Genomic DNA, 104,639 nt, shown 5'->3' with positions numbered 1-104,639 from the left:
AGGGAAAGCTTCCAAACTTTCCTTTGAATGACTGTTTCTTCTCATCCTTGTCTTTTTCATTCTCCTCTCACCCCACATACAGCGAGCACACACACACACACACACACACACACACACACACACTACCCTAAATTACATCCCTACTTTCCTCTCTACCTCCAATATCAACACCACCTCTTTTCCACTTGCCAAGCTCCTGCTTAATCAAAAGCCTCAGCTCAAGTGATCTCTCTGTGGAAACTTCTAAAATCTGCCGAGGCAAATTTAGACATTCTGGTCTCTGTTCCCATTATACTTTGTTCCCATTATGTACATAGCTTGAGTAGAGCAATTATATTGGATCATAGTTATTAATGCAACTCTCTTCCCACTAAATTAGCTGTTTAAGGACAGAGAGCATACATTATTCATCTTGTCCTTTTCACATTGCACAAAGCTTGTCTCCTAGCTAGTCTTCAAAAAATAAACAAAGAGATTATCTCATTTGCAATATTTTGTTTAAAACTTTTACATTTATGTTCATACGTGATATTTCACTGTCTTTGACTTGTTTGGGAGTTAAAGTCACAGTAGCTCATACGATGAGTTGAGGGAGCATTTCCTCTTTTTTATTCTGTGACATGACTTGTGTAAGAATAGAGTTGTCTGGTTCTGGATGGATAGCTCAGTTGGTTAACGCATTGTCATCCGATACGCAAAGGTTGCGGGTTCAATCCCCAATCAGGGCACATACAAGAATCAACCAATGAATTCATAAATAAGTAGAACAACATTTCAATGTTTCTCTCTGTGTTTCACTTATCTGTCTCTCTCTCCTTTCCTCTCTCTCAAATCAATCAATCAACAAAAATGTTTTAAAAAATAATAGAGCTGTTTGTTCTTTTTAAAAATGTTTTAACTTTAACCTTTATTGTTGAGAGAATTACAGATATCCCCCCTCCTTTCAGCCCCCATTTCCCTCCTCCAACCAGATCCCACCCTACCCTAGGCCTTCACCACCCTATTGTCTGTGCCCATGAGTAATGCATATACACATATAATTTCTTTGGTTACTCTTCCCATCTCTCCCTCCCCCCTTCCCTCTGTGATTCGTCAGTCTGTTCCATGTTTCCATGCCTCTACTTCTAGTTTTTAAATGTATATTATTAATTTTAGAGAGGAAGGGAGAGGGAGAGAGAGATAGAAACATAAATGATGAGAGAGAATCATTGATCAGCTACCTCCTACATACCCCCTACCGGAGAGCAAGCCCACAACCCAAGCATGTGCCCTGACCAGGAATTGAATCCTGACTTACTGGTTCATGGATTGGTGGTCAATCACTGGGCCATGCTGGCTAGGCTGGTTCTATTTTATTCATCATTTTATTTTGTTCATTAGATTCCTTGTTCATTTATTTTGATTTCTAGATTCAATTGTTGATATATATATGTATTTATTACCATTTTATTGTTCATATTTTTTTATCTTTTTCTTCTTCTTCTTAAAGAAAACCCTTCACATTTCATGTAATACTGGTTTGGTGGTGATGAACTCCTTTAGCTTTTTCTTGTCTGGGAAGCTCTATATCTGACCTTCATATCTAAATTATAGCTTTGCTGGGTAGAGTAATCTCTAAAGCCTTGCTTTTCATCACTTTAAATATTTCTTATAACTCCTGGCCTCCAACGTTTTTGTTGAGAAATCAACTGAGAGTCATATGAGTGCTCGCTTGTAGGAAATTAACTGCTTTTCTGTTGCTGCTTTAAAGATTCTCATTGTCTTTAACCTTTGGCATTCTAATGTGATGTGTCTTGATGTAGGCCTTTTCAGGATCCTCTTGTTTTGACTCTCTGTGCTTCCTGGACTTGTAAGTCTATTTTTTTCACCAGGTAGGGGAAATTTTCTGCCATTACTTTTTCAAATAGGTTTTCAATTTCTTGTTCTCTCTCTTCTCCTTCCTGCACCCCCATCATGTGAAGTTGTCCCAGAGGCTCCTTACACTATCTTCATACTTTTGGATTCTGTTTGCTTTTTGCTCTTCTGATTGGGTGTTTTTTGCTTCCTCATATTCCAAATTACTGATTTGATTCTCAGTATCCTCTACTCTACTCTTGATTCCTTGTAAATTATTCATTTCAGTTAGTGTATCCTTCATTTCTGACTGGTTCTTTTTCCTGTCTTTGATGTTTTCACTAAGGTCCTTGAAATTCTCACTAAGTGCCTTGAAGCTCTCATTAAGTTCCTTAACCATCCTTATAATCATTGTTTGAACTTTGTATCCAGTTGTTTGCTTGCTTCCATTTCATTTAGATCTTTTTCTGAAGATTTCTTCTGTTCTTTCATTTGTGACATATTTCTTTGTTTCCACATGTTGGCTACTTTGTTGTGTTTGTTTCATTGCATTAGTTAGATCTGCTATGTCTCCCAGAATTGGTAGAATGGCTTTGTGTAGTAAGAGTCCTGTGGGGCCCAGTGGCTCAGCCTCCCCAATCACCTGAGCTGGGCCCTCTAGGTGCACCCCTCTGTGGGCTGTCCTGTTTTGGTTGATTCTTACTTGCTATTGGCTTCATTGGGAGGAACTGACCCCTAGGCAAATTGGCTGTGAGGATCACCCACAACTACAGTGGAAGAGCTGCTGTGCAGGAGACACCCCTATGGAGCAGGACTTGCTTCAGTGGGGCTTTGGTGCTCACTGAGTCTGACCCTTGAGTGTCTTGCTTGTGGATGTGCAGAGTTGTAATCTAGTGTGGTCTGAAGCTGTCCACTGGGTGCACTGGCTCTGAGGCCTCCTGGCAAGAGCTTCAGAGGGATCTGCAGGTGGCTGCTCCTTGTGTTTGGCTTAGAGGTGCCTGGGAAAGACTAAGCTGTGACCCTTAGCAAGCTGCTTCTTAGTGCCAGGCCTGCGGGCATTTATCAAGAGGTATGGGGCACACTGAATCCTGTCTCAGTGTGCTTTCTTCGTTAATTCTGTAGTTGTAGGACTTCCATTCAGCCATTTCAGACAGTTTGGAATGATGGTTGTTCTGTATTTTAGTTGTAATTTTGATGTGATCTTGGGAGAACAAGAGCACCTTGTTTACCTGTGCTGCCATCTTGGTTCCTTCTGCAAGTTGTCTATTCTTTGAATGTATGGTGGAATATGGGTAAAACTGTCTAATCATAGTGATATTATTTCATCCTATTTTCTTTGGGTTTATTCTCTTTTACTTTTCTAACTTCTTGAGTTGGATGCTTAGTATATTCTCATTATCTATTAATAAAAACATGTAAAGTATTAATTTTCCTCTACACACTAGTTTATCTGTATCCCACATTTTTTTCCTATTTTCTTTTCTTTTTAGGGGCCATGTATGGGTTCAAGATGGTCATCTGCTTATGTAGGAATCCAAGAGATAAGTTCAGTCATTTAAGGGAGCTCAGGAAAGGTCTCTAACCTTACTCAGGAAGCTCCGGCAGAATCCTAATCAGACCACCACCCTAGCAGGTGGAAGCTGGAGAGCAAGAGTTCAAGAGAGAAATCCTGTGGGTGCTCAGACTCAAGAGAAAGTCCCTCAGACACTAACACCAACTCCATTAGGTAAGTTCTCCAATGGGCCCTTCTCAGGGCTGGCCATATTATTTAGGAAATGTATCTGTTTTTAATCACAGTATTAGGTTAGTTTTTTGTAGATTTTGGATGCTTGATATATATTATTAGAATACTTAATATATTTACATTATGAAGATTTTACTTTTTTAACTGGATAAAAAAATTTTAAAACTAACTTGGAAGGTAGACTTTGAGTTCTAGTTATTTTTGAGATGTTTTTCTTCTAAAAGAGAGCATATAATAAACACTTTATTTGCTGTCAAGGTTCTCTCTCAGAATTGACAAGATTTGGGCTTGTAGAATGCCATATTATTTTAAAGGACAAAATATGAAGGTCGCCCTAGCCGGTTTGGCTCAGTGGATAGAGCTTTGGCCTGTGGACTGAAGGGTCCCAGGTTTGATTCCTGTCAAGGGCACATGCCCAGGTTGCGGGCTTGATCTCCAGTGAAGGACGTGTAGGAGGCAACCAATCAATGATTGTCTCTCATCATTGATGTCTCTATCTCTCTCTTCCTCTCCCTTCCTTTCTAAAATCAATAAAAATTATTTAAAAAATAAATAAATAAAATATGAAGGTAGAAAAATATGAGCAGTATCAGGCATGTTCCCTAAACTTTAAGAAATAAAGTTGATACTTGAAAATTAAGGAGGGAGATAAAGTTGTTCAAGTAATGGTGCTGAAATGATTAGGTATTCATAAGGGAAAATAAAAATATATTAGATTCCTCCCTCATACCATGCTCAAAATAAATTTGTAATAAACAAGAGACATAAGTGTTGAAACCAAAAATCAAACTTCTTAGAAGAAAACACAAGAGAAAATTTTTATGTTATTGAGTCAGGTAAGAATTATTTTTAAATAAAGTATAAAAGATATAGCTCATTTTAAGAAAAGATTCATAAATTTGACTAAATAAAAATTTTAAGGTTCTGTTTAATAATGAACAACATATAAAGTTACAAGACAGATCATAGACTGAAAAAATATTTTCAAACATACAAATTACCATGGATTAGTGTACATGATACATATGCATATGTATGTATGATATATATGTACATCTATCATGTATACTATATATGTGTATTTCCTATAACTAACTTATTTTTTAAAGTCAGGCTTATTGAGATATAATTTGCAAACAGGAAAACTTTCATTTTAGTATAGTTCTATGATTTTTGCAAATGCATACAGTTGTGCTGAATATTTAGCACTACAATTAAGGTATAGAATATTTATTTCATCTAAAAAAAGTTTTGTAGGCCCTCTTTGTAATCAATTCCTCTCCCCTTCCCCCAGACCCTCTAGCTCCTGATATTTATGTATGTTCTATCCTTATATTTTTGCCTTTTTCAAGTGTCACTTCAATTGAGTCATATGTACAAAGCTTTTTTAGTCTGACTTCTTTCACTTAGCATAGAAATATTTGAGGTCATCTCATTGCTTATATAGTAGTTTTTCCATTTTTACTGCTGCGTAGTGTTCCACTATGTGGATATACCAGATTTTTGTTGTTTGTTGATCTATTCATCAGTTGAGGGACATTAGGATGTTCTCAATTTGGAGTAATTATGAATGTAACCACTGCAAAAATTTGTGTACAAGATTTTGTATGAACATGTATTTTCCTTTCTCTCAGGTAAACATTACAGGGTTTCTAGCTCATCTGATAAATGATATGTTTAACTTTATAAGAAACTGCCATACTGTTTTCCAAAGTGCTGTGCCAGTTTTATTACCACCATTGATGTATGAGTATTTGCTCCCTTCCTTGCCATACTTTATATTGTCAGTTTTTAAGGCAGTTCTAAAAGGTAAGTTCTTATAGGTCAGGGTGTCTCATTGTAGTTTTACTTTGCATTTCCTTAATAATGAATGTTACCAAGCATCATTTTTGTGTGCTTCTCTGCCATCTGTATAAATTCATACAAACTAATTTTTAAAACAAAAAAATCCATTAGAAAATGGGAAAATTGTCTGAACAGGAATTTCCATAAAGGGAGTCAGAATAGTCAATACACACCTAAAATATGTTCAATAGTACTGTAGCCAGGGAAATGCAATATCACTTTAGGTCTCTCTGTTTAGCAAAACTGTGAGATAAAACACTCTGGGGCAAGGATGAAGGAAATGGAAATTTATACACACTACAAGTAGGGATATAAATCAGTACCTATTGCTGACCTATATGATAATACCTCATAAGCTGACGATGCATCTGATCTATGACCCACCAATTCCACTCCTAGGTATACACATATGGTCACAAAAATATATGTACAATTATATTTACTGCAAGAATGTATTAATGAAAAATAGAGATATTTAGTAGTCAAAAAATGAATAAATAAACTCATACCATTGAATGGATTAAGTCAACTGGTGTTAATCAATATGTTGGATTTTTAAATGTTGAATGAAAGACTAAGCCGGTTTCCAAATATATGTATACTAGAGGCCCAGTGCACAACATTTGTGCAACCGGGGGCGGGGGGGCAGTGTTGCCTTAGCCTGGCCTGCACCCTTTTGCAGTCCGGGAGCCCTCGGGGGATGTCCGACTGCCCACTTAGGGAGCGGGCCTAAGTCATCAGCCGGTCATCCTTAGTGCTGCCATGGAGGCGGGAGAGGCTCCCGCCACCGCCACTGTGCTTGCCAGCCATAAGCCCGGCTTCTAGCTGAGTGGCGCCCCCCCCTGTGGGGGTGCACTGACCACCAGGGGGCAGCTCCTGCATTGAGTGTCTGCCCCCTGGTGGTCAGTGTGCATCATAATGACCAGTCATTCCGCCATTCGGTCAGTTTGTATATTAGCCTTTTATTATATAGGACTAGAGACCCAATGCACAAAAATTCATGCAAGAGTAGGTCTTCCTTCCCCCTGCTGCCGGCACTGTCTTCCCTCCAGCACCCGGGACCCAAGCTTACCTCCTCTGGCCGCCCGTAGGCATCCAGAACCCAGGCTGCTTCCCTCCTCCGACCACCCACAGGCACCCAGGACCCGAGCTGCTTCCCTCCTCCGGCCACCCGCAGGCACCCGGGACCCGAGCTGCTTCCCTCCTCCGGCCACCCGCAGGCACCTGGGCTGCTTCCCTCCTCTGGCCACCCACAGGCACCTGGGACCCAAGCTGGCTTCCCTCGGGCCCTCCAGCCCCAGCTTCGTCAAGAAGGATGTCCGGTCTAATTAGCATATTACCCTTTTATTATTATAGACTAGGGGCCCGGTGCACAAAATTTGTGCACTGGGTGTGTGGGGGGGAGTGTCCCTCAGCCCAGCCTGCCCCCTCTCACATACTGGGAGCCCTCAGGCGTTGACCCCCATCACCCTCCAATCGCAGGATCGGCCCTTTGCCCAGGCCTGACGCCTCTGGCCTGGGCGTCCGGCCCGGGCAGCGGGGACCCGCAGCTGCAGCGCCCCGCGATCGTGAGCTTCGCTTTAGGCCCAGGCAAGGGGCCCCTAGCTCCCGGGACTGCCAGCTTCGACCGTGCCCAGCTCCCATCGCTGGCTCCACCCCTACTTCCTGCTATCACTGGCCAGGGCGGCAAAGGCACCTGATTCTCCGATCATGGCTGGGGGGCAGGGCCAAGGCGGCCCCAGGGCCGCCTTGGCCCTGCCCCCCAGCTCTTAGCTCCCCCCTGGGTTTCCGATCACTGTCAGTGGCAGGGGGCTTCTTCCTGCTTTCCCTTTTGCCTCCCTGCATTGTGCCTACATATGCAAATTAACTACCATCTTAGTTGGCAGTTAATTTGCATATAGCCCTGATTAGCCAATGAAAAGCGTATCGTCGTACGCCAATTACCATTTTTCTCTTTTATTAGTGTTGATATGACATGATAACATATATGCAGAAATTTTAAACATTCAAAAATAGTATAAACTGTTTATGGATTCATACACATACAGTATAAGTATAAAACAATTAATGGTAATAATGTGTATCAATTTCAGGATGGTGGTGTTCTATGGAAACAAAAGAAGGAGAAATGGATAGTAGAGAATGAGGCTTTAGCTGTCCCTGAAATATTTTACTTCTAAAAAAGAGATGTTATATTATTTTTAATTTATTTTAAATGTCCATAATTTAAAACTGTATCTAGTTCCCATCTTCCATTTCCATCTTCTCCTTGCAGAACCAGGCTCTCGGTTTTATCCTTACATCAATTTTTTTTTAAGGTACATAAAATACTCTAGTGTTGACTCAAATGTTATGTTCCCAGTATAATAACTTGATTCCCTGATTCATAAGACTTGATTCCTCTATTTTCATTAAGCCTGAGGTCCTTGGTAACTAAGGAGTTGATGGAGGACTGGAAGCTTCCCTTGCTTTGACCATGCCTTTCCCCCAACTGGTGTCCCACTCTTGCAGTCATATAGATGGAGGCCAATTTACTTGTTGATATACTTTCTTAGTGCCTACCATTGTCAGTCTGTATTTCTGAGTCTGTCTTAAGCCTAGAGTCCCTGAGGCTGTGATTTGTCTGCTTTTTGGATCACCTCCTGTAATTAGTGTTAGATCCTTTGACACCCACTGCATTCATAAACTATCTTTGGGATATGGAACTGAACTCCAGACAGGATTTCCACCAGCTCTGTTGCCTAAAGCCTGTCCCCATCTAGTGAATGAGTGTAATGGATAGCTCCAGCTAAGGGTGATGAAAATTTACAGCCCTCAGCACTTGCTAAGCTTTCAGACTTCCTTCCTAACCTGTGTCAGACTGATCAGATTAAACCTCTTGATATCCAGGCCCTCAAAATAGAAATCCATTTATTAGGACACAGCTGTCTCTTTTTACCTTCCCTCACTCCTCAGTCCTAGAGATAAAGTACTTGGAAATAAAACCTTCTGTCTAAGAGATGACTGGAACACCATGAGTCCCTTAAGTTTGTGCCCAGGAAGGCAGGCATGCTCCCTAGCTACTTGCTTTATAAAATACAACACTTAGCAAACCTTTTGCCTTAGGTCCCTGAATAGGCCTGCATTTAAACAGCATGGTCCTTCTATCTGAAGATTTCTCTCTGACTCTATACTAGGTTGGATTCTTGCTTCCTTCCAAGACCTCTCTATCACCCTTTTAGAGACAACAGCTCATGCCTGATTTAGCCTCTTTAGCAACTGGACTATACCCAACCTGAAGCATCATCATCTTCAAGGCTACTGACTCTGATCCCAGCCCATTCCTCAGGCCAGCCCTTAAGGCAAGCATATGAAAAGAGAGTTAAAAAGTATAGAGGAGCAGAAATGTGTTTGTTGCCCAACTGATGCCTAGTGCCTAATTCCATGACAGACCTTTGGGGATTAATGACCATCAAGACACAGTCCCTGCCAGCCTTGAATGGGTTGTAGAGAGGCAAAGGCAATGGGTGAATGAAGCAGCAGCTAGGCAGAAGCAGAGGCTAGGGAAATTTATCTCAAGGAGGCTTCTTGCCAAATGTCTTTTCAGGAATTCTGGGGGGGCGGGGGGTTACAGGGGGTCAGATCCTTGGGGATAAGAAGTGATGCCTCCTCCTCCAAGTGGAATACGGAGTTTTATAGGGACCTCGTGACAGTAGAAATCCCAGCATTATGGGTCTCTACATCATCCCTGTAAGGTAATGGCCAAGGACCACAAATGACAAGCAGAGATGAGATGGCAGGCTCTCGGCCTTCTGCTTATATTCCATTTTTTGAAGAACAGGGCTTTTCCCCAGTAGATCTAAGAATCTGGTATAACATGAACTACGTATTCCTAAATATACTTTATTAGCATGAAGGCTAGGAGTTGAATTGGGCAGGATGAGGAATTTGAGAGCTGAAGAATTTGTGAGCATTTTGGAGCTGGAGCTGTAAGTTCCCAATATGATGATGGCCATAATGCTGCAGAGGTGAGAAGGGTGCCATCAGCTTTGTGAAAGGTTGTAGGGAGACAATGCTATTGAGACAAGTAACATGCCGGTGTGGTTATCCCTGGGTAGCACTGCTAACATTATTTGAAGGCCACTTTGACTTCCTTACGAAAGCCTGTCGGTTATCCTTTGTGCCTTAGAATTTCTCAACATATTTTACATCTACAAACACTGACAAAAAGAATTAAGTCTAAGAAGTACCTTTATTAGAAAAGGTAGTTTATGTACACTTGGTAGTCTGGGGGAAGAGTGGATGACATTTAAATAAACAAGTGAAACAGGAAGAAGGAGAAATGACCGATTAGTTATCTTGGTAGTGGGAAGATTGAGGTTGGAGATATAGCTTTAGGGTCTGGCTGGTTATTCCTGTCTGGCTAGTAGGCTGGGGTAGTAACCTGGGACAAGCTATTTTGACCTGACAGGTAAAAAAAATGGGGGGTCCTGTCTAAAGCAAGATATCACTATGATTCACATTCTAAACAGATATTTTTGAGAAAGGAAAGAGGTGCTAGCCACAGGCAACGCTGTGATTATACCAGGCTTGTACATGATAGTACCAGGCACAAACAGAATCTAAAGTCACCCTGAATATAAATACATGGGGTTCCTTAGCGCAGAGCAATCTTGTTGATGCCTTTGTAGAGGTAAAAGATGACCAGTATGAACATCCCAGTGGCTGCTGGCGTAGGTGGACGTGAGCCACTTATTATTGGAACAGCCATGAGGTTGGTGTTATATTACTGAAAGGCAGAGCTCATTGAGGAAATCCACTCTGAAGGTGGCCCAGGGAAACGGAATTCTTGGCATGGGGCACAGAAAGCCTCTGGCTTCTCCCAGCAGGGATTTGTTCTCGTGTATGCCTTCTCCCTCATTCCATTCCATTTCTTCCTCCTTTTGACCTGCGGTTATCTGAAATCATGAGTCAAAGAAAGTAGAACCTTAAGTTAGCCAAAGTGAACAAATAAAAAGAGGGCAGACTGCTGACAATGTTCTATGCCATGCAGGTGATTTGAGAGAGGATTCTCTGAGGGCAAGCAGAGGCTTTGCTTAGTCTCTTCATATATTATTGCCAGTTCATGATGGAGGACCAGAGGATGTCACAAAATCCTGTCCCCAGGGAAAGTGCTGAGTCAGATCACTGAAAACAATGAGGAAGCCTTTGCCATGTCCTGGCAGAAAGGACTGGCCGACAGATCTGTATGGTACCTAAGAATCAAGTTTTATTTCTGTAGAAAAAGTTGTTTGTAACATGGCATTGTCCGGTCATGTTTTAACAAGGGGATGCTGTTGCAGAAAGCAGCACTGACCTTACCGGAGAGAACATTTAGAAATGCATGCACTTCAGTAGATGCTGGTGTGGAGAGGTAATAATGGTCAGGAATTGAATAGAATAATGTACATTTCCACCAACTTCAATTGAGGACTTTAGTTCCTACTGGAACTTAGCTGAGAATTCTTAGAATTGTATTAAGAATTAAGTCAGCAAGATATGTTCATGATGACTTTTTTAAAAAAATATATTTTATTGATTTTTTACAGAGAGGAAGGGAGAGAGATAGAGAGTTAGAAACATCCATGAGAGAGAAACATCGATCAGCTGCCTCCTGCACATCTCCTACTGGGGATATGCCCGCAACCCAGGTACATGCCCTTGACCGGAATCGAACCTGGGACCTTTCAGTCCGCAGGCCGACGCTCTATCCACTGAGCCAAACTGGTTTCGGCATGATGACTTTTTAAAGTTATAAAAAATGCACACTAACATTAAAGTTTGAAGGGCATCAGGTTGACACTAAAGCCCAAGCATCTTGCGAAATGTTGATTTCTCTTTCCCATAAAAGAATTTAATTTCCTCAAGCCACATACAAAAATTAGTGTGGTGTTTTATCAGACTTCAGTTTCCTGAACACCTTGTTTCCATCAGAAGTTTATTTGTCAATTTCAGAATAGCTACTGACCATCTGAGAAGGAACACTATAGGCCATTAAACTGTTAAACAGGAGCTCTGTAGGAATCTTGTTACACTCATTATACCCTGTGTACAGGCATGATGTTTCAAGATAACAAGATCTTTGTAAGAATCTTATTACAGCAACTGATAAGACTAGCAACCTGTATAATCAAATGTGAGATAAAGATAAACTTTGAAAAGAAGGAGTTTTTAAATCAATTTACAGATGAGAGCAGAATATGACAAAGTAAGAAATTAGGACCTTATAAATTTGGGCTCTAAAAAGGGTATTTTAAAAAGAAATAGCAGTCCTGGCTGATGGCTCAGTTGGTTGGAGCATCATCTCATGCACCAGCTCCATTTTTGGTCAGAGAATATACCTAGGTTGCGGGTTCAACAGGGCACGTACAGGAGGTAACCCATCAATGTGTTTCACATCGATGTTTCTCAGTCTAAAATTAGTTTAAAAAACAAAGAGAGAAATTGCATGCATGCCAAGAAAGTTGATACCCACTGTTTATAAAGATAATTTATTCCATTTTAAGATATGATCATTATTTTCCCCCTTATATTTGAACCCAAATCCATTCCTTTCCCTCTGGAATAATAAATGTCTAAGATTTTCAACTTCAGTTTATTATATCCCTGTGAGTCTTCCCTTCTCCAGGTGAAATACCAACAAGCTACATTTTGCATATGACATATTTTCTAGTCCCTTCACCTCTGGTTGTATTTCACTTGGTTCATGCAGGTGTAGACTGACTAGCTTAGAGTAGGCCACTACACCTCTTTTCTTCTGAGCATCATACTAGAATTCTAAGGTTGCATTTGCTGTATTTTGGTAGCCACATCCTGCAGAGGAAGAAGATTGTGCTGAGCACGAAGTGATGTAGGCCAGTAAACCAACAATCCAGAGATGGTAGGCTACTTTGGAATTTATGAGGAATGGCTATGAGGTATCCTCATCTGTTTTCGGAACATTGGCTGATTTCATCAGTTCCTTTAAGGGGAAGAGGAGCAAATCTATTCAAGGATGACCTCAGGGAATCCAAAACAAATAAGTGTCAAAAGTAGTAAGGGGCTAGACCAGACATCACTAGCATAATTTAATGGTTTAAAACCCTAACTAGAAGAGGGATTTCCTAAAGTCTTGGAAGCATTCAAGGCAGCTTAAAAGTTCTGCTACTTTTCAACCCATATTTCCCCCACAATGTTTAATGCTTCCTGGGCCAGAAGTAGGCATGTAATATTCATGCTTTGCATGCATGAGAATTACCTACTTTTAAATTCAACAGAAATATCCTCCTAATCACAGAAGAATGTTTCTGTTGAATTTCATGTGAGTTAAGTAAGGAATAAAGATTTGCTTATCTGCATGTTAAATTAACATTTCATTTGAAAAGCAAAGCAGTTAAGCAACAAGGAATAATAGACCCAGAACAGCTTGTTCTAGGATCTTTTATTTTGTCATAAGGTCATGACTATATTCAAAAGACTTCCCTTATGGGGTGTAATGTGGGGATAAGGACACATATGTAATAATTTAATCAATAAAAAAATTAAAAAAAGACTTCCCTTGCCCTTAAGATACCTAATCCAGGGGAAGTTATCTAATGTATTTTTTAAAGTAGTAAGAATGTATGCTATTGGTGCACATGAAGAGATGACTGTTCCACCTCTGACAAAAGACATTTTGGAAAAGTTGTACATAAACATTTTTTTGTAAATTAAAGCATTTTTCCATTTACTTATACTAAATGCTTTTGAAATGCTTGATAACATTTGTGCTTCTTTGTAACATAAGCTTTTTACAAACCTTTGTGATTTATTTTTTGTAACTAACTCTATATCAACCATTTAAAATCTGGAGGGCAATGATATTTTAGAAACTCTCTTATGGCCCAGCCAGTGCTCATGCCACATTGAACTGATGATCCATGCACCAAAAGGTCGTAGGTTTGATTCCAGGTCAGGGCATATGCCTGCATTATGGACTCCATCTCTAGTGGGGGGGGGGGGGGTGGAGGGAGGAGTGCAGGAGGCAGGTTATCAATGAGATGTTTCTCTCTCATCAATGTTTCTATCTCTCCCTTCCTCTCTCTAAAAAAAAATCAATAAAAATATATTTTTTTTAAAAAAACCTCTTATGAAGTAATTACATTTAGGTATGATTATTTGTTTTTGAATTTTAGACATTTATGTATTACATTTTCTTAAAAGACAGTACACCTGTATTTCACATATTGGAAATTAAATCAGTAATTAACTATGATGATTTAAATCAGAAGAATCATTATATTTGAGTATGATATATAATGACACTCAAATTTATTTTGCTAATTCAAGAGGTCTTTAATTAGGCACAGCACTTCTGAACTATCATCGGTACTAATAATCATAGTCACAATTTTAAAAGTCATTGAGCATTCAGTGAACACCTACAATATATAAAAACATTATTAATAAGTATCATGTTATAAGAACAGTTAAGATGTGTTTCTGTTCTTTAAGAGTTTCACTACAAAAGAGAAAGAGTTATGTAAGTGTATGTTATAAACTATATAACAGGCTGTGCTATAATATACATGCTTTTAAAACAAAGGCATGAATAAGATACTTCATCTTTTAAATTTAAAACACATTTTTACATGTTTAAATGCCTAGTGAAATGGTAATGTCCATATTTTTTCCACTTTTAGAATATTTTTCATTGGTTTGTTAAGTATTAATACAATAAATAATGCATATAAACTACCATTATCTTTTCCTGTGTTTTCCAATGTCCTACAAAATGAGTTGTATTAAATCATCATCATAAAAAAACAAAATCCCAAATCTGAGCAATGTGGAAAAGGACTTGACATTCCTCTTTTATAAGTGAACTGCCAGCTGGGGCCATCACTCAGGCCGGAAACAGGAATTCAGCAAGTGGGTCAAAGGGAGACTCAAGATTTCAAACAGGAAGCGACCTGGAATCTGCTTCTCGCTGCCAGAGGTTGCTAGTGTAAAGCTCCTGGGGAAAGATGATCCTGCCTTTGTAGTCAGAAGGTCATTAGGAGGATTCAGCTGAGGGGCTCACGTGGTGCAGTATGCTTATTGAAAGGTAGAACCAGACCGAACCAGCTAATTTTAGTCTGAACCTATGACATTTAGCCTCCCATGTGATGTAGAGCAAATCATTCAGCCTTTCTGGGTCATAATTCTTTCATGTACATAGAACTCAAGTGTCTTGGCTCCATTAGACAATGTAAACACATAAAAGCAGCATTTCCATTAAATAGCAAAATTCCTAGTGGAGGAGACACCACCAACTTCATTGCTAGAAATTAGCCTACTAAAATGTCCCCTGGAGACAGCTGAGGCTTCCTAGGCACAGTCTTAGGTACACTCAGACCCAGCCTGTGTTTTTCTACTTGTCACACTCTGACGTGGCTCTTTAGTACACCACTAGCCTTCCCTTTTCCACATCCCCCTTCTGTAGGTAGTACTGGCAGGGAAAACTTATGTCCCCTACCATCCTTTTCAACTTGCATTAATTCCCCTTAACAAAGTATAGATTGGGCTTCTAACATTTATTAAGACTTTACTGAAAATCCCTGTGTAAAAAATGAGGAAATAAAACAATTTAGATGATACAATTAAACTTTACTTAACACTTAATGAAGCAGACAATCACCATTTGAAGGACTGCAAAATGGGCTGGAAGGCAGGATGCTTTTATTGGGTAATGAATAAAGGAAGAAAAAAAATACAAAAATATCTGGTTGGCTGGAGCCACATAGTCAACCTTGTTTGGGGTGAAAAGGAACAAGAAAATATGTATAGAGCGCAAACTTGGCTTGATGTTTAGGGATTGGCTGACTGGACATACTGCATTTCTGGTCTAGCAGAGCATTTACAGGGACATCAAAGTTATCTAAGTTTTGATTTGTTGATGTGCCACCCTGGGGAGGAATGGCTCCATCTTGGGCCTAGAGATTTATTTCAACATGAGCAAGGGAAGGAAAAAGTAGAACACACAAAGACTCCCTCTCCCTCCCTCCCTCTCTTCCAGTGAATAGTTATTGAATAACTAATAACATCCACTATGTGCCAGGCATGTGTAAGTGAAAACAGATGTGGTTCCTGCTCATGGGCCCCATAGTCTAATAGAGGAGGCAGACATTAACTAAATATGTAATCACTCAAATAAAAATCATTGTAAGTTGATAAGTGCTTTGAAGAAAAAGTAGAGTTATAGATAAGGAGGAGCTTACTTAGTCGGGGGAGTCAGGACAAGAGTTCTTGAGGAAATGAGAGTAGAGCTGAATGCTGAAGGATTCATTGGCCTTCAAGAGGCTAAGGAGGATGGACAGAGAAAGAACATTCGATACTGAAGGAACAGCTTGTGGGAAGGCTCTGAAGCAGGGAGGGTCTGGCCCTACTTGAGGAACTGAAAGGAGAACTGTCTGAGAGGGAGAATGATAAGAGAGCAGAGGAGAAAGTTAGGTAGATCTTGGGTAGAACCATAGGAAGCCATTGGAGGGTTTGAACAGGGGAGTGGCATGGTCAGATGTGAAATGCCAACCCCATGGGGATAGAGTGCACATACCTCAAACAGTAGGCAAAAAAGACAAAGCTAGGAGCAAAGCAACTGTGCTAGGAAAAGAAATATGGACTTTGTAAACTGGATGCATTTTATTTTAAAAGTATTAAAAGAATAAGCAACATCCATACAAAACTGTATACAAATGTTCAAAGCAGCATTATTCATAATAGCGAAAGAGTGGAAACAACCCAAATGTCTATTAACTGGTAAATTGATAAATAAAATGTGAAATGTCCATACAATTGGCAACGAAATGAAGTACAGATACATGCTACATGGATGACCCTTGAACACATTATACTAAGTAAATGAAGTGAGACACAAACAATGACATATTGTATAGTTCCATTTATATAAAATGTACTGAATTGGCAGATCTATGGAGACACAAAATAGATTATTGGTTGCTTAGGGTTAGAGATGAAGTAGGGAATGGACTGCTAATGTGTATAAGGTTTCTTGGAGGGGTGGAGGTGGGGGGGGCAAAATTGTCCTAAAGTTAGATGTTGGTGATGACTACACAACTCTGAAAATATACATGCATGCATGCATAAATAAATAAACCACTTTAAGTGGGTGAATTGTATGATATCTGGTTATATCTCAATGAAGCTGTTAAAAAAGAAAATAATTTTAAAAAGACTCAGGAACTAGGGGTATCTATAAAAATGGATCTCAATCCTAAATTTCTTCTGATGTTATCTTCATTGTACTCCAAATAATTGACCACAATGACTGTCTTGCTAGGGTGAGTTGGGAGGATTTATGGCTCTATTAATTCATGTTAGAATGGTAGAGTTGAGCCCATTGTTCATCTAAATTGGCAGTACCAAGCAGCTGTTTCAGGTAATCACACCAGAACTGCAAAAGGCACCAAAAGAGTGCTCAATTCTTTCAGTCTTTTAAGAGTGGTCTTAATTTGTGAAAATAACACCTTTTCTCTTTTTAGTAATTTCCTTTGAAAAACTAACCCTATAAGTTTTCTTAAAATCTTATTTTCATTAAAATTGTTAAACTTTAAGATATTGCCTTGTAAACATTTATTTTCTATTTTAAAATCTTGATTAGGAACATATGAATCATTATTTATTGAATACATCATAGGTTCAAAATAGCTGTAGAGAAAGGGAATGTGAGGTTCAGCAGGTGGCGATGAATTTGCTTTCGCTCGCGGAGAAGGCCAAGGTTTCTTAGATGCACTCCTGGCATCTGTATTAACCAGTTTCATAGTCCCTCAGCGGGTGTGTGTGTGTGCGTGTGCGTCCAATTTCATTTGACTTGTGCTGTTGACTGTTAGGTTTTTATAAAAATGCACTTCATTTCCTTTCCTGGCTTTCGTCTTACTGTTGTGTGGAATTCAGGCTTACCCACCTGGGTGCATGCAGGCTGGTTAAAGGTGCCCTGTTTGGTGTATGAGGAAGCAGAGCCTCGAGGATAAGGCACCGTGATTTGATTGCCTCACCAGCTACTGAGAGGTTTTCCTGTGGGAACTCAACTCTCTGGATTTCTGTTTTAGGAAAACGCCTTCATTTTCCGACCTTCAACCTCTATCTTTTCAAGTGACATACTTGGGAATAAATGTCTTTATGAGTATCACTTTATTTTGCCTTTGCTTAGAACCGACTGTAAGATTAGAAGAGGTGCTTATCAGCGTGGTGTTACTGGAGGGGAAAGGAGATCGAAGGTGACTTTTCTTTTGGGCCATTCGTTTCCCCAAAAATAACAACTACAAAAAAAAAAAAAAATCCCATCTATTTATCTTATTGTGATTAAGTAACAGTAACTGAATACTTGTCCAGCTGTTTTCAACAAAAGGCAGCAAACAGCACTAGGGCTCTGACCTAATCGATTTTAAAAGAGGAATGTCAAGGTCATCGGAAATTAAGTCTTTCAGGACTGTCTCTCACATGGGTTACACGTCTCCCAATCTTCTTCTTTTTTTTAAATATACTTTATTGATTTTTTACAGAGAGGAAGGGAGAGGGATAGAGAGTTAGAAACATCGATGAGAGAGAAACATCAATCAGCTGCCTCCTGCACACCCCCTACTGGGGATGCGCCCGCAACCCAGGTACATGCCCTTGACCGGAACCGAACCCGGGACCTTTCAGTCCGCAGGCCGACGCTCCATCCACTGAGCCAAACCGGCTAGGGCCTTCCCAATCTTCTTGCTTCCTCTGTGGCCTCCTTAAGATCCATTCTCTGGAGGAAAAATATTTATTTATTTATTTATAAAGTAAACCGTGGGTGTCTCCCCCTATTTAAAACTGTACTCCCAATTCCTCTCTTGGCTTACAGAGCCTACAGGATCTGGCCCATTTTGTTTGCTTCTCCAAGTTTATTTCTTCTTACTTCCTCATTTTTCTCCTCAAACCCAACCTAGGGCCTTGGAGTTAGTGGTTTATTTCGCCTGGAAAGCCCTCTCCTCTGGTGTTGGTTGTGGAAATCGCTGTTTCTCCTCCTCACAAGGGCGCCGCCCCTCAAGTAGCCGCCTGATCACAGCCACCATCACATCACCCGGGATGTTTCCTTGTGTGGGGCTTATGCCCACAGACGTTTTCCCTCCTACTTGGGTCCCTCCTAAGAGAGCCCTAGACCCTAGACCAGTCTTCGTCGCTGCCCACTCGACAGCCTGGAGTCATGGCTAACACTTGCAGGCGCTCACACACACACACTTTGAAGAAATGGACATAGAAATGCTCTTTAATGCTCTTTCCTCCCTGCTCTGTCTCCCACACAGGGCAAAACTCAGTTTTTTTTACAGAGAGAGAGGGATAGAGAGTTAGAAACATCGATCAGCTGCCTCCTGCACACCCGCTACTGGGGATGTGCCCGCAACCAACGCGCATGCCCTTGACCGGAATCGAACCTGGGACCCTCCAGTCCGCAGGCCGACGCTCTGTCCACTGAGCCAAACCCGTCAGGGCAGGATGCGATACTCCTAAACGCGTCTTTCTCATCTGCCAGGTACGTCCACCCCGAGGAACAGATGCCCCTGAGGAGGCGCAGCTTGACTGGACTGGCCTCCCGATTCTCAGGGTAATGCTCACACCAGCTTCCACCGGAGCTCGCCGCCTCCGTGGCCAATGCTTTTTACCCCCGAGCCCGATGCGCGTGGAGACGTCGCGATGAGCACTAGGGCCCCGGGGTTCCCGGATGCTAACGGTCGCGGTTCCGTAGGGCCGTTGGCTGGTGCGCTCTGAGTGGTCCTCCCGGCAGATGCTGAGGAGAAGGGGCGGAGCCACCGGAGGGATGAGCCGCACTTGAGCGGTCAGCGTTGGTGGGGCTGCCGCTTGGGAAAGGGCCCGGAGTGAGAAGAAAGCGAAGCTTGCTTATGACGGAGAAGGAGTCCAGCGGACCCCAGGCGGTAAGACTGAGGGGTCCCAGGGAAGGAGGCAGGGCCTGGACCCAAACCCACCGAGCAAGCCAACGCTTGAGGTGTTTTGCCGGAGGAAAGGGTTAAACGGTTTCCAAGGTAACGGATCAGGAAGCGCGCAAGACGTTCGCCGCAGGTTCATAGGTTAGCCAGAGTTTAAAGCTCCCACGGCTGTGCGGGTTCCGGCCAATGGAGAGGCCGTCTCCACCTCACGTGACGTGAAGGCCGCTCCACTCGCCGCCGCGGAGCACGTGAGAAGCTTTTCTCTTTTCTTGGCTTTTTTAAAAGCCCACCCACTTTTGCGCGGGCTGGGTCACGAGGTTCTTCTCGCGAGAGGGCGCGCCACCCTCTCGCGAGAATGAGTGGGAGGCGTGGGGACTCGGTGGTGGTGCGGGCCCGAGCTGCGGCGGCGGAAGCCGGGGTGGGCAGGGCGGGGGCGGGCCGCGGGGCGGGGAGGGGGAGGGCTGGGAGCAGAGCGGGCGGGGCGTCGGCCGCTCTGCAGCTCGCGCACCGGGTCGTTGCGGGCTAGTGATAAGCCTGTGGGCTGCGGAGGCTGCGGTCCTCAGGTGAGCTGCGTGCGGGTCCCTTCGCCGCGTGTCTGCCGGCGGCGGGGTGTGGGACCGCGAGGGATGGAGCGGCCCAGTTCCGGCGCCCCAGCCTCCGCCTGTCCGCAGCCTTTGCTCCGACTTGGGGCTGCTCTGAGCTGCGCCTTCGCTTGGATGTGGGAGGAGGGCGGGAGGAGGCAGCGGAGGGAGGAGCGGGGCGGAGGGGGGAACCTGGGGCACGGGGCGAGGGTGTGTGTGTACAGGGGCTGGAGAGTCGTCCTGGGGTCCAGCGTGCGGCGGCGGAGCTGCAGTCCTTTGAGTGACAAGTTCAGCTCCCATCCCCCGGGTGGTCTTCAGAGCCGTGTTCGCTCGGTGCGTGGTGGGGCGTGTGCTTAGATTGTGTGCGTGGTGCGCGCACAGGAGGGTGTGCAGGAGGGAGAGGACGTTGCACTTTGTCCCCGAACAGCAGCATCCTTCACTGTCAGAATCCTTGAGCCCTGGAACCAGGCGCAACCCGTGTGGCAGAAATGGAAGGCGTCAAGCAGCTCCTCAGAGGGTTGAAATTTGCATTTTCGGTCAGATTTTCTCTAAGGCGGTTGGTTAGTCGTTTAAATGCTGGTCATCCGTATTCCGAATGGATTGAGTATACGTCTGTTATTCCAGGCATCTAAGCTGCTTTATAAACAAACACACACACACATAGATGTGACCAAAGTATTAAAAACGTTGACAAAAAGACTATAGGAATACAATCTAAACCACCACCGTAGTATGATTTGGTAACAATTCTTTTCTTCTGCTTAACGCCGTGCGCTAAAGCCTTATTAAACTGAAGGTGATTTTGCTTAAGATGTTAAGGAAATTTCAGGACGAGACATACTGCTGAGACATCTACTGGCCTGGTGCAAACGTGAGTTAAGAATTCAGGTTCTCTTTTCAGCTTTGTGATTATTCAGTCCCTCGCAAAGCATGTAAGCTTTTCTTAGCTTCTTCCCACCTTGTTACGGATGTTATAATGATTGATATTGATTTTGATATGTGTGGAAATACTCAGAAAATACGGGGTTCTCGATAATGCAAAGATGATTTTAATTACTATTTTAGAGTAAATGGAAGTATAGTTCTCAGCGCATGATTAGGACATTTAAAATATTGTGATTTAATGAATCTTTTAAAACAGTTTTTTTCACGTAATACCCTGGTTTTCATACTTTTTATGTTCCTTCTAGCAGCACTGCTGCAAGGGTTGCCAGTGAATTTCACTGTTAGTTGCAGCTATAACAGAGCAGTTTGTGAGAGGTCAAAGAATGTAGGGCAGTTGGAACAAATGGGATCCCAAGATGAACTGGTAACTAGCCATTAGTGTATTTCCGTACGTACCCACATAACTGCGTTATTGATAAAGACTAGTGATAATATCCTAGTTGTTGAGGATATGGTACTTGCCGAAGACCCTGAACCACAGTGAGAAATTCTCTAGCTTCTGATCTCCTGGGGTAAGTCTAGAAACTGAAGAAGTCTTTTGCTTTAGAGGCTGGAAGAAGGATAGTATATTTAATATGTATATGTGTAAATATTATATACATATTTTTTAATTCTAGGAACTTACCTTCTAGAAAAGGAAATCAAACCCAATCAGATGATACATTATTGCTCATTTTTAGGGAAGTTTTCACTTATAAATAGTGGAGTTCTGTCTATACTTGGAGAAAATGTGAAAAACTTAGGAAATGTCTTTTTGATAATGGGAAAAAGAGACCCATCTACATTTAAAAAGTTCCTTCCCATTCCATATTGGCAAAGTGATATTCAGGGATAGAAAAGGGACTTATTTTATTTATTTTTACTGGTCTTTATAACCTTTTGGCAAGGGTTTCAAGCTTTTAGAATGTAAGTGTTAGTTATTTTGTCTTGCCTTTGAAAAGTAATTGGAGTAACTTTGGGTAGAATAATTATTTAAGTAAGCTGAATTTGTTCTTTTTCTGTCAAGTCACCTACCTTTTAATAATACAGTGAACTACTTGGACAGAACAAGAAGTGGGGGCAGGTCAGGAAAAGTTAACAGCTTAGCCTGGGCTTGAGTTAAGGGTGTCTATATTGGTGAAGTGGTGAAAGGAAAGAAAAATACTTTATCAGTTTAAAAACAGACCAAACTTTTATACATAAAAGTTCATTTTATTTTAAAATATTTACTAGAAATTGAGGCATTTGAAATACAGGGTGGGCCAAAAGTAGGTTTACAGTTTGCATAGAAAATATTACAGCCTACACTAATAAAAGAGAAAGATGCAAATTGACCGTACCTTTGTGACACCCACCAGCTAATCAGGAGTGAGTATGCAAATTAACCCAACAAAGATGGTGGGTTAATTTGCATACACAGGCGCCGAGCAGCCAGGGGTGGGATGCAGGTGTTCTGCACTGCCTCAGCCACTCTGGGCCTCTGGGCAGCGTGGGAAGACGGAAAGGCGGGCTCCAGCCGGATCTAAGGTGGTGCTGGCAGCCAGGAGAAGGAAGGCTCGTTCTTGCACGAATCTTCGTGTATCGGGCCTCTAGTCTACACTAATAAAAGAGAAACATGCAAATTGGTGTCACTCCACTATGCCCACCAGCCAATCAGATGAGTATGCAAATTAACCCAACAAAGATGGCAGTTAATTTGCATACACAGGCCTGGAACGAAGACTGAAGACAATGTAGAAGGAAGCCAAGCGCTGCAGAAGGGAGCGAAGTTGCGGAGAAGCAAGTGGGGCGGCGGAGGCGGGAGTGAAGCCCGCCTCGGTGTGTTTCACTCCCTTCTCTGCTTCGCTCTGGCTGCAGGAAGCCCTATTCTTGCAGGAATCTTCCTGCAAGGGGCCTCTAGTCTATATATATAAAAGTCCAAGGGACTGGCTGGCCGGCCGGTAGCTATGACACGCACTGACCACCAGGGGGCAGACGTTCAATGCAGGATCGGAAACCACAGGCATGGAAACATGACTGATGAATCTCAGAGGGAAGGGGGAGGGGTGAGGGAGGGAAGAGATTAACCAAAGATCTTATATGCATACTTGAGGCCGGTGCACAGATTTGTGCACTGGTGGGGTCCCTAGGCCTGGCTTGTGGGGATCGGGCTGAAACTGGCTCTCTGACATCCCCTGAGGGGTCCTGGATTGCGAGAGGGTGCAGGCCAGGTTAAGGGACCCCACTAGTGCACAAATCCATACTCCAGGCCTCTAGTCCTAAATAACAAAAGCCTAATATGCAAATTGTCCCCTCGAGAGTTTGACCACTTGCTGTGACGCGCTGACCACCAGGGGGTGGCGTGGAACAAAGGAAGGCCCTGGCTGGCAGCCGGCAGCTGGAAAGAAGGCCCTGGACAGCAGCCAGAAGACTCCAATCGGCCCTGATCTCCAGCCAGGCCTAGGGACCCTACCGGTGCACGAATTTCCTGCACCAGGCCTCTAGTATTAAATAATAGTACAAGAATAAACTCTTGTTTTATGTACCCAGAACTGTAAACCTACTTTTGCTCCACCCTGTATATAGGTTAGAAACTTGGCAGGATAAAAGGAGAAAACATTTTTAACATTTTTGGATTAGTCTGAGAATGTTTCATGGGAAGAAGTAAGAGGTGATGTAGTGGCCTGAAACAGGGAGTATGTTTACTGGAGTGAAAATGAGGTAAATTGTAAAGAATTTCAGGTTTGGGAATCTGGCAGATCTATGAACATTACTGAGCCTCTTTTTCCTCATCCTGAAAAGAGAGTTAATGTACCTCAAAAAGTATTGGGAAGAGCATAGTAGTTGCTTACTCAATTTTTTTTCATTGACCTCTTTTAATGACTTGAGGATTATTTGTGAGGAACAAAAACCCATTTGAATTAACTTACTTAAAAAAAGGTGTTTGTCAGACAGTTAGATGACTGCCTCTAAAGCCTATTTAATGAAGTCTACTCCAGCTCAGTGTCCTAGGAACCAAAATATCTTCAGAGGGTTAGTCTTCTAGTTTTTTCCTGGGAATTCATGGTCTTATTCTCTGCTACTCTGTTTTCTGCTACTAGTACTCTGTTATGTCCCAGTTTTTTTGTGTTTTTTTTTTTGTTTTTTTTTTTTTTTTCAGATTGTCCCTCTCATTAAAGCTCCTGGTTTCTGCTTCCCCATAACTTTGGTTTGCATGAAACGTTGATTTGTCATGGTGCCAACACCAGACTCACTTTGGTATTGAAGTATGATTCTCACCAAATACCTCTGTATCTGAATTCTGAATTTCTAAAGAAAGAATCTGATTGGTTCTTTCTGAAGGTACCCACTTCCAGTTCAGTGGGCTGTGGTTGGGGGAAGATGAAACTGGGAAAATGGATGGAGAGGAGACTTAGGTGTGTCTCACAGTTTGTACTTTTTTAGACTGAGTACCGAAAGTTCTCTAAGAAAGGGGTGTGGACAGGGAGGAAAGGAAGGGTACCTCTGATGTATTTAACATCCTGCAGTTTTGAGTTTTCCCCCTAGAACTTTATTGAACTTGTTTTAAGCAATGTTTTCTTTCAGGACAGATTTTCCTAGATGTATGAGTTAGGGCAAATTATGTAACTGTTACATGCCTCATTTTCCTTATATATAAAATGGGTATGATAACAGCAACTTCTGTTGTGAGAAATCTGAATTCTGTTTAATAGCATTTAAGCAGGGCCTGGCTGGCACAATATAAGGATGTATATATTATTACTGAGTACACTTCGGCAGGTACTATGATATGGGCTTCTACAGCATTCAGAGATGAAAGAATATAATTTCTGCCCTGTCCTAGGTGGCTCAGTTGGTTGAGTGTTAGTCTTGTGCATCAAAAAGTTCACCAGTTCTAGTCCAGATCAGGGCACATCCCCAGGTTGTGTGTTTGATCCCTGGTTGGGACATATGTGGAAAAACCGATTGATGTTTCTCTCTCAGATTGATGTTTCTCTCTCTTCCTCTCCCTCCCTCTTTAAAATCAATAAAACATATTAAGAAAGAAAGAATATAATTTCCACTCTCAGGAGTTTAAAAGTCTAGTGATGACCACTTCATATTTAAGACTATTTCTTGAATTTAATCACAGTAAATTTGTCTAAATCCAATTCTACTTCACCTGCTTTTCATACTGCTACCTTTTTGTGGTTCTTTGTTTACCTCCCCAGGAACACTTTATTATAGTTGTCCCTTTGGATTCTCTCTTGATCCTCTGTTTTTTCCCAGTCTCTAGGAGTCCATCCATTGCCTGATATATTGCAGGGTTTTTCCACTTCGGTTGGTGAGAATGCAAACTATTCCAAGCCCTGGCTGGATCCAGGGATTGTTTGGCCTGTTGCTCTTTGGTAGTTATTTTCCCAACCTCAGATACTCTGCACAGATTAATATTGAGCCAGGGACTCTAGGGGAACTCATCTGCACATTTCTAAAGCTCTTACTCTTCCTGAGCTCTCTCTCCAGTACTCTGCCCTACAAATTCTAGACACTTTGGCCTTCCCAAACTCTGATCTTTGTTTCTGCAGCTAGGTAAGACTGCCAGACAGTTTGGCTTTCCTTTCCCTATGTTGTGACAAGGATGTAGCCGGATCATAGTCCTGCTTTGCCTATTGTGTAATGTTTGAAAACCAATGTTTTACATATTTTGTTTTGTTATAGTCATATTGAACAGAATATTAATTTTTAACACTTGGCCATTTGTTTGGGATTTGTCAGAATGTATGTTTGGAGCACATATTGTAAATATTTCTCAAATATTATAAAATTAGAAATTATTGTAGTCTTATTTTCTCAAATAATTCATTAAATGTACCCATTTAACATTTAAAGGCATACTTTGCACTTTAAAATGAATTACTTTTTATTTATTAATTGAGCAGATGTTTGAATCTTACTGTGTTAGAGTGCAAATATAATAAAACACTTTTATCTCCAAGGAACTCACAATAGGAGGGAAGCATGCAAACATTTGCACCAGAGAAATAAAGTACAAACCACTTTGGCAGCATAACGGAGGTGGCTACTGTTTGGGCAAGGAGATGAGCCAAGCCTTCCTAGGCAGGCCCTTGAACATTCATGAAGAGTCAGTAGCAGTTCAGCTGATGCAAGAAACAGTAGATTTGATGAAAGTTTAGGAGGAGGATGGGTCAGGACTTGGTGATTTACTAGATATGGTAGTCTGTAGCGATTGAGGGGAAGGTCAGTTTCTAGCTTGGCTTACTGGCTTAATTGGTTTACTGACTCTTCCTGATACAAAGAATGCAGGAGGTGACTGTTTAGAGAGAAAAGTTTCATTCAGTTTTCAAACATACTAATTTTGGGGTAATTGAGACATTTCCTTAGAAGTACCTAACAGAAAATTGAACATAAGGAACTGAAACTAAAGTTCACAAAGTGTACTGAAGATATAAAGGGTGTCCCAAAATTCACGCAAGAAGTAATTTTGATAGAAAACACAGGTTTATAATTAAAAATTGTAAATTTTTTATTGATTCATAAAGTATACAGTATAGGGTTATGTATGGAACAGCATATCGGGTAAATGGCCTCCACGGCTTTGCTGGCACATACGCACTCTTTTGTTATTGCCTGAGCAGCCGCATTTTCGAAGAAGAATGGTCCGATGATGCCTCCAGCCCCAAATCCGCACCAAACAGTGACACGGTGTGGATGCATTTGTTTCTCAACAATCACTCGTGGATTTTCTGAACCCCAAATGCGACAATTTTGTCGATTAACCAAGCCATCAAGATGAAAATGAGCCTCATCGAAATTCAGCCACATTTATGCAAAACGGCCATGGAAAATTTCAACAAAAGAGTGCGTATGTGCCAGCAAAGCCGTGGAAGCCATTTACCCGATATGCTATTCCATACATAACCCTATACTGTATACTTTATGAATCAATAAAAAATTTATAATTTTTAATTATAAACCTGTGTTTTCTATCAAAATTACTTCTTGCGGGAATTTTGGGACACCCTTTACATACATATTAGGGAGTTATGTGCATAGTAAAAACTAATGGTAGATATAAAATAAACTTGGAAAACTAAATAAAATGAATGCCAAAGAGGACGAGGTGGAGGTTAGAAAATATTAGTATTTGAGGCCCTCGCTGGTGTTGCTCAGTGATTAGAGTGTCAAGGGTTCGATTCCTGGTCAAGGCAAGTACCTGGGTTTTGAGTTGGATTCCGCCCCCAAGTGGAGGCTTGTGGGGGAGGTGACTAGTCCATGTGTCTCTCCCACATTGATGTTTCTCTCTCCTCCCCCTCTTTCCCCCCTTCCACTCTCTCTGAAAAGCAATAGGAAAATATCCTCTGGTGAGGATTAAAAAAGAAAATATTAGTATTTGAGTAACAAATTATAAAATAATTTAGAGGAGGTGACTAATGTAATGGCTAGACAGTTGTTTCTCAATCAGAAATAAAAGAGTACTTATTAAAAATAAAGATTTCTATTTTCCATGTAGACTTGAATCTAGAGATCTTCGGGGTTGGGGGAGGTTGTTAGAAGTAAGTTGGTCCTTATGTGTACTGAAGTTTGAGAACTGGTGCAGTAGGAAGAGAGTCAAGATAGGACACTATTGATGATGGAAGAGTAGGAAGGCATTTCAGAAACTCCTGGGCTTGGTTGGTTAAGTCATGTTATAAAAAGGCCAAGATGTAGATGATGCTGTCTTGAACATTTCTTAATTTCTTAGGCCAGAGGAGAGGAGAAAAGACTGGGATATATTTGTTTTTCTTATTATAAAAGAATGCTTGCACATCCAGAAAAATAAAACATACAATATTGCATCTACCCAGACAAAACCAATATTTATACCCCTTAATATATGTTCTCTTTTACTGGACATAAAAATATAGACATGTAGTAATACAGATTTTACATAAAATGGGGATAATGTGAACATGCTGGAACCTGCCTTATTTTACTTAATTTATTATCTATATATAGAAAAGGCTAAGTGTCTGTCCATCCCACTGGTAGCTATGACACGCACTGATCACCAGGGGCCAGACGCTCAATGTAGGATCTGCCATGAAACACACTGGCCATTTAAAAATAAATGGCACCACGGACCTGGCACCAACAAACCAACACTCAACTTCCCCCAATTGGGACACAGGCCCCACCACCACCCCAGAGCTACACCCCACCAAATCACAGCCAACACTGCCAAGACCCCATGGCACAAAATATGGCCCACAGCCCAGCCCAGCCCGGAAACAGTTGCTGTGGGCATCAGGTAATGATGTCACGTAGCAACACCTGGCTTTCTCTCCTTAGAGACTAGCATCCTTGGAATTTTTTTTATCCCAGGAACCCGACTTGCTTTATAGCCAGATGCAAACATTTTACAGTTTAACCAAATGTTTGTGAAACGTTTTCCCATGCCTCATCTCATTTGATCCTCACAGAAGTCCTGGATTAGGTAGATAGGAGACTCGGTAGAATCCTATTTTCTAATCCTATTTCATTAGCAAGATGTGAATAGTGATATGAAAGTATTTCTTCTAATTAATTTCCTTTCAATGTGCATGAATTCGTGCACTGGGACACTAGTCTTCCCATGTTATATGACATTTTATAACATTTAAAAAAACTTAATTGTCATGAGTGACCACTATCATGAATTTAATCTGTATCTGTCATTTTTCCTACGTGTGTGCATACACATACATAGGTGTGTCGGAGTTGTGTTTGTAATTTTTTTTTAATCACAAGTAGAGAGCACACTATTTACACTGTTCTGTAACTTGTCTTTTCTATTAATATTTTGTGGACATGCTGTCATATCAATATGTATTGATATAACTATTTCCAACAGCTGGGTAATAATATGAATATATTATAATTTATTTTAATTGATGGACTTATAGATTATTTTTGATGTTTTATCTTATTTTGTTTTAATATTCTTTCACATATATCTTTGTGAAGTTTTGTAAGTATATATGTAGGATAAGATGTGAAATTGCAGGATCAAAGGATAGGTGTAACTTATTCAGAGTGTCCTATACTGTTTTCTGTACCTTTTATAGTTGTTTCTTTAATTGCTTTCATTTGTTATCTTTTATATTTTGTGATATTTCTTAAAACTTCTTTGGTGTTCCAGTGTTTTAAACAATGTGTGTTCTGCTTTTTGCTGTTTCTAAAGGATTTCATGTTATTGTTTTTATATCCTGTGTCTTTCCTGAGCTCTGGCAGCTCACTTTTGACTTGTTTCCCTTGTCTGTCTGTACTTTCTTGTCTCGGATCTGCTTTTTAAAAAAATGACTTAGGCTCACTTTCATTTCTTTGACTATAGAGCAACACAATTAGTATTTTCCTGTTTAGGACTCTTGTTTATTCACCCAGAATATGTCACAGAGCAAAAAAACAAACTTTAAATGAAAAGTTTATTATTTTAATACAGAAGTGTCCTCAGGAAAAATATTGTATTTTTGCTCCTCTTATGAAATCTGTCTAAAACTGCATACACTCTAATCATATAAGATAGTGAAGAAATGCTGCTGTTACTCTTTCTCCCCATCTGTCTTGGCATCATTTCCAAAGTGATTGTTTTTTCTTTACCAGAGTGCAAGTCATTTAATCTCATGTTAGGTCCACTTTTATGGACCATTGCATAGATATTCTCTGATAGATTTTTTTTCTTTGTGAGATGTTTTACTTATGTTTAAGATATACACAGTGAAAGGAGTAGGGTTCATAATTGTGTTTTTTTAATGAGTGAAGAAAAGTGTAGATGTGAAATTAAATTTAGTTTCTTTTTTATTAATATAAATTCTGAGGTATTATCCTGAAAATAAATAATGTGAATTTTGGGTGGCATGATTATATTTGTCTGGATTTTTTTTTCTTTTTTTAGTATATTCCTTCTTATATTGGTTTTATTTATTTTTTAAATTTTTCTTTAAAGGTCTGTATTGGATTCTATTTTGTTTTGAAAAGAGTGTTCTATCTAGGTTTGCTACTCAGGAATATTGTAGGTAGAGTGAACTGGGGTAGCTAGAGATGTCAGATCTGGGATGTTGTCTGAGAGTACCACAGGCCTCCCCACAAGCTCATTGGAACTCTTTCTTCTGCCCTGGGGTGGGCGTGGCATGTCGCACCTTCAGGTGAGCAGCTCATGTAGATAATTGGTCAGTTTTTTTCCCCTCCAATGATTTAGTGTTTAATCTTTGCTCATATTGCCTCTTGTCAGCAGCTGCAAAGGTTATTGCTTTTTCCCATCTCTTTTTCCAACTCCACCCTTTCAGGAGTCAGAGAAAGTAAAGATGTTTTGTGTGCCTCTCCCGTCTGCCCTTCCTCATTGTTTTTAAAAGGCTGCCATTACCATCTCAGGAATGCATGACAATTTATTCAGTTACTCCCTTTTTTCTGGTATCTTGAGTGCTGCTTATTTTCTCTACGATAAAGTGTGATGAACAGCTTTTCAAACCTTTATGCCCGGTTGATAGAGTTTGAAGATTTGGATTTGAGTCCTCACTCTACTGCTTGCTGTGTGGCTTGGATGAATTATTAATTTCCACTTGCCTGTTTTTCTCATTATAAAATTGGAATACTACTCATTCAGTCCTAAGGATTAAATGAGATATTAACTTAATAATCTCAGCAAAGCACTTGGTGCTTTATAAACTTTAGTTAGAATCATAGATGCTCCAGAATCATCGTTTCCTTTGCTGATTCCCAGATGTAGAATTGTTGTGTCATAGGGTAGGAATATTTTCAGGGTTTTGATATGCATTTCAAAATTGCCCTCCAGAAAGGTGGTGTCAGTTTACTTGGGAGCTGAATTTGAGAGTTTTCTGAAACCCTTGTGTTGACCTCTATATTACATCTTTTATGTGAAGTTTGAGGCAAGTCCATTGGCCTAAGGGCTTCTGGCAGTTGAAGAGAGCTCTGGGGGTGTGGAGGGGAGTGAGTTGGACTGGGATAAATAAAAGGATTATTTTCTTGTTTTGGCCACATAAGTCTTTATATTTGCACCTTGTTTTGATAATTTTGGTCCTCTTGTTCATTTTGCCCCATAAATATTTTAATTTTTATTTTACCTATGTTTTATAATTTCCAAAGTGCCTCCTATAAGTTATTTTTCATTTGATTCCCATAATAAACTTTCTGGGTAAGTGAGGTAATATATATATTGAGGAAACAGACCCAGAGATACTGCAATTTACCTAAAGGAAACAAAGCTAATGAGAGGTACAACAGGAACACAAATGGTACTTTTCTGAATCCTGGTGTTGTTATGCCCAGATTTCAAGATCCCCAAAAGACCACCACCAGGGAGCCAGCCGAGTCCGATGCAAAAGCAAAGAGTCTTTATTCAAACTCGGGTTTGGCTCCCAGCCTCTTTACCGATGCAGCGGCGAGAGAGAGCTAGCCTCGTGGGAAGCGGGGTTTAATAGGGGGGGTTGGAGTAAGGGGAGGAGAGATGACTGTGGGCCCTGCTGATTGGCCAGGTGCAAGTTGGGGTCTTGTTATACAGGATGTGGTTGTGTCTATGGCGCGCACGTCCCTTGATTGTCGTTGGTTAGTTTAAAGAGCAGAGGCTTGGGCTTCTGGGAAGAAGCTCCTTGCTGAGCACAGGGCTGATGGCTGCTGCCTAAATATGGAGGATCCGGAGTAAGATGGAGGGCATAGCCCTCACCCTTTCAGTGTATCTCTCTTTATCATGTGTTTTGGGGACCTCTGTTTCCTTTCTTGCAGTCCTACTTCAGTTCCAGTCATTGATCAAATTTTATTGTTAGACCACTAGGATTTATCTTAGTTCAGAATAGTATGTAATCATAGTTCTTTGTCTGACAATTAGAATCTAGTAATCTCTAAAGCAGTGGTTCTCAACCTTCTGGCCCTTTAAATACAGTTCCTCATGTTGTGACCCAACCATAAAATTATTTTCGTTGATACTTCCTAACTGTAATGTTGCTACTGTTATGAATCGTAATGTAAATATCTGATATGCAGAATGGTCTTAGGCGACCCCTGTGAAGGTCATTCGACTGCCAAAGGGGTCGCGACCCACAGGTTGAGAACTGCTGCAAAGGAAGGTGGATGTGTGGGGGTACACACACACTTCAGCTTTATGTCTATAGTACAAGAATATAAAATTAGAACTCTGCTAAAATTTAGTGTTTTTTGCAGTTCTAATGGGACTAGATTGAAGTCTGGTTTTTCATATAAGTCTCTTTATAATAAAATTAATATTAATAACTGAATGTCTTTAAAATTTCTACGAGGTTATTCTTTTTTTTTCCAGTCCTCATCTCAGGATATGGTCATTGATTTTTTTTTAGAGAGCAGGAGGAAAGTAGAGAGACAGAAACATCCCCAACTGGGGATCGAACCCAAAACCTGAGTGTGTGCCCTGACTGGGAATTGAACCCAAAACCTTTTGGTGTATGGAATATGTGCCAACTAAATGAGCCACCTGGCCAGGGCAGTTAGGTAATTTTTATAAGACAAGTTTGATTGAAACTAATTAACCATTAAATCTTTATTGACTCAAATTTTTTAGTTATTTAGTGATTTAGCATTCACTTCTCATTCCCACCCTTTACTATAATAAAACATTTTCCTGGCTGTTCTCCCCTGTATCCATAGCATCTAATGCAAGTAAATGTTGAATGACCAAGTTACTGTGGTCAGATGTTGATATTGAGTGATTAATGCTGAGTTGATTTAAGCTCTCAAAGGTATTTTATTAAAGCATTGATTAAAAAGTTAAGACTTAATTTTAGATTGTCTCCCAAGGGCTTTGTATCTGTGTGCACACATGTGCATGCATGTGTTTTAACCCTTTGAGTGCTAACGAATATCCTAGGAACTATGCTAAAATTGCCAAGGCATTTTTGCTGATTTTATAGCAGTTTAGGAAAAAAATTATGAATCGCAAGTAAATTTAGTTACATATTCAAAAACTTAAGGAAACCTTTACTACATCGACATATTTAGCAATATCATCATCACTAATAAAAGCAGACTTAGAACTGGACGCCATTTCGCAGCTTTGATAGCGCTCCCGGGACTTTCGGCGAAAGACAGGAGGAGTGCGATCGCGCTCCCCGGCACTCTAGGGGTTAAGTACTATTCATCATTGAATTTGGATGTTTTTTTGAACTCTAGTCATTGGTATGCTGTTAAGATTACTATATAAAGAATTTGTTTTTGTTTATTTGATTTTAATTTGATATGTACAGATTTCACATTTTTATTTGTATATTATCAAACTTATCTGCTCAAGAAGTAAGAATGTCTCTAGAGCATTCACAGTTGCTATGAGGATAGAGAGACTTTTAGGAGACAAGAAGGCTGTAATCTTTTTGTGATATTCTCTATTTTAGATTTTAAAAGGTTTTTCAAATACTTATTGAGGCTTTCAAATATTTTTATTTGCAATAAAAAGGGCAGCGAGATTGAATGATAAACTACTTTATAATAACCTTGAACATGCCGAAACCGGTTTGGCTCAGTGGATAGCGCGTCGGCCTGCAGACTGAAAGGTCCCAGGTTCGATTCCGGTCAAGGGCATGTACCTGGGTTGCGGGCACATCCCTAGTAGGAGATGTGCAGGAGGCAGCTGATCGATGTTTCTCTCTCATCGATGTTTCTAACTCTCTATCTCCCTTCCTCTCTGTAAAAAATCAATAAAATATATATTTAAAAAAAAATAACCTTGAACATAAAAATAAAATTTTTGTAATAATGTGGTATCATATTAAGGTACTGATATTAACATGTCTTTCAACTATTCTTGTTGGAATTGCTAAGTAAAAATTTCATGGCTCAGAATTTTTGTTTATGTTTTTACTCAAAAACTATTTTAGAAGTTATTTTAGGGAAAAATGCTTGCCTGAGTCACTAAAGTTAATAAATTGTTTTCTTTTAATATGTGTTCTTTAGGTATTTTATGGATTAACTCTTCATTCATCACATACAGCAGCAATATAGTTATGGCAACCTTCCAGACTTTCAGAAACAGTCACATGAAGACTAGAGCATCTGTCAGAAAAGTAAGTTCTCTATATTACATTACTTTTAGTGATAGTTTAGTGAAAATGTTGATTTTTTTTGTTAAGCAGCTGTGATATTCTTGTTTCAATTACTCATTGAAATTAGTAACATTGAAATACTGCAAAGATTGAAATATATGATAGTAGTGATAGGAAATCAAGAAGATAATGAACCTTATTTCCTAAAGATCACAGTGCCTCCCCATTTCTTCTCAGCAGATAGTTTTCTATCATCTTTTTAGCAATATAAGTATCAGTTGTAAATTTTCTTATAGATCTTTAGCTCTACCCCAAAGTATTATCGTCCGTCCATCCATCCATCCATCCATCCATCCATCCATCCATCCATCCATCTCTCCATCCATCCATCCATCCATCCATCCATCCATCCATCCATCCTTCCATCCTTCCTTTCCCTTGGGCTAGAAGGACTGGAGGCATGTGGCATTTTGGTGGCTAATTTGCCCTGTGGCGCCACTTCTCTGCCCTTGCCTCTCTCTCTTTTCAAGGAACCTGTACCACCAGGGGGTGTACTTCTTATGTCCACTTTGCCAGAGGTATTGCTGTCCAGATGTGCTGGAGGGCTTCCACCTTCCTGCCTTTAAGGACATGGAGGATGTAGCAGCCACTTTCTTCTCTCATTGGTGCTTTCTCCCCATTCATTCATTCATTCATTCATTCATTCATTCTGGAAATATAAATTTGAATGTTTTTTATAGGTCAGGTCCTACACTAGGTATTAGATAATCAGTAGTGAGCACATTTCTACTTTCTGTAAACTGTAGTGTATTATACTCTTCTCATATTATATGCAACAGGACCCATAGCTTTAAGCGAATAATTAAATTATACAGATTGCTTTATATTAATAATTAGAACTAAGAAATATGCATACAAAATATAGTAATGAGCTGCTGACCTTGTTTTTTAAGCATAATACTACATACCTGTTTGACTCAAATTTACTAATATGAGGAATTAGGCCATAGCTGAAATTTCATACTATTATTATTTTTTTTAATTTTGTTTTATTGCTTAAAGTATTACAAAGAGTATTACATATGTCTCTTTTTTTTTGCCCCTTGACATTCCCCTGGCCTCCCCTACCCCCCAGTGTCTTGTGTCCATTGGTTATGCTTATATGCATGCATACAAGTCCTTCGGTTGATCTCTTACCCCCCTCACGCCCCCCAACCCTCCCCAGCCTTCCTGCTGTAGTTTGACAGTCTGTTGGATGCTGCTCTACCTCTGTATCTATTTTTGCTCATCAGTTTATAATGGCCTTTATTATCCATAAATGAGTGAGATCATGTGGTAGTTTTATTTTCATTGACTGGCTTATTTCACTTAGCATAATGCTCTCCAGTTGCATCCATGCTGTTGCAAATGGTAAGAATTCCTTCTTTTTTACAGCAGCATAGTATTCCATTGTGTAGATGTACCACAGTTTTCTAATCCATTCATCTGCTGATGGGCACTTAAGCTGCCTCCAGATCTTTGCAGTGGTAAATTGTGCTGCTATGAACATAGGGATGCATATATCCTTTCTGTTTGGTGTTTCTGGTTTCTTGGGATATATTCCTAGAAGTGGGATCACTGGGTCAAATGGGAGTTCCATTTTTAACTTTTTGAGGAAACTCCATACTGTCTTCCATAGTGGCTGAACCAGGCTGCATTCCCACCAGCAGTGCATGAGTGTTCCCTTTTCTCCGCATCCTCTCCAGCACTTGTCCTTTGTAGATTTGTTGATGATAGCCATTCTGACAGGTGTGAGATGATACCTCATTGTTGTTTTGATTCGCATCTCTCAGATGATTAGTGACTTGGAGCATGTTTTCATATGTCTCTTGGCTTTCTGAATGTCCTCTTTTGAAAAGTGTCTATTTAGGTCCTTTGCCCATTTTTTGATTGGATTGTTTATCTTCCTTTTGTTAAGTTGTATGAGTTCCCTATGAATGTTGGAGATTAAACCCTTATCGGGGAAAACATTGGCAAATATGTTCTCCCATGCAGTGGGCTTTCTTGTTGTTTTGTTGATGGTTTCTTTTGCTGTGCAGAAGCTTTTTATTTTGCTGTCGTCCCATTTGTTTATTTTCTCTTTAGTTTCCAATGTCCTAGGAGATGTATCAGTGAAGAAATTGCTTCGGCATATGTCTGAGATTTTGTTGCCTCTGGATTCCTCTAGTATTTTTATGGTTTCTCGTCTTACATTTAAGTCCTTTATCCATTTTGAGTTTATTTTTGTGTATGGTGTAAGTTGGTGGTCTAGTTTCATTTTCCTGCATGTATCTGTCCAATTTTCCCAACACCATTTATTGAAGAGACTGTCTTGACTCCATTGCATGTTCTTGCCTCCTTTGTCAAATATTAATTGAGCATATTGGTTCAGGTTGATTTCTGGGTTCTCTATTCTATTCCATTGATCTATATGTCTGTTTTTGTGCCAGTACCAGGTAGTTTTGAGAACCATGGCTTTGTAATACAGCTTGATATCAGGTATTGAGATCCCACCTACTTTGTTCTTCTTTCTCAGGATCGCTGCAGCTATTCAGGGATGTTTTTATTCCAGATGAATTTTTGGAGAGTTTATTCTAAGTCTGTGAAATACGTCGTTGGTATTTTAATGGGAAGTGCATTGAATTTATAGATTGCTTTGGGTAGTATGGACATTTTAATGATGTTATTCTACCAATCGAAAAACATGGTATGTTCTTCCATCTGTTTATATCTTCCTCTATCTCTTTTTTCAATGTCCTGTAGTTTTCTGAGTAGAGGTCTTTTAACCTCTTTAGTTAAGTTTATTCCTAGGTATCTTAATTTTTTTGGTGTGATGGTAAATGGGACTACTTTTTTAGTCTCTCTTTCTGTAAGTTCATTATTGGTGTATAGAAATGCCATAGATTTCTTGGCATTAATTTTGTATCCTGCTACATTGCCAAATTCATTTATTAAGTCTAATAGTTTTTTGATGGATTCTTTAGGATTTTTTATGTACAATATCATGTCACCTGCAAATAAGGACAATTTGGATGCCTTTTATTTCTTCTTCTTGTCTAATCGCAATGGCTAATACTTCCAGTACTATGTCGAACAGGAGTGGTGAGAGTGAGCACCCCTGTCTTGTTCCTGTTCTTAGGGGAAATGGTTTTAGTTTTTGCCCATTGAATATGATGTTGGCTGTGGGTTTGTCATATATGACTTTTATTATGTTGAGGTATGATCCTTCTATTCCCACTTTGCTGAGAGTTTTTATCAAACATGGTGTTGGATTTTGTCAAATGCTTTTTCTGCATCAATTGATATGACTATGTGGTTTTTATCTCTCAATTTTTTTATGTGATGTATTACGTTTACTGATTTGCGGATATTGTACCATCCTTGCATCCCTGGGATAAATCCTACTTGGTCGTGGTGTATGATCTTTCTGATGTACTGCTGGATCCGATTTGCTAGGTTTTTGTTGAGGATTTTGGCATCTATGTTCATGAGGGATATTGGCCAGTAATTCTCTTTCATTGTGTTGTCTTTACCTGGTTTTGGTATTAGGGTGATGCTGGTTTCATAGAATGAGCTTGGAAGTGTTCCTTCCTCTTGAATTTTTTGGAATAGTCTGAGGAGGATAGGTTTTAGGTCTTCCTTGAATGTTTGGTAAAACTCCCCTGTGAAGCCATCTGGTCCTGGGCTTTTGTTTGCTGGAAGCTTTTTGATTACTGCTTCAATTTCTTCCATAGTTATTGGCCTATTGAGATTTTTAGATTCTTCCTCATTGAGTTTTGGAATGTTGTATTTTTCTAGGAATATGTCCATTTCCTCCAGGTTGTCTAGTTTGTTGGAGTAGGGCTGTCCATAGTATTTTTTAACAATCCTTTGTATTTCTGTGGGGTCTGTTGTTACTTATCCTCTTTCATTTCTGATTTTGTTTATTTGGGTCCTCTCTCTTTGTTTCTTGGTGAGCCTGGCTAGAGGTTCATCAATCTTGTTTATCCTTTCAAAGAACCAGCTCTTGGTTTGTTGATCTTTTGTATTGTTTTTTTGGTCTCTATGTCGTTTATCTCCACTCTGATCTTTATTATTTCCTTCCTTCTGCTTACACTGGGCTTTTCTTGTTGCTCTCTTTCTAACTCTTTGAGTTGTAAGGTTAGGTAATTTATTATCATTGTTTCTTTTTTTTTACAGTAGGCTTGTAGAGCTATGAACTTCCCTCTCAAGACTGCTTTCGCTGTGTCCCAAAGGTTTTGGATTGTTGTGTTTTCATTGTCGTTTGTTGCCATGAGGTTTTTATTTCTTCTTCGATCTCTCTGGTAACCCAGTCATTGTTTAATAGCATGCTATTTAGTCTCCATGTGTTTGATTTTTTTGGATTGTTTTTATTGTTGATTTCTAGTTTTATGCCATTGTGATCTGAGAAGATGCTTGATACGATTTCTATTTTCTTGAATTTGAAGAGACTTTGCCTGTGACCCAATATATGGTCTATCTTTGAAAATGAGCCATGTGCACTTGAGAAGAATGTATATTCTGTGGCTTTGGGGTGAAATGTTCTGAAGATGACAATTCCATCTGATCTATTGAGTCATTTAGGATTGATGTTTCTTAGCTGATTTTTTGTTTAGAGGATTTGTCCAGTGGTGATAGTGGGGTATTAAAGTCCCCTACTATGGTTGTATTGCTGTCAATCTCTCCCTTGATCTCCTCCAGAAGTTTTTTTTATGTATTTGGGTGCTCCTATATTGGGTGCGTATATGTTTACCAGAGTTATTTCTTCTTGTTGGATTGCTCCCATTAGTATTATGAAGTGGCCTTCCTTATCTCATTTTATGTCCTTCACTTTGAGGTCTAATTTGCCAGATAAAAGTATTGCTATCCCAGCTTTTTTTTCATTTCCATTCACCTCAAAAACCTTTTCCCATCCCTTCACCATCTGTCTGTGTGCATCTTTTTTTCTGCGGTGGGTTTCCTGTAGACAGCAGATATATGGGTCATGTTTTATTATCCACTCAGTTACACTATGTCTTTTGATTGGGGCATTTAATCCATTTACATTTAAAGTTATTATTGATAGATACTTGTTTGTTGCCATTTTTATTCTTTACCTCTGTGTTCCTTCTTTGTTTCCTATTTTTTCTTTTTACAGCAGACCCTTTAGCATTTCTTGCATTGCTGGTTTGGTTGTAATAAACTCCCGTAGACCGTTTTTGTCTGTGAAGCTCCTGATTTGACCCTCAATTTTGATTGATAGCCTCGCTGGGTATAGTATTCTTGGATTCAGACCCTTCCTTTGCATGAGTTTGTATATTTCATTCCATTCCCTTCTTGCCTGATGTGTTTCTGTTGAGAAATCAGTCGCTAGTCTGATGTGGGATCCTTTTTAGGTAACTTTCTGTCTCTCTCTGGCCGCTTTTAAGATTCTTGCTTTGTCGTTGGTGTTTGCCAATTTAATTATAATGTGCCTTGGTGTCGGTCTTTTGGGGTTCATTTTGTTTGGGACTCTGTGAGCTTCTTGGATTTGTGTGAGTTTTTTCTTCCCTCTATCAGGGAAGTTTTCTGTCATTATTTCTTCAAACAGGTTTTCTATTCCTTGCTCAGTTTCCTCTCCTTCTGGTACCCCTATTATGCGGATGTTGTTTTGTTTTGTGTTGTCCCAAAGTTCTCTTAGGCTCTCCTCCTGCTTCTTAATTTTTTTTCTAGAAGCTGCTCTGTTTGGGTATTTTTTCCTAGCTTCTAGCTCACTGATGCGGTCCTCTGCTTCTTCTAGTCTACTGTTGATGCTTTCTATTGAGTTCTTTATAGCAGTGATGTCATTTTTCATTTCTTCTTGGTTCTTCTTCATTTCCTCTTGGTTCTTACACATATTATTGAATTTGTCTTCCATTCTTTTCATCCACCTTATGCCCATTTCTCTGAATTCTTTCTCTGACAGGTTGCTTGCCTCCATTGCCTCCATTTTGTTTACTCTCTCTTCTGGTGATGCCTGTTTTTCTTTCATATGCAGGCTGTTTCTTTGTCTCCCCATGATCCCTCTTCTCCAGGTATTTGGTTATGTAGTTCTCTCTCTGCCGCGTTGATTTAAAGGCTCAAAATACAACACAACAAGGCACAACGCACAAGGCAATGAACACAAATGTATTCACTTTACTAATAACTCCAAATAAAGTTGACCACCAGAGTAAAGAGAATTAGGTGATAAGGAAGAAAGAAGAAGAAAAAAAGAAAAAATAGAGAAAGAATAAAAAAAGAGTGCAAAAATGAGATTGGTAAAAGGGAAAAAAAAAGTAAGAGAGAAAAGAAAGAGAATGAAATAGAAGAGGGGAAGAAACTATTTATATGGGGAGAAAACTCCAATAGAACAGTCACTAATCCCAACAAATTCCAGCAATAGATACCTAGAGATGATTGCAAACTACAAACAGCTAATATCAAGTGAGGCGAGGGAAAACAGAAGCAAAAAATAACCAAAAAAACAACAACAAAAAGAGAAAAAGAAAAAACAAAAAAATCTCACAAACAAGCATAAGAAAACCCCCAATATTATCAACAATCAAGCAAACAACAACAAAACGACACAGAGAAAAAAAAATTTGTATAGTGAAGAAAGAGAAGAGAGAGGTGTATATGTACTTAGAGCACAGGGTTGGAAATTAGATATATAAGTAGGGTGAAATTTTAACGGGGCGTGAAAAGAAGGAATAGGGAAAATCTAAAGCAGGAATGGGGTAAGAGAAACGAAAACAAAAGGGGAAAAGTGAGGAAGAGAGTTTAGGCATAAAGGTAAAGTTGAGATAGAGTAAAATGATGCTAATGGAAAGATGAAAATAGAATGTAGAATACTAATCCCAAAATAAAATAAAGAGAAAATAAAATGACACTTTTTAAAAAAAGGTAAAATGGTAGTAGTAATAATACTGGTTAAAAGTAAAAATGTAGTAATTGAAAAGGTAAAATCAGGTGATGAAAAAGAAAAAAAATTTAGTTTCTTAAGTAAAAGGTGAAAAAAATAAAAATGTGCAGTAGTTAAGGTCCTTTACGTCCTCTACTCTTCTGTTTGGCATGCCTTAGTCCTGTCAGGTATTCAGGAGAGTGTTGAAGTTCCCTTCGATACACTGTTGCTCCGTATTGTAAACCACAGTCCTGATTTTTTTTTAAATATATTTTTTATTGATTAAGATATTACATCTGTGTCCTTATCCCCACGTTATCCCCTACCCCCCGCCCCCCGCTCATGTCCTCACCCCCCCCCCCCCGTTGTCCATGTCCATTGGTTATGCCTATGTGCTTGCATATAAGTCCTTTGGTTGATATCTCCCCCTTACCCCCACCTCCCCTACCTTCCCTCCAGGGCCCGACAGTCCAATCAATGCCTCTCCATCTCTGGATCAGTCCTTGTTCATCAGTTTATGTTGTTCATATATTCCACAAATGAGTGAGATCATATGGTATTTATCACATAAAGAATATCCTTCAGCATTTCATATAATCCTGGTTTCGTGGTGATGAACTCCTTTAGTTTTTCCTTATCTGTGAAGCTCTTTATCTGACGTTTAATTCTGAATGATAGCTTTGCTGGATAAAGTAATCTTGGTTGTAGGTTCTTGGCATTCATCACTTTGAATATTTCTTGCCACTCCCTTCTGGCCTGCATGGTTTCTGTTGAGAAATCAGCTGACAGTCATATGGGTACTCCCTTGTAGGTAACTAACTGTTTTTTCTCTTGCTGCTTTTAAGATTCTCTCTTTGTCTTTAGCCCTTGGCATTTTAATTATGATGTGTCTTGGCGTGGTCCTCTTTGGATTCCTTTTGTTTGGGGTTCTCTGCGCTTCCTGGACTTGTAAGTCTACTTCTTTCATCAGGTAGGGGAAGTTTTCTGTCATTATTTCTTCAAATAGGCTTTCAGTATCTTGCTGTCTCTCTTCTTCTGGCACCCCAATAATTCGGATGTTGGTATGCTTGAAGTTGTCCCAGAGGCTCCTCACACTATCTTCATATTTTTGGATTCTTTTTTCGTTTTGCTTTTCCAGATAGGTGTTTTTTGCTTCTTCGTATTTCAGATCTTTGACTTGATTCTTGGGATCCTCTCGTCTGCTGTTGGATCTCTGTATATTATTCTTTATTTCAGTCAGTGTATGTTTAATTTCTGATTGGTTCTTTTCCATTTTTTTGGCATTCTTATTAAGATCCTTGAAGGTCTCACTAAGTTCCGCGGAGGTTCGTAGCAGATTCTTGAGTAACCTTATAACTGTGGTTCTGAACTCTATGTCCTCCATTAGTTTGCTTTCCTCCATTTCTTTCATTTGTGACATGTTTCTTTGTCTTTGCATTTTTGGCTGACTGCGAGGAGCCACTGTCTGTGCTGGAGGCACCCTTATGTGTGTGGGTCCACCCAGCAGGGGCTACAGCAATATCAACATATTTCTCCTCTTTGTTTGGAAGTTTTGGAGCTCTCTGATTCACTGCAGTTAGCCTTCAAAAGCGCAGGTGCCTCTCTTGTGTCACTGAGCACAGCTTGGGAGGGGATGTAGTGGGGCGGGGTCTCAGAGAGTTCCCAGGGCGGGGCAAACAGCAATGGTGTCGTCAGCGACCCCGCGACTCCGTGAGTGCCGCGCGCCCCCACAGCCCTGCGAGCAGCTCTGTGAGAAAGTCACCTTTGCTTTCCGACCCGCTGCAAGATAGTCCAGTTTCTCCCTGTAGGAGCCTGGGACCCAGCGTCTTGCGGTAAATGAGTTCAGTGCGTTTGAGAGCTTGTCCCCTTCTGATTGAAAAAACTGTGCACCCAGGTGCAGCAGCCTTGTCCTCGCCCCGTACCTCTGTTCTTGGCGCCTCTCCCCTCCTACTTGGTCTCAATGCGCTTTTTTCTTTCCTTCTAGTTTTAGAACTACTACTCGATCAGCTTTCCCGTGGTTCTGGATGATAGTTGTTTTGTCTTATAGTTGTGGTTTTAATGTTGTTGTGGGGGGCAGCACGTACAGGTTTGTACCTTATGCCGCCATCTTGGTTCTCCGTAGTCCTGATTTTAAAGCAGGCAGTATTTCTTTGTTTCCCAGTCTGCCTTTATTTCTATTTACAGAAGAGTCAGTTCGTGAGTCAGCCCCTGGGTGGCAGTGTTTCTGGATTGACCTCAGAGGCTACAAGTCCTCTCTAGCCAGTATTTAGAGTTTGTTTTCCCTATTGCACTTAATACTGGTTTGGGAGAGTCGACTGCCCCAGAACTCGTTCCTTGGTCATTACTCCCGCTCTGATTCCCAGGTTCCACAAAAACAACTTTCCCCTGCAGTCTCTGTGAGTGACCCCAGCTGGGCGATCCTATGTATTGGGTTTAATAATCAAAAGCAAAAATTTAAGGAGGAAAAAAAAAAAAAGAGCCAGAGTGTGCAATTCTCCCAAAGTCTCTCCCGCACGTCCTCTCTCCCCTGGCTCTAAGTAGCCAGCACACTGGCAAAATCCGAGGTTGCCTTTTTTTCACCCAATCCAGCTATGGGTTGATTTTTAGAGTTCCCTTCTGCCAGCAGCCCTGCAGGACCCCTTCCACACTCACGGATCACGCTGGCCCCAAAGGCCACGGACTTTGTGTGGCGCAGACTTCCTCCGCATGCGTTCCTCTCTCCAACCTGAATTACAAACCGCACCTTTATCTAGGCGAAATCTGACCTTTCCGTGAGGAGGAGCAGGGCTCGTCTAAGTCCAAGTATTCGCGCTGCTTGAGATCCGGTGTTCCTAGGTTTGTAGCCGGACCCTGGGTGTCATGGTTGTAGGGTTTCTGGATGTATACGCTTCCGATATCAGCCACTCAAGATGGCGCGGTATACGCGGCTGAGCTGGCTGCTCCGGGAGAGATTTCAGCAGCAGTGGAGGCTGCCCAGTTAGGGGAGCCCAATCCGGCAGTCTCCAACAGTCCCCTGGAGTATAGCTATCGCTCACCCACAAATTTACACTCTCAGTATGTCCACACACTCTCCTTTCGTTCTCTCACTCTCACACTGTCTTGCAGTCTGCCTTCCCTTCAGCAGCCATCTTCTGAATCCCTCATCATACTATTATTTTAATATCTTTTGTTATTCAGCACATTACCCACATTAGGCACAAAATAAAAATTTGGTTTGAATTCATTTGAATACTTGGAAACTCTTTTAGATAAAAGTATGTGAATTCAAATGTTACATACTGTTTATGCATATACTTGTACCATTTTTGATGTCTTTCCTTGGTATGGCTGAATGACAAAACTTCCCTATTGGCTAGTGCGGAAATTGAAAGGTGTACTTGAATTCTCTAGATTTCATTTTACTTTTCATTGAAAGTAGAGATACATTAAATATTTATTAGTAGTCAAATATTATGAAGATCAGAAAGAGCTATACTTTCTACTCTGTTTTTTTAAACATGTAATTATGAAAAATTTCAAGCATATTGAGGAGTTAAAAGCATAGTATACCAACATATAAATCTGTATACCAAATACCAATACTCAACAGTTGTTAATGTTTTGTCTTATTTGGTGTATATATGTGTTTGTGTGTTTACTTTTTGGCAGAACTATTTGAAAGTTAAAGTCTTAATGTCTTTTCATTCCTGAACACTTGAGCATGCTTCTCCCAGGAATAACAGCATCTTCCCACATAATAATAATAATACATGATCACATCTAAGAAAATTAAATGTAATTCCCTTATATCTAATACTAGCCATACTCAGATTTCCTTTATTACCCTTAAAATATCTTTTATAATCCCTCCCTTAACTTCCATTTTGGATTCAGTGTAAGCTCCTAGGCCTTAAGTTGCATTTGATGGTTATGACTTATTTTCTTTTGGTCTGAAAGTTTTTCCTCTTTCTATTTAAATAATTAAAAAAAGTAAATATAACCTCAAGATTTTATTGTCTTCAGAATAAAACAAAAGCTGAAGCTTAGAACTGGATCAAGAGGTCTTTTCTTTCATTCTCCCAATTCAAAAATGCCTGTGTGTCTTAAGGTTAGCATTCTCTTAGATCTACAGTTGGACTCAATGCATTCAAGCCTCAGCAATTTGTAATTTGAGCCTTTTTCTGGAAAATTGGCTTCGTCTGTCCACCATAGCTACTCTGCTTCCTGTCGTAATGCTGCTTTCCCTGGGCATGCAGAGAATCCTTGTCCTTATTGTACTGTCTCTATGTGGGGTCTTGTACTATGGGATCTTATACTTCGTGTCTCTCTCTTCTATATTTCATATAGACTAGAATTTAGGTATAAAGGATTAATTAGATTCTAGTTAAACATTTTTGGCAAGAGTACATGATAGGGTGATTTGAGGACAGAATTTCAGGTTTTCCTATGATCAGCGATGCAAAAATTGATCAGTTGAGTAAGGTAGTAACTCTGTATACCTAGTATTTAAGCATAATACTACATACCTGTTTGACTCGAATTTAAAAGCTGTCCATTTTCTATTTTTTAGTTAGCAATAATCTATAGGCTGATATTTGGTTGTGTGCAAATATCTTGTCACCCCCCCCCCCCCAACAACCTTTCATCTAATATTTTTGGCATTTCTTAATGACCCTTTCCTGAACTTGCTATTTCCTAGAAGTTGCAAAATGGTAATTTTTCTAAATTTTCCTTTTTTTTTTACATTTATTAGCTAACATTTTTTTTCTTAAAGAAAAGCTTTCTGTCTTCTACCTTAGAAGAACTGTGATATCTCCTATAAAGGGAGGGTAAATGCCCTTTAATTACCAATTTTCAGATTCATGATTTAGTGGAATAGTCACTTCTAGTGGTGGCAAGTGAGTTTATTCCTCTTACTCATTCATTTGTTTATTTGTATTACTCTGGACTCATAGATTTTTTAAAAAAGTCTACATTTTCCAAACCTTTATTTATTTATAGTCTCTTATTCATTCACTCATTTATTTGTTTCAAGTTCTTAAACTATCCCAAACTTGGCCTCTGGGAGCCCCTGCAAGCTGGTCTCTATGTCCTTTTGTCCTAGGCTCATAATTCTTTGATTGCTTCCTTGTTTGTACTGCAACAGATTGATCCCAGTTTCACCTTCCACTTTCTCTTTCTCAGACCTGTAATTGGCTATTCCTCTAAAGAACTCTGAATAATATTCAGAAACCAAAATCTGGGAACTAGTAGTAGGAATGTTTATTGCTTCTTCAAGTGTCATGAGTTTATATTGATAGTACATGTTCAGATTTCACATTTTAATTTTTCCTAGTTCATGTTAGTATCTTAGCCTGTAAACCTCCACTCATTAATGAGAACAGAATCATTTAAAATTTTGAATATTTTCAAGCCCACAGAAAAGTCGGGGGAAGAAAAATACAGTGAGCCCCACATATATTTTTCACTTACATTTACCCTGTTAATGTTTTACCATAATCATTCTATCTTTGTACACACACACACACACACACACACACATGCACTTTTTTTTTTAATCCTCACTCTAGAATATTTTTCCATTGATTTTTTGGCAGAGTGGAAGAGAGAGGGAAAGACAGAGAGAAACACATCAATTGGTTGCCTACTGCATGAGCCCCAATCAGGGCCTGGGCTGGGGAGGAGCCTGTAACCAAGGTATGTGCCCTTGACCAGAATCAAACATGGGACCTTTTGGTTCACAGGCCAACACTCTGTCCACTGAGCCAAATTGCTTAGGACCATATGCACTTCCTTTTTGCTCATACATACAGATAGATCCAGGGAAAATCTCAGAGACTGAAAAATCTCCCTCTCTGTAAGCAGAGGGCAGAGGAAGACCGAAGAAAGAAGTAGGACACTCTAGTCCAGCAATTAACAGAGTTTATTAAAGGAAACATAGGCTCATCTTGTGCTGTGGCAAGAGGAAGTAGATAATCTCCGTCATGCTTGGCAGGGACTAAAGGATTATGTAGAGCAGGGCAGGATGGATGAGGGACTGGACTGGTCCCAGGTAGTAAGGGAAAATGCCTTTCATGCTTGTCCGGGCAGGGTAATGGCCTGTTCCAGGAGCCAGCACAGCATGGAAATGGAGTCATATCTCTGAGGGGATTTATGGGAAGCAATCTCTCTTCTGGATTTACAGGAACAATCTCTGTTCTAGCCAGGATCTAATATAATACAACTCAAGGGTCCAGTAGTGGTCATGCCAGGAAACAGTCTCTCCTCCGTACCTTCTGAAACCGTATGAGAGTAAGCTGCAGATATTATTTTACTTCTCTTCTGAATATATCAGCATACATCTCTTAACATGAGCATCATTACCACCCTTCAAAAGTCATTAATTCAATAACATCACGTAATATGCAGTCTATACACAAATTTCTCTAATTATCTCAAAATATCTTTGTTACTTTTCCCTTGAGGGAAAATCAAGGTTCATAGTATATGTTCGGGTATTGTGTCTTTGTGGTCTCTCCCAATTTAGTCCATTTCAATGGTCTAGATTCTTTTCTTATGACAGTAGGTCTTTGGAAGTCTGGACCAGTTGTCTTGTAGAACATCTCTATATTTGGAGTTCATCTGTTTTGCCCTGTGATTAGGTTTAGCAGGAACCTCCCAAAGGTAATGTAGTCTTTCCACTCTGATGCCAGCTTGACCAGGTTATAATAATCTCCAATATAAAGACACATAATTGTGTATGTGTTCCCCCATGTCCCGCGTGGTTCAGGGTTCAGGATCTGGAAGAGGAGCCGCACACAAATGAAAGAGAAGAGACAAATAATTTGGAAATATTGGGGGGCCAGGCGGGCAAGTCCAACTCAAGGGGAAGGACTTCCACCGGTGCCCAGGCCTCGCCAGCCTTTTGTTCAACTTTGGTTACACATAAAGCCCTTAGTCAGGCAGGCAATTGCGGTAGCAGACAGACTGTCTTAAAGGTCAGTAAATATTAAAAGGATTTACTCTGAGACTATTTGATCAGGAAATAGCTTGAGCCCCCATTGTCAGGACTAGACAATCGGTGCATAACTCAGGCCCTTGCCATGGGTTCAAGGTTCACCAGCGTTCTGGGATCCTTGTTTGCACTTCTCTGCTAGTGAAGACAATGGGCGGCCTCCTGCATCTCCCCCGTTTCTTTTCCTTAGTAATTCTTGAAAGGTGAATGTTGCCTGAAGGGTTCGAGCCTTTTTAAGACTCTTCATGCTGCTTCTGCAGACTAGAAATAAGCATATGAGAACAAAAATGAGACAAGCAATAGTGGTTATGCTTAGAGGCAAATGTCATGTCCTTTTTAAATTGCTGCCAGGTATCCAAGGAATCAGTCTGTAGTAAGTTTCTTTCTGGGCCAACAGTTCTTTGAGTCCCAATTTCAATGTCCAGCAGTTTCTTATGTGTACATGCCAGCAATTATATTCTAGTTCTGGATGGTGGGCAAATGGTGGCAATGCAGGTCCAACCTCTGGTTTGGTCCTGGGCAACCTACAGCGATGCACAGCTGCTGACTGCTAGCATGGCAAGGCATCTTCACCATCTTCCATCTCTGGATGGTTTCTCCTCTTGTCTTCATGTGTTGTCAGTTCCTCTCTGGGATTCATTGTTGCAGGAATCCACACAGGCTTAGAGGAGTTTTCTGGAAATATACAAACATATTCCCGACCAAAAGTTAATAAAGGAATAATTTCTATAAACTAGACTTGGGATCCTTTCTTTGCATTGTGCCCAAACCATTTTCCTTTGGCTTATTTTGAAACAATGTGTGGTTTCATGGGTGTCTTGTCTTCAGCATTACAAGTGAAAAATAATTTTTAAAGTAAAAAATTTTCTTGATGTAATTTACTCACAGGGGATTATTCCACTATCCCCCTTCTCTTTTTACTTAAATAATATTAAGAGGCTTTTGGAAATTTTGCAATGCAGTCTTGGTAACTTTTTATTTTAATTTTATGCACAGAAATATGACTGCAAATTGCAAATCCTGTGAACCAATTTGGATTCATCGTATGTTAAGCAGTTTTTGAACTATGAGATAAACCATTAGTAAAAAAAAAAAAAAAAAAAAAAAAAAAAGCAGTTAATGCTTCAGGAACAGTTTTCTGTCCAGTACAACAAAGTTTTTATGAATATTCATTTATTTCAATTAGCCAATTTAAATTAATCTAAAATAAGGTTTATTTTTTAACTTCACTTGTCCTAGGTTATAGACAGTAAATGACATTAACTACATTTCTGCTATTAGCCTTTGAATAACTTTACATAAGTTTTCTCAGGGAGGCAAAAACACAAATTACTTACTTTTGCTTATGAAGCCTAGCATTGACTTTTAATTACAGCTTTCATGTATTTGAAGGAAACCTCTTTTTATTTCCTTCCAGAGCAATTATTAGGATACACTTAGAGAGTTTCTTTTAAAAGACACTTTTCTTTCTTTTTTACACCAAGCAACTTACAGGGCTGCTGCTTGGATATAGGGTCATGCAGCTGAAAGCTATATTTCAATGACTCTCATTACATTATGTTGACTACTAGTAAGGATCAGATTTAATATTTTAATAATAATCTTTAATTTACCCTGTAAATATTAGCGAAAGAGATTTCAAAATTTTTAAATTTCTCCTTTTTATTAATCTTAGAATTACATTTTTAAAGAGTATCCCTTTAGGCTTATTTGCATATACAGAGGGATTATGAGTAGTCCCAGTAACTTTCAGAGGGATTTATTAGAATTTAATTGTTTATAAAAATATTGGCTTTTCATTTAGCTGAAATTATATGAAACCTTGATTATAATTTAAAAAGCTAATTTATAAAGTGATTAAAGTAGATATCTTTATTTAAAAAGCAAAGCAAGTAAATTTATACATTTGATCCATGAGGCACAAATGCCGCCCCACCTCCAGCCTATTTAAAATGCAGGCGGCTAGGAGTTTTTTGTCTTTTAAATTTCCGCTGCTGAAAAATTTGGCTGTATCTAAGAAATATACCGTCACTCTATTTTGTCCTTCCTAGAGGCCAAAACCCTAATAACATTTAAAATATATGTATATAAGTAAAATACAGTTATTAATTTTTATTAAAGCTTTCCATGCAATTTCAAGTATATTAGATTTGACTAAATGTAAAATATTTCTTTTAAGAAGAGAGAACAAATTCTTTTTTTGGATCACTCTGGGCCCTTGGAGTTTTCCAAAAATCATCCCTCGGTTATAGCCTTGAAATTTAACCTGGAAAGACTGTCAGATATATATTTAAAGATTATATACTTTTGAGAGTCGGGCTGGAGTTGTGAGGACCAGGGGTGCCATGGGGGCCACTGGCAACGCCGAGCAGCTGCAGGGACCCGGTGGGGCAGAGGGGGGCGGCCCGGAGCTGGGACATGTGGGCACAGCGGGGCAGCTGGTTCTCATGAATCCTTGGAACATAATGATAAAGCACCGGCAGGTGCAGCGAAGGGGCCGCCAGTTTCACAGATCCTGCTATCTCCATGGACCTGCTCCGAGCTGTGCTGCAGCCTAGCATCAACGAGGAGATCCAGACTGTGTTCAACAAGTACATGAAGTTCTTCCAGAAGGCAGCACTGAATGTGTGAGGCAATGTTGGGAAAGAAGTGGATGCAGAGCAGCTGATCCAGGAGGCCTGCTGCAGCTGCCTGGAGCAGGCAAAACTACTGTTCTCAGATGGAGAAAAAGTTATACCCAGATTGACCCATGAGCTTCCAGGGATAAAGTGTGGTCGGCAGAAAGGGAAGGTGCCCATCGAGGAAGTCCCATTCCCAAAAAGAAGAAGGGAAGGCCTCCTGGACACATCAGGTCAAATGACCGGGCAGCCCCTGGCATGACGTGGAAATCCTGTAAACCAATTTGCCGCAAAGGCCCCAAGTGGGACCCAGCTTGGCTGAATGAATCTATCACCTTTGTGTTAGGATCTCGAGCCAGCAAAGCCCTGGGGATGGGGGGCACCAGAGGGAGAATCTACATCAAGCACCCACATCTCTTTAAGTACGTAGCTGATCCCCAGGACAAGCACTGGCTGGCCGAGCAACATCACATGGGGGCAACAGGAGGGAAGATGGCCTACCTCCTCATTGAAGAGGACATCCAGGACCTCACTGCCAGCGATGATTACAGAGGATGCCTTGACCTGAAGTTAGAGGAGCTGAAATCCTTTGTCTTACCCTCCTGGATCGTTGAGAAGATGCGAAAGTACATGGAGATTCAATGGACAGAGAATGAGCATCATGCAGTTGAAGCACCTGCACAGACCTGAAGCCAGGTGGCCTGGCCACACTAGGCAGCCTTCCTCCTGATTCTCTTTCCCTGTAGCTGAGGCCATCACTGAGACTGCTCCCAGATGGATGATAGCGGCATTAAGCTGTGCCTCACAGGGGTGATTCACTACAGAGCATCCCCAGACTGGCATGTACCTCTATATTTGTAAAGTCATTAGGATAAGAAGCAATTAAACAGTTTGTAATAAACACACACACACACACACACACACACACACACACAAATTATATACTTTTTATAATTATTAAAAGATATTAATGAAATTTAAACTGGTTTTTGTATTAAAAAATTTCGGTTGGGATCATAGAATTAATCCTCCTTTTTAATTAGACCAATAAGTAACATATTTTGAATTCCTAATATTTCAGAGAAAACACAAAAATTATTTTCTCAAAAATAAATTTATATACTTTAGGCATTTAGTTACCATAACTATATCATTTCTCCCAATTTAATTTGAATTCTTAGAAGCTTCAAATTTCAGGTAGCAAGTTAAATACTTAGCTTTTCTCAAATTAGTAATACATTTATATTTTAAGGATGTATTTCCAATAAAATACAAGGCATATTCAATTAACAGATTAAATTCTACCCTCTAGATTTTTTTTTTTGAGATAAACTCAGGTTAATATTTCAGTATTTTTGTCATTTTAAAATACCTAGATATTTAATAATTTTTATTAGTTAATTCAGCAATTTTCTAAAGTCTTAAGTTACCAAAGGCTTTGGAAAACTATCTTTCTGGTGAGAAGGCAGGGGGGTGGGATTTTTAAAACCGCCACTTTTTTCCTTTAGAGATATAACACGTAAGGTTCCTGTTACTGCTGCAGGCTTCTCTGGCTTTTACAGGGAGAAGAGCGACTGGCCCTTTATCATCAACACATTATCACTGAAAAGCTTAACCACAAAGTCTAATTTGCTTAGAAGCTTTCTGCACATAATTTAGCTGATTTTGCACATCATTATACTGTCCCAGCCTTGCTAACATTTCATAAGTTATTTGAGCATTCAGCCAGGTTTATCCTCCTTAGTCTCTTTAAAAGTCTCTGGCAAATGAAATACCATGTTCCACAAGGAGAAACAGTTTGGAGGCATGTTTTTCCCCTGCTGCTGAGCTTTTTTCAAATTTTGACCCACTCTTTACTAACATTCAAGACCTAATGTACCTTCTTCAGGCAGCCAAGGGTTATGTTCTATAATAACATGCAAAAACTGGACGAGATTACCCTCTGAAACTTTAATTCCTTAAGCATGCACATCAAAAATCTACAATAAAGGTTCTTACTTTTAAGCCGAATCCTGCCCCATTAGCCTGGCTAAGGAAACATTCCCACCCTACTTACAGATTGTGAATTCTGCAGCTGATCATGGGCTTTGTGTACGGTGAATATCTTCCCACCTATACGGTGTGCCCACCTATACAGTGAATTCTTTTCCACCTCGCCGGTGAATCTTCGTTTTTTCACTCTAGGCGAAGTCTTCTCTTCCAGATGTCCGTTGAGGCGCCAGATGTGTATTTGTGTTTCTCTCCCGCATGGTTCAGGGTTCAGGATCTGGAAGAGGAGCCACACACAAATGAAAGAGAAGAGACAATTTGGAAATATTGGGGGGCCAGGCGGGCAAGTCCAACTCAAGGGGAAGGACTTCCACCGGTGCCCAGGCCTCGCCAGCCTTTTGTTCAACTTTGGTTACACATAAAGCCCTTAGTCAGGCAGGCAATTGCGGTAGCAGACAGACTATCTTAAAGTCAGTAAATATTAGAGGGATTTACTCTGAGACATTATTTGATCAGGAAATAGCTTGAGTCCCCATTGTCAGGACTAGGCAATTGGTGCATAACTCAGGCCCTTGCCATGGTTCAAGGTTCACCAGCGTTGTGGGATCCTTGTTTGCACTTCTCTGCTAGTGAAGACAATGGGCGGCCTCCTGCACATAATACCTTTGTAATTAGTAAGTCATCTGTAGAGTGATTCTATGAGACAGTGTGAGTATCCTGTTCCCCAGTAGTTTGTAATCCAGTAGATTAGGATACACTGATGTTCCTTTCCTAAATCAGTAATTACAGGGGTAGTTACAAATCGGAGTTTCTAATTTTGTCATTCTGTCTGTATTTGTTAGCTTTTTTTTGTTGCTGTTAATCCTCACCGGAGAACATTTCCTTTTTTTTAAGAGAGAGTTGAAGGGAAAGGGAGAGACAGAGAGAAACATTAATGTGAGAGAGACACATCGATTGGCCTCCTCCTGCACATGCCCTGAGGAAGGCTGGGATCAAGCCTACATCTGAGATACATGCCCTGGAACCTGGGACCCTTCAGTCTGAGGGCCAACACTCTATCCACTGAGCCAAACTAGCTAGGGCAGTCAGCATCTATACTAATAAAAGCATAATATGCTAATTAGACTGGACGTCCTTCTGGACATCCTTCCGGATGACCTCTAGACAAAGCCAGGGCTGCGAGGAAAGCCTGGGTCCCGTGTGCTTGCTGGTGGCTGGAAGGAAGTCTGGGTCCCGGTGCCTGCCAGCAGCCAGAGGGAAGCCAGTGCCGGCAGGTGGGGGAAGGGAGGCCTACTCTGGCATGAATTTCATGCATTGGGCTTCTAGTTCTTACATAAAGAAGGACTCTTCCCCTACTCTACCCTTTTATCTATCTCTTTTTTAGGTTTTTTTAAAAAAAACTTAGTTTTTATGGTCTGTTACCATTTTTATTCTTTTAATACCCAAATTGTCCCAAATTAGGCCAGTGGGAATTTCTTCAACTTGGCTTCCATGTCTTTTGAAATGACCTAGTCAGTCTCTGGGCACTTCTTTGCATTCTGTCAATAAGAAGTTGCAGCCACACTTCATATTTTTTCTATTTCTGACCTAGAATTAACCATTTTCCCAAGAAGTTCTAGTTCTTTTTACTGATACATGGTATTTAGAAAGCAAAATCTAGGTGCTGGAAATGCTCATTGTTGCTGAGGGTCATTGCTTCTATGATTTTTCAGTGGAAAAATGTAGTACATATACTTAAAGAATCTTGAGTTCATATTGATAGTTCACATTCAAATTTAACTACATTATTTCTTTTTGTTTTTTTGTTTTGTTTCACTGGTGGTCTGTGAGGTCCGAAAGGTTGGCGACTGCTGGTTTAAAGTATTACATATGTCTCCTTTTTCCCCATCGACCCCCTGTGGCTACTCCAACCTCCAGGACAAGCCCCCACCTCCCCAGGGTTCGTGTCCATTGTTTGTGCTAATATGCATGTATACAAGTCCTTTGGGTGATCTCTCTCCCCCCCCCCCCCCTCCCTCTGCCATCCCTCTGAGGTTTGACGGCCCATTCTGTGTTTCTCTGTCTCTGGATCTATTTTTGTTCATCAATTTATGTTGTTCATTATATTCCACAAATGAGTGAGATCATGTTATATTTATCTCCCTGACTGGCTTATTTCACTTAGCATTTCGTATTTGTATCTCTTCTCTTAAACTAAAGATTTTCACTAATTTTCAGTTTATTAAAATTAGCACACATTTATTGAGTTCATATACAGGGTGTGGCAAAAGTAGGTTTATAGTTCATATGGAAAATAATACAATAATAAATAATAAAAGAATAAATCTGAGTTTAGTGTACTCACAACTGTAAACCTACTTTTGCCTAATCCTTGGTATGTGTGGTATTGAAATGTAGGGAAACACATTGAGTTAAATACAATTTTACAGTCTCTGGCCTCAGTAATTTGGTTTAATAGGTAGGAAAGACAAATATATAATGAAAAGAGGAATTATAATATATTGTGATGTAGATCATTAATATAGGAACTTTGAGATTTATTATGACTAAGGGATGGGAACATCTTCACATGTCTTGGAAGATTGAGGAATAAGGATATTTCTGATAGAAAAGCAGATCAACAGATCAGCAGGAGAGTAAGTTAGAAGGAAATTAAGTCTATTTATGTCTAATTATAATATTATTTTCTTTATGTAACTTTTTCCTTCTTCTAGTACTTAGTACTTGTGACATCCTCTCCTGCTAAATCTGGAATGCCTTTCCTCACCTTCATCATATAGCTGCCTTAAGGTCCCTGAAAACTTTATTTGTGGTTATTAATAAGCCTTTTCCCCCCCATAACCAACTTAGTTATGAGAGTAATCACTATTGTTAGCATTCCTTATTGTAGCTTCCACAGTGTCTCACTCCTTATATCAATTATTGCTTCTGTTTTGCCAATGACTTAGATATCAAGTATGCAGTCTGTTAGGTTTTAATGTAAGGTAAGAGTAAATGAACCTGGTGTAAGGACCCCGTGGTCTTTCGGTAGGTTGAATGTCTGGGTTATAGTGTGTGTGTTTTGAGCATGTGGAACTCTGTTTAAGCATTTTGTTCTGTTTTTTCTCTTAGCTGAATTGAGTTCTGTATTTATCAAAAGGTATGTAATATGCCAAATGAATATTAATTGGAGTTACTCTCCATTTAAAACTAGAATATCTCTTGGATCTTTGATCTTGTCTTAGAATCAATCTTATCTTAAGAATATCTTTTGTTTTCAGAGCTTCAGTGAAGATGTTTTCCAGTCGGTAAAGTCTTTATTACGGAGTGAGAAGGAACTGTGTAGTGTATCAGCAGAGGACTGTTTAAAGCAAGATGAACATGCCAGTTTGACTGAGGTTTGACATATTACTCTCTATATCAGTGGTTCTCAACCTTCCCAATGCCACGACCCTTTAATACAGTTAGTTCCTCATGTTGTGACCCCCAACCATAAAATTATTTTCGTTGCTGCTTCATAACTGTAATTTTGCTACAGTTATGAATCGTAATGTAAATACCTGATATGCAGGATGTATTTTCATTGTTACATATTGAACATAATTAAAGCATAGTGATTAATCACAAAAACAATATGTAATTATTTATGTGTTTTCTGATGGTCTTAGGCGACCCCTGTGAAAGGGTCGTTCGACCCCCAAGGGGGTCGTGACCCACAGGTTGAGAACCGCTGCTCTATATCCTTTCCTAATAAAGCAAAATGTATGTTCATGCATTTCTGTAGAACTGCATTCCTACTTTAAAAATGCCTAAAATGTTTACATGTTAATACATGTATGAGAAGTACCTGTTTTAAATACCCACTAATATAATTGTCGTTTAATTCAGTGCGCAGGCATTATTGCCCACTCATCAGACAGATGGTGCTGTATCAGATGATTCCTACTCGATTCAGTAATTGGTACTTTAATACTGAAATTTTCTACTGTGAAACATGAAATATATCCTTATTTTTTTGTAATTGTTTTTTTTGGTTATTGTTAGTTTTCTTGGTTGTTTAAATTCAGTACCTTGAGTCAAAATGAAAAAATAGTGCTAAATTTATTTTGAAATTAAGATATTTACTACTTGAAGATAAGATATATCATTTGCTCACCTGTTTCACTGCTACATTAGTGTTTCCTATCTTTGTTTGAATTTATTACTAATAAAAAGGAATAACAGCCCTAGCCAGTTTGGTTCAGTGGATAGAGCGTCGGCCTGCGGACTGAAGGGTCCTGGGTTTGATTCTGACCAAGGGCACATGCCTGGGTTACAGGCTTGATCCCCTGTAGGGAGTGTGCATCTCATCATTGATGTTTCTCTCTCTCTCTCCCTTTCCCTTCCTCTCTGAAATCAATAAAAATATATTACAAAAACAAAAAGCTTAAAAAAAAGGAATAAATTTTATTCTTCAATATAATCATAGTCCATTAACACATTTATGATATCAAATGAGAGGGTATGAGCTCATTGAATCTGAAAAATAAGATATTAGGTTGTTAATACAAATTTTTTTGAAATTAGTGTTCTAATAGAATCTTGATTATTCTTATGTTTGGGAATGATTTTCTTTCCTATTTCTTGAGAAACTATATTGAAGTAGTTCCATAGGATGATGAGCACACCTTTCAGGCCTATAGTGTTCTCTGACCAGAGCCTCTTCTTTTTGTGTCAGCTCAATTTCTATGGCTCTTGACTATTATCTTATTTTCCCTTTTTACTTTATTTTCATCAAGCTGAGCCACTCTTAATCTCCTTGGTTGTTGCTATGTGACAAGTCTCCTGTGTCCTTCTGCCCTCAAACAATTTTCCAGCCTGTATCTCTCCAGCTCCTTATGTAGTGCCTTTCTGAGCCCACATTCCTTGGCAAGGTCTTCTTTGATCAATGGGATATGCAAGACTCAAGTGGCATCTTTAAAACCCCAAGTCAGCTTATTTTCTCTTTTGTATTCAGTAAAAGGAAATTTGAAAGAATAGAAGGAATTTCTTTCTCACTTTAGAGTGTACATATCCCAAAGTATCTTTTCGAAGAAAGGAAAGGAATTTAATTGAATGTCTCTTTGTTATTGGGTGCCTGTAATATACTAGGCACTTTCCTCTACATTATCTGATTAACCCTCACAACTGTGGAGGAGAAGTTGTATTGCCTTAAGTTTTATAGATGCGGAGACAAGCTACTAGAGGTTAACAACCTACCTAGACCTGTAGAAGTTAACTATAACAATTCTGTGAAGTAACAACCCTAATAAGTCAGAATAAACATCCTGAGCTAATTTCTGACTTGCTTCTGAATCATCAGAAAGAGATCAAAAGTATATCGTGTTGCTTTGTATTTTAACTATTATATTTTCCCTTAATTCCTAGATTATCCATATTGCTATTATTTAAGTATTTCATACTTTTAGTCACAGTGCTTGTTTAGCAGACAGTTTACTATTCTATCTTCAAATGGAAAATATTTCTTCTAATGTCAAAGACAAAGGGAATATAAACTTTATTTTTATTACTTTTAATTCTCACCCAAGGATATTTTTCCGTTGGTTTTTAAAGAGTGGAAGACAGACAGAGAGAAACACCAATGTGAGTGAAACATCTTGATAGGTTGCCTCCTGCATGAGCCCCGACCAAGGCCAGGGCCGGGGAGGAGCCTGCAACCGAGGTACATACCCTTGACTGGAATCGAACTTGGAACCCTTCGGTCCGCAGGCCAATGCTCTATCCACTAAGCCAAACTGGCTAGGGCTGAGAATATAAACTTTTAAAATAATACTTTTTTTCAGATTATAAAAGCAGTACATATTTCCTTATAGAAAGCATGAAAGAAAAAAATGACTATCATTAATCTTATGAAGGAGGGGAAAAACCCACAGTGATAAAAGTAGAAAAAAACCTGGCTGGTGTGGCTCATTGGTTGAGTTTTGGCCTATGAACCGGGAGGTCATAGTTTCGATTCCCGGTCAGGGCACATGCCTGGGTTGTGGGCTTGATCTCCATTGTGGAGCTTCCAGGAGGCAGCCAATCAATGATTCTCTCTCATCATTGATGTTTCTGTCCCTCTCGCTCTCTCTTCTTTTGTGAAATCAATAAAAAAAGAAAAAAAGATCACTTATAATTCCATTGTCTTGAGTTAATCACTGTTGTAGTTTGATGTACTGCTTTCCAGTGTTTTTCCCATGTGTATGTTTTAAAAAATATTGTTGAAATTGTAGGCATACTCTTTATCATTTTTGTGTAACTTGTCTTTTTTATTTAATGTGACATGCCCTCATATCATTTCATATTCTGTAGAAATTTAACATATAAACTTCTACAGAGAAATCTCTATATAAGGGCATTGATGGAAATAAGTGATGATATCACAGGGAGTCAATAAGGAGGTAACCTTGAGGGCCTCCTCTCCGAGGAGGTAACATTTAAGTTGGATCTTGAAGGATGAGGTTGAACTAGGCATGGGAACATCCAAGGAGAGATCCAGGTTGAGGGGGCGCTACTGTGAAGCCCTTAGGCAAGTACATACTGGGCATATTCTAGGCCCTGAAGTGAGCCTATGTGTATAAATGAAAGTGAGGGAAGACTGAAGCCAGCTAATCCAGAGCCTTGGGGCCTGTTAGAACTGCACTGGGAAGCATGGAAGGCTTTTGAAAGGCAGGTGACATGATAATTACTGGGATCAGGTGGAATAGGATTGTAGTAGTGCAGATGAGAAGTGGTGGTAGCGGGAATGGAGAGAAGTAGATGTATGTGAGATATGTTTTGGGAGTAGAATTGATCGAACTTGCTAATGAAGTTGAAGAACTGTACTATGAAGCCAAATCTTTGGTGGAAAGCCTCGTCATCATCTTTGAAAAAATTAATCATTTTGTCCAAGATAGCATTTTTATTTATTTATTTTGAGGCCTAATTGACATAAAACATCATATTAGCTTCAGATATACAACATAATGATTTGATATTTATATATGACAGTATTTTAATTTTTTATACGTTTTTTTTCTATTTCTCAGCTGTCAGTAATCTAATTGAGATAAAATGTTAAAATTTAAACTAATAGAGCTTTATTTATTTATTTTTATTCAGGTCACATTTCTAGGTTTTAATGAAGAAACAGATGCTGCTCATATACAGGTATGGATGATTTATTAAACTGGGAAGGACCAGGAGAGATTATTTGGAACAGATTTTGAGACATGTAAAATTTGCCTTATTAACCAAAAACTTAAACACTAAACTTTTCTGTTTTCATTTCTGTTTAAAGTTAAAAGGTGACATTTTGAGATCAATTTTTAAGTGTGCTTTGGACATTTTCACTTTTTGCATTTTCACTGAGTATTCTTGGTATAGAAAGCATTTTTAGGTTAGGAAACCACAAAAGTCAATTATCTTAAGGAAGCTAAAATGGTAGGCTGAACTTTTTGTCCTGAGGTAGAATGTAAGCCTTGTTTTTTAATTTGGATGGTTTTTATAATCTGACCTCAATAGTCAGATTCTTATATTTTCAAATGAGATAGAATGAAATTTAAATGGTAAAATAAGTGAGGTAAAATTTATAAAAAGTAATATTAGCCAATGCAAAACTATTAGCCTGTTTGATTTACACAGGAATTTACAGAGGGACTGACAGTTGAGATTAGGATCAACAAAGGAAAGCTATACAGTTACATAAAGAGTGGTTGAAGTTCCAGTAGGTGTGGTAGGCATACTGTGTTTTACCTCATGAAGAATCTTAAGGTTTGTGATTGCCATATGTTTCCTTTTGTGGCAGTAAAAGTCTCCCAATAGAGGAAGAAGTAATACTATTCAATTCTTTGTGAACAATGCATAGAAAGTGATAATGAAAACTCTTGTGTGTCTTGATTGTATCCTTACCTGAAGGAAAAAGTTTAGGCAGTAGGTGCAAGAGAGGACATACTCCTGAGAATGTGAGGCTAAAAGCAGAAGTGTTCCAAAGTATTTCTCTCTTGTTCTACTTCCTCTTTAAGAGTTACTGATAAAACCATAATTAGAAAGGAACGTACTCTGAGAGGTCAAGGATGTTAAAATACTTAAACTGGGTAAAATTTATATAAATAAAAGCCTAAGCAACCTTTATGACCAGTCGACCGGACGACCGGCTGGTAGCTGTGACGTGCACTGATCACCAGGGGAGTAGACGCTCAACACAGGAGCTGCCCCCTGGTGATCAGTGCACTCCCATAGCCAACCTCCCACTGCCGGCCAACCTCCCACAGTGCCCCCCCCCACCCTGCCCGCCCCCGGCCGGCCAGCTGGCCGGCCCTGATTGGGACTGTGATCGCTGGCCATGCCGAGGGACCCTACCCATGCACAAATTCATGCACCAGGCCTCTACTATTCACATAAAAAGGACAAATGAGAGAATAAAGCTTTTTTCTTTATGTCTTTATTAAGTTATCAGTTTAATATAATACTTCAGAGAAAAAAGCAGAAAAATAGACTTGTATTTTATGAATATAAAACTTAAACTCCAATGAAGTATAATCTGTAGGCAAGAATCCTGTATGAAAAATTTCACAGTTAACCTGAGGACTGCAGGTTGACATTTGCAGCTAAAAACTATTAACCCTCATGGATGTGTGAGGTACCATGTAAAATTTTTTGTTGCTTCATATTAATACATTTAAAAGGGTACAGAAATGGCAGGTATTAAAATATTTTAGTACACTTCATTTTTGAGTTTTAAAAAAATTGGTTGTGGTTGATAAGCATATGTTATCTATTATGAACTGGGAAATTTATTAACCAGTAGACCTTAAGATTTTTAGATAGGACCCTCATTATAGGAATTAACAAAGTTTTATTGCTTTAAATTAGGATTTAGCTGCTGTTTCTTTGGAACTTCCAGATCTTCTGAATTCACTACACTTCTGTAGTCTAAATGAAAATGAAATTATTTGTATGAAGGATATAAATAAATCACCAAATATAAACAGTGGTCCTCTAAATCAGGTAACTTTTATATGTAATTGCTAATGAGTTTTTAAGGGCAGATTTTACAATGACATTTGATTAAGACTATTAAATTTTTAAATGCTTCGGTGAAGTTTTTTTTTTTTTTTTTTTAAAGGAACCATATTTGAGGAAGTATGATTCATGAGAAATCTAACTCATGAAGCTTTGAAATCATGCTGAACACTACAGGAAAATGGGATACAAAAATAGAATAGTACCTGGCTCCTGCCTTCAAGCAGTTTGCAGGGTAGTTGTTAAGTTAGGTGAATGATTAAATAAGAAAAATCACAGGGCTGTACAATAGTACAGGAAAACATTATTGCTAAATGAATGGATAGTAAGTTCTATAACATGTAAGAAGATAATGTAGGTAGAATTTCAATACCTGGTTAAGAGAAAGCTGGGAGAAAAAGATTGGGGAGTGAGAAATGTGGAGAAAGAATAAAGAAAAGAATTACACAGTACAAAATCAGGCTGCATTTCAGGATGCATGTATTTTTCTTTTTTATTTCCCCCTTGAGATTATGTTATTTCTAGGCTTCACTTCCAGTTAATATGTTTTGTATGTATACTATGATTTGATATTAAAATATTTTTATCATCTTTCCCAAGAGTCGTCATTCTGGGATGCTTTGTGTCATGAGAGTGTTACCACCTACATTACCAAGACTCAGAATTGATTTTATCTTTAGTCTCCTAAGTAAATATGCTACTGGTATAAGATACACCCTGGATACATACATTCATCAGAAACACCAACTGGAGACCACTAATGAAGATGATGATGATACTAACCAGTCAGTGTCTTCTATAGAGGATGATTTTGTCACTGCGTTTGAGCACTTAGAGGAAGAAGAGACCTTAAAGCCATATAATGATGGTTTGTCTTTACTAAACTTCTTGATATAGAGCAGTGGTTCTCAACCTGTGGGTCGCGACCTCTTTGGGGGTCGAATGACCCTTTCACAGGGGTCACCTAAGACCATTGGAAAACACATATATAATTACATATTGTTTTTGTGATTAATCACTATGCTTTAATTATGTTCAATTTGTAACAATGAAATTGGGGGTCACCACAACATGAGGAACTGTATTAAAGGGTCGCGGCATTAGGAAGGTTGAGAACCACTGAAGAGGATTAAAGTTTAAAGTTCAATTTTAAAGGCTTTATGGCCGAGTTACTCAATTCTTTTTAACCTTTTTTTCTGATTGTCTGAGGAATTACTTTTCTTGAGATTTTTTAAGTTCATAACTATCTGGTTTTTATTTTTACTGATTTCAGAGAGAAAGGGAGAGGGGGAGAGATAGAAACATCAATGATGAGAGAGAATCATTGATTGGCTGCCTCCTGAATGCCCACACTGGGGCTCGAGCCCTCAACCCTGGCATGTGTGCTGACCGGGAATTGAACCGTGACCTCCTGGTTCATAGGTCAATGCTAAACCACTTAGCCACCCTGGCTGGGCCATTGTTATCTGGTTAGTTTTGCTATTTCTCTTCTTATTTTGTTAGTACTGTTTACCATATTAAGTGTTTGGAACATGCCTAGGGTCAAACTTGAGAGGAGTTAACTGGCAGAGTCACTGTATTCGTGTTTCTAACACATGTGACACCATTCTATGTATTCTCAAGTATGGGGTAAAATTAAATTATTTTAGTAAAAGATATATTTGATTTTGAGAATGATTTGGGATGAATATGTTAACATAATTTAGAAGAGACATGTTACAAATATTTTATGCTGAAAGTCTATTCCCAGTGATTTAAATTTAAAAAAAATTCTGTTCAAGAATAAGCTGATCATTTTATTCTTTTCCTATAGGAGTAAACATTACTGCACTAAAGAGCCACTGTGATGCTGCTTCACAGACTACTGCTGGTCACCAGTTAGAAACCCATGATTTAAGGATTCTGGTTAGCTCTGGGCGGCAGAAGTCATTGACAAAACCTTCAACTTCCTTAATAAACGTTCTGGGACATAAAGAACAACCTGTGAAAAGTTCAGTCACAACCTCAATTTCTGAGCCTTGGATCCAAAGGAGTTTCTATAGGTCATCTAATGCTTCAGATAAAGGTAGTGACATGCAGAAAACGTTTTTTTCTTCTTCTCCTGCCTATTCATCTGAATCAGAATGCTCAAGTCCAAGTCCGGTTATTTTCTTAGATGAAGAAGGATATCAAAAAAGTTTAAAAGCAAAACTTGAGTTACCAAAAATTCCTGTAATGAAAGATGATATAGAGGACTCAGACTCAGAAGTAAGTGAATTTTTTGATAGTTTTGATCAGTTTGATGAACTAGAACAAACTTTAGAGACTTCTTGTCCATTTCTAAAAGATTCTGTAAAAGGGAAGACATCGCAAAAGAAAGGACACAAACATGACAAATCTTCTGTAACCACTACTATGAATCCTCAAAAATTCAAGTTTGATTGTCCAGCTCTCCCAGCTAATGTTCGAAAGCCAACACCTCGTAAACCAGAATCCCCTTACAGCAACCTGTGTGATGCTCCAGATTCTCCTCGCCCAGTGAAGGCATCTGGGGAAGACAGTGGCTTGTTTAGCCCCATTCGGTCCTCTGCTTTTAGTCCTCTTGGAAGCTGTACACCTGCTGAATGTTTTTGCCAAACAGATATTGGTGGAGATAGGATTCATGAAGATCATGATTCTATTTATTACACCTATGAAGATTATGCCAATAGAATTACATGTGAAGTACTGGGCTCGGTCCTTCATACTCAACATACTAATGCCATATCAAACATTAATAGTGTTAAAAAGGGAGAAAGTGAAACCATTGCTCTTAAGAGTGGAAACCTTGATCAAAATAAATCTAAAAATAAACCCTTAATGATTAGAGATAGCATTCAAAAATTTGCAGCAGATCTTGTGGAAAAAAGTTTTGGCAGTGCATTTAAAGACTTGCAGAAAGGAGTCTCTTCATGTACCAATGCATTGTGCCATTTAGCCGCCAAGTTAACGTCATCCATTTTTCAGATGGCATTTAATGAACTGAGAAGGCAGCATGCATTTTCACTGAAAGAGCGTGCTATTAGTGGTCTGGCTAATTTTTTGGTGAGTGAAGCTTTATCAAATGCTTTAAAAGATTTACAGTATGTAAAGAAGCAGATATTTACAAACATAGTTGCTGGGTTTGCTGCAGATCTTGCTGAAGAGCTTATTTTTGAAGGTATCATGGAAGTGTGTCAGTTTTCATCTCCTCCAACACCTGCATCTCCAAAGTATTCATTTGACTATGAAGACAAAGTAGTGAAGTCATATGCAAAAGATTTGTCTGAATCTGTAATGCAGGAAGCATTCATTGAGCTATCACAAGTTGATGTGATCTTTACAACAAAGGCAGCAGTTAGTGTTTCTACAGATAACATAAAGTATGTGAGTGCAGAAAATATTGTGCCATGGACACAGACTTCTACATGTCCCATTTTTAATAGTCAAGCAATTGTGACAAAACCAATGCCAGAATATAAATACACTGTACAGCAGGCCTTATTTTGTACTTCTGGAATTGTTACTTCTATACCAGTGCCCCTGGCTGGAAGTGCCCTTCTCCCATATCACTTTTCATCTAATATATATCAGGCAAAGACTCATCTGTCATCTGGTGATAGTAATTTGAATGGTGATTCTACTGAAGCAGGTGTTTCCACAAAAAACAAAGAGGAAGTAGCTTGTCTCAGAAATATTTGTTTATCTTCAGAACACAGTCTAGGTAACCAGAATGATTTTAAACCAACTAATGATGTTGAAATGCAAAGCTCTTCAAAATTACCAAGTGATCCTGTGATTATTAGCAACTTTTCTACAGCATTGGTGCATTCTATAGTAAATGAAACTTTAGAGTCAGTGACATCATTCAAAGTTACAAAAACAGTTGATGAACACACAGATTGTTTAACTAAAACAGTAAAGGGAAAAAACCCTCCTTTCCACTATGATCAAGTGACCCTGCAAGAGAATGAAGCTAGCAATAAGGACATGTTTGTTGATCGATTATCTAAATCTGTTATTAAACATTCCGTAGAGAAAAGCAAATCAGTGATCTCCAATGTGGATAAAAATATGGTAAACAGGGAAGGCTTGCCTGTTGCTGAAGAAGAGCCACGGTTGATATGGGGAAAGTTTCCCAGATCTCTTGATGCTCAAGATCACTTAACTCACTGTTCACTTTTAGTGGGAAAGGATTGTGTTCCAGAATGTAAAGATTCTATAGCTCATGGATTTTCTTTAGAGCCACTACCATGTTGTTCAACTATGGCAGGTCAGAAACCTGATTTGAAGGAAGCTGCTAAGGACAAATCAGTGAAAAAGTATAATTTGAATAATATGGCACCGGTGCCCTTGTCTTTTGGGCAAGAAAATCCTTATCCCCATTCACATACTTTGTCATCTGCAGTGCTTACATGTGTAGATGGTTTGCATGTGGAAGATAAACAGAAAATCAGAGATGGAAATGTAATACCTGATACTCCTCCATCAACTCCTCTAGTACCATCCCAGGCTAGTTCTGAATGGGATATCAAGAAGTTAACCAAAAAGCTTAAAGGGGAATTAGCAAAAGAATTTGCACCTGCTACACCACCTTCTACACCTCACTACTCATCTGTTGGTAGTTTGTCTGAAAATGAACAAAATACTATTGAAAAAGAGGAGTTCATGTTGAAACTCATGCGATCTCTTTCAGAAGAAGTTGAAAGTAGTGAAGGTGAAGAGCATGCAGAAGTGGATGTGAAGGCAGAGCACTCAGAGAAGAAAACTCAATTTGCCGAAGCATTAGCTTCACACATCGTTTCTCTTGCAACTGAAATGGCAGCTTCCCATTTAGATAATAAAATAATTCAAGAACCCAGGATTAATAGCCCTTGCTTAAATGTGCAGAGTCAAAGAAGTGTATCACCTACTTTGTTAAATCACACAGATGAAAATTTACAAGCATTATGCAATTTTGCAGGTGATATGGCAGCAGAAGTCATTACAGAAGCTGAGAAAATAGCAAAAGTTAGAAGTTGTATGCTTTGCAGGCAGAAGAAGAATAGTTATAGTGATGGTTACCAACCTCATAGATCAGAAGAAAAGTTGAATATAGAGACTGTAGCACATGCAAGAGAAGTTGACCCGTTTATTCTTTCATTACCACCAAGTTCTTGTATGTCAGGTCTGTCATATAAGTATCCCAGCTGTGAAAGTGTGACAGATGAATATGCAGGTCACATTATCCAAATACTAAAACAGGAAGGTGGCAATAGTGAGTTAATAATGGATCAGTATGCCAATAGACTTGCTTATCGATCTATCAAATCAGGATTGAAAGAAGCATCTAAGGGAGCAACAATGAAGTGTAACTCAAAAATGTTTCCCTTGCAAAACTCACAGGTGAAAGCCAACAATGAACTCTTAATGTTCTTAAATAAACACCACCAAGAAGTAGATAAAAAAAGACAAAGTAAAAGAAATGAAGGTTACATCTGTAAAAATCAAACTTGTGAATGGACAGGGAATACATACAGAAGTAAATGCTCTGAACTGTATAGTTTTTCAACCTCTCTTGCTCACAGCATAACCAGAGATGTTAAAAAAGAGCTTACAGTGTCTGCAATTGGCTTGCCAAAATCCTCAACAGATTCTTGCCTTTATGAAAAGTCTGGATGTGATGAAGATAATGAGTCTCACATTGAGCCAGAATTTCCTAAGTCTCTTCAACCTTCCCCGCAAAATCACAGATTTCACCACAGTGCAGGCAGCTTAAATGGGTATGGATATGAAGTGAATGTTGTTCAAGCTATAGAACAATATGCTAAAAAAGTAGCGGATGACACTTTAGAACTCAGTTTAGGATCTGCAGTTTTCCAAGTGTCTGAGACAGCAAAAGCAGCAGATAGGATCACTTATGCAGAAAAGTTGTCACCTCTTGTAAGTCAAGCTTGCAGATACTGTGACAAGAAAGAACTCCATGACTGCAATGGAAACTCACCTCAATATTCTTTCAGACAGGATTCACTTGCTCATAGTAAGCCAGGTTCTAATTCAAAATTTAGCAGCATTTATCAGAAATCTAGAATTTTTCACCTTGATGTCCCTCAAATTCATGTTGATCTCGATAAGAAGACAGTGCTTGCTGAGAAGATAGTTGCTGAAGCTATTGAAAAAGCAGAGAGAGAGCTGAGCAATACCAGTTTGGCAGCTGATAGTGGAATTGGACAAGATGGTGTTAGCTTTGCTGAAAGCCTTACTACAGAAATAATGACCTCAGCCATCGTGAATGTTGAACATGCTGTTAGTAGGTAAGTTTCAAGTTTCTTTTGGGTCTATGATACAATGAAAAGTTAAACTCCATCGTTCCTGGCCAGATGGCTCAGTTGGAAAGGTTGTGGGTTTGATTCCCAGTCAGGGCACCCAGTTTGCAGGTTCCATCCCTAGTCAGGGCAAGTATACGAGATAACTGATCGGTGTTTCTCTCTCACATCGATGTTTCTCTCTCTAAATTAAAAAAAAATCAATAAAGAAAGCCATATCCTCATGTGATGATTAAAAAAAAAGTTAAACTTGATCATATATGTCTTAGGTTCTGTTCAGAAAGGTAGGATTATTTTTTAACCCTAAATTAACAAGTTTTCTCTGTTACATTTATGTATTGTTTCATATCCTACATATTACTTTCATATACATTCTTCGTTATCCCACAACAGCCTTTTGAGGGAAGGTATTAACCATTTACCCAACTAAAATATGAAGCTATTATGGTTTAAAACTATAGTGTGATTGTAGGAATGCCCAATATAATTCTGATTAGTATATTTTAAATACAAAATGAGAATAACCCCAAAGTGGGGGCAGTTCAGGACCTATTCTAGGTACTGGGGAACAAAAGTAAGTAAAACAGGCAAAAATATGTGTTCACTTGGACTTCATGTTACAGTAAAGTAAGACAATAAATAAGTAAAATGTGAAAAAAAATAAGTAAAATATGTAGCACATGGTAATAAGCGCTTTGGAGGAAAACTAAAGCAAGGGTGTTAGTGTTTTTGATGGTGGCAGTACGTGGCAGCAGGTGGGGCTGGTTTTCAGTTTTGAACAGGTAGCAGGCAAAAATAACCCTGACATGGTAACGTTTGAGCATAGAGCCAAAGGTGAAGAGAGAATAAGTCACATGAGAATCAGTGGAAAGAGGGTTCCAGGCAAAGGGATGGGACTGTGCATGTGGAGGAAATGGCAAAGAGGCTTGAGTGGCTGAAGTGAGTGAGCCAAGGGGAGTAGTAGGAGATAAGGTGTAGGTTATGAGAGACTGTCATACCAGATAATATGTTATAAGTATTTGGCTTATTTTGGCTGGTGAGAAGCCACTAGAGCATGGTTCTCAACCTTCTGGCCCTTTAAATACAGTTCCTCATGTTGTGACCCAACCATAAAATTATTTTCGTTGCTATTTCATAACTGTAATGTTGCTACTGTGATGAATCGTAATGTGAGTATCTGATATGCAGGATGGTCTTAGACAACCCCTGTGAAAGGGTCGTTTGACCCCCAAAGGGGTTGCGACCCACAGGTTGAGAACCACTGCACTAGAGGGTTCTGATCAGAAGACTACCATTTTCCCTCTTCATGTTTATTTTTTTTTCCCTCTTCATGTTTAAAAATATACTTTCAACTGCTATGTTGAGAATTAAATGTAGTTGGGCAGTTGCAATAATTGAACAGTGAATGGCCTTCCTAGTGAAAAGTTAGAATAAAATTTGAGAACATTTCTTTATTAAAAAAAAATTAGTAGGATTAGGTTTATGATACACACTTAACATCAAAGAGATTTGGCTAGTTTGACTCTAATTTTAATTTACAGTACTAGAATTTCTTGAACTATTTTTTTGTTTTTTAAAGCCAAAATGAAGTTTGTTTTGTTTTGTTGTACAAATAAAAGTACTATCTTACAAAGAAGTTGGAAAACTTAGGAACTTGTGCTCTTTCATAGTGGTCCCAGTTAAAAATATGAACTGCTTTGAAGAAAATTTAAATGATGCACTTAGGATGGATAGGTGTTCGTGGGTACTCAGTTAACTCTGAAAGTAATAAGCTACCCTGCTAAGTCTCTTTGTTAGCAGACACAATGAAAGGGGGTTAGGTGGACCACTGGTCTGACTCTGAATATCATTTCTTGTTTTTGTTATCTTTATCATTTATAAGAATTATAGTCTTATCAGAGGCCCAGTGCACGAATTCATGCATGGGTGGGGTCAGGCCAGCCCAGTCCCAATCGGGATGGATCAGGAGGAGGAGACGGTGGGAGGTTGGCCGGCTGGCCCACCCCGACAGGGGCCGATCAGGGCTGGGCCCTGCTGGGGGGAGGGGCTGCAGGTGATTGGCCAGTGAGTCCCACCCCCAATTGGGGTGGGGGGGCTGATTGGGGGCGGGGGGTTGATCAGGGTCAGCAGCTGGGGGAGGGGCCATGGGAGATTGGTCGGCCAGCCCCACCCCCTATTGGGGTGGGCAATCAGGGGTAGGGCCGGCCAGGGGGAGGGGCTGCAGGCCAATCCGGGTGGTGGGGGCCCATGAGGGTGGGGCCAGCAAGGGGGAGGGACTGCAGGAGGTTGGCCACACAGCCCCACCCCCTATTGGGGTGAGGGGGGTGATCAGGGGCAGGGCCGGCTTGGGGTAGGGGCCGCGAGAGGTTGGCTAGCCGGCCCCACTCCCCGATTGGTCTGGCCACAGTGGTCGTCATAATAGTGACCCGGCATTCTGGTCGTTCTGGCGTACTGGCCGCTGGCTTTTTATATATATAGATAGATCAGAACCTGATGCTTTTGGCACTCATTCATTTATTCATTCATTTATTCATTTATTTTAGTCCAAAAGAAACAGAAGACTTTCAGTCAACTGAGTCTTTTGGTAGCCAGCAGATGAATCTCAGTATTGGTGATGACAGCACTGGTAGTTGGTCCAATTTAAGTTTCGAAGATGAACACCAGGATGAAAGCAGCAGTTTTCATCATCTAAGTGAAAGGTAACTAAAACTTTACATGTAATAGCATAGTTTAGATCCTCAGACCTATGAAGTGAGCTATTAGTTTACATTGAGTATTATTTAAAATTCTGAATTTGAGGATCTGTCATTATTTTCAAAATGTATTTTATTATTTGCAATATATTTCTAATGGTTTTTGACATTTATTAAATACTAAAGGCCCAGTGCACGAAATTCGTGCATGGGTAGGGTTCCTAGTGGCTGCCAGCTGGGGGCATCTCCCTTCCCCCAGCTGCTGGCCCCATCCCCTGTTCGAACTCCTGGTCAAGGGGACAATTTGCATATTAGGCTTTCATTATATAGGATAATAATTAGCCCAGCTAATTTTCTCTGGATGTGCCAATAGTTGATTTGAAAATGTTACATACATTTAATTTTATACCCTCTTAGGCTTTGCCTGGACTTCTAATGAATTTTTGAGGAAAAACTTTTTTTTTCTTTCTTTAAAGAGAGTACTTTTTTTTCTGTAGAGCAGCGATTTTCAACCTTTTTCATCTCATGGCCCACATACAGTAATTACTAAAATTCTGTACCACACCAAAAGACATATTTTTTGTCATTCTGACAAAAAAAAAACAGGTATACTTTTGATTCATTCCCACCAGACAGGTACTGGTATTGTTGTGTGGCTGTTGTCAGTTTTTAATTTGACAATCTAAGGGAAAAGAGGTCAGTGCCTCTGACTAAATAGTCAGGTATTACATTTTTTTAAAAATTATTGTGGCATACCAGTTAAAAATAGCTTTTTGAGGATAGGAAAAAGGACAGTTTTCTGTAAGATACATAAAAATGGCCTTTAATTTCACAGGGATTAGTTTAGATAGTATTTTTTGGGGGGGTGGGGGGTGGGGGGGAAGGTTCCTTAGTTGTCCGGCTACTCAGGAAAAACATGATCCAGATATTTATACTCGAATGACTGAAATACATAAACTCATTATAACTTGTTTGGTATAGCAGAGGCACCTACCTTATATATAACTTTTCTTAATTAACTTTATTTTGAGTAAGTTATGGAATATTTTATTAATTGTGATACAGTTGTTTCTTATATGTATAACTCTATACAGGCATTTTCTAACCAATAAAATTCCATAAAATCTTTATCCAAATTAATTGACAATTGGAAATGATAAATACCATCTATAGCTGAGTCTAGGGAGTGGAGAGGATTCTCAGCATACATACTTCCAATTTTGGGCATATGTGGAAAGGACCCTGTGAGGCTCTAGGTGAACAGAGCCTTGGAATGGACTTATCAGGAGTGGGAGGTAAGCAGACTATTAGAGGAGGGGCTGAGGGAGCATAAGAAAGGAAATGGCTATCACTTGTTAAAGCAGATCATCATTTCAGAGTACTTTGATACTTGGATTAGCTAGTAAGTATTAGTATTTTTATAAAGTATCTATTTTATCATAGTTTCTTAAAATGTAGTTGTTAAGTCTTCAATATTTCTTAAAATCTAGACCCAAAAATGGCAGTTTTTAAAACTGGGGGTAGGAAATGGGGATGATAATCACACATCATCATTTGGCTCTTTTCCATAACTTTATCTAGACTAGAATATGAAAACTTAAATTGTTCTCTCATCTTTGAGAGATACAGGCTTTTAGAGTGTCAGTGAGAGTTGACATTGCTTAGGAAATCCCGGTGTTAAAGTGGGAAAACTAGGGTTAGAGGCTAGTGGCATTAAGAGGATTGTAGCCAGTTGAACAGCTCTATGTGGAATGTTACCTAGTTTGATGAAAAGAGGGAGACATCTACCATGCTCTGTTCTTGGTTCTGTCCTATACAGCATTATTTTATTGGTGATAAGTAATACTCATTTCTGAACGACTCAAAACAAAGATGAAAACAGTAAATCAACAAGTGTTGGTGAGGATGTGGATAAAAGGAAACCCTGGTGCACTGTTTGTGGGAATGCAGTTTGGTGCAGCTTCTATGGAAAAGAGTATAGAGTTTCCTCAAATAATTAAAAATGGAACTGCCTTATGACCCAGTGATTCTGGGAAATCTGAAGAAATATGAAACACTAATTGGAAAGAATATATGCACCCTTATGTTCATTGCAGCATTATTTACAATAGCCAAGGTTTGGAAGCAGCTCAAGTGCCCATCAGGAGATGAGCAGATAAAAAATCAGCAGTACATTTACACAATGGAATACTACCTGGCCGTAAAAAGGGAAATCCTACCTTTTGTAACAGCATGAATGGACCTGGAGAGTATTATACTAAGTGAAATAAGCCAGTCAGAGAAAGACAAATACCATGTGATTACACTTATATGTGGAATCCAATGAAAAAAATAAAATAACAAACTAGAAACAGACTCATAGTTACAGAGAACAGACTGACAGCGATCAGAGGGAAGGGTGTTGGGAGGCTGGGTGAAAAAGGTGAAGGGATTAGCAAAGAAAAAAAAATACAATTCATAGACACAGAAAACAATATGGTGATTACCAGAGCGGGAGGTAGAAGAGGGTAAAGGGGAGATGAATGGTGACAGAAGACTTGGGGTGGTGAACACACAATACAAAATACAGATGAAGTATTATACAATTGTACACTTGAAACCGATATAATTTTATTAACCAATGTCACCCCAATACATTCAGTAAAAAATTTTTAAAAATTAGGATGAAAGACAATTCCATTAACAATCAAGGTTTAAAAAGACCAAATTAGGCTGAGGCTAAAATAAGTATATTTAATATGGATAAATCCAAGTCGGTTCAGAAAATTAATTATTTGAATTCAGGATGTGGATAGTTTGGCTTGATAGCATTTTGTCAGAAAAACTTCTGTAGTTTAATCTACCACAGTCTTAAGAACTATTATGCTTTGTGGCATTAAGGTTCAGCCAAAGAAAGTTAGTAGGACGCATCCAGGCTTGTTGGACATACAATTTTCAGGGCCTCATGTCCCAGAGATTGATTCCCTAGGTCATTAGAGGGTCCCAAGATACTGCATGCTTGATAAGACCCTCATAATTTTAATGCAGGAGGTTCAGAGAACACATCTACACTAATAAAAGAGAAAAATGGTAATTGGCGTACGACGATACCCTTTTCATTGGCTAATCAGGGCTATATGCAAATTAACTGCCAACTATGATTGGCAGTTAACTGCCAACTAAGATTGGCAGTTAATTTGCATATGTAGGCACAATGCAGGGAGGCGAAAGGGAAAGCAGGAAGAAGCCCCCTGCCACTGACAGTGATCAGAAACCCAGGGGGGAGCTAAGAGCTGGGGGGCAGGGCAAAGGCGGCCCTGGGGCCGCCTTTGCCCTGCCCCCCAGCCATGATCGGAGAATCAGGTGCCTTTTCCGCCCTGGCCAGTGATAGCAGGAAGTAGGGGTGGAGCCAGCGATGGGAGCTGGGCACGGTCGAAGCTGGCAGTCCCAGGAGCTAGGGGTCCCTTGCCTGGGCCTAAAGCGGAGCCCACGATCGCGGGGCCGCTGCAGCTGCGGGTCCCCGCTGCCCGAGCCGGACGCCTAGGCCAGAGGCGTTAGGCCTGGGCAGGGGCGGAGCCTGCAACCACGGGGAGCTGGGGGTCCCCTGCCCAGGCCTGACACCTCTGCCAGAGGCCTCAGGCCTGGTCAAGGGGCCGATCCGGTGATTGGCGATCGGAGGGTGATGAGGGTCAACTCCTCTGGCCGAGGCATCAGGCCTGGGCGGGGGGCTGAGCTGGGCATTGGGGGGATATGATGGTCCCCTTGCCCAGGCCTGAAGCCTGGGTCAGAGGTGTCAGGCTTGGGCGGGGGGTGGAGCAAGCGATCAGAGGGAGATGGGGGTCCCTTGTCCAAGCCTGACACCTCTGGCGGAGGCGTCAGGCCTGGGCAAGGGGCCGATCAGGTGATCAGAGGGTGATGGGGGTCTACGCCTCTGTCAGAGGCATCAGGCCTGGGCAAGGGGCTGATCCTGCGATTGGAGGGTGATGGGGGTCAACGCCTGAGGGCTCCCAGTATGTGAGAGGGGGCAGGCTGGGCTGAGGGACACTCCCCCCCACACACACCCAGTGCACGAATTTCGTGCACCGGGCCCCTAGTGTAAGATAATATGGCTTTTCATGTTTCATCTTTTGATGACCTGTGCTGTAGGCACTGTTATTTTCTGGTACAGAGATCAAGGTAGGAGATTATTGGACAAACTTGCATTTTCCCTCTAAGTAGAAAGTTCCATAGAAGGCACCAGTTAAAAAAGAAACAATAATCTCAAAAGTTCACAAGTGTTTAGGAGGAATGTATAATGATTAGATCAGAAAGAGAACTGGTCTATGTAAGTGAATCTCAAGTATTTCAGCAGTCTGTGAATTTTGTCCCCTCCACTGATTTTTAGACAGAGTGGAGGAGAAAAACATTGACATGAGAGAGACACATTGATTGGTTGCCTCCTGCTTGATCCCCTACCAGGTTCTGGGGTCGAACCTGCAACAGAGGTACGTGCCTTTGACCTGGAATCAAACCTCGACCTTTTGGTGCATAGCCTAGCACTCTTAACAACTGAGAAAAACTGGCCAGGGATGGTTTGTGAATTTCTTAAAAGTTGAGTTTTAGCCCTAGCTGGTTTGGCTCAGTGGATAGAGCGTCAGCCTGCAGACTGAAGGGTCCCAGGTTCGATTCCGGTTGGGAGCACATGCAGGAGACAGCCTGTCAATGATTCTCTGTCATCATTGATGTTTCTATCTCTCTTTCCCTCTCCCTTTGTCTCTGAAATCAATTAAGATATATATATATATATATATATATATATATATATATATATATATATATATATATATATTTTAAGTTGTAGTAGATTTAGGTAAGAGATGGGGCTGGACTTGCCAAATTTTTTAGATAACTACCAGTGGTTTGCAAATGCCTGTCTTTAACATAGGAAACATGAAAAGACATAAAAGAAAATGATGGAAGCAGGACAGTGTTTAGGAATGAAATGAAAAGATTTTAAGTGAAGAAATGAAGTTGTTTTATGTGTGGTTAACATAGGATGATCATACCTCCCAGTTTGCTCAGGACAGTCCTGGTTTATTTCTGTTCTGGTATAATTATTGTTGGTGACGTCTTTCATTTTCAGAAGTGCCCCGGTGAGGTGAAAAATACATGGCCATTCTAGTTATAAGTGGCATTTTGTAAATAACGGACTTCAAATCTCTACTTTAAGGGGCAACATGGAAGGGGGAATGAGGTTAGATAGAGGGAGTTCGACAATATTTTAGCTGGTATTTTCATGTTCATCTAATACTTAGATGATTGATTTTTATTATTAAGTGGGGGAATCATTAGTGTATGGGTAAAAAGTTTGTAAATTTTTTTGTTTAGCTAGTCATTCTGTTACTAGAAGTAAATACAGTGTTTGAGATCATTAATTTCTCTGGCTAGTAGCTCTCTGTTCACTCTATTTCTGTATTTTCTCAGTGTTGGTTTGTTGGACAGACTACATGGGCAAGATTCTGCTTGTTTTAATAGTTTTATGATAGAGCTATGTTTGTTTGAATATATGTGAAAAGCTTCTGCTCTGTTTTAACTTTTATTCTCTAATACATTATATAGTTTGTCACAATTTGTTAGTGGTAGAGTAAACATGGATATGTAAATTATTTGAGATTGCTTGGAAACTACTTAGAACTTTTAAATAATCTTCCTTTTTCTAGTAACTTTGTCAACATTTACTGATGCCTATGAAATTATTTAATGTTAACTCATTTTTTAAAACCAAAATTTTGGTTTATATAAATATTAACTTTTATTGCTTAGCCTAATATGGGGATATATAGCTGCTTTCACTTCAAACTAATGTGCTTACTAATTATTTTGATTAGAATTTTTAAAAATTGCATGTTTAGGTGTTAATCTGAAAGATTGAATTTAGTTTTGTTTCTGAACACAGTTGCTTTTTGTTTTTTATTGCTTTGTTGCAATTTTAGAATATAGTTGCTTTCTTCTTTTGATTGGCTTAGAGTAAGTTGTTATCTGTGTGGAATTACTGACTGGCCAACCAGACAAGTGAAATGCTTGAATAAGCCTTGATTAGTCAATATTCTGAAGAAAATGTATGTTATTTGCCACCTACTGAATTATATGTAATATATGAAATGAAGGTAATGACATAATAAGAAAACTTGTTTTTTCCAAGTAGTTGAAAAGGTCTCTTTGGGACTGTGTTTCGGTGCCTACCTCCCTTACCCCCCAAGTCTATCACTGTTTGCACTATCTAAAGACCTGAGAGAATGTTAACATTCTTATTCCAAACTGAAGAGTATTAGCCTTTAAAACTTGACATATACTTAATTTAATTGTAAAACTTCATGCATTCATTTGCTGCTTTTAAAGACATTTTGTTGTCATAATCTGTAAAATAAATATACATTTAGAATAATTGTTATGATCTCTTGAGGACAAGTAGGAAAAAACCCAGATCTCTGAAGCTGTCAGATACCTTTTGCAGTAGCAGTGTGGGCCTCTTGACCCCTGTGGATGCTGCACTCCATTGTGGCAGTTTCAGAACAGCCACAGTTAACACTTGACAGAAGCTGTTCCAAGGAAAACCATGATCGTCTTTACTATTCATTTTCTAGTTCAGCTCTGTTCTTTTCTTCCTCTGGCAGTAATGGTAACAGCAGTAGCTGGAGCAGTCTTGGTTTAGAAGGAGATTTGTATGAGGACAATTTATCCTTTCCAACATCAGACAGGTTGGTCCAGTCCAGAAACTTAAAAACTGATGAGTCTTTCACCACTAATGCATGATGTCATATTCTTAAAACAATGTGGGTTACAATGCCAATATGTATCAAGCTGCTTTTCTCCTATTTTTGACATGATTCTGCTTGATAAATTACATCTAATGAAAAAATTCTATGCTAAGATATGATTGACATCTAATTGCAAAATGTATAACTTTTATGCATGTATTGCTCTGCTTGCTATTTTTCATTCTACCAATTATTATTTCATTAAAAAGAGCTTGCTTCCTACAGGATTTCTGTTTTTTTGTTTTTGTTTTGTCCTTTGTTTTTTTATATAGTTTATTTCATACATAAGAAAAATGTGTTCTTACTATGTTAAAAATATATAAACGGCATCAGCAGAAGCATTAATAAATAATAATTTGTGGCATTCTATGATATTCAAATGCTGTGTTACCTAAAACCAAATTGGTAGAATATTTTGGCTTCAAATTATTTTAAATTAAATTTTATTATGAAATTACTTGGTGTTCTGTATATCATGGTCAGGTAGAACTTCTAGGTTACGATAACTTATTTAGGCATCATTTGCAATTCATATTTTAACATGAAATGATGTGAGAAGCAAAGCTTCCTTTTTTATTGTCATTTCTCCCCTTTTTAAATATCACACATCATATTGTAACATTCATTCTTTACCACATTTCAAGAATTGGTTTTAATACCATTATTAAAGCTTTTTTGTTTAACTGCTTCTGTTCTTTTATTTGAAAAGTGATGGGCCAGATGATAAAGACGAAGAGCATGTGGACGACATAGAAGGTAATTGACAATTTGTTTTTCAAAGTGTTTGCATGTTTTGTTTTATTTTAATACTAGAAGCCTGGTGCATGACATTCATGCACTCGGGGGGCGGGGGGTGCCCTCAGCTCGGCCTGCGCCCTTTTGCAGTCCGGGAGCCCTTAGGGGATGTCTGACTGACAGCTTAGGCCTGCTCCCCATGGACATCCTTAGTGCTGTTGCAGAGGCGGGCCCCTGCGCTCGCCAGCCATCAGCCCAGCTTGGGGCTGAGCGGCGCTCCCTGTGTGGGAGTGCAATGACCACCAGGAGGCAGCTCCTGCATTGAGCGTCTGCCCCCTGGTCGTCAGTGCGCTTCATAGCGACCAGTCATTCCACTGTTTGGTCGATTTGCATGTTACCCTTTTATTATATAGGATATTTTTATTGATTTCAGAGAGGGATGATGAGAGAGATTCATTGATCAGCTGCCTCCTGCATGCCCCCCTACTGGGGATTGAGCCCACAACCCAGGCATGCACCCAGATCAGGAATCTAACCATGACCTCTGGTTCATAGGTTGACACTCAACCACTGAGCCACAATGGCAGGGCCATGCTTTTTTAGAAGGTTCTCTAGAAGAGTCTTTAATTTTTGTATTTGTGCACTTCATCAGTTAGGCTCTTGGCCATTACAAATAAGGGTATTTACATTATAAATCAGGGTATTCTTTAATTTATCCAATGTCAGGCCTTTTGTTGAGCAGTTTGTATTATTTGATTGCTAAACTAATGAAATACCCATTGATATAAAGACTGAGTTGCTTTAAAAGAATGATTCAATTACTTATGAGGGAAATTCATGATCAACTCTACCTAGTTATCTTTTTCAAAATAAATTCCTTACTCATATTATTTATTATAACTATAGCGTATGTCATAGTTTTTTCCTTCCAAACAAGTAACTTCTAGAATTAGTGTTTAATGACAATCTCACATAAATCATATTCCCTCTTCACATTTCTTCCCAAATTCTAGTACTACACTCACATACATGTATTTGAAGAAAATACTCAATTGTTCCTTTAATGAACATAGTTCTGAATATGTTAATAACAGATACAATTGGTTACGGAGTTCTGGGCTATGATTTGTAATCCCTAATTTAAATATCTTAGACTGTCTGAATGAATCTAAAAATGGTTCACATTGAAGCTGAATGTTTTTTTTTAAAATATATATATATATTTATTGATTTTAGAGAGGAAGGGAGAGGGGAGAAAGTGATAGAAACATCAGTGATGAGAGAGTCATTGATTGGCTGTCTCCTGCATGTGCCCAACTGGGGATTGAGCCCACTATCTGGCATGTGCCCTTGACTGGAATCGAACCTGGGACCCTTCAGTCCGTAGGCTGATGCTCTATCCACTAAGCCAAACCAGCTTAGGGCGAAGCTGAATTTTTATTGTATTTAGATGGTTGTTGACTCCCTCCAACCCCCATCTTATTTTTCCTTAATTATGGAAATACCAATATGTCTTCTCTAGGATGGAACATAAAATGATTCATACTGTTTGAGATATAGTGCTTGGTTTTGAACCAGTGATTTTTTATGTTATCACTAGTAGCCTGGTGCATGAAATTCATGTACATTAAAAGGGAATTAATTGCCCTAATCAGTTTGGCTCAGTTGATAGAGCATCAGCCTGTGGACTCAAGGGTCCCAGGTTTGATTCCAGTCAAGGGTGTATACCTTGGTTGCGGGCACGTGCCCAGTGGGGAGTGTGCAGGAGGCAGCTGATCGATGTTTCTCTCTCATTGATGTTTCTAACTCTCCATCCCTCTACCTTCCTCTCTGTAAAAAAATCAATAAAATATATTTTTTTTAAAAAGGGAATTAATTAGTGGAGATATTTTAATATTGCTATTTGCCCTTTCTCTATAATAGAAGTGTGAGAGATGAAAGGAAATTAGTAAAATATATATGAAAATAATATATAAATTTATTAATAAACAGTAACAAAAGGATATAACAACAACAGAGGCATGATATAAAAACGACAAAAACATGATATGAAAAACAACAAAAACATATGAAAACAACAAAAACATGATATAAAAACAACAGTGATGCAAACAATGACTGATAAAGTGATTAAACTTATTCTAATATCTCCCTGTATACCACATTAAGAGTGAAAACACTTTCAGAGTGCTTGGCTAATTTCCCTTGTGATGAAGTATTTAGAACTTTAACTGTAACATCACATGCTCTTCAAACTTGAGAGAAAGCAACATATAACTGACCATGTGCGAAAACCGGTTCAGGTAGGAATATGCCTACTCTGTCTAGAGTTTGTCCTTGTGATTTATTCATAGTCATCACAAATGCTGGCATCTCGGGAAACCGTCGTCGAATCAATTTAAATGGGAGGCCAGTCTCAGATGGGGACAAATTAATTCTTGGAATCAGAACAACCACTCCCTCTGCAGATCCTGTTAATACTTCAGCTTCGATGTTAGGTCGTAATCTTTTGATAATAAATCTGGTACCATTATAAAGACCCCAATAGTATGATGTTGGGGTCCAGCCCCGGCGGGTCCAGGGGTTCCCCAAGGTGTGGACGGAGTCGGCGAAGAAGGAAGGACACGGAGGCAGTGTTCAGTTGATCAGCAGCCTAGCCAGGTTCTGTCTTTATTCTCCTGTTACATCTGTATTTATACCAGTTGATTTTAATCTTATCCATTCTATTCCAAAGGTTAGGGCGTTTGTTATCTCCATTCCGAGGTCACTACTCTATTGTTCTGTTAAGCTACAAGGAAGTAAGTGAAGGAGATTATCCTAAATAAAGATTACGTAGCTTAATCGTGATTGTTCATAGTTAAAGTGATTAACTACCCTCCTGGGACTTAGTTAAGGGGTTTTACTGATTTATTCCCTTCCTTAGTCCTGTTAATCCCTAACTCCAGGGGAAAATCCCCGCCTGGGGAAACAACCTTTCTCAGAGAGGTGACCTTGGTTAAAACACATAGCGCTAAGTAGGGGAGCAAACGTATTAAGAACAGTATGCCATATACGCCAGGTCCCTTGAAACATATGCTGTGCAGATGTTTATTCCCTGCAGCGACTGTGTCAAGCAGTAAGGGTGGATCGGCTTCTGGCAAATTCCCCCATTTTTATTTTTTAAATGACCGCTCGTGTAAATCAGCAGCCACCTCTTGGATTGGGTTGTTTAAGACTCGGAAGACGAGTTTGTGACTTTGCCAACAGGTCAGTCCAAGGCTTAATCCTATATCGGCTCCTCACAGCATGATGAGTGCACCCACTTTCAATTTTAATTTATGTCACGGCATCCCCGAAGGAGTAATACTATTAAGAAATTCTATGGGAAAATTTTTCTTTTCAGCATCATCTGTGGAATCAATGGAATCATCACTCAAATATGTGTGAAAATCTCCATCGAGTATATCCAAATTTTCTTCATTTAATTTTTGAATATGCTCATTTTTTGGACAAAGAATTGCACGTTTAGATATATTTTTAATATTATCTATAGCAGTGGTTCTCAACCTTGGCTGCATATTAGAATCACCTGGGAATCTTTTCAAAATCCTGATTCCTGGGCTTCATCCTCCGGAAATTGTTTCTTTATTATGGGGTGGGGCCACAACATTAGTAACAAAGAAACAGAATTTTTGGAGGATGAGGCCCAGAAATCAGGATTTTGAAAAGATTCCCAGGTGATTCTAATGTGCAGCCAAGGTTGAGAACCACTGATCTATAGATATAGTATTTCCAAAGGTAGTTTCAATAATAGATCCATTACAGATCATTTCACTTCCAAGCTCCGCTCCGAGGGCAGGTCCCTGCCTGAAACCTCACCCTCCAGGAAACAGCTGGGGGAGGGCGAAGCCGTTTCCAAGACGACCCCTGCAGGACTGACTGCCTTCCGGTTGGTCGTGGTTCTGGCCGTGATGTTACACCCAGGGTTTTTATATAAGTAGGTTTTTTTAGAAGTGGGTAAACTGAGAAAATTGCCAAAATGAATTTTTTGAAATGTATTTTATAACACCTAAATTTCCAGTCAGTTTTATTACCAATTGACCAATTGTACTTTTCTTGTTTAGGAAAGTCATGTACCAGTTTTTTAGCTAAAATCCTCAGATCTAGGATGATTATTCTATTTGAATGCTAGTGCCTTTGCTAAGTAGATATTCTCTTCATACAGGGCTTCTAGAAGTAAGTTTTTCTCATCAGATATAAAGTAGAAGTAGGGTGGTACTTGCTGAGTTATGGCTAGCATAATAATATTTGCTTTATTTTTGTTAAAGTGTTGATTTTTTAATATAGAAAAGTTTTATACTTTTCCCAAGTAATACCTATGAGTAGGTTATTCCAAAGGCTATATACATGGTATAAATGCATATAGTGAATATTTTCCCTAATGAATGCTAACTTGACTGAGGAATGATTAAGATGGAAGAAAATATAAATTAATATCTATAAAATTCATTTAGAAATTTTCACTTTTGGCATTAGGCAGGCTGTTAGGATTTCTTTTGTGAGTAAGTAGAAATCAGGAGATTAATTATTTGAAAAGTTTGTGAGATTATAGTCATCTCTTATTGTATAGAAAATTGTAGCCAACTTTAAAAATTTTTTAAATTAGAAACTGGTAAATTAGAAGATAGATTGATGTAGATTTATAGACAGATTCAAAATTATGGAAATTCTAAGGAAACAACCCTCAAAATTTTTGTTGTTGGTTGTTTGTAGTTTTAGGATATCAGTCCCTTCTCTTTTCACTAGTGTTTAGTACCTTCTCTAAAGACAAAGCTCATTCATAGGTGAGGCAACCAGGAGTCCTGAACTGAAAAAGCCAATAGTACAGAGAAGCCTTGGGGTGACAGCTTCCAACCCCATGACACCTGCAGGAATCACAACATGGCTCAGAGACCATATTTAGTACGATAGTGCACCAAAACCCCTTTTTGATTGAAAGTCAATGGTGAGAGTGGAGGGCAAAACAGTACATTTATTTTAAGAGAATAATGTGGACCAGCTTTTTTATTATTATTTTTAAGTTAATCCTTAAGGTAAGTTTTCCATTGATGTTTAGAGAGAGTTGAAGGGAGGGTAAGAGAAGAGAGAGAGAAACATTGATGTGAAAGAGACATACCGATTGGTTGTCTCCTGCACATGCCCCTACTGGGGCCGGGATCGAGTCTGCAACTGGGGTACATGACCTTAACCTGAATCGAACCCACAACCCTTCAGTTCACAAGCCAATACTCTAAGCCAGTGATGGCGAACCTTTTGAGCTCGGCATGTCAGCATTTTGAAAAACCCTAACTTAACTCTGGTGCCGTGTCACATGTAGAAATTTTTTGATATTTGCAACCATAGTAAAACAAAGACTTATATTTTTGATATTTATTTTATATATTTAAATGCCATTTAACAAAGAAAAATCAACCAAAAAAATGAGTTCGCGTGTCACCTCTGACACGCTTGTCATAGGTTCGCCATCACTGCTCTAAGCACTGAGAAACTGGCGAGGGCCAGACCAGCTTTTTAAGTGGAAAAATTAGGGACCTACACATATTCTAAAAATAATTAGCAGTGGTCTAGAATGCAAACTATAAAAATGAATCAGGGACATTAACCAACAAATTTCCATTACTGGTACTATTTGGTACCATGTCTGCCAGCAGGCCCTACTGTTCACCTTTTGTGTGGGATGGCCCATGTCTTAGCACTGCTTATTGTCCAGCCATCCTAATTTAAGCAGGAGTGTTAAGTCATTACTTTTACAGTCAACAGATTCATCCTACTTTATGTTGAAAACATGATTATATTTTCTTTTTTAATCACCTGAGAATATGTTTTTTTACATTGATTTTATTTACTTTTTAAATCCTCATCCGAAGATATGATTTTCATTGATTCTAGAGAGAGAGGAAAGGGGGGAGGGGGGGGAGAGGGACACTCTGGGTCTCTCTCTGCCTCTGATACCTTACCTGTAAAATGGAGATGATGATAGTTTCTATATCATAGGTGGTTTTGGATTATAGGACTTTGCATATCTAAACAGCTTAGAATAATACTTTAATGTATGCTATACAAGTAGTTGCTGCTGCTATTTCTCTTAGTTCAGAAAACTTTCTTTAAAGTCCATTTAATGTGTTTATTTGAGGTTTTTATTTGTGTGTTTCATTTGTATTTTGATTATAATCTTGCTTTATAGTTTCATTTTTTCTCCTTTTACCTGTGGATCCTATTTTGACACAAATGATGGCATGTGTGGTACTTCAGTACTGTGCTAGCAGTAGGTGATCAAAGTTATCCCTTTGTTTTACATTATTTTGCCCTTTCAAAGAAACATTTTAATTGATGTTTTGGTGTGGTTAAGAAAGGATGAATTTTTCCAAGCATTCATTGGAATCTTAAGACGTGGCAAATATTTACATATCCTTGGAAACCAGAGTATTGAGAGTTGAATTGATGCATTTCACTTCATATTGTTTAAATTTAAATATTAGGTTTGGGGCAAGATGAAAAGACGCTGCTAATAACGAATATTGACATGGAGCCATGCACAGTAGACCCTCAACTAAGGATTATTCTTCAGTGGCTCGTGGCCTCTGAGGCTGAAGTTGCAGAACTTTCTTTTCATGACTCTGCAAAGAAAGAGTTTATACAAGTAAGTATCTGCCTTATAGGGTGGTTGTGAAGATATATTTAGTACATGATGTTCGGTGTCAACTGGTTGATCTAATAAGATAACTCATCGATAGTAGAGTGATTAAGTGTGTAGGCAATAGAGTCTGATAGTTGGGCTCATATATCAGCCCTGCTACTCTCTAGCGGTGTAACCTTGGGCAAGTTCACCAATTTCCAATCTGCACTGTGGAAGTGAGTATAGAATTTACAGAGGTTTGTGAGGATTCAATATAATACTGTAAAAAATGCTTAATCTAGTGCCTGGTACATCCTAAGTTCTCAAAGTTAGGTGCCATTAATAAACATTTCTGGTGTTTCTATGAAAAGATTGAGTTTTTCTTTGTATTAAATTGATTTATAATTGTGCCTAGTACTTCATTTGTCTCTTTCTCTGTTAATTCAGTTTCATTAGTGTGAGGAGCTAGCAAAATCAAAAATCAGTAGAAGTTTAAGTTCTAATAAGGGACAATGGACCTGTTTAATAAGGTTCTAATAGAACATTCAGATTTGATGCACTAATAGGATATTTTTATTGAGAATGTACTGTATACCAAGCACCTTGTTAGTCAAGATTTTCAGTTTACTGCACAAACCAGCATTTGGGAATCATTACCACAGTTCTTTTATCTCATGTATCCAAAAAATAATGAGCATATTTGCTAAAGAAATATAATGGTCTGTTATTGCAATAAAAAACTGTATTTTCATTAAACATTCTTTTTTTCAGTTTAGATTCTTAACATTTTTGGCTCAGAATGTTTCTTATCAGAACTTTGGTTTAATTTAATTGTAAGGTATAGAATAATCTAATGAATAACCAATGTAAATTGCTCAATAATAACAAAAAAGGAACTGCCCAGTTTCTCGTGATTCCTGGTTCAGAATTTACAAAAGTATTGTTGGGAGAAGTGTGTGAAAAAGATATTATGAAAAAATAGTGGGTTTTTGTTGTTGTTGTTGTTGTTGTTGTTTGTTTTTACTTAGATATTTTTGTTTTTGGTTTTTTTTTTTTTCAGTTTAGGTCTCTGTTTTTGGGCAAAGGGAGAAATAAGACAGAAAGTGATGCTCAGGAAATAAACTGTCAAGAAGAAAGAATGGGTAGGAAAAATGTTAGAAATGACCTCAGGGAGCAAACATTTTCAAGTCATTTAGTCTTAGATAAACTGAGGGCTAAGAAAGGCCAGCAGCAGAGCTGAGTGTGATAGCGCTTGAGTTAGGGGACCTTGTCCCTATATTCTGCCTTGTCAGAAAATATACTGCCAGTTCCTCAAAAAGTTAAACATAGCAAAAAAAAAAAAAAGTTAAGCATAGCATTATTATATAACGTAGCAATTCCACTCCTAAGTATATGTATGTTGTCCATTGCAACATTATTCATAATAGATTAACAGTGGAAACATCTTTAGTGTCTATTAACTAATGAATGGATAAATAAAATATGGCATATCCATGCAATGGAACATAATCCATCAATAAAAAGGAATGAAGTAGGTACATGCTACACCATGGAGGAACCTTGAAATTATTGTGCTAAGTGAAAGAAGCTGGTCATAATAGATCATGTGATATAAATAATAATTTCATATAAATGACCTCATTTATATGAAATGGCCAAAATAGACAAATAGAGACACAAAGTAGATTAGTGATTCTCTAGAGTTGAGGGGATTGGAAGAAATTGGAAGTGATTACTGATGTGTAGGGCTTTCCTTGTAGTGTGATAAAATGTTCTGATATTAGTTGTGGTGATGGTTGCATTCAACTCAGTGAATAATACTAAAAACCATCAACAGGTACACTTTTAAAAGAGTGAATTATATGGTATGTGAATTATATTTTTATTGAGGTATATTCAAAAGCTATTTTTTAAAAGGCTAAGCATATTTACATTACAAAAATTAAAGTAGTTTTTACAGAACTAAGTAGAAAAAAAATGAGTGAAGATGTTCTGATTGGTGACAGAGATTTATTTAAACCTGTATTTATTAACTTTTTAAAAATCCTCACTAGAAGATATGTTTATTGATTTTAATCAAGAGAGCAAGAGGAAGAGAGAGAATGAAAGAGAGGGAGAAACATCATTGGGTGCCTCCCATATGCATCCTGACCGGGAATTGAACCCTAAACCTTTTGGTGGTGTGCATAATGACACTCTAATCAACAGAGCCACCGGGCCAGAACTATTTACTTTTTTTTATTGAGGTATAATTGATACATAATATTATATTAGTTTCAGGTATACAACGTCATATATACTGTATTGTGAAATGATGACCACAGTATTTTACTTTTTGTGTTGTTTTTTTTTAAAACATCAACATTTCTTAACTTAGAAAAACATATTTCCTTTGAGGCTAGAGTATGTATTCCAAAAACATACACCACACTATATGTTGTGGAAGGAAAATCCACATCCTTTTATTAAGCTTGACATTGCCTTTACTATTTTATGTTTCGACTTGAGGGTGTGGCAGATGTATTTAGTTAGGTTAAGAATTTCCTGTAGAAATGTAGCTCTATACTCCCACACAGGATATTTGCTTGGTGTGGTTATTGGAGTTCTGTCTCCAGCAATGCCGAAGTGTCATTCTGTGGAGGAGATGTGTTTATAAAGAGCAGGAAAGGAAAATGTTTAATTTATGTAAAGTGGTGGTTAGGGAGAAAACTTTGTTATAACTGGGAAACAGTATTTTATTACAAACAAGATTCTTAGATTTCGTTGATGTTAATAAAAATGAAAACTTTATTGTTATAAAATTATTTTTGGTTAATGTTTGACATATCTTTCTGTCTTATTAGCTTTCAAAACAATTACAAGAAAAAGGATGGAAAGTGGGAGACCTCCTGCAGGCTGTGCTTAACTACTATGAGGTGGTGGAAAAGACTTCCAGTGAGGAGAAATGCAAGTCACTGTATGATTGGCTCTTGGAAAACGCATAGAACAAATTCCAAACCAGTATATGTTTATTATTTGTTTTAGGAGAGGAAGAAACAGATAAAGACGCATAGGAAAAAAATTGAATAGTGAATATTAACATTTAAAGTAAATTGGGGGAAAGTAAATACAGCTTTTTAAGCTCCTGTGTTATCACATACTGTATATAGTTCATACTTTTGTAATCTCTGTCAAATATTATCTTCATTCTTCTATACACATGTGTAATATGTTAAAACTCTAAGAATGTATTTGAAGGAAGGTCTTACCATGAGGTTTTCAGGGACATTGATGTCATTCTTTTTACATCTAAATTGTGCTGCTAAAAACTGCACTGAGGTAGCTAAGGATAGGTGCCAGGGATAAAGAGTTAGAATTTGCTCCTTTGTAAACAAGTGGTATCCTATTAATAACTAATTTGACATAAAAAAATAGCATTGGAGCTGATTTTTTTCTGGTAGTTTTGGACTCATTTTTAAAAGTCAATTTTATTTTCAAAGCTCAGCTATTGGTAGGTTTTTGAATCCCCCAAACTATTTAATTCCTTAGGAACATTAATATTTTAGGTTTCTGTTAATACTGTAAATGATACTTTTCTCAGCCTTTCATCAAAGTACATTATTTCCAATCGTTCTGGCAGGAAAGTGAGTGAGTGAGTGTGTGTGTGTGTGTGTGTGTGTGTGTGTGTGTGTGTGTGTGTGTGAGAGAGGAGAGAGAGAGAGAGAGAGAGAGAGAGAGAGAGAGAGAGAGAGAGAGAGAGTGTGTGTGTGTGTGTGTGTAAAGGAGTACTTTAACCTTGCTAGTGGTTTGTGCCCTCTTTTATTTTAGTATTTTCTTGGTTAGAAATTCACTATTGATATTAAAAAGGTGCTTTAAAATGTCTGTAAAGATTGTGCAGCAAAAAATTTTATTTCTTTTTTTGACTATTTGGGGTCCCCAACTTATTCTATAAATTAAAATAAAGTTGAAAAACATGTTGAAATTTTAAAAATTAATGTTAATAGGGAAATGCATTTTTGAAAACCTCTCCTCTTGAGCAAGGATAAGTTTTTTCTAGGGGAAAATAAGGATCCTCCTATGATAAAATCTATCTGCACTATTTTGTAAAGACCTCTGACATGATCCTTTCGGGCTCTACATTTCCTACTGCTTTAGCTTTAGAAACTACAAGTTGAATTGACTAGAGGACCAAGATTGTGTCTTGGTTTTGTATTGGAGGTTGTGCATGTGTGAATTTTTTGGTTCTTCCATGATTGGATTTTGCAATCTAGAGTAAATCACTTTTTTCTGGGGGCTTTGGTTTTGCTTTCATTCATTTTATTTTTTTTCCCTGAGCACTGACTTTTTTTGGAAGCTGCACATAGTGTAGAAGCCATAGCACCTGCCATGGGACAAGGAATAGGGGTACTTATGTTAATTTGAATTAATAATTATGGTAGAGAAATGTATTTTATAATGAAAGAATCAAATTTGCTTTTTAAGAAAATGCCAAGAGCTATTTAAATATTTTGAGGTTATATTCCAAGCTTTGGTTTTTCTCAATTTAAGATAAAGAGCAGGCCTTGAAAATAAATTTTCCTCAAGTTTCTTTAAGTATTTTTTAAGGTGGAGAAATGCAGGAAATGTATATAGCCAGAATTGTTTCTGCCTTTAGCTTCTTCAAACTTGAGATACAGCAGCACTGGACTGGGTTTTTTTAAATGTTAGGAGCTTTGTTGTTAATTATAACACTTGTTAACTGATTATTAAGTTTGGATTGAATTTTTACAAATGTGTAACTGTCATTGTGTTTAGAAACTTCAGTGTATGTATGGGTTTGATTAACAGCAAACTGAGTTCTCAATTTCTTTTAACCTAAAGTGAGAATATATTTTGTAAAATGTGCTTGAAAATGTTTATGTTTATTTCTTGTGGTAATAGTCATTTTGAGGTAAGATTTTCCTCAGCTCCTTTTCTCCTTTGCAGTTTCATGGAGCTGTGCTGTTTTCCGAGTTCTCTTAGTTAGCCTTCACTTATGTCAGCCCAGTCACTAGGTATTGGCATGCCTAGTAATAATCATACAGAAGTCCACACTTGTATCAGTTCAGTGCAGGGACATAGAGAAAATGTGAAGTATTGGCAGATGTGAAAAGAAGCCTCCTTACTTAGAAAACATTTGTGTTTAGAGCAGTATTTTTATCAAGTACAGTCTAAATTTACTTTCTTTGAAGGCACTTTGTGATTTTTCCAAAGACATTCTAGATCCCTTTGGTTGCTCAGTCTTCAGAACAGCTGTTTTTCAAAGACAGCTCTGTCTTATTTTAATACAAATCTACTTGACATATTTATATTATAATATTGTATTAATGCCATTCTGTAGATTTTCGCTCTTATGAAATATCTTATTCAGAACTGTTAAAATTGTGATGTGCATTGAGTTGAATTTTCTTTATCACATTTAGAGCCATTGAAGGATCTGTAGAAAGTGAATGAGGCCTCTGATAAGGGGTTTTTAGAACATTATTTTAGACTGAAATGTGTGGCAAGTCTTTCATAGTCTTCTTTTCTCAAGATAAGTTTAAATTTTTAGGTATTATTAATGTTGATTTTGAAAATATGTACAGATTTATACAAAAGAAATTATTCATTTATAAATCACAGAAGAAAATTACAATGTCTGTTGGATGGTTTGATACAATTTAATGGAATAAAACCTTTGAAGGTATTCACTCAGTGAATAAATGTGATGACTGACATCTTTATACTTTGAAAAATGTTTCACTTACCCTTTCAGATATTTGATATGAATTAATTAAATTCATAATACTTTCATTATGCTTAAATAAGTGGTTTATGTTATTGATAAGAGAGTTTAATTACTTACTAAACGCACCCTTTATGAAATGAAAGGTGGTTTACCCAGTGACTTTGACATTAGTGCACATTCCCCAGAGGCAAACTTGAGTCATCATCAGAGTCCAGACCCAGATGTTTTCTTAGTTAATTATTTAGCTAATATTATTCTTCCACAATTAATGTTATCAATTTCCCATCAGTATATTGCTTAAATTTTATATTTTTCAACAGAAACTTTCCAACAAATTTTTATAAAATGACACACCCATACTCAAACTGTAGGGAAAATACTTTCATTTAGAACCCTATCCACCTGTCACCAGCACAAAAGAGTTAGAGCTTCAGTGGGAATTATAAAATTGTACTAAAGTGAAATACATTTTTTCTCATTTGTAGAAAAAGACCCTGTATGCAGTTATTCACTATTTCTGCTCTGAAGAAGCAGATACAGTGTTAGTCACTCTTGTCACTTTATTTATTTATTTTTTTTACCATCCATGTACATTCCTTACACAAGGCTAGAATTATAGTTGTAGAAGTTCATTGTTTTATTTTTGTTGTAATGTTTGAATACTATTTAATATCAGGTTTAATATTGCTGGATTTGCTATCTTCGGTTACTTGTGCAGTGTTAAAAGTAATTCACATTCTTATTTAATATATCAGATATATAGCAAAAGCAGCTTTAAATAATTGTAGTTGTTTATTTGACTGTGCTGAATTACTATATTAAGACCTTGTATTGTATAACAGTAACTTCTTTTTGCTTTTCAGTAATTTAATATGTTCATTTACCGAAATATGGACTTTAGGATGCTCTAAAATTTTGTTTCAGCAGTGGTTCAAAATAAACATTTCAAAAATTACTTCTGTAATAATTCTCAGTTGTTCTTTTATCTTTCATCAATTGTTTAAGTCTGTGATTTTTCCCCTTCCACCTAAGAATTCTCCAATAAACTTACGAAATGCCTGGCCTTGGTTTCATTGTATAATATCTTATTAACTACTCTGTACTGAACTAAAACAAGGGCATACAAGTGGAACTGCTGTAATAGAAGACACATCAAACAATCTCAGTGCTTCTAACATGGTTTTCCAGAACAAGAGAAGTTAGGAATGAATATATATATTTAAGTCCTCACCTGAGGACATGTTTATTGATGAGAGAAAGAGAGACAGAGACAGAGAGAGAGAGAGAGGGAAAGAGAAGAGAGAGAAAGAGAGAGAGAGAAACATCGATGTGAGAGAACCAGGGATCGAATCCGCAACCTTTTGGTGTACGGAACATGCCCTAAACAACTGAGCCACCTGGCTAGGGCAAGAATGTTTTTAATTGGACACTGGATTCTAACTACTTATTTAGGTGCTTCTGGATTCTGACACCGTGATTTGAAAGGTTATTTGTCTAATCAGATTTGGATTTTAGTACAAAGTAGATCAAGCATGTCAAACTCCCAGGCCACATGCGGCCCACCAATATAACGGTATGTAAGAAACGTTTTAATAAAAATTTCGTAACTTAATTTTCACAATATCCTGTTATACGTAATTATTAATAACGAACTACAACATCTGCTAATGACTGATTACTATAATCGTGTTGCATTCATTTTCCTTATGTGCCTTACACGCAGGCACACCATTTCTCTCCACTAATACTAGCAGCGAATATTTTAGCAGCTGATTGCCACATCATTAGTCTTGGACTGACTTGTTTGGTATGTGCAACAGGAAATATTTTGCTTTCGGAGAACAAGAAAAATAGGTTTATTTGTGTTATGCTTATTACTTTGTGCAATAATTCAGTGTCTGGTAAGTTAATGTTTAAGAAAAAATAATTTTTATTAAAATATTCAATTATTTTATGTTAACAATTATTTATTTCAGCCCTTTGTATTCAACATGTCTCTTTCAAAATAAACCTATGTTTCTATGAAAATTGAAGCTTTTGTTTTTTACGGCCCACATAAACTTAAATCTTGTTTATCTGGCCTGTGTTAGCCTTTGAGTTTGACATGCTTGAACTAGAATATTTTGGTTGACTTCTCTATGAGTCTGTTATGAAATAATTCTGGTGTGGGTTGAACACTCCTTCCATAGAACATAGGGATCATACCTCTATTATGCCATGAAGCATAAAGCACTTAAAAGTTAGATGCTGTTAATTTATTACAAATGGAATTTGACTTCCTTAAGTATTTTAAGCCTTAGAAATGAGGGAATCATTTTTCTAGTTTTTCAGGAATGTTTCGAAATGCCAAGAAATTATAACAAACAATGGCTTGGGTGTGAGTGCATCCCAGTCAATATAACAATTTAAAAATTCGGAGAAAAGGTTAGCAAGATTACTTTGACTGCAATTCCAAAATTTGAACAATTTTGCACATTGGGATTATTTGTGATCTGTGTCCTAGCTGGGATAGAGAGGAGGGTGAGGGACAGGGCTTGATGAAATACTTCAGATTTTTGAAAGTGGACAGATGGAGAGGAGTCACATATCCAAGGATGAATATGCCTTTGGGGTTTTTATGCAAAAAGTTTAAGAGTAAACATCAGAGCCCTTTTTGCAGCAGTATGTTTATAGCAGGAACAAAAGAATGCGTGAAGGTGATTCCTTGGGGGTGATCATTGCATTTTTTTCCTCCATCCTTTGTAGTTTTGTAATCACCTTTTTGTGTTTTAGGTTAAGGAGGGTAATGCTTTAGATTGAAGAGAAATATAAAAGAAACATTTTATATTTTATGAAGCCCCTGCATTTGATATTTTAGCTCCTCACTCCCCTTCCCCCATACCTCTTCTTTTAAACAGACAACTACATAGATTTCTTAGCTTAGAGTAAGGGGTTAAGACTGGACGGACTCCTGCATGCTGAATCAGCCCAATGATATGCTTTGGCCCAATGGGAGAGTATTTTAAAGTAATTAACACAAAAATAAGGCAGTTTCACATTTCAATATGTTTTGTTTCAGATTCTCCTTAAAAATTGGAAGCTCTGGAACACTGATTGCACTCCTCTGGCTGCAGTTTGGGGGGAGCTAATAATGATGGCCCCTGTAGTCTGGGCTTACGTTTCTTTTTACCTCTGGCATGACCTGCTCCACTTCTCCCATTTCTGTTGCCCGCAGGGGGCCTGTCCGTGTTTAAGCTGCAACCTCTGACTTAAAGCAAATGAGGTAATGTGCTTAGAAAATTTGAAAGATGTTCCAGCAATTTTTCCATTCTCTAGGATTGCTTGAAGGGGGAAGGAAGATTCTAGAAATTATAGACTTGGTGAGTCTATTTCTCCTGAGAAGAAAGCATATCATAATTGTTGAAAGCATATTGTTTAAGTATAGAGAAGAAAGAAGGGAGAGGCTGCATAGGTTTACCAAGAGCAGAGTCTGTCAGATTTACATTTTCTTTTTTTTTAATATATTTTATTGATTTTTTACAGAGAGGAAGGGAGAGAGATAGAGAGTTGGAAACATCGATGAGAGAGAAACATCGATCAGCTGCCTCCCGCACATCTCCTACTGGGGATGTGCCCGCAACCCAGGTACATGACCTTGACCGGAATCGAACCCGGGACCTTTCAGTCCGCAGGCCAACGCTCTATCCACTGAGCCAAACTGGTTTCGGCTACATTTTCTTTTTCAATAGAGTTATTGTATGGAGACATAGTATCTGTGTTTTAATGAGGCATTTTGCATGGAGGAAAGGAAGGAACATTTGTGGCTTCCTGGCTTTTTGAGAACATGTTCCCAGAGACCTGTAGTCAATAGGTCAGAACCCACCGGGCAGGTCAGCACTGTGAGGCGCCATAGGCCATTGGTGCATGGCTTTTTATACTGCCTTGGGTGAAGACTTGGAAGTCTGTCGGTCAGGGGTGTGAAAGAGCATTATGATCATTACCCAGTAACCATATCAAGGAATAATATTTAAGTAGAATTGAAGTAAACTGGGAGCAGACAAGGGACTTCAAAGTCTATTTTTCTTTGTCTTGATGACTGAACCATGATTTGACATTTTCCTTCAAAGGTAGGAAGGTTCTATGTTTACACACTGCTCTTTTTCAACTATAGGCTTGAATATTTTACTTCAAATGCTATATTTTTATGGCTTTCTTGATATACAGTTACTTTCCTCCCTGTTAACATAAATTCTATGAACCCAGAAGATGATGCTTAGAAATTCTATAAAGGCTTAAAATGCTGTGGACTCAGAATAAGGCTGTTAGGAAGAAAGAGAAGCTGCCAGAATTACTTATACCTGAAATCAGCCTCGTTTCTGTTTATAATGATGGGTTTTTGTGGGGCAGGAGGACATGGATTCCAGGGAGATTGAAATGTTACAATAGCTTTTCCAACCTGTAAGTCTATGTTACTGAGTCAACCTCAGATGCATGTAGCAAATGTTGGGAAGTCCCTTAAGTTGCCTAAGTTTGGGGAAGCCAATAGACCTCTTCATTGGCCCTGAACCCCAAGAAGCCACGGCTTCCAGAAGGAGGGGGCCCTGGTTCAGTGGCAGAGCCTGCCGTTGACACAGCTGGTGAGATACAGTGTGTTGAGTGAAAATCAGATCCCATAAGACCTCACTAGGCCCAAATGGTTAAGTGCTATAATAATGTGGGAGGTAAATCGTGGTCCTGCCTAAATACAGGGTAGTGGAACATGAGAAACCCTCAGGCATGTATCAGGATCCTAAGAGGCTGCAGAGAGAAAGTATGTCGGTGCCAATGCCCTGTTGGGAGTGGGAATATGTTTGAATGAAAAAGAAAAGCTCAACATTTATTTACACCCCCTCCCCAATTGGTCTGCCTTTATGGAGCTTATTCTTTAGTGAAGAAGAGTCTTTTTTAAAAAAAAAAATGTTTTTATTGATTTCAGAGTGAGGTATGGAGAGGGGGAGAGAGATAGAAACATCAATGATGAGAGAGAATCATCCATTGGCTGCCTCCTGTACTCCCTCTAATGAGGATTGAGCCTATAACCCGGGCATGTGCCCTGATGGAATCAAACTGTGACCTCCTGGTTCATAGGTCAGTGATAAACCACTGAGCCACACCAGCCGGGCAAGAAGAATCTTTAAATGAACAATTTAAATTCTGTTGTAGGAGCCTAAAACAGAGGAACTTAGGGCTTTCTTGAAGATGTGAGGCTGAGGCTTAGGCTAGGTTTGAGCTTAGTAGTTCCCAACCAGGCAGGAAGTTTGGGGTGGAGGGGAGTGGGAGAGTTGCTCCAATACAGCCAGCAAGCACCCTGAGGGGAAGAGGCTCGTGACTTATTTGAAGAACCAAAAACCAGTTCTGCTACAGCATGAGGAGCTGTGACAAATCTTGAAAACAGCTTCTTAGCTAGCTCTTACTCAGATGCTTAATGAAAGTGTTTGTAGTTTTCCACTGCAGTGGAATGCAGTTTTTCTACTGCAGTAGTTGGTTTTAAGCCCGGGGCATGGTAGATGATAGTCTTGCTTGACCCTGTGCTATTCAGACCATGTCTAGTCCAGATACCATCTTACAAAGAACAGAAATAATGTGAACCGTCCACATCCATAACAGCCTAATATGAGGGAGCTAAAAATATTATCAATTGAGTTTTCACTGAAGGAAAAAGGCTGTTTGGGCTTGGAGAAGGAAAGGTGTGGGGGCTTTCAGTGTAGGCAGATTGAAACTTGTCACCCTAGAAGACCAGGTAAGTACTGAGGTTAGAAGTTAGCGGCAGATTCAGTTAGCTCTTCAAAAATTGTACTAGATCCCCTTCATGAAAAAGGTGTTGTCCTTGGAGATGTGTCTGCAGTGCTGGCTGATCACTTCCGCAGGTTTTGAAAAGAACTCCAAACAGTTCGTAACTTTAGATGAAGTGACATCCATTCCCATACACTGTTTTTTTCTGTGGCAGTTTAGGAAAGTAAGAACATGGTTCTGGGGTCAAAAGAACTTGATTTAAAATTGTAGCTCTGCCACTTGAGACCTATCTGTATGCTATGGAGCAAAGGACTAGAATGATGGTACTTTTTCTTGGGTGTGTGTGGGGGGTCCTTTTCTGTCAGGTGCCTGGGGGCACAACTAGTTAGGGAGCTCTTTACTTTAAATTGAGGTTTCCTGGGTCACCAGGGCAGCTTGATTGTGCTGCCCTCCAGGCCAGGGCCTGCATATGGAGAGTGCAGCCCTGGGAGCTCCGACCTGAAGAAGAGGTGGTTTGTCCTGTTGGTGGGTGGAGAGGATTGCCTTTTGCCTGTCCAGCCCTATGAGGCTGCCAAAATATTACTCTGGTTTTTTGTCAGGTTTGGCAATTATTCTGGGACCAAAATAAAATGGTGTTGAATGCTGGGTTTACCTCCTAGGGTTCTTTGTTTTTGTTGGATTTTGACCCACTGACTCCTTCAATATCTTATTAGCTTTCAAGACGTTTTAATATTTTTTATCCACCTTCCTCTCCCAGGTAACTGTAATATTTTAATTTACATGTAGTACTTAAATGTTTTCTTCTCCATATGCTTTAATATTGATATCCCTTTCATTTTTGTCTATATTTTATCTTTTGAGAGGGTTATAAGTGCATACGTTATTAAATTATAGAAGGTATAAGAATGTGCAGTGAGAGCTGCTTTCTCACCACTTCTGCCTGGAGCACCTCATACAGAACCATTACCAAGTCTGCTGCGTAGAACTTATGCTGTACAGGACATTTCAAAGCGTTGCTTTGCTGTTATTGTTGGATATTAATTTGCAAGTGTCAGAAACAGAAACTGATTACTATAAAATCCAGGTTAGTGGTTACTTCTGGGGCAGAGGGATATACAGGAGACTAATGTATCAACAATATTCTATTTCTTGCGTTGGATAGTGGTTAAACTGCACAGATTATGTGCAATTCTGTGTAAACATTTCATAGAACGTGTACACATGCACATGTGAATGCACACACAATGTTTAAAACACAACTGCAAAACTGACCACCTTCAAAACGACCAGAGGGTACAGATGGTTACCTGCAAAGCAAAGTTTGGTTCACAGCAATCTGCTGAAGAGATATGATAGAAGCCAAAAGATAATAGAACATCTTCAAAGTTCTGGTTTAAAAAAGTCAAATCCGAAATTCATATTTTGCTAAACTATTTTTTAAGAGTGAACAATTTTCTAGTAGACTGAAAATTTCTAGTAGACTGAAAGAGTTTACCTTTACCTGTGCTGAGAAGAAAACCTGATGAAGTGTATACTACTTCTATGAGAAGTAAATTGAACTCTAAGGAAATAGTGGAGAAGCAATGTTTAAAATAATAAGTAAAATAGAAAATGAAAGAAGGAGCAAGCACCCAAATATAATACATGTTCATATAATTTCTGTTTACTGTTATGGCAAGTGCTTCACATTGAAGTTATGTATCAGCCTTGTCATTATTTCTAGTTTTTCATGTGGAAAAAAACTCAGCCTCAGAGGAGTTAGGTTTCTTCCATAACAGGGATAGGGTCGTGCCCAGGTCATTAGGCTCCAAAGCCCAAGTTCTGCTCAGCACTCTCACCATATTTACAAACCAAAACACACAAAGAGGACAACTTGTAATAACAGACAACATGTTAGCATACTTCCTTCATGTTTCCCTCCCCCCTATATATCCTATCTAATAAAAGACAAAAAGGGTAATTGACCATACCTTCGCTATGCTTCCCATTGGCTAATCAGGGCGATATGCAAATTAACTGCCAACAAAGATGGCGGTTAATTTGCATACATAGGCACCAAGTGACGGAGCGAAGCCGGTTGGTCCCGGGCAGGAGGAGCAGGGAGCGAAGTGCGCGCCACGGCCTCTGCCATGCCCCCAGGGCACACGGCACGTGGAGAGCTGGGGGCTTAGCTAAGGCTTAGCACGTACTCCCTGGTGACCCTGCAGCAGAGCATCCTGGCAGCCTCCTGACATGCGGGCGGTGGGGAGAGCCGAGTGGGGCAGGGGCTGCAGGGAGCCATGGAGGGGCAGGGCGGCCGGAGCCAAGTTCCCGGGGCTCTGAGGAGAGTGCTTGACAGGAGCCTGGACTGCAAAGAAGAAAGAGGAAGCGGCCATGGGGAGCTCTTCCAATCCCCCTGCACAGACACCCTATCCCAGCCCCCGCACTCCCGGGGGGACGGGGAGGCTGACCAGACAGGGAGAAGACCCAGCCTCAGGGGTAGCTGCAGCCCATATCTCCGACTCCCAATCTCTTCCCCTGCCACCCCCACCAGGGGTGCCCACAATAGCACGCCTGTGACAACCCGTCAGCGCCCCCAAGGACCGTGGCCTGCCACTGCTGGGCCCCCTCCACTGGGGCCAGGCATGCCTCTCCTCCCTACAACTCCAGACCCCGGTGGAGGCAGGCCTAAGCGGCCCCTCAGGGTCAGACTCATCTCCCCCAACACCCCCTCCCCGTCAGCAGAAGTGCACTGAACCTTGCCAGGGGTGCGGCTAAACCCGCCCTCCTAACCCGCCTGGCCCCACCCTGGCCCCGCCCCTGCCCTGCTCCAGGAGATTGGAGCCCTGCCCTGAGCACATACAGCTGCAAAAAGGCCATGTACAATTTAAAGAATGGTGCCAAGTGGGGAGGTTTGACAGTTACTCCCCCTTCAGCCTTGCCACCCCCTAGCGCCCCCCTAGCCAGCGCCTCCAGGGACGACCACCGCTACAGGGCTGCTGGCCAGAGCCCGCCCCTCCGAGGCCTGTGGAACCCTCTGCAAAGCTTCCATAGCTACGGTCCCAGCAAACAATCATGCCCTCCTCCCCTAATCAGCACCTGCTACTGGAGAGGGTACCCTGGGCTTAGAAATAACAACCCCCTCCTGTTTAGACATCACTTACTTGATGAAACATTTCTAGGTTTATTAACTCAGAACCTCCTCATGACAACCCAGTGAGGTAGGCGGAGAAGAGATTACAATTATGCATATGCAGAAATGAAGCTCAGAGAGGAAAAGTGTCAAGCACAGTGGTTCCCAAGGTGCAGCACATGCCCCATGGTGGGGGGGAGGGGGGGGGGAGGGCAATTTGATATTAAGTGAGGACAATTCCAGAATGAGTTAACGGTGAATATTTTACATTTCTTATGGCTCGAAGGGACCTCATCTACAGCGTGTCCTATATAATGAAAGGCTAATATGTAAATGACTGAATGGTGGAATGACCGGTCACTATGCTGTGCGCTGACCACCAGGGGGCAGACACTCAATGCAGGAGCTGCCCTCTGCTGGTCAGTGTGCTCCCCAGAGCTGCTCAGCCAGAAACCAGGCTCACAGCTGGCGAGCACAGCAGCAGTGGTGGGAGCCTCTCCCGCCTTTGTGGCAATGCTAAGGATGTCCGACTGACGGCTTAGGCCCACTAAGCCGTAAGTTGGACATCCCCCCAGGGCTCCCAGACTGTGAGAGGGCACAGGCCACACTGAGGGCCCCCCACCCCCCAGTGCATGAATTTCGTGCACTGGGCCTCTAGTTTTATATAATTAGGTTTTCCGTTAGTTCCTAAATATTTGTCAAAAACATTTTTAAAAGCTTTGGACTTTTCAGGTTTGGTTGGCAATCAATCTGGCCACTCTCTTAACTGGAAATAACGGCCAGAGCTCTTTGATCTGACTGACTGATAGTGTATTTTTGCATTCCTATTATGTAGGATTGCTTTGTGTCAAAGTTGGTTCACTAAACCCTTGGTTGTGCAGACCTTGATTTAATGGATTTCAGCTTTAATGGATAAAATTTCCGGTCTATATGTCATATGTGAAAATTAATGCCCTTTTACTTTTAAAATGCTTTTAACCAAGGTTTGCTTATAATTACATTAGCAGTTTTTTTTGGTTATTCGCTAATTATGAATTTTGTTAATTTTTTAACAAATTTTAGCAGATAGGCCATATGTTGGAAAATTTTGCTGACATAAATTTATATTACATATCTATAACTATAGTTTACATATTTGAATGCAAGAGTCACTGTTCGTAAACAATGTTCCTCAAATGATTAGCTCATGATTGAGCTGCATCGTGGGGTAATTGGTTCTATTACCTGGCTAGACTTCCTGTAAGTTTTATTTAACTTCTGCCACCTGCTGGTGATGTTAAGCCATGCCCCAGCCATGTGCGTTTGTTTATCCGAGGGGACTGGTGAATGCACGCATTTACTGGACCTATTCACTATAAATTTAAAATTAAGAGTAATACATATAGAAAACTATTGTCTGAAATTAAACTTTTTATACATATTTAATTTTAATTACACAAATGTGTCTACATAAGTAAAAACAGATAAACTAATTTGTCAATTTTTTTTAACATACACATTCAGAAAAATCTATTATATAATAGACTTTTGGCTTTACTGGACACCACCTCGCCAGAATTAGTCCAATATATCAAAGTTTTACTGTACAACTGAAAATCTTTATAATGTAAGTATTTTATGTATATCTTTTGAGGACAATATTAATAAGGGTCTCTGGTTGGTTTCTAGAAACCAGACAAAAGTAATTATCTCAGCTTGACAATTTGATTTTTCTCTCTCCTTATCTTCAATCTTATTCTGCCCGTCAGAGCTGACAGCAATAGGGGCCCTTTCATGCATGAACTAGAGCTCATCTTGCACCAGCAAACATGCACTATGTACCCTCCCATACTTGTTCAAGCTTTTGAGATGCACACTTTGGAGTAATCAGTTGTCTTTCACCTCTTCCTCTCCACCCTGACTCCTCTCTCCAAGAGGGAGGAGAAGCAGGAGTCTGGAGAACAAATAATCCTCCATTCAAGGGAATGGGGAAAGTGAAATGTTAAAAGATGTTTAGGAAAGTTTGTAATTTGGTGCGTTATAAACCCATACTCCATAGCCAATGATTTTGAATCAGGTATGTGTAGTTATAATCATTACTATGATGTATTGGATACAATATATTGAGTCTTACAAAAGATGGCTCGGTAATACCAGATGATAGGAATCACCTAAGAGACGAGCCACATTTCTTGATTAAATAGTCTGTAAGGTAAATTAAAGAAAGGCACAAGAGCCCTGGCTGGTGTGGCTCGGTTGGAGCATCGTTCTGTGCACCGAAGGTTCACAGGTTTGATTCCTGTTCAGGACACATACTCAGGTTTGGGGTTTGATCCCCGGTCGGGGCATGTACAGGAGGCAACTGATTGATGTCTCTCTCTCCCCCTCACCCTTTCGATAAAAATCAATAGAAAAATATCCTTGGGTAAGGATTTAAAAAGAAACAACATGAAAAGCACACTTAATCAGCTTGTTTACAGACTTGCATTTTCGTTAGCTTGGCAGATGACTAACCCTTCCATTGAAAACAAACATGCTGCATAAAATATTAAAACTTTTCCTAAATGCCTTGATAGGCAGCATGAAGGCAAGGAAAATGTAGGCCAGAATAAATGTGAAGTTGAGCCGGGGAACCCCAACTCTCCCACTCTGGGGATCAGAAGAAAACTTTATTCTGTCCAAAACTTTGGCAGTAAATTGAGGGGAAAAACATCTTCTCTGAGAATTGATAAGCTAATTCTCATGTGAGCTTCAGCCTAAATTCACCCTACCTAAGTGGTTTAAAAAACCTCAAGTGAAGAATTTAACATTTTTCTGTTAATGCTTCTCAGAACCTGTGGGAGGCAACCAAATCCCATGTTCATTCTAATGTTTCGATTATTCCCAAAGATAAAGTTCCAAGAAAAATGAGAAACTTAGATTTTAAAAATTTACAAAACCGTGAACATAACCAGCAGATGTTGTAATGTACCCCGGGAATCACAGAAGGACGCCTCAAGAAGTAGAATTAAAGAGTCACATTTATTGCAATCCGGGACTATGAGGGGCCATTCCCCAAATCTCATAGCGATAAGATGGTGGTAAAACCAGACTTATATAGGCAAAGATCACAAAGGTATTGATTACATCTCAAGGTTTGGAATGAGGAACCTGCTTTGCAAAAAAGCAGTTTACAGAAGCAGAATTAAGTATGTTAATTATAGTTTTGGGTCTCAGGGTCACTGAATTGACAGAAACACCTTATCTAGAGCCCTCGGGTCTTGAGACCACTGAGTTGCCAGGAATTCATTATCTAGAGCCATCGAGGCAATTTAGAGTAATTGCACTGTCTTGGTCTTGGGACCACTGAGTCAACTGGAACGCATTATCCGTGGCCACTAAAACATTTTAGGATAATTGTGCTGTCCTGTTTCCCAGGTACAGAAGAATGTGCTTTCTAAAACCAGTATGACCACTACAAATGGGATTTCACATTACAATCAATAGGGTATTCAATTGAATGGGATGATTTACATAATTCAGAAAACCAAAATAACCTGTCTATTGTTAAACAAAGCAAACAGGTACCATACTTCACAGAGTGGAAACCAGCTCAAAGACTTCAGATGTTGGTATTGTCAGATGCAGAATACAAAGTAGCTGTATTATATATTTTGGTAAGACAAAAAGGGAAGCTTAAATATGAACAGAGAACCTCCTCATATCCACTAGGACGGCTAAAATAAAAAAGATGGGGCGCTAGAAAACAGTGGCCAAATAGGCAGATGTGTCGTGCACCTCGTGCTGGAGCCAGCCTGGAAAAGCAACTAATCGGAGAACAGCCACCAGAATTAACAAATTACACACAGCTGAGGAGACGATTTACAACAAGGAAGGGCAGAGGATGCCTGGGGATCTGGGCTGGAGAAGGACACAACTGAGAGGGTGAGGAGGAAGCTGCACTGCACCAAAGCCGCGAAAGGCTGCACCCAGAAAGGCGCCTGAAAGACAGCCCAAGCAGCACGGTGCTGGGAGGAGAAAAGTCGCAGTTCATGGTCGTTTTGGTTCTGTCTTGTCTTTGCTTTTATTTGCTAAACCCAGAACATAGGATCCTTCAATTGCAAACACTTGGCACAGGGAGAGAGGCACCTTCTTGAGGTCCCTGAGGAGAGGTGGGGGAGGGAAGCAGGGCGGGGAGGCGTGGCCAGGAATCTGGCAATGGGGCATCCCTGGGCTTCCAAACCTAAGAGGCCATTTCTCTCCTGAAGAGCCAGCCCTTCCCAGCAACAGAGCCAGCCACACCCTGCCTGCATTTTGAAAACAAAGGCAGAGGCTAAGTTTATGGGTCTAAATAGGCCCAAAGAGCCCTCAGTGACTGGATTGGAAGAGGGGCCAGTTGGCCTCCCTATTCTGTGAACCAGACTGAAAAAACTCCAGGTTGCCAGCCAACTCCACTGGTCTCCGTACAAGGATCTCTCTCCAACCAAGGCCAGAGTAATATTTGGGTCACTTGTGGAGCAGTGACTCAGGAAAAAGTCACCCATCTTAGTCCCTGAAAGCGAAACAGTACCAACCCCACCTAAAGCCCTGTCAGAAACAGAGGCATGAGTGATTAAGACTGACCGCTGGCAGACAGGCAAAGAGGGCAGACTGGCCCTGCCTGCTTGCGGCCAAGGCCTGTGGAGACAGACACAAGCGGAGGGCCTGTGGAGCACTTGGAGCTTCAAGCAGGGTGCTAAAAGCCAAGACAGTGCCTGACAGTGGCCAGCACGAAGTACCTGACAGGAAGCCCAGAATGAGCACAGAGTGGGGTCCTAAACCAGTTCCCATGGGGCACTAAACCTTGGCTGAAACGAACAACACTTCACTTTTTAATTTTTTTGTATTACTTTTTATTTTAAAATTTTAAATTATTTTTAGTTTATCTTATTTTATTTTTTACTTTTTTGCACTCTTTTCTTCTCTTTTCCCTGTTTTAGTGTTTCTGATATGAAATTTTTGGACTAGAACACGCGATGTTCCCCTGGGCAGACTGGTTCCCGGGTTTGTGGGAATCGACGAATGAATCTATGGACTGCTTGGAGCTTCAAGCTTTCTCCCAGTCTGTAGCCCTGTGTTTTTTTCCATGGACACCAATTCTAAAAATTCCCTAAACCTGCCTATATTTCCCTAAAATTCCTGTTTCTTATCTTTTCCCACCACTTTTCCTACTCCATTCTCTTCACTACTCAATTTTTTCTCTCTTCTCCTAATTTTTTAACTTGTTCCACTTCTTAAATTTAGGCCTATTTGCTCTCTCCTCTATTCTCCTTTTCAAAAAATTTTTTATTTTTAATTAAAATTTTTTTTCTTCTTCTTGTCTTCTCATTTCTTTTCTCCCTCCTCTATTCTAAACCATGGTCCTTCCCCCATTCGTCCAATCCCTCAACCTTATTTTCTCTATTTAAGCTCTGCCTCTACAGATTCTGCCTTTGTTTTCTGGGTTTTTTATTTTGTGCTTTTTGGTTTATTTGTTGTGTTGTGTTTTCTCGCCATAGTCTTTTTTCCCTTTTCTTTCTTATTATC

General features: G+C 39.3%; 1 protein-coding gene and 1 pseudogene across 7 annotated transcripts; both read left to right on the top strand.

Moving 5' to 3' along the window:
• Positions 1–18,777: 18,777 nt before the first annotated feature.
• AKAP11 (A-kinase anchoring protein 11) lies at positions 18,778–91,312 on the top strand. Of its 7 annotated transcripts, XM_059684714.1 has the most exons (14): positions 19,856–19,931; positions 20,730–20,820; positions 33,801–33,910; positions 55,628–55,744; positions 59,466–59,513; positions 61,218–61,352; positions 61,968–62,235; positions 63,181–67,657; positions 70,213–70,368; positions 76,995–77,078; positions 77,848–77,894; positions 84,392–84,552; positions 87,372–88,203; positions 88,291–91,312. In XM_059684714.1, exons 3-13 carry the CDS (start codon positions 33,851–33,853, stop codon positions 87,510–87,512), a joined length of 5,694 nt encoding a protein of 1,897 aa, XP_059540697.1. In that variant the 5' UTR covers positions 19,856–19,931; positions 20,730–20,820; positions 33,801–33,850; the 3' UTR covers positions 87,513–88,203; positions 88,291–91,312. The 7 variants fall into 7 exon arrangements, with proteins under 7 accessions (XP_059540699.1, XP_059540698.1, XP_059540695.1 ...); XM_059684716.1 differs by lacking the exons at positions 19,856–19,931; positions 20,730–20,820 and adding an exon at positions 18,778–18,956; XM_059684715.1 differs by lacking the exons at positions 19,856–19,931; positions 20,730–20,820 and adding an exon at positions 19,217–19,356 and having other exon boundaries at positions 87,372–88,189.
• On the top strand, positions 49,939–51,277 carry LOC132226345 (deoxynucleotidyltransferase terminal-interacting protein 1-like; annotated as a pseudogene).
• Positions 91,313–104,639: the final 13,327 nt, after the last annotated feature.

This window comes from Myotis daubentonii, chromosome 2 (assembly GCF_963259705.1).
Source record: "Myotis daubentonii chromosome 2, mMyoDau2.1, whole genome shotgun sequence".
Taxonomy (NCBI): domain Eukaryota; kingdom Metazoa; phylum Chordata; class Mammalia; order Chiroptera; family Vespertilionidae; genus Myotis; species Myotis daubentonii.
The sequence above is the reverse complement of the archived record's forward strand: the minus strand, read 5'-3'. Positions and strand labels throughout refer to the sequence as shown.

Bases quoted from the DNA above. Each gene is read 5' to 3' on its own strand.
- AKAP11 (XM_059684716.1), top strand. From the start codon at position 33,851: ATGGCAACCTTCCAGACTTTCAGAAACAGTCACATGAAGACTAGAGCA. The intron at 62,236-63,180 runs GTTTGTCTTTAC...CTTTTCCTATAG, and splicing joins CTTAAAGCCATATAATGATG to GAGTAAACATTACTGCACTA. The intron at 77,895-84,391 runs GTAATTGACAAT...TTTAAATATTAG, and splicing joins GCATGTGGACGACATAGAAG to GTTTGGGGCAAGATGAAAAG.